The 142,954-nt window shown below is 36.2% G+C and overlaps 16 protein-coding genes across 19 annotated transcripts in view; 6 read left to right on the top strand and 10 right to left on the bottom strand.

The window, feature by feature from the left end:
• Positions 1-3,616, top strand: part of LOC112049013 (glutamyl-tRNA(Gln) amidotransferase subunit B, mitochondrial) — an 8,478-nt gene extending 4,862 nt beyond the window's left edge. Inside the window, exon 5 of the mRNA XM_024086739.2 lies at positions 2,945-3,616. Within this exon, the coding sequence (XP_023942507.1) occupies positions 2,945-3,599 (655 nt within the window). The 3' untranslated portion in view covers positions 3,600-3,616. The remainder of the gene's footprint in view (positions 1-2,944) is intronic.
• Positions 3,617-6,078: 2,462 nt separating this feature from the next.
• On the top strand, positions 6,079-8,172 carry LOC112049007 (uncharacterized). Of its 2 annotated transcripts, none has more exons than XM_024086725.2 (3): positions 6,079-6,579; positions 7,343-7,469; positions 7,698-8,172. In XM_024086725.2, the coding sequence occupies exons 1-3, from the start codon at positions 6,162-6,164 to the stop codon at positions 7,858-7,860; spliced, it is 708 nt and encodes a 235-aa protein (XP_023942493.1). In that variant the 5' UTR covers positions 6,079-6,161; the 3' UTR covers positions 7,861-8,172. The 2 variants fall into 2 exon arrangements, with proteins under 2 accessions (XP_023942493.1, XP_023942494.1); XM_024086726.2 differs by having other exon boundaries at positions 6,145-6,579; positions 7,343-7,517; positions 7,698-7,839.
• Positions 8,173-9,997: 1,825 nt separating this feature from the next.
• LOC112049008 (ejaculatory bulb-specific protein 3) lies at positions 9,998-14,483 on the bottom strand. The gene is made up of 4 exons (XM_024086728.2): positions 14,377-14,483; positions 13,675-13,869; positions 12,459-12,585; positions 9,998-11,721 (listed from the first exon to the last, which is right to left on the bottom strand). The coding sequence occupies exons 2-4, from the start codon at positions 13,862-13,864 to the stop codon at positions 11,553-11,555; spliced, it is 486 nt and encodes a 161-aa protein (XP_023942496.1). The 5' UTR covers positions 13,865-13,869; positions 14,377-14,483; the 3' UTR covers positions 9,998-11,552.
• Positions 14,484-25,344: 10,861 nt separating this feature from the next.
• LOC112049010 (uncharacterized) lies at positions 25,345-36,173 on the top strand. Its single transcript, XM_024086733.2, has 5 exons — positions 25,345-25,487; positions 27,195-27,382; positions 28,227-28,414; positions 34,047-34,242; positions 35,937-36,173. The coding sequence occupies exons 2-5, from the start codon at positions 27,196-27,198 to the stop codon at positions 36,125-36,127; spliced, it is 762 nt and encodes a 253-aa protein (XP_023942501.2). The 5' UTR covers positions 25,345-25,487; position 27,195; the 3' UTR covers positions 36,128-36,173.
• Positions 36,174-38,442: 2,269 nt separating this feature from the next.
• Positions 38,443-40,899, top strand: LOC112049009 (allergen Tha p 1). Of its 3 annotated transcripts, none has more exons than XM_024086730.2 (3): positions 38,443-38,596; positions 39,542-39,732; positions 40,666-40,899. In XM_024086730.2, the coding sequence occupies exons 2-3, from the start codon at positions 39,543-39,545 to the stop codon at positions 40,854-40,856; spliced, it is 381 nt and encodes a 126-aa protein (XP_023942498.1). In that variant the 5' UTR covers positions 38,443-38,596; position 39,542; the 3' UTR covers positions 40,857-40,899. The 3 variants fall into 3 exon arrangements, with proteins under 3 accessions (XP_023942498.1, XP_023942500.1, XP_023942499.1); XM_024086732.2 differs by having other exon boundaries at positions 38,528-38,689; XM_024086731.2 differs by having other exon boundaries at positions 38,528-38,706.
• Positions 40,900-42,208: 1,309 nt separating this feature from the next.
• LOC112049035 (uncharacterized) lies at positions 42,209-51,694 on the bottom strand. The gene is made up of 4 exons (XM_052887942.1): positions 51,224-51,694; positions 49,167-49,353; positions 44,790-44,995; positions 42,209-43,202 (listed from the first exon to the last, which is right to left on the bottom strand). The coding sequence occupies exons 1-4, from the start codon at positions 51,405-51,407 to the stop codon at positions 42,997-42,999; spliced, it is 783 nt and encodes a 260-aa protein (XP_052743902.1). The 5' UTR covers positions 51,408-51,694; the 3' UTR covers positions 42,209-42,996.
• Positions 51,695-53,223: 1,529 nt separating this feature from the next.
• Positions 53,224-58,778, bottom strand: LOC112049027 (ejaculatory bulb-specific protein 3). Its single transcript, XM_024086760.2, has 3 exons — positions 58,627-58,778; positions 56,492-56,678; positions 53,224-53,512 (listed from the first exon to the last, which is right to left on the bottom strand). Exons 2-3 carry the CDS (start codon positions 56,676-56,678, stop codon positions 53,307-53,309), a joined length of 393 nt encoding a protein of 130 aa, XP_023942528.1. The 5' UTR covers positions 58,627-58,778; the 3' UTR covers positions 53,224-53,306.
• Positions 58,779-73,747: 14,969 nt separating this feature from the next.
• Positions 73,748-78,168, top strand: LOC112049015 (allergen Tha p 1). Its single transcript, XM_024086742.2, has 2 exons — positions 73,748-73,880; positions 77,644-78,168. The coding sequence occupies exon 2, from the start codon at positions 77,651-77,653 to the stop codon at positions 78,035-78,037; it is 387 nt and encodes a 128-aa protein (XP_023942510.1). The 5' UTR covers positions 73,748-73,880; positions 77,644-77,650; the 3' UTR covers positions 78,038-78,168.
• A 776-nt stretch (positions 78,169-78,944) lies between these two features.
• LOC112049036 (ejaculatory bulb-specific protein 3) lies at positions 78,945-81,359 on the bottom strand. The gene is made up of 3 exons (XM_052887771.1): positions 81,051-81,359; positions 79,665-79,855; positions 78,945-79,144 (listed from the first exon to the last, which is right to left on the bottom strand). The coding sequence occupies exons 2-3, from the start codon at positions 79,843-79,845 to the stop codon at positions 78,957-78,959; spliced, it is 369 nt and encodes a 122-aa protein (XP_052743731.1). The 5' UTR covers positions 79,846-79,855; positions 81,051-81,359; the 3' UTR covers positions 78,945-78,956.
• An 848-nt stretch (positions 81,360-82,207) lies between these two features.
• On the top strand, positions 82,208-83,798 carry LOC112049023 (uncharacterized). Its single transcript, XM_024086754.2, has one exon. The coding sequence runs from the start codon at positions 82,220-82,222 to the stop codon at positions 83,795-83,797; it is 1,578 nt and encodes a 525-aa protein (XP_023942522.1). The 5' UTR covers positions 82,208-82,219; the 3' UTR covers position 83,798.
• Positions 83,799-83,808: 10 nt separating this feature from the next.
• On the bottom strand, positions 83,809-91,593 carry LOC112049024 (uncharacterized). The gene is made up of 5 exons (XM_024086755.2): positions 91,436-91,593; positions 88,650-88,851; positions 87,801-87,983; positions 86,326-86,547; positions 83,809-84,084 (listed from the first exon to the last, which is right to left on the bottom strand). Exons 2-5 carry the CDS (start codon positions 88,843-88,845, stop codon positions 83,903-83,905), a joined length of 783 nt encoding a protein of 260 aa, XP_023942523.2. The 5' UTR covers positions 88,846-88,851; positions 91,436-91,593; the 3' UTR covers positions 83,809-83,902.
• A 10,946-nt stretch (positions 91,594-102,539) lies between these two features.
• Positions 102,540-106,972, bottom strand: LOC112049016 (ejaculatory bulb-specific protein 3). The gene is made up of 3 exons (XM_024086743.2): positions 106,838-106,972; positions 105,936-106,126; positions 102,540-103,245 (listed from the first exon to the last, which is right to left on the bottom strand). Exons 1-3 carry the CDS (start codon positions 106,906-106,908, stop codon positions 103,061-103,063), a joined length of 447 nt encoding a protein of 148 aa, XP_023942511.1. The 5' UTR covers positions 106,909-106,972; the 3' UTR covers positions 102,540-103,060.
• Positions 106,973-112,826: 5,854 nt separating this feature from the next.
• Positions 112,827-118,787, bottom strand: LOC128199245 (allergen Tha p 1-like). The gene is made up of 3 exons (XM_052887941.1): positions 118,129-118,787; positions 116,789-116,920; positions 112,827-113,011 (listed from the first exon to the last, which is right to left on the bottom strand). The coding sequence occupies exons 1-3, from the start codon at positions 118,301-118,303 to the stop codon at positions 112,827-112,829; spliced, it is 492 nt and encodes a 163-aa protein (XP_052743901.1). The 5' UTR covers positions 118,304-118,787.
• A 3,676-nt stretch (positions 118,788-122,463) lies between these two features.
• LOC112049018 (ejaculatory bulb-specific protein 3-like) lies at positions 122,464-128,985 on the bottom strand. The gene is made up of 3 exons (XM_024086745.2): positions 128,830-128,985; positions 126,210-126,393; positions 122,464-122,724 (listed from the first exon to the last, which is right to left on the bottom strand). Exons 2-3 carry the CDS (start codon positions 126,382-126,384, stop codon positions 122,540-122,542), a joined length of 360 nt encoding a protein of 119 aa, XP_023942513.1. The 5' UTR covers positions 126,385-126,393; positions 128,830-128,985; the 3' UTR covers positions 122,464-122,539.
• A 2,592-nt stretch (positions 128,986-131,577) lies between these two features.
• LOC112049017 (ejaculatory bulb-specific protein 3) lies at positions 131,578-133,188 on the bottom strand. Its single transcript, XM_024086744.2, has 2 exons — positions 132,998-133,188; positions 131,578-131,900 (listed from the first exon to the last, which is right to left on the bottom strand). The coding sequence occupies exons 1-2, from the start codon at positions 133,176-133,178 to the stop codon at positions 131,716-131,718; spliced, it is 366 nt and encodes a 121-aa protein (XP_023942512.2). The 5' UTR covers positions 133,179-133,188; the 3' UTR covers positions 131,578-131,715.
• Positions 133,189-139,800: 6,612 nt separating this feature from the next.
• Positions 139,801-142,421, bottom strand: LOC112049019 (ejaculatory bulb-specific protein 3-like). The gene is made up of 3 exons (XM_024086746.2): positions 142,268-142,421; positions 140,786-140,976; positions 139,801-140,161 (listed from the first exon to the last, which is right to left on the bottom strand). The coding sequence occupies exons 2-3, from the start codon at positions 140,961-140,963 to the stop codon at positions 139,977-139,979; spliced, it is 363 nt and encodes a 120-aa protein (XP_023942514.1). The 5' UTR covers positions 140,964-140,976; positions 142,268-142,421; the 3' UTR covers positions 139,801-139,976.
• Between the last annotated feature and the right edge of the window lie 533 nt (positions 142,422-142,954).

Raw genomic sequence — 142,954 nt, 5'->3', positions numbered from 1 at the left:
GCACCATATTTAATTTGTAGAACATAAAATATTGGCTGGTGGAAAGCTTCAGCCGTGGCTAGTTACCACCCTACCGACAAAGACGTACCGCCAAGCGATTTAGCGTTCCGGTGCGATGTGTAGAAACCGAAAGGGGTGTGTGTGGATTTTCCTCCTCCTCCTAACAAGTTAGCCCGCTTTCATCTTACGTTGTATCATCACATACCAGGTGAGATTGTACTCAATGGCTAACTTGTAAAGAATAAAAAATGTTTTCATATCAATCTGTATACACTTCTAAGTGGCTGGACACATTGTCCACGATCATTGTGAGCTGTAGGTGTATCAAATAAAATAAAAAATAGAATAGAAGCGGCATTTTGTAATGTGTGGCACTGGCCGGGTCCATATGTATAAAAACTTAAAATTTGACCTCAGACCAATTACCCTTGGACTTGAATGCACTCAAATTCGCTAACAAAATTGTCTGTCGTTTTTTTGTGGGGGACGAGGTAAACTAGAAATCGAAAATATTTAACACCAATACAACCAACACAACTATAAATTTAAATCGTAATACACACAAGTGGAATTTTAACACAATGAAACATTGATTCGGTTCCTATAGTCGGATGATTAATTCCAGTCAATAAAATGAAAAGTGCAACTGTCACTTAAATGTCATTTTATAGTTAAATGACATTTCAGTGACAAGTGCAACTGTCATTATACTGACTGGAATTAATAATCGTACTTTATATACGCAATTTGTATAATCATGTGCAGGATTCCTACAAAAAAATTAATTAATAAGCACACGCGAGCGAAGCCGCGGTCAAGGATGTATTAAGACAACACGCGTCGTATAACTTGGTTTGTTTATGTCGTCTGTCTTAGAGTTTATCAGTTTTGTAACCGTTCATCGCTTAAGTTAATTAAGTGTAACTAAAGTCGTACATGTGCATTATTGCGTGAACGAATTGCGTAGGTTGACTTCGACGTAAGAAGTTGTTATCGTAATATGCTTATCAGTTGAAACCGTTTTCAATTTCAATATAAGATACAGATAAAATGATTTTCTGGTGTAAAAAAATCTTGATTGTGTGAAATTGAATCGAATTGAGAACCTTCTCCTTTTTTGAAGTCGGTTAAAACAATACTTTTAGAGACAATATTCACCAATATTGTCTTTTTTAATTTGACAGAAAATCGATTTTCTGGTGTAAAAAAATCTTGATTGTGTGAAATTGAATCGAATTGGGAACCTTCTCCTTTTTTTGAAGTCGGTTAAAACAATAATTTTAGAGACAATTATTCACCAATATTGTCTTTTTTAATTTGACAGAAAATCGATTTTCTGGTGTAAAAAAATCTTGATTGTGTGAAATTGAATCGAATTGGGAACCTTCTCCTTTTTTTGAAGTCGGTTAAAACAATAATTTTATAGACAATTATTCACCAATATTGTCTTTTTTAATTTGACAGAAAATCGATTTTCTGGTGTAAAAAAATCTTGATTGTGTGAAATTGAATCGAATTGAGAACCTTCTCCTTTTTTTGAAGTCGGTTAAAACAATACTTTTAGAGACAATTATTCACCAATATTGTCTTTTTTAATTTGATAGAAAATCGATTTTCTGGTGTAAAAAAAATCTTAATTGTGTGAAATTGAATCGAATTGAGAACCTTCTCCTTTTTTTGAAGTCGGTCAAAACAATACTTTTAGAGACAATTATTCACCAATATTGTCTTTTTTAATTAAACAGAATAAGAAAGTGACAAAACTTTAAATTTATCCGAAATACTCGTATTAGTAGCTAGTGGAACAGAAAACAAAAAAACTGCTTACAATAGTTTTTCCCGGTTTGATATTAATAGAAAAATGTTTAATTTCCAATTGGAAGGACACAGGAGGAATAAAAAAGAGATGGTTGGAGTGTATGAAAGAGGATGTGTGTGATGGACTGGAGTTGACAAGAGTTGACAAGACTGGATGGTAAAAAGTTCTGTTTTTGTTTATTTTTGTTTTTTTAGTTATGGTCCTAATATGGTAAACTTAGTGTTTTTATGTTTATGTGTATTTTTATAAGTAATAGTTTTTTTCATTATTGTTTATGTAATTAGTAGATTTAATACAGCATTGTCAAGGGCGCAGGGTGCGCAGAAATACTTTAATAAGTTTATGTATGCACCTTTTACTGTAATATTGTAATTTATTGTTTAATTAAATAAAATAAATAAGAAAAAGTAAAAGATATGGCAAATATTCTTTTTTTTTAAAGAAAAGAAAAAGTAATAGAGAAAAAAGAAAAGATTGGCATATTTTGCCGACCCCTGTCGGGGTAATGGAAAAGATATGATGGTTTTTACGGTTTGATCTTTAAATGCAGCCCATTTCAGGATAATTGACAAAAATTTACAGATTGAAAATAAAAATATTAAAAAGAGAGAAAATAAAGTTAAGATGTGTGAATGTGAGAAAGTAGGTAAATATTAGACATATCTAGCATATTATATTAGGGCCATTAAAAGGAGGCAGTTTGCTTTGGGATTTATCAGTGAGGTGTAAACGCATTTGTGTGTGACATTTAAACACATTTACTAAAAAAAACCGTTGCTTAACAACCACTAACGCATATAGATTCAGTGTCACACACAAAAACGCCTGTCCAATTATGATCGGTCCTTAACGGATTATGATGCTGTTTGTACAAAGGTAGTTGCTTTCTTTGTAGGTACTACAAAGAAAGCAAAACGCTCAGCATAGAACAGATTTATACCTAAATGAAATTCTGTATAAAACTAGCGGCCCGGTCGAGCTTCGCTTTGAATTATGTATGCTTCTTCCCTACCCTTCCCTACTCCCACTCTACCCCTGCCCTACCTCTTCTCTCGGGTCATAGAGATTTGCGCCCCATTTCATACAATTCATTTTCATATTATAGATATCTTATTATTGTTCCAGATATATGCCCGAGCCGAATCTCCCGCCATTACGTGTTAATCTCAAAACAAAAGAAGACACGCAAGACGTTATAAGCGTACCACTTATAAAAGACAAAATACCAGAACTGCCCGAAGAATCCAGAACGAAGTTAACTAAACAGTTTCAACTAAAACCAGAAGCAGCGATACAACTTGTAAACGAGCCAGTTTTACTTGAATTTTTCCAAACCATCACAGCAAATAGAACTAGAAATCCCACTAAAGTCGCTAATTTGTTACTCAACGACCTTTTGACGATACTACATAAGAGGAAAATAAATATCGACAATTGTCCCGTTAACGATAAACACTTAGCCGACTTGATAGATTTCTTATCACAAAATAAAATTAATTTAGATGTCTGTAAGTTAGTTATCGATGAAGTCATTGAGGACTCTACCTTATCGGTTAAAGATCTTATCAACAGTAAAGGTTGGTTTTTGATAACCGATGAAGTGGTTATAATAAATAAATGCAAAGAAATTATAGACAGCAATCCAAAAATTGTGAAACAGTACAAAGACGGAAAACTTAAAGTATTTAACGCTTTGTTGGGTTTGGTAGCTAAAAGCACTGATAATAAATTCGATATGACACTTGCCTCTAAAAAAATGGAAGAATTGTTAAAAAAATAAAAAAAATGTAAATATTATACTGCGTTTTTTTGTTCTCTTTCATCTAATAATAGGCAAATAAGTATCAGAAAGTCATGTTTTAGATAAAAAATAATAGTTATTCTGTTTTAACTTGATTTTCTTTTACGACGAACGACATTATATTGTACCTACACTAGTTGACACTTTTTTAAAAGGGTCTTTAATTTTTCATTAGCGTTCTACTAAATAGAAATAAATATATATTTTTTTAAGACATGAATAAATAATTTTAATTTTTAAATATTATTTTTTTGACAATACGAACGAAAACGCTGAATACTGACTGACTGAAAACTGAATTCGAACCAAAATACATGGGTATAGTTGGATGCAATTTTTTTAAAGTTTCCGCACATTATGCGTTAGGCTGCGCAATACTAGATTTCGGGTATCACCGGTTACAAGGCGACGCGCGCGCCTTCCGATGTACATTTTAGCGTACTTTGTATGACCTGCGTCACAGAAAACATGTGCCTGCGTTTAAAAATACCCGTAGGTACCTTATTTTGAAGACGTCATAAATATCGCATCCGACGTATAGTGTAGTGTATATGTACAGTTATTACTTACTACACGTTATAGTTTTGTAGAAATTAAAAAAAATATATATATCTTCTATTGTATAGTCCGACTGTCTCGTTGGTCCAGTGGTTAGCCCATGTGGTTTCGGATCACGAGGTTCTGTGTTCGAATCCCTGGTCGGGCTATGAATATGAGATACTTTTTTTTTTGCTGGGAAATGCTTTGACGCATCCCTCCCGATGGTGTCGGGGAAGAGATTCCGCGGTATCCTCGGGAGAGTAGGTATGTGGGACTAGCCGGCCAGAACCAGAACACCCACTAAAACCATTGGCGTGTCTAGGATTATTTCCTCGGGTGGGTCTGGCTCCCGACTTCAGTCTATTCATCATCATCATTATCAACCCATATTCAGCTCACTGCAGAGCTCGAGTCTCCTCTCAGAATGAGAGGGGTTAGGCCAATAGTCCACCACGCTGGCCCAATGCGGATTGGCAGACTTCACACACGCAGAGAATTATGAAATTTCTCTGGTATGCAGGTTTCCTCACGATGTTTTTCCTTCACCGTTTGAGACACGTGATTTTAATTTCTTAAAATGCACACAACTGAAAAGTTGGAGGTGCATGCCCAGGACCGGATTCGAACCCACACCCTCCGGAATCGGAGGCAGAGGTCATATCCACTGGGCTATCACAGTTCTTTGAGAGAGAGAGCAGAGCCTGGCCCCCGACTTCAGTCTATTATTAGTATCATAATATAATTCCATATCGGTATCCCAGAATCCTACGGTGGGCACAGGTCCATTCTAGGGTGGGTACGGCCCACCCGGCCCACCCGCTGTATACGTCAATGACTAAAACCCAGCGCAACCCTCCGCGTCTTAAATGAAGCAGCAACGGATCGATTGGGACATTCTACAATGTCTATGAGATACTGAGTTTTCTAAGAAATTTTCAGTTAAAATTCTCTGCTCGGACTTGGTAAGTTGGTGGTGTTACATTGCCATGCGTCGTAAAGCATGTTAAACCCGCCAAAAACTGGAGCAGTCTGGTGGATTTAAGCTCCATAATCAGTGGCGTAGTGTACCTCGGAGGGACCCTGTATCTGTTATGGGGCCCCCCAAACGAAAGGTAAAGATTTTAACCTATGAAAGATGTTTCCATTATTCCAACTTTTGGGCACACGCTTAACTTAATCAGGGACAAAAAGAGATTGTGGATTACCTATATTTTACAAATTTTTGCTTTCACACGTAAGGGGCCGCTTTAATCAGGGGCCCCGTATCATTAATACGGTTGATACAGCGGTAGCTATGCCCCTGTCCATAATAATTATCCCCAAATATAAGGAGGCCTGACCTTGTAGTGCCGTTTAAATAGGCTGATAAGGATGATTGTAGATTCTTGTTTAAATTAAACAACATTAACTGTTTTATAACAATAGTCAATAGCAATGCGTTTGGTATGCGTAATGCGCGAAGGTTGTTTGTTGACGGCGTGGTACGCGCCCCGAATATTGTAAGCAACCAGGGAAGCTCAACCATTTTCAATCATCAATTATTACTTTTAGCTACAATAAAATTATAAGCAAAGACGAAAATGTTTAATGTTTTTCTATCTTTGTTTAGTTGTTTGGGTATTTATTTAGCAATTAGAGTTTTTTCTTAGGTATAAAAAGTATTTGAAATCTCTTTCGCACCCAAAACTAATTTCAATATAGATTCTGAAGCATTGCCAATTGCCATTTTGTATATAGTTAGGCTCATAAAACTTTGATTGATGGATGAATTGCCAACATTATTGATTGTGTTTTCGAATTTTAACTTTAACTACCTACTGAAAATTACCTAAGTAAGTAGGTACATGTATTAAGTTAAAGTAGATTTAAAGTAGATATTTCAGATATCTACTACTAGTTACGCCCTAAAATAAACTTTACAGTACCATCGTCATTTCGGGATAGGTACAACATTTTAAATTAATTAAAAAGGTTGACAACACCCTCCAACCATATCATCTTATGTGTACGCTAAACACCGTTCCAATTAATCTTATATTCGGATCACGTATAATTACATCAAAACACTGTCTCATTTCTTTGCAATCAATCTATCACCACTTAACATTTGTACCTCAATCTGGCACAATGTGGCTTACGCTGTTAATTGTTTTTTTCGTTACTTCAGCTCTATCTGATATAACCGCTCCAGGAATAGAGAGATCACTGCCAGATGGGGTAACAAGTTTGGGGTATAATGTTGTGTATGGGGATGAGGATTTGACGGTTATCAATCAAGTAGTGGGGGAGGAAGAAAAATGGAATTCTGTGAGGAAAGATTCTGATTTGTTACGTGAGCTGCCACCGCTGCCTGCCCAGGATGTTAAGTGTTTGATGTCAGTTGATAGATATTGTTCTAAAGATATGGGTAAAATGAAAAGTGAGTGGTTCAATATTTGGTTTTATCAGTTTTATAATCTTCTTATCTGCAAAGCTAATTAAGGTATTTTCCATAATGTCTTACCTACTTGGTTTGTCGAAAAATTTGGTACTTGCAAAAGCTTAATCTTATCGAAATAAAAAGTAGAAGTAGGTTAGATTATTTTAGTTTAGCAGTCCAAGGATTTTTGTTTTTACTGATTGCTGTTTCTACCTATGTACTGTTGCTATTTAAAATTTTAGGATGTTGTCCTTTCCACCTTAAGTTTGCCAAATCGCATTCACGTACAAGCAGAATAATAATGTATATAAGTATTTAAAAATTTATTGCTGTTCGTTAGTCTCGAACTCGAGAACAGCTGAACGGATTTATTTTATCTTGGTCTTGAAATGTTCTTGGAGGTATAGGGTAGGGGCAGGGTAGGGCTAGAGCAGTGTAGATTAGGGATAGGGAAGAATTAGTGCACGTAAGCACAGACAACATACGCATAGTTGCTAGTAGGTAATAAAAACATAACCCTTCTTGCAGTCGGGTAAAAAATAGACTTAGGGTGGCCGCTCACTGACAACTTTTAGTTGGCCGACTTTTTAATTGTGCGTGATTTAGTTGGACAGATGTGTGGGCTGTCATACTTCACTGTGACTGTTCTATAATCGGCCGACTAAGTCGGCCAACTAAAAGTTGTAAGTGAGCGGGGGTTCTTAAAGTTTGTTAAATATTTAGAACTTATGTTTAATGAAAAAGGATTTTTTTTCATCTCCAGGTATATTGATTCAGGCTTTAAAGGACGATTGCGCCAAATGTAATGCAATAGAGAAACAGAAGGCGGGGAAGATTGTAGCATCAATGCTAGCACACGACCCAACCGCCTGGAAGCTCTTCCTCACCAGGTACGACAGCATCCACAAGGTTCAGCGGATCCTCGGATAATGCTCCATGTAAGAGAATTTAGAATTAACAATTTTTCTTCTCAATAGCTCGGAAAAATTCAAACGTCTATTTTATCCGCTAGGGTTGAAAAATATGTATAGTGTATAGTGTCAGCTTTTTCTGCTGCAGCTCCATGTATTGATTCTGTCAATTTCGCTTGTAATTTTTATGATACCTGCTTATTTCAGGTCAGCATTGCAAATTCTACCCAAAAAGAAACTGCCGAAAAGAACCAAACCTAGATATAGATCTATTGGGGACCCAGAATATATTCTACAAACTAAACACCGATACACGATGCCTGGATTTAATGTGAGAGTCAAAAGATTTGTAGCGGAGAAAATTCGTTAATGGTTGTGTGTCGATTTTGTCAAGTTTTAGCAGTGCAGTGTGTTCTATACTAATATTGTAAAGCTGCAGAGTTTGTTTGTTTGTTTGATTGAACGCGCTAATCTCAGGAACTACTGGTCCGATTTGAAACATTTCTTTTAGTGTTAGATAGCCCATATATCGAGGAAGGCTATAGGCTATATATTATCCCTATATACCTACGGGAACGGGAACCACGCGGGTGAAAACGCGCGGCGTCAGCTAGTGTAGTTATAACTCTTAAAATTGTAACTAAGTAGCTAGGTAGGTGAAATAAATAATTTTACGGAGTTCTATGTGAGTTTTATTTCAATACTAGTCTGCGCCTGATTTCGTTCGCAGAAAATCGGTTTAAGCATTCATTTTACGTGACGATTGTTTTCAAAAGAATTGGCTATTGTAAGTAATTGTCTATAAAACAAAGTTCTACGACGACTATATTATATTAATCTATCTTTTAACGTGAACGTACATCGGCTGATAATGATGATGATTATGATGAGACGAAACATGCCAAATCACTCTGTCATTTGGTGAAAATCGCGTGAAAATCCGTTTAGTATTTATTGAGTTTATCGCGAACAGACAGACAGAGAGAATTATTATTTGTGTTTTGTTGAGAGAACTATTGCCAATTTAATTAAAAAAATACATTTTTTAACTTACTAAAAGACAGAGGATTGTAGCAGCAAATAATACAAATTAAAGACAATGAAATAGGCCAACAAAAGATGCGCCAAAATGCAGCAATCATTCTACGTGGGCATAATCCATACTAATATTATAAAGCTGAATAGTTTGTTTGTTTGATTGAACGCGCTAATCTCAGGAACTACTGGTCCGATTTGAAAAATTTTCTTAGTGTTAGATAGCCCATATATCGAGGAAGGCTATAGGTTATTTATATAGGCACGTGGAGCATCAGCAGTATTATCATAACCCAGCTTTATTTTGCTCTTTATTAGCCTACCTGCATTATGTTGTGCCTGTTCGAAAGCTACGACAATATTTACGACGGGGCACTTTTAAGATGCCAATTGCTACTTTTGTTTGGCAGGGGCTCAAGTCACTTTAATATAGTTATAGCGATTTTTATGACGTCTCCGAATTAAGGTGTGGGTATAGCAGGCCTTACAATCGTGCGGGGTGATGCTGCTGCGCCCCTGCGTTACCGGGGATACCTACAATCGTGAAACGAACGAAAGATGAGAGTGAATAGACATCTTTGGAAGCGCGTTCCGCCTTAGGCCATTAGGCCACATCTACACTTACCATCAGGTGAGATCGTCGCCAAGCGCGAGCTTATTCCGTAAAAAAGAAACGTCGTAAAGATTGCACCCGATTCTAGGTATTTATATTATTGTACTTACTAACTCGCTAACTATGGGCCTCATAAGAAGGCTCAAAGTCACACAGCGAGCGATGGAACGAGTTATGTTAGGATTATCTCTGCGTGATCGAATCAGAAATGAGGAGATTCGCAGAAGAACCAAAGTCACCGACGAGTTAACCAAACGAGTTGCGAAGCTGAAGTGGCAATGGGCAGGGCACATAGTTCGAAGAGCCGATGGACGTTGGGGTCCCAAAGTGCTGGAATGGCGACCCCGCACAGGTAAGCGCTGTGTTGGCCGACCCCCCACCAGGTGGACTGACGACATCAAGCGAGTCGCAGGGATTCGCTGGATGCAGGTGGCTCAGTATCGTGATGTCTGGAAGTCCCTACAAAAGGCATATGTCCTGCAGTGGACGTCCATCGGCTATTATGTTGATGATGATGATTACTAACTTCCTTGCTAATTACAAGCTTTTTGCATCACTTGTAATTTAAAAATCATACTAAAATGATTTCAAGGTAGGAATGATTTTAATTAAATAATCAGTCCAGGGTCGGACTATGAACTTTAGTTCCGGTCCTCGTAAATAACATTTGACATTTATCGAAAATAAATCCCTACATTCGACAACCCGCATTGGAACAGCGTAGTGGGTTTAAGTTTTATATCCTTACATGAAGAAAAGCCTCGCCAAGTGGCACGTCGATTCTCTTTCTACGATCGCTAACGCTTCTAAAACTAGAAAGATGTATGGGAATGACATTTGCTATAGATAGATCAAGTGATCAAGATCTGTCATTCCCATACATTTTCCTAGTTTTCGAAGCGTTAGCGATCGTAGAAAGAGAATCGACTTGCCACTTGGCCAGGGGGGCTGACCTCATAGTGCCTGATAAAATAGGTTAATTATTATTAATACCAGTAAAAAAGCAATCTAAACTGCTTTTGGAGTGAAAAAAAAAATGAAATTGATTAATGCTTCCCCCAATATTTATTAGCGACTTTCGTATATCTAACAGAATGTACATATTCGGAGTCAAGGTAAACGGTTATTAATGGCGTAACTGTAGGGCATGTCTGCAGTGGCGTAAATCAATTAAGGTATGTGAATATGCCATGGGTCTACGATACGAAGGCCCCCAGTCCAAGGGGCTGTGAGGTCAGATATAATATAACATTTATAAAAATATAAAATATACATAATACTCAGTGGCGTAGTGTGGCTTATCACCGCTTGATGGTGTGAATTTAGATAAATATAGATTATTTTTCAACACGGGTTGTCTGCGAAAAAACAGTCTAAACTTAAACTTTTTAATAAGTTTCTAGTTTGTATCTTTAAACAATTACTTAACTAATCATCATCATACAATAAATCATTATCACCAACAGTATTTTTAACTCATTTTTGTCATCATCATCTCACTAGACTAGTTGACGTAATGAGTCTTTTGTTGATACAGGTACAGAGGCCCCGTGTAATAGATACGAGAATCATTTCTTCCAGACCAGGGGGGTTCACTGGATTACGTGTTCAGTGTCTCCACATACAAAATGTATTATTACTGATAATTAGAATAGTAAAAGAAGATTAAAAGAAGAAAGAGGAGTTATAACGAATGTAATAGTTGCGCAAATCTAAATTGAAATCGAGCTAACTTAGTTTAAGATCTACCATCTGTAGTCGTTACTGAAAAACTAATCTATCTCTTTCTGCGGGGAAAATTAGTCTTAAAAAAAGTCAATTGTTAATCAACCATACTCTGTAGTGAATTATTTAGTCAACCTATGTGCAATACATTGATTGATTTTATCGCATAACTAGGTGCTAAAGGACGCTTTACACTAACAGAAACAGTAAAGACCGTTTCTTCGGAAAGTCCACACATAATACATCTATTAAAAAAATACCTTAGCGAGCCAAACATTACTTCAGGCTTTCAAGAGGCATATTTTTGTGCTAGATTTTGTCTAATGAGTTTTATGAGGCGCGCACATTTTTGGATTTTCCAATTTTTTATTTAACTTCAATTACAAAATCGTGGCGCTTGTCTGCCTTCTTTCTTATGCCGCCCAAGACATTTCCCCCCGTCCCCCCACATAGCTACGCCACTGCTCAGCTGCCCCGTAGCCTGTAGCTTTAGTGGCACGTCGATTCTCTGTATATACATAATGTATGGGATAACAGATCTTGATCACGTAACCTGTCGATAGCAAATGTCATTCCCATACATTTTTCTAGTTATCGAAGCTTTAGCGATCGTAGACAGAGAATCGACGTCCCACTTGGCTACAGGGTTGTATAGTTACGCCACTGACGGTATTAAAGCTAAAGTCACATTAGTTCGTTGTATCCTTTTTCGTATAATGATCCTTATTGTTCTCATCGTCTTCATCATCAGCATCATCCTCGTATCCGTTTTCATAAGTATCCTCTTTGGAGGCAGACTTGTTACTTGGTTCTTTGGTGTTTAAGTACTTCAGTTTGTAAGTCCCGTCGGAATTGTATCTGGAATTATATCAGTCATATTATATCTTAGTTTTGTATATAATAAATACAGGGTTGCAGATAGCAGACACTCGCGAGTTTGTCTGTGTTGACCCTTTTATAAAAGCGGAATATAATGGTATCTCTATTAACCGCGAAATACCGACGGATCTAAGCGAAAAAATCACCCAGATCCGACAGGAATTCCTGGCAAGTTTCACTCTGAAAGTTAGTTAGTAGAGAATTTTCTATCGAATCTAGGTGACTCTGTCGTCTGATTCGTCTATTTTATGCGGATAATTGAAAATAAATAAATAATTTACTAATTTTCATTTCACCGTCATAATCATATCAGCAGACGGGCGTCCACTGCAGGACATTGGCCTCTTGTAGGGACTTCCAAACATCACGATCGAGTCGCTGGAGCATTAGTTAGCCCTAAAGCAGTTCTTTTAAAGTGGAATGTACCGCGATTTGGAACAAAAAAAGAAGTTTTATTACGATCTTCATCGGCAATTGGTATTGGCCAAAACGCTTTCGACAAATCTATAGTTAATAAGTAACGTGCATCTCTGAGATTACGTGAACCGCCGAATTTTCATTTATCAATTATTAACCATTTACTATTAAAAATGTTTACATCTACATGTAGATTGTAGGCTTTCTTGACTGTTAGTTAGATATTTCTAATTTAATTTAATAATTTCCTCTAATTGCCTAGATTTTTCTTGTTTACTAAAACTATTTACGTTACATACTTTTCTTCAAGCCTTTTCCAGTCTTCAGGTCGGTGGTCGATGATGTAATGCATGACTTTGTCAGCACCCTCGCGTTGTTTGTCGGTACATTTGCTGCATTCATCTTGGATTGCATCCGGAAGATTTTCTACAACATAAGTCAAGTATCAATATGACGCAAGTACTTGGAAATAGGTATCATTATAAATAATCACCGTCATTATGTTATTCAGTTAGAAATAACAAGTTCAAAATCAACAAGACACTTGCAAGGTACTTATTTAATTTACATTGAGTAAACTACAGTTTCCACACTTGAGTGGGTATTTGCGAGCATCTTTTTGTTGACTATTTGCTTGTTACTGTTAGGTGGATAATGCAGTTCTAGATTTTACATGGGTCCAAACAAATTAGTAGTTCAAGATAGAATAGGACTTTTATTAATAATTGTTACTGAGGTAGCAGCATAGACTTTAAGTAGGTCCTGTTCATCATCATCATTAATAGCCGATGAACATCCACTACTGGACATAGGCCTCTTGCATGGACTTCCAATCAAAATGGTGTCAAGCCGGAAGCATCCAGCGGCTCTCTGAGACCCGACTGATTTCCTCGGTTTACCTAGTGAAGGGTCGACCAACATTGCGACCAGAACCTCCGTCTTGTAACTCTACCGCGTATACCACTATGCCACGGAGGCCGTCAAAAAGGTCCTCCTTCTTCTTTCTACTACAGAACAGCAAGACGATGCGAACGGTGGTATCCTTACATTGTGAATATCTGTAACTCGTACGAAACGATTTGCATCCATATTTCTAATTCGCACAGCAATTTGGAATACCCTTCCTTTCTGTATTCTGAGGCCCTTCCGGCGTTTGTGTTTTATATACACATATTATTTAAACACCTTCTTAGTAATAGCGAATAGGCATTTTCTAGGTAAGCACGCTCAAACGAAGACTGCATTAATGCTTTCCATCAAGCGCGAGCCTATCTATACTAATAATAATATTATAAAGAGGAAAGATTTGATTGTTTGCTTGTTTGCATTGAATAAGCTCTGAAACTACTGAACCGATTTCAAAAATTCTTTCACTGTCGTTAAGCTACACTATCCCCGAGTGCTATGTGCCATATTTAATTCCCGTATCCCTACGGAAATGGGTTCCACGAGGGTGAAATCGGGCGGTCTCTGCTGCCTTTAATAGTAAAAAATATAGCAAAATATCTCACATACGTTTTAGTTCTTTGCCATCAGGAGTGCACGGTCCCTTGTCCAGTAGACAACTCACATAGCCGTTGAGCAGTCGGTCACTGGACAGAATCTGGTCGAGGTCGACTCCATCGTACTTGGCCGTGTAGGTGGTGTTCTCGCAATAGCATAGATATATGCAGAGCAGCAGAAGGCAGGATTGTAAGATGTTCATATTTTCTGTAATTACAAAAATAAGTTCGGAACGAAGAAATTGCTATCCTAATATTATTTTGTTTTCTCTACGTCATATCTGACGATAAAGTCGAACATGATAACATGAAAACTTCAAAAGAGGTACAACATTAGGTATACCTGTGACTTCCTGGTGGTTTCCTGGTCTAGGACACTTATTCTATTGGAAGTCGCTAGATTGTACGTCTTTGTCGGTAAAGTAATGTAAGGCATAGTGGTAGTAATGTCTTACTAGCGAACCCGGTCAAGCTTCGCTTTGACTTATGTGCACTTGTTCCCAATCCCTACCCTACCCTACTCCTACCCTACCCCTATCCTACCCCCACCCCTACCCTACCTCTTGGGTCTAGGGGTTTAAGAAATAGATGTTGCCCGATTCTCAGACCTACTGCATATAAAATTTCATAAGAAACGGTCAAGCCGTTTCGGGGGAGTATGGGAACAAGCATAGTGTCACGAAAATTTTGTTTATAAGATTTTTTATTTCCTTACCTATAGATTCAGTTATGTGGCTTAGATTGTTTTCCTTACCAGTCTGTAAACCAGAATCGACCACAACTATTTACTGCTATAACATCACTTTGACATATCACACAGCTGATTTATACGCTTATATAGATTGACCATAAATAGATAATGCCAGGACATATTTTAGAAAATTGCTTGAATAATGGATTCCGATTTGATGAAAATTGCAATGTACATGCAATAAACATTCAAGGTTTAAAGAATATTCTGTTTAACACGTTCATAGCGGTGCTGATTTCATGTCTTGCCGTTCATGTGGTACGGGGCGTTTTTGACCTCGTAAATTTCATTACATTTCATTGTAGCCCTCTAATATTTTAACTTAAATTTAAACTTTATTCTTTCATTGCGGTAGTACGTCAAAGTAACTTCGTATTAAGGTAGATGTACCACCAGCATCACAATTAGAATATAATAATGTACATAAGTATTTTGATTAGTTGTTTAGTTTGTAATTATAACTGACTGTGACGACACCCGGGTCTCAGCTGAAAATCAGCGCTGTGCATTGCTTTCCAGTGATGAACGGCTAATGCTGAGCTGTAAACCCTTTCTGTTTGGTGTCACAGATAGTCATGTAATATCTTAAATAGGATGTACTGTTTGTGACTAAAAAGTGAATAAACTTATGTTCTTTCTTTCTTTCTTACATTCATCTCCTGTAAAAATTAAACCACCTCGATGTTATTCTCTTCGATCTTCAATATCAAGAGTCGTACGGGGCACTTAAGCCTCGTATGGCCTCATACGTGTTAAACCTTGCCTTGTTCTACTACTGGTCATGATGTCAAAACCAATTTTCTTTGTTTTCTCATACCAGGGTCCAGTAACTAGTAATTTTTCATATTTCAAATTAAGTTTAGTAGTATAGACCAGGTGCTGTGAGGTATTCAGGATGCATAATTCGAGGAAAGCATTTTACAGTTTTGAACTCAGAAAAGCTTCATAGTTCATACTACGAAGAAGGTTGAACCACAAGTCCTTAACTGATACATTTTTAAAAATGCTCCTGTTTAATTTTCTCGTTTTTTTAACAGTTTAGCTATTAATGTGATGATAACTCAAAAAATTAGACACTTAAAAAATAAGCAATAAAACTGATACAAAGCATTTGTCCAGTCCATACCCTCGATGCCAAAGGGGGTAGGGTATAACAAAATAATAGACCAATGGACCTCGTGGCAACATGAGAAACAGAATCGTAATCTGCATGCTTTACTGAGATCAAAACTGTAAACAGAACGCGGTCATAGTATATTCTGTGACGCGGTCCTCAAATTATGCACACTCAATACCTCACAGCGTCTGGTCTAGTAGTAGCTTCTAGACTCTAGATACTACTACTAGCTAGAACTTTTTGTGAAAGAGCTCATCTGACAAAGTACAAGTACAATTCTTATTTTTGCCGCCTGCCGTTTTTTTTTTGTTTTATCTATGACGTAAATCTGCAAGGACCGGTTCACTCGTAGTGTACTAACCTATGTAAATTTCCATTGATTGTTAACACAAGGTTACATATTAAAAATATCCCACGGTCGAAAGACTTTCGTAAATTCCAATATCGACGTAGTTTTCCTCCTAATTATCTACTTATTAATTAAATCACAGTCTAATGATCTTTTAATTTTTATTATGTTCATTAATGAGTCATGAAAACTCGTAAGAGGTTTTTTGATGATTCATTTTTTTTACCCGACTACAAGAAGGTTTTTGTTTTTCGCGCGTATCTTGTATGTATGTATGTATGTATGTATGTATGTATGTATGCATGTATGTATGTATGTATGTATGTATGTATGTATGTATGTATGTATGTATGTATGTATGTATGTATGTATGTATGTAATATTCTTTATTGCCTCATATCTTCCAAACCACTGAACGGATTTACGTAATTAGGATATTGTTAGATTTGTCTCAATAACCCAAGTGTTCTCAGATAGGTGAAACTAAAAATAAGACGACTGTGAGACGCTATAGACTCGAGGTGATTTTTTTTTTAATATTACAATATGGGTATCAAATTCAAGAGCTTTCTAGTGAGGATTCTAAAATATATACGACTGTTTTCTAATTGCTTTCTACACTTCTGGACTTAGTTTGTTTTTTTCTTTTCAGTTTTTTTATACTTTATGCAGTCGGGTTTTATTATTTGTTTAATTAATTATATTTTATTTAATAACGAGTTAGTCCTTGACTGCCATTTCACCTTATGTTAAGTGACAATGTGATGAAATTGGGCTTACGTACTTGAGGTACCTACTTATAAGTTCATTATACCCATATCTCTGAGGTACGAACCGCTAAGCGCTTAAAAAAACACATGACGGAACGCCGTCATCTGTGGCGTCGTAGATATACCTAACTATACTCAGAGGCACAATTATCCGCCCACTTTATTTTTAAGACGCGAGTATTTTTAAGTCGGCGGATAATTGTGCCTCTGAGTTATGCTTCTCATCAGAACTTTACTGTAAATGTGTCAAAAATCGCCACACCTTATGGAAAATCACATCAAGCGATTTCTGTAGTAGCTAGGTAATTTGTTATCCGACTTCAAAAAAAAGAGGAGGTTCTCAATTCGCAGCGTATGTTTTTATTTTTTTTATGTTTGTTACCTCATAACTTCGTCATTTATTAACCAATTTTGAAAATTCTTTTACTGATTGAAAGAGTATACTTTCAGATTTGTTCCCTTTAATTTTCATGAAAATCGGTTTAGCAATTTTGGGTTAAAATCAAAATTACTGAATTACGTCTTTAAAGTCGTTTCCATTTTTATGTTAAAAATATTACTCGTATTTTCTGAAAGCGATGCAGCTATAGCGCTTTTTTCACAAAAATTATTCGTGCTACAATAGTCCTCATTACATGACAGTGGCATAAATAACTATTTTATAACCCAACAGTGTATTTCGAACTCTTTCTCATACTGTGACGATCGCGTAAACGTAAACGCGAATTTTTATGTTATTGAAACAGCGCCATCTAGTGGCACTACTGCACATCTGTTTCAATTCCTTGGAAATTTTCGTTTACGTTTGCGCGATCGTCACAGTATGAAAACTTTAAAAACTCCCACTAGGCACTCTGTATAGTTTTGTGTTAGACAAAGAAGGATAGAGACAAATTCTTATTGACTACGGAACCCTCAAAAGCACCGGAAAAATTAATAATTATATAAAGCTGAGTGTAAATTAATAGAATAAATTACCATAATGTAGCTATGTGTAGGTACTAAGAATTCGTAATGTTAATTGGTACATAAGTTAAAAAAAGTATGACGTAAGCACAGAAAACATATGTACAATACGTAAGTACAAGTTAAGCATAGGTACCTCTTTTTTATTTATTCTTTACAAGTTAGCCCTTGACTACAATCTCACCTGATGGTAAGTGATGATGCAGTCTAAAATGGAAGCAGGCTAACTTGTTAGGAGGTGGATGAAAATCCACACCCCTTTCGGTTTCTACACGGTATCGTACCGGAACGCTAAATCGCTTGGCGGTACGTCTTTGCCGGTAGGGTGGTAACTATCCACGGCCGAAGCCTCCCACCAGCCAGACCTGGACAAATTAAGAAAATCTCAATCTGCCCAGCCGGGGATCGAACCCAGGACCTCCGTTTTGTAAATCCACCGCGCAAACCACTGCGCCACGGAGGCCGTCAAAGGGGAATGCCCATCCCCGGCCCAGGCCTACACTAAACACCCGGCAATTTACTTATATACAAAAAATGCTTGATAATTCTCCTTTAAAAATGAAAAAAAAATTTGCTACAACGTTTTATGACATTTTTAATTCATCTTTAATTTGTCCACAACTGGGACAAGCTAAGAGTTAAACATACAGCCTGAGTTTTACAATATTTTTTGAAGACTTATGATTGGTTTGCTTGTTTGTTTTCTTGTTTGGTAAGCTAGTTGGTAACAAAAAAAATAATTCAGCTTCAAATACTACTTCGCCGCTTTGGTACACCGGCGAGCATTTTGCTCTAGAAGAGTGATAAAAAATATTTTTTTTCTTCAAGAAACATACCTTTACTTAACAACATCCTTATTCATACATTATATTAACATCTCCGTATTATAGCCGTGATATCCCAGTGGATATGACCTCTGCCTCCGATTCCGGAGGGTGTGGGTTCGAATCCGGTCTGGGGCATGCACCTCCAACTCGAGTTCAGCAGTGAGCCGAATATTGGTTGATGACGATGCGATTAACATCTCCTAATATTTATATACGGGGTTCCCTGGCCGTCGTTGTATGGGCCAGTGGGCATTCTCCTTTAATTTTGCTGCAGCTGACTGGTAAGTAGGTACCTATGTAAATTACTTTATTGTACTTACCTATTGTCCTTGCATAATGACCTGACCGATTAAGGTCATATCCTTAACTATTACTAACCATACTAGGTATGTACTTACTGACAATAATAACTTAATAGGTAGGTATTTTGTTAATTAAAAGTGTTATATAAATTACTAATAGGTATCTATCATCCTCATTTTTTTTCTAGACGGAGTTTCATAATATTTTAGAATCACTTTCACTCTCCATATACATTGTAAACAGCTGAATCGATTTAAAAGAGACTTATTATCTGAAACTAATTAGGTATTGAAAAACCAGAATTCAAATAAGAAAACAGCATCCCAATCGGTGCTACCGTTTATGTTTTAGGATAGGCGTCAGGGGCGTAGCCTGCTGCCGCCGTGTCAGCCGTATCAATGATACGGGGCCTCCAGACTACAGGGGCCCGTAACTTACATCCAGGTATAATATCACAACATCTAGGTATAATAATATTATAAAGAAGTAACTTACGTGTGAAAATAAAAATTAGTAAAATTTAATCCACAATCTCACTTAAACATGGTGCTTCCTGAAAAAGTAAACATAAAATACTGCGTATAGAGTTTCAATTCAGAAATTACAAAAGTCAAAAGAGCAATGTTTTTTCACGGGTTAAGCCTAAAAATTCATTTTATTATTTTCTTTGTTTATTTCAATGTTTCTCCACTCGATCAAATAAAAGTAGTCCGACACAACAAACATTTTGGCACCAATTTTAATTTGTGGTGATAGAGGTAGGGGTAAATCTAAAACTAAAGAGATTTTTCGGCATTTGCAGCTCGTTTATTAGGGCCCCCCCAACTAATTTTGATACAGGGCCCCTTCAAGGCAAGCTACGCCAATGATAGGCGTCCACATTTTTTTTTATTTTTTACAAGTTAACCCTTGACTACAATCTCACTTGGTAAGTGATGATGCAATCTGAGATAGAAGTGGGCTAACTTAATAGGAGGAAGGTGAAAATCCACACGGCATCGTAGCGGAACGTTAAATCGATTGGGTACGTCTTTGTCGGTAGGGTGGTAACTAGCCACGGCCAAAGCCTCCCACCAGCATGACCTGGACCAATTAAGAAAACCTCAATCAGTCTAGCCGGGGATCGAATCCAGAACCTCCGTCTTGTAAGTCCACTGCGCCACGGAGGCCGGCATTACGAAGAACAAAATAATTAGGAAATATTCGAGTAGATTTTAACGATTTGCATATTCTATATTTTGTCAATGATACTAGAATCTTAATTTTTAGGTCATTGATATTGTTCATGGTCAAGATTTTGATAAAATAATGTACAAAATGTGAATGAATGCTGAAGAGTTTGTTTGTTTGCTTGAACGCGCTAATCTCAGGAACTACTGGTCCAATTTGAGTTGAATTTTAGCCAAATCGGTTCAGTACTTGCGGCGTTAAACTGTAACAAACATCCAAACATACATACATCGCGTTTATAATATTAGTAGAATTAGTATAGATAAGTATAGTATATGTAAGGATACCCTAAACGGTGAAGGAAAAACATCGTGAAAAACCAGAGAATTTTCTTAACGTGTGTAAAGTCTGTCAATCCGCATTTAGCCAGCGTGGTGGACTAAGGAGAGACTCGTATTCAACAGTGAGCCGAATATGGATTGCTATATATAATAATAAAAAAAATCATGCCAGTAAAACCGTGGACAAAAGCTAGTCAGAATGTGAACGTTACAATAACAAATTATTGATTAATTCATACTTAGCTGTAATTTCTTGGAAACGCCTTAAGTTGTCAAACAACATAAAATCAATGCGCGAACAAGGTTTGACGTCATATCCATTGTCGTTTGCTTGGAAAATTTGAGCTTCCGAGCCATTTAATGGATTAATTCGAAAACGTTGACGTATTTATGCAATACCTGTTAAAAAAGAACCTGCCATAGCCAGACATATCTCATTTTTTTTCGTTTTTATTAACAATATTTTTTTCTTCGTGAGGGGGGATCCTCATGGACACCCGTTTAGGGTGCCCCGGGTGCACCCGGGTGCAGGACTCCTACCGGCTAAAAACCCCTCCTATCCCCAAAAAACATGGTGTGCCATTTAGCCTGCCACCAGCGTCACAGCCTCTTTTAGTTTTTGAGTTCCTCTTCATCCTTCTCCTTTGTTTTCATTACATTTTCTAAAAAAATCTAGATTACGTACCATTTGTTACTCGCTTCTAACATTATATTTATTACAGACACACCACGTGTGTACAGCGATGCGGCAAAATGTCTCACCCAAAGGTGTTTTCACCCCTTTTTTAAGAGGCGGCCGGGGTATAAGGGTGGAAACCCAACAAACCTGAGGTTAAGCTTCTTTTCATCTCCCAAAAATAAAATCGCGTCCTCTAAAAACTGCAATGTATGGTCCTTGAATAGGGACGATGACAGTTTTTTATATTGTATATAAATTAAGAGTACGCTAATGGTAAAGCAATTTTGTAAAAGTAACTGGGTATCTGCGATCATTACTTTCGGAGCTATAGGGATTTAAAGGGTCAGATTTGTGGCGCTGCCGCGGATCCCTGAAAAACGCCCCATACAAAATGGTACGAACTTATGACGTCGAGGCAATTAATGATCGTTAGATTTGTATGGGCGTTTAAACAAAATTACTAATATCTTTGTTACTTCTGCGTTTATGTTTATAGTTCAATTATTAAAAAATGTCACATTTAATGTAAGAAAGTTTTAGCTTTCTTACATTAAATGTGACATTTTTGTATGAATTTTCATCTAATTACGATAAAATATTTTTAGTAGATTTTGAAATTTTATAATCTTATTTTTTTTGCAAATATCCAGCCAATCTTTGCTTTTTATGTATAAATTAGTTAACATTGACCCTATTTACACGAATGTATCATAAAAATCAATATATTCAAACCTAGTCATCATCCCCATTGTAACATTTCAATGGCAGAAAGAGTGCCTGCGGCGCAGCGCCGCAGTTCGCACGTTGTGGCATGTCATAGATATTTGTAAGCATGCCGCCGCAGCGGAACCGCTCCGGTGCCGAGCTGCTACCGCACCGCACTGTGTCCCTCACTCTTATGGCATCAAGTTACTTTAATCCGGCACTGCTTTCAACCTAAGTAAAATAAGGTATATCTGGCCATTACAGGTTTTCGGTCCATTATTACACAGAATGTTCATAATAACTGATGTATATATGGATTATTTATCAGTAATTCGCGTTAGCATTGATTTATGTGTCATTTTAATTTTATTGCATCACATCAACAGTCGCTGGTTTCACGAGTCTCTTAGACTAAAAAATATTACTATTTTATTGTTTGTTTTAGCCCTCATTTGCACGAGAGTTTTAAATGACGTTAAAAAAGCGTTCAAATATAGTATGAAGTTAAATGAAGATCTATTTTCAACGCCCAAAATTGAAATCGCAACACTGCTAGAAAAAAAACGTCGCGTTTTAAAAACGCTGTCGTGTTGAACATAATACTTGGGAATGTATTTATTGTATTTGAACGCTTTTTTAAGGTTCGTAAAAAAACTCTCGTGCGAATGAGGGCTTTTAAGAATTTTATGGGTTCTGTACGTTAAAAGAAAAAAAACCGGTTCCCTAATAGGATCCTGTAAAGTTGTCTGTCTATCTGTCTGTCAAGATCAAGACCCTAAAGCCACTTGCCTTACCGATGCAACCACGGATTTATGGACAGTTAGCTTTAGCGTATTTTTTATTCTTTACTTAGCCCTTGACTGCAATCTCACGCGATGGTAAGTGGTGATGAAATCTAAGATGGAAGCGGGCTAACTTGTTAGGCGTAGGATGAAAATCCACCTTGGTTCCACATCCATTTCGGTTTCTATTCGACATCGTATCAGAACGCTAAATCGCTTGACGGTACGTCTTTGCCGGTAGGGTGGTAATTAGCCACGGCCGAAGCCACCAGCCAGACCTGGACTAATTAAGAAAACCTCAATTGGCCTAGCCGGGGATCGAACCCAGGACCTCCGTCTTTCACCGCGTAGTCCGTCGTTTTCTGTTCTGTGGCTGCAACTTTAGCGTCAACCGTTATTGCTTGTCACGTTAAATAAACAAAAAATATAATTAAATGCGTACTAAAACAGGTTTAAAGTTGACTTATTGTTGTTCCCAGTTAATGAACTAGGTAGGTATACATTAAGTTGTTTGACTAGTTATAAAAATTGCTAGCCGTTGGTACAAAAACTTAATTGAAAACTTCCATACTGTAATTATTGGTCTTGTAAAAAAAACTTAGATGGTGTGGAATAATTTGAATTCGATTTGTAATAAATTAGGAGATAATACTAGATATAGTTTTTTTTTCAAGGAATACAATCAGAAACTCATATTAAACATATCATACGAGTAGTATACGAATAGGTACATAATGTTACCAGGTGTCCGGATAATTCTATTATATTCAAGTAATTAGGCTTTTTTAAGGCTTTATATTTAGCAAATGAGCAAACTAGTGTGTTCACAAAAAGAAACAAAAGAAACAAAAGAGAAAAATCTATTTCCATTCCAAATTTCAGCCAAATCGCTTTAGTAGCCGCAGCGTAAAGGAGGAACAAACATACTAACTAACACACACAGAAACTTTCGCCTTTATAATATTATTGTGATTATGATAGTGTAACCCCGCGACATTGCCTGCTTTGTTTTAGAGTCCTAATAGTAGGTACAGTGTCTAGTCAAGTAGTACCGTGTAGAAACCGGTCAAAAGAAGAGTTGAATAAACCACACGATTTCAAGGTTAGTACGCTTCCATCTAAGACTGCAATATCACTTAGCATCTGGTGAGCTAACAGTGAAACGCTAATTTGTTAATATATAAAAGATATCCTACCACAAGAGTCAGCTAAAGTCTCAATACTACGGCAAAGGGACCGGATTCATCACCGAGAGGTCGTGATTCGAACCAGGCAATTATTGTATCCCCTCCTAATACAATTTTTTCTGACTAGTTGGAAATACATGGGAAAATTTATCATATTAGAAAGATAAATGGAAAATGTTCGTTTAAAAATACAATTTAGGTTCACCGGCACTGCGTTTAAAAAGAGTGCAAAAGAGCCTTTACTGAAATTAAAAAAATATTAGGTAATAGCGGACTTCGTCCATTGAAAATTAAGTTTTTCACAAATCCCGTGGGAACCATGAATTTTTCCGGGATGAAAAGTAGCCTATGTGTTAATCCAATCCCAATCCTAATTGGTTTAGTAGTTGAGGCGTTAAAGAGTAACAAACACCCAAACAAACATACATCCATACAAACTTTCGTGTTAATAATAATTATTAGACTTTCTCTTTGACAAAGATCTATGGAATATATCGGCTGCGCCTTATTTTTCAGAAAAGACTTATTATTTCAAAAGGGCAGCCTTTGCGGCTACCTACCACAAAATTTCAGAAATCAGATAATTTTAGTCCCGAAATTACATGAAGGGGAATTGAATTCACGGCATCTGGGTTTCCTAAAGCAAAGTATATTCAACTGTAGCAACCGTATATGTAGATACGTGCATTATTTTATAATTTATTAGAGACCTAAGGGTAAGGTTATTATTGTCTTGTAGTGACAAAAAATAACCTTACCTTAGGTACGATCTTTGTAATCATTACAGCAATAAACTTTATCTTAAACCTTAAAATAAACTTAATTTAATCAATTTAATCAGTAGGTATATAACTACATAATATATTTATATAAATAAAATAGTCTCTATGCACGTTTTATACAATAACCGTGTTTTTTAAGTTTTGTTTTCGCATACACAAGGGGAAATCCTTATGGACACATAGCTGAGTTAGGTACTGCCGGACTTTTACCGACTAAAACTGTCACTCCGTTTTCCGTGTATCCCATCCACACTTTCAGCCTAACACGGGAAACATTGTTGTCTATTACTTGTCTGTCTTTCTCCTTTTCTCTTCTCTTTCCTTTCCTATCATGACTCTATCCAAGAAGTCAGAGATACTCTTTCAATTTCAATTCAATTCGCCGTTTCCACATTTTTAATACGAAGCTTCCTTTCGAAATATTTTATTTCCGTACAAAGTTCTTCGCGTTTTTCACAAGTGTTTATCCTTTAGTTAATTACACGATACCAAAAACAGAAACAAGTTTTTTTTAAATCTTCGTCTATCTGGCCGTCTGTTTGTCTGGGCAAATTTATGGCATGGCAGGATGGGACTTTGAGTGAAAGATAGAGGAGGTTATTGAGCATACAGGCTACTTTTTATCCCAGAAAAGTCCATGTTTCCCATGGGATTTGTAAAAAACTGACGCGCAGACGAAATCGCCGGCGTCCGATGGTTTTCTTAATTTTGAGAAAATTTTCCTTTACTCATCAGTTCAGATATTTCGAGAATGAAAGTTCATTTGTCGTAATCAACTAATTGAATTGTAATTAAGATACTCGGAATCGTACAGTTAGAACATTATGCATTTACGGATATACTTATCACCTGTGCCGGAATTAGAAAAAATATATTAAGACGGCAATTTTGTGTTCGTCCATCAAAACAATTAACGACATCACTGACGAAACACCGCTCCGTGAATAGGTAAGCATTTTGGTAATGACCAAAACTCGTTTTGTCGCGTCCAAAATATCTTGTTTCGTATTAGTATATAAAAAGTAACCTAATCAAGTTGAACTCTCGACTTCGTGGACAACAGTGAACGAATACACTAGTGATTTAAAAAAAATAAGGTTAGTAATTTTCTCAATTCATCTTCTTCAGAAATTCTGCAGTCCTGGTATAATATAATTCTTATAAGTATTACCTCCGATGTACTTTTTCAAAAAACCAACTGTGGTTTGTGTTGCATCATTATTAGGGTTAATTTTAATATGTATTTTGTAGAAGAATAAATAAATAAAATAAAATAATTTAGCTATACACTAATTTTGAAATTTGTGTGAAAAACTCCATTTTTCCAAAAAAAAAAAAAACTACTCGTGTATGCTACACGTGTAGTTTTTTAGTTCAGTTTGTATAGTCATGTAACTTGTTATTTTAATTTGCGAATTATCAGTGGGAATTATATTTTTTTGATTTAAAGTAAAAACTATTTGATGCATAGATTAGTGATAATTTCATGTGCATTAAAAATAAGACGCATAGCAATGATATTGCAAGGCAATCTAATTATGACTATCTGAAATTACTTACTACCCTAAATTCCCATAGAAAATGTTTTCTTTAGTCTGCTTTTTTAAAATGTTTATTTATTAATAATATTTTTACGTTTTCTTATATATTAAGCTAATAAGTTAAAGTAAAAAAAACAAGCTTTTATAGCAAATCGAACTAAAAAAACAAAACACATTTTAAATTCACCTTTTTAACTACAAATATTGTGAAAGTTAGGATAAAAAGTAAATAAAGTGCTAAAAATAAAATTAATTTCATTGTAACATACGTGGGGGCTCCTTCTTCTTCTTTCTTCTGGGCCGTTTCCGCACTTGGCCATGTGATTTGCCGTTGTACGTGAAGGCTCCTATTCCCGCCTATAAATAACAGCTTATGTTCTTCTGTTAATTTCTGATAATGTAGCTTCCTGTTGGTGAAAAAATTTTACAAATCCTACTTATTTATACTCATAGTAGCTTTGAGTTTATGCCTTACATACTAACCTAACTACCATAATACTAACCTTTCCTCTTTAGTCTTTAGACAACTGATCTAGTTTATATATATTATATTATTATAGAAATTTGATATAAAGCACCTCACTTTTTGGGTATTGTTATCGATTTTTTGTGCATTACATTGCGCGTGGCCCGACATGCACTTGGCTGGTTTTTTATTTAATTTCATTTTATGACTGTATTTTTTAACGAATTTTTGAAAATTTTTGAAACAGTTTCCTATAAAGAGGAGGAGCATTTCTTGTTTACTATACGTCTTGTTGCCAGCTCCCTAAATTGTGTATCTTTCTATGGAAACTTAAATGTGTAAATTATTGTTTTTAAGTTAATGCTTTTTGTTTCCTAAATAAATGAAAAAAAAAATACTCGCACTGTAAGAGAATATTGATGATCGAGAGTATTGATTCTTAGCTTCGTTTGATGAGAAAATTGGGATATGGAAATTTGATTGTCAAGTGAGAGTATCGATTACTTACTACAGCTCAGAGCGCTTGCAGACTTCCGTTTTTCTCACACCGGATTCGCGGTGATGTATGGTTATACCATACCACCGTGAACACGCTAAAAAACACGGTCAGATATCAGGTGAAAAAAACGGAAGTCTAGAAGCGTTCAATCTATTCAATATTTATCTTCGATCCAGCTCACATATTGCAACACCATAAAAAAATCTGTTATGATGGAAAGAGTTTCTGGTGTAGAAGTTATTCTAGTTAATTTTATAGTGGATTTTGCAAAATTTTCAATTTTATTTTTGTTTTTCAGTATGAAGGGCGCATTAGTTTGCTTTTTGGCCGTCGTGGCGCTGGCCGCGGCTTCGAAAGACCAATACCCCGACCGGTACGACAACATCGACGTGGACGAAATCATCAACAACGACAGGCTGTTCATAGCATACATCAAGTGCTGTCTTGAGACAGGCAAATGTACGCCGGAAGGCCGCGAATTGAGATGTAAGTCAAAAAATCATTATCAGTTTTTTAATTCACTAAAGCTACTGTTACACATGCTCATTCCAAGCACGAAAGCATGCTACTATTGAGCAGTTGCTACTTATTAGCATGTGTATCGCAACATTGCTAATAATGAGCATGCATACTTCGAGCTTGCTCAAGAATCAACAGTCGTGCGATTTATGAGCATGCTACTTGCTGCGCGAGTGGAAGGGGGCGTACTTTTAGCGCGTCTGAACAGGTTTGCTTATTGGGTATGCTACTCGATCAGCATTGCTATTCTGTATTCTGTTCACCTTCATCTCTCTCTGTGTAACACGATACTATAGAGACAGAGAGCGATAGATTTATTACCGACTTTCAAAAAGGAGGAGGTACTCGTAGACGACATTTCTCAGTTTATTTGATGTTTATTTTACTTAGTTGTTATTAAAGACCAAATTAGTGAATAGGCCAGCAGGCCTCTATTTTATAGGTGAGACAAACCACGCTACTCCATTAAGGATAACAATTATTATACAGGGATGTTCCGTAAATATTACGACATACTATACAGGGTGATAGCTGACATCAAGGCCTATTAAAATAACGAAATATATGCTAGCCTATATTATATTATTATATGTAACTTCATATGATGGTAAGCGTAGTAGGTCGACTCCCCCCCCCACCACCAGGTGGCCTGACAAGCCAAGCGAGTCGCAGAGATTCGCTGGATGCAGGCGGCTGAAGATCGTGATGTTTGGAAGTCCCTACAAAAGGCCTATGTCCATCGGCTGATGATGATGATGATGTACCTAAGAAAGAATGTTTAGAAGTATTTTAAAACTTCTTTTCGTTTCAGCTCACATTAAGGATGCTCTGGAAAACCAATGCAAAAAATGCACAGAAATCCAACGCGGCTGGACGAGGAAGGTGATGAGCCATCTCATCAACAATAAGCCTGAATACTGGAAACAGCTGGTCGACAAATACGATGCACAGCGCAAATTCACGGTCAAATATGAGAAAGAACTAAGAGCTATCAAGGGATAGACATTTAAAACTACACTGTCCTCATTCGCATGAGAGAAAAAGCGATAAAACCCAGCGTTGGCGGGGGTAGTGTATAGTATGAAGATGAATGAGCCTTCATTCGCACAAGCCCTTTTTTGACGGACGTTTAGAATAAATGCATTCCCAAGAATATGTTCAAACGTTATCGTGTGAACATAAACTTGGGAATGCATTTGTTGTATTTGAACGCTTTTTAACTTCGTTAAAAAACTCTCGTGTGACTGAGGGCTAAGATATTCTATTTTTGGAATACGATTTGCTTAAAAAAAACGTGTGCGTCTCTTGTGCGTTAAAAGTGATAACTTAAACTAATCGCTTCAATTTATTGAATCTAATTTATTATATACTATTGGATTTAATTAAGAATTCTCTATTGTCGGAGAGGTGTGAAGAACATTTTGACAGCAGCAACATAGAAACTTTTAAAATAGTCGTAAAATCATCCCGAAGTTGGTTCTATCAAGTGCGAACGTCAGCTGTAATGCTAGCCACTCACCGTTCAATAAGTCATGCAGATCGCGACCGACAAACGATCAGTTTTATCAGATGTCCTGTCGTTAGCACTGCAGGCACATGGACTTATTGGTAGTGGCTAGCATAACACGATAAGTTAGCAAGTTTACCCTCCCATAATGAAGTTATCACTTCAAAAATTGACATTATTATTATATTTTTTTTTTAAATATTCCCGACCCTATCCAATCATTCGGAAAAGAATGGGTTAGGAGTGGGTACGACAATAGTTTGTATGTAAAATAATGGAGGGACAACAAAACAATAATTTTATTATCCTACAGTGGTGCGTAAAAAAAGTTTCCTAGCAACCGCTGTTGATTTTATAATCACACTACAACCAAATCCATATCGTCTTCGAAAAATAGAATATCATCTAGGTACAATATAATATCGTTGAGATCATCATAAAATAGAATTCCTTCATTTTTATGTATAGATTCAATTCCGGTCTTTTTCAAATTACAACAGAACTTTAAATTGTAGAACAATTTAAAATTAACTAATGATATCAATAGGTACTGATTTTCAAAAAATAAATATAATAACCAAGTATTGTATCTATTTATAAAATTAAGTTTTGTATTTCTGAGATTGGTAGTAAATATAAGTTTATAACTTAAACGTAAGGTTAGGTAAATTATATTGAAAAATAAATTATTATTTTCAAATTGTTTTTTTATTTCATAAATCAAGTTTTGAAGATTATGAAGATTGAAAGATTATGAAAAAATAAAATAAAAAAGCATGATTACGTATAATTAAGTATTATTGAGATAAAGCAAAAAAAGATAAGGATGAAATAAGATGGATATACATTATACAGGGTCACTGGACACGTATAGCGACCCCTTACGAACGGAAGCGGTACTTAACGCTAGAACAGATTATATTTTTAACCGACTTCAAAAAGGAGGAGGTTCTCAATTCAGTCGGTATTTTTTTTTTTTTTTTTTTATGTATGTACACCGATTACTCAAAGACGCCTGGACTGATTTCAAAAATTCTTTTTTTGTTTGAAACGGTATAGTCCCCATTTTTATATCGCAAGCTCAGGCTCGATCGTGTATGGAGTACTACTCCCATTTGTGGGATGATTCTGCCAAATACCAGCTGGGTGCTTTGGATTCAGTGGATAAAGGTGAGGCAAAAGAGGCAATATCAAACTCTAAACTCAGCTAAGCGCTTGCTTATACAAAATAAAAATATGAGAACATTTTGTATTGTAGGTATATATTTTCCTTTAAGTTATTATATTACTACTTTAACCGACCTCTATTATCAATTGACATACACTTTAATAGTTCGTAGCATACGCTTCATGCTTGTATGGTTGATTAAACTCACGTAGGTAGACATACTTGTTTAGTAGATTCTAATTTTTTTTTAATTTTTAAATATATATATCGTACATAATCTATATATATGTATAAGTCAATGCCACCTTTGTTGTAACTTTATAACTCAAGAACGCGCTCACCTATCCAAACCAAATGTTTTTAGGCTTTGTTCGGACTATTTAATAGATGATTTGTGCGAAGTTTGCACAAAATCGGTCGAGCGGTTCTTTACACATTTTTTGTAACAAATGAATTCAGGGGTAGGGTAGAGTAGTGGTAGAGTAGGGGTACATTTGAGTGTCCAAGCAACCGGCGGTCACGACTTCAGAGTAAGAACCTCCTCACAATACGCGCCGTCTCAAGAATCACTGCCTTCTGTATCCAACCCTTGATCCAGCAGTTAGAAAGAAAGAAAAATGCGTTTATTTCGAAATTATGCCACAAATCACAATATCTTCAGTACATCAGACCATCACAGACAATACCCAGAGATGTGTGGCATACCCCAGAAAATAGCCCCAACTCAGCATAATGATACGTGACCATTAAAATTAGCACATGTAGCGCTGATTTTAAGCTGGAACCATAGATCGGGTAACGCCAAGCCAAGTTAAGCGAAAGCTTCTTAAGGTGTCGGCCGAAGCTTTTCGCTATAAGACAATTGACTGAAACATCTATCGGAACCTATATATATATATCTAATAGTTGACTCAACATTTCACATGGCGGTAATCTCGTGAGGAAGGTCAAGTATTTAGATACTTTTTCCTTTTCGGCTTTAGTCAGATTATCGTCATGTGGAACAGTAACCAATAATTATTTTACGCCGCGCTGACGGATAGACCAGCACTATATCAGGTTTATTGGCAACATAGATATACCTGTCAGTGACAATCGTTCCCCAAAGAGGTCACCGAATTGCAACCGAGATACAGATGTTATTTGACCTACATCCGACCCAGTAAGGGCTTTGTGAAATCGTCCATGCAACTCCTTACTCCTCCATATTTTTTTTGATTACTATCTCACATGATGGTAAGCGATGATGTTTGCGTGTGTGATGAAAATCCACACCCCTTTCAGTTTCTACACGGCCTAGTACCGGAACGCTAAATCTCTTGGCGGTACGTCTTTGCCGGTAGGGTGGTGGGTCCAGCTGTGAAATATTGAGCTTTTCGTTTGGAGGAGAATTATTTTTAGTTCGCGAAATTTCATATTTAGCGATATTTTAATGTAGGCTTAGCTTGCAAGCACTTGCAAATTTGACGTTTTACTATTTGATACCAGCCTACTACCGGTTCGGGAGGCACGTTTTGCGGATTTTGGAAATCATTACACGAGTAACAAGTTATAATATAAAGGAACCCAATACGAGAAAAAGCTTCATTTTGAAATATTAAGACTCTCTGCTTTTGTTCTTAGTCTCTGTATTTAGTAAACATTTTAATCATATTTTTTCGTTATTTTATAATATAAAAAAATAATGCAACAAGCATCAGGACAACGATAAAAGGTCAGAACCTTGGAACTTGCTGCCTTTATGTAGGCGATTAAGAGAGATAGACCAAGAGCCTGCGATAGTCACACCTCTTTTAATGACTGTTAAAAAAGTAACGGTGTTTTTCAAAGCGTTGCCGTGAAGCTAAATGACTGGTGACTTTTTTTATTCTTTACAAGCCCTTGATTACCATCTCACCTAGGCCTGTGGTACGATTCTCTTCCTACAAACGCTAAAGGATATAATATACCTAAATCATTAAAATAATGATCAATTTAATGATGTCAGCTTATTTTCCCTGTTGACGAAAATTATTTCGGCTAAGATTCTAATGGATTAATCTAGCAGAATAATACATGATTTTAAGCTGGTGTGTAGCTACTGCCGTATCAGCCGTATCCAATGTATTATATTATTTAAGATAATTCATACACCAGTTATGGTAAAATGTATAAAGGCTCAATTCTATAAATGTACCATCACGTTAAACCTATATTTTCATGAACAAAATATCATTCAAACATCATTCATTCATTCAATGATACGGGGCTGCCAGACTACAAGGGTCCCTTACGTGTGAAAGATAAACTAAGTAAAATGTAAATCACAATCTCCTTCGGCTTGAAGAACTTATGAATTCCCGTATATTCATAGATTCTTCAAACAACTTTCTTTTTAAGAAATCTTTACCCTTCATATTGGGCGCCTCCAAGGCATGCTACTCCACTGTTTTTTAGTATATTTTTCATTTCTGTATCGTTCTAAAAGGTGGGCCTAATTTCGGACATCTCCTTTCAGCCTTCATATGATGAGTGAAGTCTGATCATCGCATGTTCTCGGTCCAAGATGTTAGTGTCAACGTCACGGAAAACATTAGGTAAATAAGTACATGTACTTAGTTTTCATATTGTCCTCAATGGATATAACTCATAAGTATAAAAGACTGATGGGTTATGAGAGGTAAGCAGTGATTAAGTACAACTCAGTGGTAGAAGATCTAATAACAGGTACGAAATTACTTAAAAATAAATTTTTCATTTTAATTAAATCCATGCTAATATTAGCCTAATATCAGCCCAGTGGATGTGACCTCTGCCTTCGATTCGAAGGGCGTAGGTTCGAATCCGGCCCAGGGCATACACCTCCAACTTTACAGTTATGTGCATTTTAAGAAATTAAATATCACGGTGTAGGAAAAACATCATGAGGAAATCTGCATACCTGAGATATTTTTTTTAATTCTCTACGTGAACTCTGGCAATCTGCATTTGGCCAGCGTGGTTGACTAAGGTCTAACCCCTCTCATTCTGAGAGGAGATTCGTACTCAACAATGAGCCTATGGGGCTATGAGTTACTGAGATTTTCTTTCATTTAAAAAAAAAACAGTTATTCTCAGCACTTACACATGCAGGGCAATTCCCTAACTTTGTCGCATCTTAGTTGAATATACAAAAATTACCAACTAGATTATTGTTTGTAATTCATAAGTCACGTCACAGGTGATTTCGTATTCACTTTTTATTTATGTTAAACTGGTCAAAATTTAAATTCTATGTTCATGTCACCCGGTGTCTACTGACAACCCTTCGTGGATATCATAGAGTAGGTAGATGGTATTTTCATTTTATTAACGGTTTTACGGAATACGAAAAACGCGGTTGTGATTGATTTGATGTTAATGTTAGGTAGCTAACATACGTCAAACTTTGTGGATTGGCCTACTGGCATCTAATAGTAATCCTACTTCCTACTAATATTATAAACGTGAAAGTTTGTATGGATGTTTGATGTATGTTTGGATGTTTGTTACTTTTTAACGCCGCTACTACTGAAGCGATTTGGCTGAAATTTGGAATGGAAATAGATTTTACTCTGGATTGACACATAGGCTACTTTTTATCCCGAAAAAATCAATGGTTTCCCGAGATTTGCGAAAACTGATGATTTTGATGATATGAATGTTTGTTACTCTTTCGCGCCTCGACTACTGAACCGAACTAGCTGAAATTTGGTATTAAGATATATTATAGCCTGGATTAACACATAGGCTGCTTTTTATCGCGGAAAATCCATGGTTCCCGAGGGATCTGTGAAAAAGTAAATTCCACGCGGACGGTCCGCTAGTGGTTAAATAAACAAACGTTATCTCCCTCAGCCCGCATTGAAGTATTGTGGGTCAAAGATCCATATCCCCTCTCTTCTAAGGAGGGAGGCCTGGCAACAGCCCCATAGTGATGAATTCAATAATATTTTCAGGAAGCTTCCAATATGAAGACCATCGTGTGTTTGTTTGCCTTAGTGGCCGTGTGTCTGGCCAAGCCCGAGCTGTACACCGACCGGTATGATAATATCGATCTGGACGAGATCCTGAGCAACCGTCGTCTACTTGTGCCGTACATCAAATGTATACTGGACCAGGGGAAATGTTCTCCGGAAGGCAAGGAACTGAAACGTAAGTATAAATAATGCATGTATCTGCAAAATAAAATGGTTTTTTTTTTTTTATTCTTTACAAGTTAGCCCTTGACTACAATCTCACCTGATGGTAAGTAATGATGCAGTCTAAGATGGAAGCGGGCTAACTTGTTAGGAGGAGGATGAAAATCCACACCCCTTTCGGCTTCTACACGGCATCGTACCGGAACGCTAAATCGCTTGGCGGTACGTCTTTGCCGGTAGGGTGGTAACTAGCCACGGCCGAAGCCTCCTACCAGCCAGACCTGGACAAATTAAGAAAATCTTAATCTGCCCAGCCGGGGATCGAACCCAGGACCTCCGTCTTGTAAATCCACCGCGCATACCACTGCGCCACGGAGGCCGTCATATCAATTGATTGATTGATTGATTGAAGTATGTTTACAAGTAGGTGAAGACTAAAGTAAAGACTTCAAGTTGTGTAACTGTTGTATAAACGTAGGCTTTTGACGGCCTCCGTGGCGCAGTGCTGGTTTTTGCAACGCGGCACGATCCAAACTGCACCGCTTCGCAGTTTGGATCGTGCGCGTATTGGTTCGAAACTAGTCGGGCATACTCCGTGTTTCATAATGAATGAAGCGTGAAATAGGGGTTGAAAGCCTGCATTCATTTCCAAGCGGGCAAAGTCGCGGACGTCCACTAGTAATACTATATGTATCTTTTTGCACTAGTAGGCGCCAGCAACTGCGTCTGCTAAAAAGTTAGAGTCCAGAGAATCGTACTGTTTTTCGGGATAAAAAGTATCCTAATTCCACCTGAAGTCGTGCCAAATATTATTCGAAATTATTCAGTACTTTTAGCGTTATACAACAAAAAAAATAATTATGGCTTCACTATCGATTAATCAATATTTTTCAAAATAACTTCAATAAACTGAATTGGACCTCTAAAGATTTAGTAAGAGAACAATTTTTTCTGACCGAGAGGTCAAGGAATTCGATCCTGTAGTCTTCAAAATTTACAATCTTCTGTAATGGTCACACATGAGTCAAATTACATAAATTATAGAGTAGATACCTAGTTACGGCTAAGTAGTTATTATAAAGATTTAATAGTTAGTTACAAGAATAACAACACCTTTCTGAATGTTACTTGGAAATATGTAATTTACTATACAATACCTAGTACATATTTATCTAGATGTATACTCCATGTATACCATTGCCTCATTGGGCTAGTGGTTAGTTTATATGGTAATTTCGTGATCAAAAGCCTAATTTCTCATATTATGACGAGTAAAATATAAATAAAAAACTAAAAAACACTTAGCAAACCCTTTCATTTAATCAAGACACAATTCAAGACACAAGACAGGGGATACGGAGCTTATGGGATTATATTATCCTACTGAGAAATCGGTGATCATTTAAATAAATATTTAAATAAAAAAAATATTTGTTATATTGGAAAGTCCATTAAAACTAAAGGTAGGTAGGAAGGTACTCGCATATTATATCATCACGCTACGGCTAATATAAGCGGAACACCAACGAAAAATGGAACAAAAACAGGAAAAAATACTTTTTGAGAGCTTCCGTTGCGTTAAAATTACACAAAATCAGGTATTTCGATATTCATGTTCACTTTTGTCGATATATTCCACGGACAAGGTCGCAGGGATCGTATAGTAAGTAAGTATACATTACAATAACACACATGTTTTAATTTCAGTGCACATAGTAGATGCTCTCGAGAACAACTGCGATAATTGCACGGAAGCGCAGAAGAAAGGCACCAAAAAAGTGATCGGACATCTCATCAACAAGGAGAAGGACTTCTGGGCACAGCTATGCGCCAAGTACGATCCGGAAAACAAATATGCTGCGAAATACGAGAAGGAACTTAAAGAAGTAGCTGCTTAGAACATTGTCACTTCTACTCCGAGATCACGACTTTACATCAATTCGCCTAATCGATTGTAGTCAAATAAAAAAAAAAACTAGGATAACCATAAAGAAACATTAAAAAAATGTTAATTTGATTAAAAATATTCGATATTAGGAAGATAATAAGTTCGGGTCCCTCGATAATTTCAGACAATAAAAGGTTTCTATTCCGGTATTTCGCCAACCTTGTTTTTGTTATAATAATTTATAAATTAATGAACGTACCTATCTTATTTTAAACTCGTATCATTGTTAAATTTTTAAACAATTATTATGTATTTTATAATTAATCAAAGTTAAATTATTATTATGAAAATATCATACTAATCCAAATAAAGACATTTTGTTACTTTTATTTGTTTGTTTTAAACACTATTGAATAATGATGGAATTTTACAAATATTGCAACAACTAGGTAATTTCAATATAAAACCTAAATAAGCCAAAGGCTCCTTTAAACAGTAACTTTTTAGATGAATCTCACAGTTTTCAAAATTCCCAGAAAACCACGTTTTTTATTACAAAAATTAAATTAAATTAAAGGAAGTAAGTTTATAATTACTATTTAATACAAACTTACTTCAACAAAAAAAAATAGTAAGAAGGTATATGTATGTACCTACCCTTAACAGAGCAGAGTGCCTTGAACTAGAGTTTAAGTTTATAATATACAAGTTCATAACGACTAATGAGTTTTAAAGGTAGGAATTGCATTTTTGCAATTATACATTGCATGTCCAACGTATGTCACTTAAGAGTTTTGACCGCTCTTCAACCATCAAAGGTTATTTCAGAGCAAGCGTTGTACGAGAAACCTTTCATAGTCAAGTCTCAGCAAAGTTTAATAAAATAAAAAAAAATACCGGTCTAGTAATGCATCAAGTTTGCATTTTCGTGACATTAATAGGCTACTCGCCTGCTGTGCAAAATTAAGAAGATTTTTTGCATATAGGCATCGGCATATATCGGCAGTTTAGATGCCTAGAAACTCTAATCAAATTTTTATTTGTGAAAATAATCTCGTAATTTTAATATTTTTATAAAACAAAATTGTATTTTTATCACGTCACCGCAAACGCCAATTATAAACTGTGACGTCATTCGCTACAAGGCAAGGCAAGGCAGGTTTGTGATTGGCGCTTGCGGTGACGTGATATATCACATCACTGCAAACGCCAATCACGCTGTTATCTCTATGAATGACGTCACTTGCTAATGTATTGTGTTTCGGCGGTAAAAATTTTACGTAGATATTTTTTCATTTATATTAAATTTTTTACTGGTTATTATTGACGGGACTAAATAAAATATAGCTTATTATATTTCCATAATTCAGTTTAAACACTGTTTACAAAAGAGGCAAGTAGCCTTGTTCGCTTATAGGTATTTGTCTCCCTCTTGATAAGAGGACGATATATATATATATAGCTTAGACCCCATATTTTACTAACGGTCACTTTGTGACAGCATAACGTGGTTATTAACCACTTAATTATACATAGTAGGTAATTACAGGTTGAGATTTTACTGAAAATTTCTTAGAAGAAAGAAAAGCTTAGACCCGGTTCCAACTTCAGAAAAGTGTCTGGTAGCTTATATATAGATCTTTTGTCTGTCATTTATATATTTATAATAAATCTGTGGAGAGGTCTGTACATGAAATATATTTCCAAAATAACTATCAGGGGGTGATTAGTGATATCAATAGGAGCAGAGAAGTGAAGGGAAATGTTGGGAAAACGGGAAAAGCTACTCCATTTTTACAGCGATACTTCTGTAAGGGCTGGATTAAAGAGGTCTAAGGGCGGACGAAGTCGCTGGCGTCCGCTAGTTATATAGTAAGAAAGTGATAACGGGTTGTGTACCCGACAGAAGGTGGTAAAATAAGCCCTTATCAGAAGATGGTAAATAATCCCTCAGTATTTCAAAGCTCTCTACCCAGGAACTCGTGATCCGAAATCACATAGGCTAACGACAGGACCAAACAGGCAACTAATTCAATGGTAGGTAACTACTATATCCCATTGTTATAGACGACTAGCAGGCGCCCCCGGTTTTACCCGCATAGTTCGCATTCCCGTGAGAATACGGGGAGAAAATCTAGCCTATGACACTCACAAATAACGTGGCTCTCTAATGGTAAAAGAATTTTCAAATTCGGTTCAGTAAATCCAGAGATTACCCCCTGCAATACCACAAACTTTACCTCTTTATAACATATCTCCTCTGTTTTTAAGTCTTTTGCCAATCTTTTGCTTTCTTGTAAGGATACAGATTCTCAGAAATGATAAACATGTTTCAATACGAGTCATGGAAACCAGGAACAGAAGTTGCCGAAGCTATATATAAATGCAACAGCCCTTCGTCGTTTGACATTCAAAGTTAGTGCGTGAAAGTACGTAAACACTGGACAAATATAAAAAAATTTTAGTGCAATATTGTAAAGTGAGTAATAAACATTACTAGCTAATTTTCAGAATAGTGTTAACACATATTTAAATCTAAAAGTGATTCTAAATTAGGACTTCAAGAACCAGGGTATAGGACTACTTTATGTTCAGTAACTTACTGTATTTTCTTATTGACTGCATGTTTGCGCTCATAAGATAAATTAGCTAACGCCGCGCGGTTTCACCCGCGTGATTCCCATTCCCGTAGGAGTACGGGGATAATATATAGCTTATAGCCTTCCTCGATAAATGGGCTATCTAACACTGAAAGAATTTTTCAAATCGGACCAGTAATCCCTGAGATTAGCGCGTTCAATCAAACAAACAAACAAATTCTTCAGCTTTATAATAATACTAGCTGACGCCGCGTGGTTTCACCCGCGTGATTCCCATTCCCGTAAGAGTACGGGGATAATATATAGCATATAGCCTTCCTCGATAAATGGGCTATCTAACACTGAAAGAATTTTTCAAATCGGACCAGTAATTCCTGAGATTAGCGCGTTCAATCAAACAAACAAACAAATTCTTCAGCTTTATAATATTAGTATAGATGATAATGCAGGTTAAGATGGTATTACTCTTATCCCACTTATCTAAGATTGCAGTTCATCTTCGAAAGGGAAGGCTCTTTTAGTTGAAAGCAAGAACTATTTTGTGGCCCAAAGCAAAGATCATGAAAGGGGTAAAATATTGCGATAATTTATTCGGTATGATTGCGACAAATTCAGTTTATCACAAATTCCGCGGGAACCATGGATTTTTCGGGACGAAAAGTAGCCTATGTGTTAATCTAGAGTAAAATCTATTTCCATTCCAAATTTCAGCCAAATCTCTTAAGTAGTAGCGGCGTTAAAGAGTAACGAACATCCATACAAACTTTCGCGTTTACAATAGTAGGATGGATTCTGAAGTATGTTTATAATGTTCTCTGTTTCAGAATGAGGCGTATAATATTCGCAAGTCTATGCCTAATCGTGGCTGTGGTTGGCAAGCCTGCAGAGCACTATACCGACAAGTTTGACGGAGTTGATGTGTCAAGCATTGTTACGAACCGGAGGTTATTGGTGCCTTATGTCAAATGTGTTCTTGAGCAGGGAAAATGCTCACCTGAGGGAAAAGAATTAAAGTGTAAATACTCATTTTATTTAACTATCATCATCATCATTATCAACCCATATTCGGCTCACTGCTGAGCTCGAGTCTCCTCTCAGAATGAGAGGGGTTAGGCCAATAGTCCACCACGCTGGCCCAATGCGGATTGGCACACTTCACACACGCAGAGAATTGTTTGACTAATTAACTTTACGCCAAGTATATCAAATGGCAAAAACGGAACCCTTATAGATTCATTATGTCTGTCTGTCTGTACGTCCGTATGTCACAGCCACTTTTTTCCGAAACTATAAGAGCTATACTGTTGAAACTTGGTGAATAGATGTATTCCGTGAACCGCTTTAAGATATTCATACAAAAATAGAAAAAAATATGGGATCACCCCATACTTAAAACTGAAACTACTTAAAATTAAAACTCGAAATCCAATTTTTTTTTCATCAAACCCATACGTGTGAGGTATCTATGGATCTATCCCCGGCTGGGCCGATTGAGGTTTTCTTAATTGGTCCAGGTCTGGCTGGTGGAAGGCTTCGGCCGTGGCTAGTTACTACCCTACTGACAAAGACGTACCGCCAAGCGATTTAGCGTTCCGGTACGATGTCGTGTAGAAAGCGAAAGGAGTGTGGATTTTCATCCTCCTCCTAAAAAGTTAGCCCGCTTTCATCTCAGATTAGATCATCACTTACCATCAGATGAGATTGTAGTCAAGGGCTAACTTGTAAAGAATAAAAAAATATACTTAATAATTGTTTGCTGATAACTCAAAGTGTTTTTGGCCGATATAAAATGTTACTTTCGAGTGTGGGTTGGGGTTTTAAAATTACGGTTTAGAGTTTTGACTGCAAAAGATGTATTAAAATAAGCACGTTTTTATTAAGTATTATTTAACACTTAATTAAAAAAAATTAAGTGTTAAATAACTAAAACAAATGATTTCTTTCACAGCTCACATCAAAGAGGCGATAGAGAACTACTGTGCAAAATGCACCGACGCCCAGCGCCATGGTACTAGGACGGTGATCGCTCATCTCATCAACAAAGAGAAGGACTACTGGAACCAACTCACCGTCAAATACGATCCCGACAGAAAGTACACCAAGAAGTACGAGGCTGAACTGAAATCTGTCAAGCAATAGCAAAGCCTGATATAAATTAAATAAATTATTATTAAAAAAAGAATTTTTTCATTTTCTAATTTGAAAATCAAAAATCAAAAATCAAAAATTCATTTAATTCAAGTAGGCTCAGTATACAAGCACTTTTGATACGTCAGTTAACTATTTGTAAAGATTCTACCACCGGTTCGGAAGGCAGATTCTGCTGAGAAGAAACCGGCAAGAAACTCAAAAGTTGCTCTTTTTTTAAAAAAATCATACAATAATATTATAATTACAATTTATGACAACATTACAATTTCTTATAGTTTTACTTCCTGTGTGAAGGTGGAAGCTGATCCAATGGCCTCCAAGCAACTTTGTCATTAAGGAACTCATCGATGGTGTAGTAACCTCGACTAAGCAAATGTTTTTTAACACATTGCTTAAAGTTATGCATTGGCAGGTCCATCACAGTCTTGGGGATCTTGTAATAGAAGAGTACACCCAAACCTACAAAAGATTTTTTTACTCTTTGGAGACGATATGCAGAAATAACTAACTTATGCGCGTGTCTAATTTGAATTTCACAACCTCCATGACGCAGTGGTGTACGCGGTGGATTTACAAAACGGAGGTCCTGGGTTCGATTCCGAGCCGATTAAGGTTTTCTTAATAGTTCCAAGTTTGGCTGGTGGGAGGCTTCGGCCGTGGTAAGATGGTACCGTCAAGCGATTGAGCGTTCCAGTAAGATGTCGTGTAGAAACCGAAAGGAGTGTGGATTTTCATCCTACTCCTAACAAGTTAGCTTCCATCCTAGATTGCATCATCACTTACTAGTTGAGATTGTAGTCAAAGGCTAAGTTGTAGAAAAAAAAAATTGCACCAGATTGTTTTCTAAGACAATTAATGGGGTCATTTGTCTTCAGCGATAAATTAATCTTGTCTGTCATTAGACGATGTAATTGACAGACAGCAGGGTAATTAAGTATCTTGGCCATTGATCTATCATAATAAAAGGACGCACAATCATGTTGAAAATTTCACTTAAAAACTGACTAATCTTGCTTTGACAGTTTTTGAGTTATTGGTAAGATATAGGTACATTAATATTATAAAGCTGAAAAGTTTGTTTGTTTGTTTGCTTGCTTGCTTGAACGCGCTAATCTCAGGAAATACTGGTCCGATTTGAAAAATTCTTTTAGTGTTAGATAGCCCATTTATCGAGGAAGGCTATAGGCTATATATTATGCCGTTTTCCTACGGGAACAGGAACTATGCGAGTGAAACCGCGCGGCGTCAGCTAATAGCAAAATAAAGCATATGCTGTCAAGGGCATAAAATAAAATAAAATGGGTAAAACCAAATTAAAACGCTTAATAAATCAAAACATGCACAATTTAACAATAATTTATCGGATTATTATACGAATAAATGTATTTCTGTAAAAATTCTACAATACATTAAATATTTCAACGACCTTTTTGTGGAAACGATGTAATTATGGTGCCTAAATAACAATGAACAGAATTGTAATTTGTAACTAAACATTTAATTGCTTTAAATTTTTCCAAATCATATTTATTAACATTCAGTTGAACATTGAGTTTTTTACAGAGGCATTTACCTCTGTAAAAAACTCAAAAGACTGAGTCTCGAGCTCGATGCATACTGGCGGACGCTAGAAGAGATACTATGAGCATCCGTTAGTCTATCGAAGCATTCGTCATGATAATTCCACTATATAGTAATGGTACGCGTCCACATCTGCATCGTAAGTAAGTATCGGACGCATCGCATCAAACGGTTCGTAGTATTCTTTGTATAGAATGTCGTACAAGTGCGTCCACTAATTCCCATCGTACGAATCTACCGTAAAATGATTAATCCGTTTAATGGTAAGCGTCCACGTATACGCATTGTACGTATCGGACGCATCGTATCAAACGGATTTCGTTGTTTTTAGTAGTATGTATACGGCCGGTTTTTATTTTAAGTAGCAGACTTGAAGTTCACACCGGCATCTGTCATTGCGTTATCCAAAGATACACCCGAGAAAACCACCTACTTTGCAATTATTCAGTATATATCACATTGAAATATATACCTTATTTCGGATACATAAGAATAAAATTAAATTGATAATTTTTAAATCCTCTACTACCCCAGTTTGCTCAGGCAATTAGTCTGTAGGTAAGTTGATACCCATTTGCTTAATGCGTTCCACATACTTTTTCCGCCATATCCCTTCAGGGTCGTATTTGGTCATCAATTCGTTCCATATATCCCGTTCAAATTCAATCAAATGGTTTGAAACTTCAGTAGATATTCGTTTCTGTGCGTCAGTGCATTTCTCGCAGCCAGTTTCGAACATTTCTTCCAAGTTATCTGTAAATGAGAGTTTTTTTCAATAAAGCTACAAAAAATATAAACATGGATAAAATTTAAAAATGTATAAAATTTAAGCAAACTCAAGGGAGTTGATAGTCCAGTAGATATAACCTCTTCCTTCGACTCGGCGTGCGTAGATTCGAATCCGGTTTGGGGCATGCACCTTCAACTTCAGTTATGTGCATTTTCATCACGTGTCTCAAACGGAGAAGGAAAAAATCGCGAGGAAACTTGCATACCTGAGAATTTCCTTAATTCTCTACGTGTGTGAAGTATGCCAATCCGCATTTGGCCAGCGTGATATACATATAATATAAATATAATTTGCTTTTCATTAACAACCCGTTAATGAAAAGCAAATTCTAGAACAACATATTATTACTGAGACGGGCAGCGTGAAGTCAGGAATGTGTATTCAGCAATGAAAATCTTCGTATAGTTCCAACAAAGTGTATTATCACCAACAAAGATCGCGCTCAACTGACTACCAGACGACAAAATAATTACCGACTATGACTCAAACAGTTTTACAATTCAAAATGGTTTCTGTATCTTACAACTACTTTTTAATTATACAGTTTTACGGCTTAGTCTAACATTATGAAATTAATATCATTATAATATTTAAATTAATTATAAAATGTAAATAGTTTACTTTAATCTGAGTTTTTAAATAATAAAGCTAAAGATATAATCTTTAGGTTTAGTCAAATCAGTATCTTATAAACGAAAAACTGTAATCATGACATTGAAGAATTATTATCAGCAAATAACAGACAATGTTTATAATAACATATAGATAGTTTAGTATATTTATAGTTTGTTAGAGGGAACTCGTAGGCCCTCGTAACAATATACCGTCTAGACTTTGTGTGGTAAAAACTCTGATGCGAGGGAAGAGTTTCAATTGCAGTTGAGCTGACATTGATAATATAGTTGATCATATAATGTAGGGATTTGTTTTATTACTTCGCGCGTTGGTCGATCGTATTGCTGGCCTATATAAAGCAAAGATAATCTTTTTTACATAAAAATGGAAACGACTCCAAAGACGTGTTAAAGTTATTTGGATTTTAACACAAAATTACTAAACCGATTTTCATTCAAATGTAATGAGACTAATATAAACGTATACTCTTTAAAACAATAAAAGAATTTTTTTGGTCAATAAACGACGAAGATATGAGGTAAACATTAAAAAAACATACGCGTCAAATTATTATTGTGAACCTTCTCTTTTCTTCAATTCGGTTGAAAATGGTATAAAAACCGCATGCCATTACAAAATAGCAGGCGGTCGCAAGAATAAAACAATTAAATAACTAATTTCATCATTCATCATCATCATTTCAAGTTTTTTTTTTATTATTGTTTACAAGTTAACCCTTGCAAAGTAGGTAAGTGATGATGTAGTCTTAGATAGAAGCGGGCTAACTTGTAAGGAGGAGGATGAAAATCCACACCCCTTTCGGTTTCTACAGGGCATCGTACTGGAACGCTAAATCGCTTGGCGGTACTTCCCTGCCGCTAGGGTGGTAACTAGCCACGGCCAAAGCCTCCCACCAGCCAAAAAAGTATACTTGCCTTTTAAAAACTTCATATCGGGGTTGCATTTACCCCTTTCAAAAATACAGTTGGCGTATCCAAGAAGCAACCGTCTGTTATGTAGAACCTCTGTTACGTTGAGTTTGTCATATTTGTCAGAATACTTCTCACTGGATACGACTGCCCCAAGAAGGCACAGTGCTAACGTTTGCCAAATCATCAGAACTCTGTTAGGAGAAAATTTGCTATTAATTGACAATGATGTTATCTAGAAAAAAATCTTTTTAACAATAAAATTTAACCGACTTCAAAATCACAAAAATAAACCAAAAAGCGATAAATAACATCGCGTGTGCTACCTTCTGATCACTCTAAAGACGGTGCCACGCCAGTGACGAATTAATTAAAGCCGTTTCTGAAAGAAGTACGGAAAAGAACAGCCTTTAAATCCTACAACTTTTTGATTTAAACGGCTTGAGTTAATCCATAGTGATGCATTAACTCAAAATGCATTAAAAAGTATGCATAAGATGCATTTTAGTTTTTTTTTGTGATTTTGTAGTCGGTTAAATATTTTTGTTAAAAAGATTTTATTTCTCTGTTTTTAGTTTGCCCTAGAGTAGTGAACGAAATCGCTTACAGTACGGGCAATTTAGTTATTTTCATTTTAGCCCAAAATTACTAAACTATTATATTCATGAAAATAAAATGGAACCAATCTGGGAACCAACAAAAAAAGAATTTTCAAAATTGGTTAAGAAATGACGAAGTTATGAGGTAACAAATATTTAAAAAACATGCGGGTCGAATTGAGAACCTCCCCTTGAAGTCGGTTAATAAATGTTTCCATGTACTTAAGATTAATATAAAATATAGTTGATGTTTAAGTCTATCTCCAGTTTTGGAGATAGACTATATTTTATATAAGTATATTTCGATTTATATTTCGATGAAATATATATTCTATATATTTCATCGAAAGGTTATAGGGGTCTATAGCCTTTCGATGTACCTACGATCATCTCCTGACCGTAACAATGGTGATATTGTGGCTTCACGGTTAAAAATTCGGTTTTAATTAAGGTTTTAAGAGGCGACTAAAATATTGTCCCATAAGAAAATATTCTGTAACACCCAAAATTGTTTAAATATAAAAATGTAGAACGTACCGTCTCAAACAGTTGTTGGCGCACAATTAGGTGCTATTCAATGTGATTTATTGCTTAACATGTTGTGTGTATTAAATTTATAGATGTCTGAGTAGGTAAGTGGTGTCTGATTTTATAAAATGTATAAAAACTTATATAAAATAAATAGGGGGGTTAGTTTAGATTTTAAATGTACTGTAAGTTATAGTAAAGTTAAACGAGTAAATTATTTCTTTTTAGCTAATTTGCCCTGTAACAATCAGGGCAAATCTGTTTCGTTTGGGTCAAGAAATTCTAACTTTACCCCCTTACTGTTGACATATTGATCTAATATTTGATAAAAACCTTTAGTTTTAATGACAAAAAATTTTATTATATATCAAAGATGGCCGTTGCTACTATTATTCATTCTCTCAATATGGACATCAAATAAATGAGATTTACTAGTGGTGTGAAAACATAAAAAAAAATCTAAAAAACTATTTAACTTAAAACTATATTTTTTAATTTCATTTTGTATTATTTGTTAAAGGCGCAATTAGCATTATTCTAACGTCATCTGTGATGACTATTGAATAAACGATAAAGTCGTGGAGGCACGGCGCGAGGCGGGGGGCGCGGGGGGACAGGACCTTACCGCCAAGCCGAGCGGACGTGCACACACGAGGTTGTCAAATAAATCATTTTGTGTTTCTTTATAAGCCTTACCTTGGTGACAAGCAGGACGTCACATCATCCATAGAAACATCCACAATGCTTGAAGAGGTTAAAATGGTCTGTTACCTATCAGGTATCTTGAGCACCATTTTTGATCGAAATACTTATTCTAATAATAATATATTTTATAAGAAAAAAGCGGTCCATAAGAAACCGAAACACTTTTTACCTTTATTTACACTGCTAAAACCTTTGAGCCTGTTGAGCAAAAAAAAAAATTAAAATAAAAGAAAGTGTTTCTGAGACACACACTAAAATGGAAAATTAATGACGATCGCTCCTAGGGCTTAGTGTAGCATTTTTGTTTATGTAAAACACTTAAATTTAAAACAAACCCCCAAAATAAAAGTGACAGAAAAGCTTCAGCCTGTATCTTTTAGATAACATGAGTGTATAAGAAGTTTACATAATCAAGAAAAACAAGTAGATACCTATCATTTGTATTTAAATATATTATGGTAATTCTTTTATATAAAAAATAATATGCAATGAAATTCTGATTTTATGATTTTAACTACATCTAAAATATTATAGGTATATAATATCTATTCGTACAATTTAAATATGTGCGGATTGTAGTAACGAACCATGGCAAAAAATAGCACGAGTATTTGGACTTCATGAAGTAAGTATTCCATAGTAGGTAGGTAGGTAGGTAGGTTAGTAATATGGATTAATAACTTTAGAAAAAATACAATAAGGAACTTAAGAGTGTGCAATATGTAATTTGGTGGTTACAAATGGTTCTGGATCTCAGATTCTGGTAAAGTTAGGAGCCTGATATTTGGGTAAATGATATTTCAAAGTGTTAGCTTCGTTATGACTATACAAAATACACAATTTGTATAACTTTTCTCGATAGTTTATTTTTTTGAAAAATACATGTTTTGCTCACATTTTGCTTTCAATCTCAGGAAAAGTAAACTTATTTTCTTAAATTTTTGTTTTGTATAGAAAATTAGGTATATATCTTGAACATGGCCATTTTGTTTTTCGTTATGTTGTTTAATTTACTTGCAATTAGGTAAAAATGGTTATGGCGCTCATGTCATAAAATTTGCGTCACGCGTCAATCGCTCCGTGCTTTTCACTCACATGAAAGTTATAATTCGGCGTCTCGTTTGCGCTTCGAATTTTATCCATATCGTAACGACGCGCTGCGCGGTTTAAGCTAACGCTAATAACTATACAAATCATGGCCACGTGCAATGGTGGCAAGAATACTAACTGCATTTCCGCGCTGGACAGCCAGGCTGATCCTTTGCGCAAAAATTGAGCCAGCCCTTCTGTCACCAGTCGAGGCAACTAGCTTACATGAAATGATTCGGAGAAATTTTTTTGGCACTGCGACTTCATGTTCCAAGGGTCTCCACGGCAAAAAGAACAAATTATGTAACTCTCAGTCAAAGAGGCATACTTATGCCACTTACCGGTTTTAGCTTTTTTGCTACGGCTCCCGGTCTTGATTCTGTATTGTATGTACAGTTTCTAGAAATAACAAACTTACTAAAACACTTATTTTACAGTAACCTGATCTTCTAAGCCAACTATTGGTCCAAACTACATAAATTACCGCGAACAAGATAACCCGAGGCATGTACTGGTAGAATGCCACAGATCTGAGAGCAGCTGCTGAAGAAACTAGCGAGAGGGTAAACGCGAGAAACCTCATCTCACGAATGCCGTCTAGCATGGAGCTTTGGCAGAACTATGCCCACACTAAATATGAAATAGAGATATGAAATATGAAAATGTGGTCGAATGAAAGAGTTCGCCACACCAAAAATGTCGCCGCTGTAGTTTGTATGTTGATATAGGATTAAACATGATGTACCTAATATATTATTTATTGCACTGATCAAATTATAAAATAAAGACTAAAACAGTCGGGACTGTAGTAGATTCAGTACTTCATTTCTTCTATCCAGTATTAGTCCCGACTGTTAAATTGCTGTCTACACCTCTGGTTACAACGTGTTTTTTTTCTTTTCAGTTTTTATACTCGTATTTTATGCAGTCGGGTTTCCGATCCGAGCCGATTCATATAGATAGGTAATAAATACTTACTTCAGTACCTTGCGATATACTTGTAGTTAGGTTAGGAACATAAAATTTGAAAGACAAATAATAAGTATGCTAAATTTTATTCAATGTCTTGAAGAAGATAAAATATTAGCTAAATCCATGTTTTTGAAATTTGCTTTTTAATATTGTAAGGTATACCTACATCAAGCGACAAACGGTCAATTCTTGTACTTACATAACATATGTTTCATGATCTCGAAAAAATGTTACTTTTTTTCAATGACGATGAATTTTGTGTTACTTAGTTCTATAGATGATTGTAAAGCTAATAATGCCTATGCCTTTAAGACATTCTTAATTTGCAAAATAGCAAAAGCGCAAACTGTTAAAATTATGCGATGATTAAAATGTTTATTTTACTAAAATCTTTAAAAAACATTGTTAGACGATAATGCTACTTTATTAGATAGAGATTTATTTAGACTTTTACTGTTAAATAAAAGAATAAGCACAATGTTATGTTGCTTATTCCTTAGATGCCAGAAAAGCTTCATAAGTTGCCTTGTTACTGTTTTCGGGATCAAATTTATGTTTTAAATCTTCCCAGAATTTTGGTTCGTGATTTTTGAGATGGTTCGCCACTTTTCGTGCCTTTTCCTTTTGAGCTTGAGTACATTTTTTGCATCCTGTTTGCATGCCGTCTTTAAGGTGCACTGAAAAAGTAAAAATATTGAGTAGGTAATTAAATATTTAATTGAGCAATTAAATCTTGATACCCTAATATTATTATTCCGCGTAATTACTGCAATTATGTAATTTTCAGTACTTTATCACACTAATATTATAAAGGCGAAAGTTTGTGTGTAAGTGTGTAAGTATGTTTGTTCCTCTTTTACGCTGCGGCTACTCAAATTTAGAATGGAAACAGAATTTACTCTGGATTAACACATATTTTTCATCCCGGAAAAATCCATGGTTCCCGCGGGATTAGTGAAAACTGAATACCACGCGGACGAAGTCACGGGCGTCCGCTAGTAATATATATTTTTTGCAGACTCAGAAGTCGATTACAAAAATTAGAAAGCCATTGTCGAACAAAGGCTATGATTCACAACATTTGTCAGGACAACTTAATTAACAACAACAACAAATTGTAACCAAAATAAAACCCTAGAATGGAAGAGCATGACCTTGAGTGGAGTCACGAACTTGTGATCGTTGTATGTAGGGTTAAGGGATCCCTTGATAGTTAACTAACACTCCCCTTTTCGAGCCGAGTCACTCTCCTTGCCTATCCCAAGTAGTCCATAAAGAATTACACAACAAGAAATGTGAAACGCCACGAGCATACTGAAGCCCACCACCAACCGATCGCTACCCCTCTCTAACTCCCTACTATTTACGGAAACAAGTCCTAGCGTGGCACGAGCCAACACGAGATCGAGCGACGTCACATCCATCTTAGACTACTATTTCCTACACGGCCTCTCCAGACAGGAAGACGTCCTTATCTACCATTTAACTGGTCATCTTTAATTGTGTTGTCACATAGATTGTAGTCTATTTCCAACGCCCAAAATTGAAAATGCAATACTGCTCGAAAAAATGCGACGTATTTAAAAAACGCTATCGCTGTTGTATTTGAACGTTATTTTAAAGTACATTAAAAAAGCTCTCGTGCGAATGAGGGCTACTTGTGAAGAATAAAAATAACATATCATGGGGGTGCATTTCAAATAGGCTGTCCGCCATCTTGGACGTCAGCCATATTGGATTTAAGTCATGTGACTATTTTTTTCGTATTCCAGACAGCAAACCCTTTCATTTGATATCCATATCAGGTGTATTTCAAACAGTCAGTCATCTTGGGGAGGCCGCCATATTGGATTTGTAATGACGTTTCTTAGCTGGTCATGTATTGACATAAGAACTCAGAGCGTGTGCAAAATTTCATTCTAACCGAAGACCGGGAAGTAGGTCAAATTAAGATTCCAAGATTTTCTTACATACATAGTTACAAGTGAAGCTAATATAAGCATGTTAAAAAAAAGAACAGAACCTTCGATTTGCGAGTCCTTCTCGTTTTTCCCCCATTTTTACGATAATATAAATATTTACATCCATTACCTACTGTGAAACAACAAAAAATAAGTTACGAGTTACAGAACTTTTTATTTGCAAATGAATAATGTATCTACCTGTAATTAAATGTGTTAGACCTGTAATTAACTTTAATTTGTGGTTATTACGTTCTTCTTCCTCAAAATTAGTTAGGAGAAACCTTAACCTAAATTAAATCCTAAATTTGAAATCTGATTTTTTTTGCCACCTATCTTCAAGTTTGACTTGTAGAGTTTCTCATGATTATCATTAAGAACCCACATTCGGCTCACTGCTGAGCTCGGATCTCCTCTTAGAATGAGAGGAGTTAGACCAATAGTCCACCACGCTAGCCCAATGTGGATTGGTAGACTTCACACACGCAGAGAATTAGGAAAATTCTCTGGTATGCAGGTTTCTTCACGATGTTTTTTCTTCACCGTAGAGGTTCTACTGTATAATAATATTATGATTATTTGTTACCTGTAATTTCTTTCCCCTCGGGCGTACAACGCCCTTGTCCAAGAACGCACTTCATATACGATGCCAACAACCTCTTGTTATGTAATATCTCATCGATGTTAATATTGTCATATCTGTCTGTATATTCTTCTGCTACCGCAAAACTTATTAGAACAAAACCAACAAGTAGAATTAAATTCTTCATTGTTGCAGTTGCTTTTCTTAACTTCGTCTTACAATGTTAGCGGTTATCATGAGTTACTAAGACTAACGCGGTTTTTATCTGATCTGATTTTTTATAGACTGCATCAATTGCATCCTTTGCGTAATTTGTTGTAGACACGTTTTCCATTGTTATGCGTATTAATTAATTCTGCTTCTGGTTTTTCTCGTATATCAAAAATGACTTCCGTAAAGTGAACAAACCCATCGTCGCCTTTAGAATGACACTGTCTTATACTTTTAGTGACTTGCCCAAGGTTTTAATTAAGGCATTACGTGTACAAATATGCATTGTACAATTTCTTCTCTAAATATAAGTTCTTAATCCGTTCTAAGGATAGGCAGGGTGTTTTTGTATTTACAAAGTGCCCATGCTCTTACATTGGCATTGGAAGGTAGCAATTTTCAATGGGCCGGACCCTTAAAAGTCCAAATTATGAAGGTTATTTGGCAAATTACTTCGACATTTGTAGTAAAGATACATTGGATCGGAAATAACATATTTCCTGAAGTTAACACAGATTTTATGTGTGTAATTACAACTTCATAATTTTTTGCAACGGTACAGTCATAAACATAAACAAAGAAGCCAGTTTTTATGTAAAAAATTTACCTACACGTATTAAAACTAAAAGTGTAACTGTAATTCCTTTAACATAGGTAATATGTTGATGTAATAAAATTGATAGATTGATTTGTTGGTGACATACCAACGTGCCTCGGAGAGCATTGTTTAACCTGGTCGTCGGCTTCGGCTGCTATCAACATAAGCCCGCAGAAGAAACAGTCACCGACATAGCTCAACGTGTCGCGAATCTAAAGTGGCAATGGGCGGGGCATATAGTTCGAAGAGCCGATGGACATCCCAAGCTACTGGAATGGCGACCCCGCACTAGAAAGCGCAGTGTTGGTCGACCCCCTACCAGGTGGACTGAGGACATCGAGCGAGTCGCAGGGATTCGCTGGATGCAAGCGTCTTAGGAAAGGCCTGAACGTTCATCGGCTGATATGATGATGATGATGAATAAGCCCACCAACTTGATTTGGAGTAGCGTGATGGAAGCTTCATATCCCATTTCCTATCAGGATGGAGGTCTAACCCATCAGGAGTTTAAAAGAGCTGCTAACTCAGAGCAATTACTATAGGACCTGCCTCGCTAGACGTTACCTCTCTGTCAAAAGTATATGATCATGATCTACCGTGTTTATACCTACTGCGTCTATAGAATCGATGTTTCATTGTGTTAAAATTACACGTGTGTATATTTTTTCGCTAACCATGGGCCTTATTAGAAGGCTCAAAGTTAATCAGCGGACGATGGAGCGAGCTATGCTTGGGGTTTCTCTGCGTGATCGAATCAGAAATGAGGAGATCCGCAGACGAACCAAAGTCACCGACATAGCTCAGAGTCGCAAAACTGAAGTGGCAATGGGCAGGCAACATAGTTCGAAGAGCCGATGGACGTTGGGGTCCCAAGGTGCTGGAATGGCGACCCCGCACCGGAAAGCGCAGTTTTGGTCTACCCCCAACTAGGTGAACTGAAGACATCAAGCGGGTTGCAGGGAGCTGCTGGATGCTAGCGGCTCGAGACTGTTTTGTTTGGAAGTTCAAGCAAAAGACCTATGTCTAGCAGTGGATGTCCATCGGCTGATAATGATGATGATGATGATATACGGTGTATGAGTTTACCTCGTCACCCTCAAAAAACTACAGACAATTTTGTTGGTGAATTTTTGTGCTATGCAAGTTCAAAGGTAATTGATCTGAGGCTGCTAATGATGATGAATAAAATTATCAATTAATTCATAAATATATTTATTAAGAAATCAATTGGTAACCAAAATATAAAAAAAGTAATTTGTAGTTTCCGTGAACATAGAATTAGTCTTGAGGGATGACAATACCCTTTTCTCTAGCACGGTCTTCGTACTGCTTCCTGTAGGTTCCCGTGGGGTCAAACTTTGCAGTCAATTCCTTCCACAGAGCAGGGTCGTGTTTAATGAGGTAATCGGTCACGGTAGCTGTTCCGTCTATTTGGGCATCGGTACATTTTTTGCATCCAGTCTCAAGGGCTTCCTGCATATGTTCTGTTAAAAAAACAAATACATTATTAATGTATACTCTTACGTTTTTAAGGTTCCGCAGTCAACAAGAAACCTTAATGGTTAAAGTCCTGCTGCTCAGAGACTGCGTTTCTGACACCTGTCAATGTCAATGAGATATTTAAATACATTTTATTAACCTTACTAACGACTACCAAATAAATAATTATGCCAACTTAAAATAAACGTATAGCCCAGTGGATACGGCCTCTGCCTCCGATTCCGGAGGGTGTGGGTTCGAATCTGGTCCGGGGCATGCACCTCCAACTTTTCAGTTGTGTGCATTTTGAGAAATTAAATATCACACTTAACTCAAACGGTGAAGGAAAAACATCGTGAGGAAACCTGCATATCAAAGAATTTTAGTAATTCTCTGCGTATGTGAAGTCTGCCAATCCGCATTGGGTTAGCGTAGTAGACTATTGGCCTAACCCCTTGGTCTTATTCTGAGAGGAGACTCGAGCTCAGCAGTGAGCCGATTATGGGTTGATCAAATCAAAATAAACGAGCGCGCACTCTAGCAGAAGCATCAAACCGGCACTGTCATGATATAGACAGTGCTAATTTAATTTCTTCGGTTTTTTCTATTTTACAATGATGACGTATTGTTGCAATAATTATAGCTTTTGATAATCTGCACGATTGTAAAAAATATCTACCTACTTATATGTATAAATAATGTATTAAGTAGAAGTAGAATAAATTTAAATTAATTTTTATTTAAATACGATTTTACTTTTAAGTATAATTAAATATAATTAATAAATTACGGTTGGAATTATATGATATTTTTGTAAACGTTTATATTATTTAAAATAATAATTTGAAACATTTTAGTAGTATTGTAAACTTTGCCAAAATATCCTATACAAGTTATAATTAAATAAAAATTATCTTATTTTGATTAAGATAATAATAACGTAAATTGGTTGAAAAATTACGATAATCATTGAAAGTGGCGGAAAATAATAATTGTTGAAAAAGTCAAGCCAAACAAACCAAGTATGGGAGATTTTATCGAAAACGCTGCATAGCCCCTCTGATAATAAACGTACGAGTATACATTCGAAAAGTCCTACGGAAGAGGAACAAAGTTCATTCAGTTCATACGGATATAAAATCTAGCCTATAGCACACGGGGATAGTGTAGGTTTAGAGTAGTTGCAATTAAACAGAGTTATTTTTAAATAACATACAGACACTTCAATTTTATTTATATAGTACTAGCTGAGGGCGCGTGGTTTCATCCGCGTGGTTCCCGTTCCCGTAGGAGTACGGGGATAATACATAGCCTATAGCATTCCTCAATAAATGGGCTATCTAACACTGACAGAATTTTCAAATCGGACCAGTAGTTCCTGAGATTAGCGCGTTCAATCAAACAAACAAACTTTTCAGCTTTATATATTAGTATAGATTTCACTCGCGTATAGTTTCCGTTTCCGTAGGAATACGCAGATAAAATATAGCCTATTGCACTCGGGGATAGTGTAGCTTCCCAACAATGAAAGAATTATTAAATCGGTTCTGTAGTTTCGGAACCTATTCAATGCAAACAATCAAATCTTTCCTCTATATAATATTAGTATAGATAATTGTACAGGTACGTATTGTTGTATTGATACTAGGAAGCAGGCACCATTTATACAGGTAGGAAATAATAAATGTAATGATCAATTGTCTTCATTGATTTAATAGTATCGATGATTGTCCTACGAACATCGATGTATAGATCGTCAATGCATACAAACAAGCACTGCAATACTCGTAGAATGAATATTGTCTTATATAAATAAATAAATAAAATAGTGAAGTGTTTGTCTGTAATAAATGCATAAATGTACTTAATGATTTTGACGGCCTCCGTGGCGCCGTGGTATGCGCGGTGGATTTACAAGACGGAGGTCCTGGGTTCGATCCCCAGCTGGGCAGATTGAGATTTTCTTAATTTGTCCAGGTCTGGCTGGTGGGGGGCTTCGGCCGTGGCTAGTTACCACCCTACCGGCAAAGACGTACCGCCAAGCGATTTAGCGTTCCGGTACGATGAAGTGTAGAAACAGGGGTATGGATTTTCATCCTCCTCCTAATAAGTTAGCCCGCTTCCATCTTAGACTGCATCATCACTTACCATCAGGTGAGATTGTAGTCAAGGGCTAACTTGTAAAGAATAAAAAAAAAAGATTGCTTAGAATAAAATCATTGTATGTACTCGTAGTACCATTATACTATCCAAAATTTAAGAAACTTATTAAAAAAATCTGTCTCACTCCCACAAACAAGACGATTTTAATGATCTCGTTGCCTCGTTGGACCAATGGTTAGCTTATGATAAAGGGGTCCTGGATCGAGTTCTGGGTCGAGCTAAGAGATAGAGCTTTCTTTCTTCTAAGAAATTTTGGGAAATTGGTCGCTTTACACCAACGTGCCTCGGAGAGCACGTTAATCGTCGTTACCAGTCATTATTATTGACAGCTGATAGCAGATCTTAAAATGCACACAACTGCAAAGTTGGAAGTGCATGCCCCGGACCGGATTCGAACCCACACCCTCCGGAATCGGAGGCAGAGGTCATATCCACTGGGCTACCACGGCTCTGCATTTTAAGAAATTAAATATAAAGAGTCTCAAACGGTGAAGGAAAACATCGTGAGGAAACCTGCGTGCCAGAACATTTTCTGAATTTAATGTTACTTACTTTATTTAATGTACTTATGGATTTTTTTGAAAATTAAGAAAATTCTCAAAATAAACCCATATATCAACCCATATTCGGCTCACTGCTGAGCTCGAGTTATTCCACCACGCTGGCCCAATGCGGATTAACGGACTTCACACACGCGGAGAATTAAGAAAATTCTCTGGTACGCAGGTTTCTCACTATGTTTTCCTTCACCGTTTGAGACACTTAATATTTAATTTCTTAAAATGCACACAACTGTTATTATATACTTTTTATTAATTTACCTGTGAGTTCCTTTCCTTCAGGGGTGCATTTCCCCTTACCAAGCATACAGTTGCCATAGGCTTGCCTTAGCCTTGGGTTCTCCAGCACCTCCGTTATGTTGAAGTTGTCATATTTGGATGTATATTTGTCCTCAGCGAGTGCCAGCGCAAGCACGACGCACAATAGTCCAATTACTTTCGCAATCATCTGTGAATTCAAAAGGTAAGAAAATTAAAAGCAAGAAAAAAAAATTTTTGGACACAAACACAAACGAAATTGAAGAAACCGGGTACAACTTTCAAAAGGCTCAAGAGACGAGCCCAGTGGATATGACCTCTGCCTCCGATTCCGGAGGGTGTGGCTTCGAATCCGGTCCGGGGCATGCACCTCCAACTTTTCAGTTGTGTGCATTTTAAGAAATTATATATCACGTGTCTCAAACGGTGAAGGAAAACATCGTGAGGAAACCTGCACAACAGAGAATTTTCTTAATTCTTTGCGTGTGTGAAGTCTGCCAATCCGCATTGGGCCAGCGTGGTGGACTATTGGCCTAACCCCTTTCATTCTGAGAGGAGACTCGAGCTCAGCAGTGGAAGAATATGGATTGATAACGATGAGACACTACATTGTTATATTTGGGCAAATCACTGGATTTTGCACCTAACACGCCTAATTACAAATACTTAAAATCCCGCTGAATATCTCAAGACAGATCGCAGGAATAATGAAAGACTAAAAAAAAACAAAAAAAAAATTGGATACAAACACAGACAATACACAGAAGATAAAAAAAATATTTGTTATATTTTTAATATAAAAATGGAATCGACTTCAAAGACGTATTTCAGTTATTTTGATTTTAAGACAAAATTACTAAATCGATTTTCATGAAAATGAAATGAGACCAATTTGGAAGAGGTTCTCAATTCAACGCGTAATTATGTTTTTTTTAATGTTTGTTACCGCATAACTTCGTCATTTATTAACCAATTTTGTTTTTTTTTCGTTTGAAAGAGTATACTTTCCGGTTAGTCACATTTTATTTTTATAAAAGTTTAGTAATTTTGTAGTGAAATACGTCTTTGAAGTCGGTTCCATTTTTATCTTAAAAAGAAGAAAAGTATTTTTTAAAAGAATCATAGAAAATATTATTTAGTAGGTAGGAGTAAGTAGATCAAACGCTTCTACTGTGCTCAAACTTTTATTTAAAAATACATAATTGCCAATTGAGACTACTTTACAATTCTTATTTTAAGTTTTTTGGAGTTATTAAAGTTATACTTTGATTTATAATAAGGCTATAATTAATAAACAAAAGTAATAACTATTATTGACGACCTATTGGTGCGCTAGATGGTTTTCAATATCTGAGTATTTGACTTTCTAAGTCTAAGGTACTAATTATAAGGTTTACTTATAGTCCAGGATCCGTGGAGCATTTTTACAATTGATTACTGTCAAGTTAATTTGTTGATGAGACGATGGATTTGATTTGAGAGACCAGGATTAATCATTTTCGTAGTTAAAACTTTTTTAACTACGAAAATGATTAGTCCTGGTAACTAACAGGGTTAAATTACATAGTAACCCTGTTACCCTTATCTAAAGTACCCATAATAAACAAACCAAATAATCTTTCCTCTTTATAATATTAGTATAGAAATATTTTATGTATAAATACGAAATTCTAGAAGTCAATCTAATTTAACTATCAAGTTTTGATCCACACATACTCGTATTATTATAGGAGTATCTCTGCGTGATCGAATCAAAAATGAGGAGATCCGCAGAAGAACCAAAGTCACCGACTTAGCTCAACGGGTTGCGAAGCTGAAGTGGCAATGGGCGGGGCACATAGTACGAAGAGCCGATGGACGTTGGGGTCCCAAAGTGCTGGAATGGCGACCCCGCACTACTAAGCGCAGTGTTGGCCGACCCCCCACCAGATGGACTGACGACATCAAGCGAGTCGCAGGGATTCGCTGGATGCAGGCGGCTCAGTATCGTGATGTTTGGAAGTCCCTACAAAAGGCCTATGTCCTGCAGTGGACGTCCATCGGCTGATATGATGATTATGATGATACTCTATGATGACTATGATATATTAGCAGAGGACATAATAATATTATTAAAGCGTGTAAAACAAAAGACCTACCGTATCACAATAAGTTAGGTTGCACAATCACCGGTGATTTATGAGTGCCGAGTTGTAGCGGGCTGTATTTATAATGGTCGGAGTGTTGTGAAGCATCTAATTTGCCCTCCTCCCGCACTGACGTAGGATTAATCCGGTGGTGCTTGATGAGTAAGAAGTTACACATATAGGTGGCTTAATTTTCGGCACATACATATCATTACGCCTTACATATATACTAATATTATAAAGCTGTAGAGTTTGTTTGTTTGAAAGAAAGAAAGAAAAATGCGTTAATTTCGAAATTATGTCACACATCACAATATCTCCAGTACACCAGGACATCCAGGACAATACCCTGCGATGTGTGGCATAACCCAAAAAATGGTCCCAGCTCAGCACAAGTTTGTTTGATTGAGAGCGCTAATCTCAGGAACTACTGGACCAATTTGAAAAATTCTTTCAGTGTTAGATAGCCCATTTACCGATGTATTATCCCAGTATTCTTACGGGAACGAGAACCACGTGGGTAAAACCGCGCGGCGTCAGCTACTTAGGACTCGATAGTTTTACTGTTACATCTATAAGGTACTAGCTAAACTATCGGCTTAAACTAGCTAAGAGCTTAAAGTACCTTCTCTGATTAACACAATTTTTCAAAAAAACACATGCTTATAATGAAAGTTTTTACTTTACAATTTAATATTTAGAAAGGCTATTGTAGAGGTTATGTGTAAAATTTTACAAAAAAAAAAATGTCAAATTTCAATGCATTCGAATACGAGCTCGAATAAAAAACAGCCTGTATGATTACTTGAGATATGAGAATTTCCGTTTGCTTCTATGAACATTCAAGGTAACAAAATATTTTTTTGTGATTGTATAAAAATAAAAATACTTGGATAACCTAGGTATTGTTATATGTGGTTTCTTTGGAAAATTACTGTACGACATATTGGAAAATTACTTGCCAGTAACAATATAATATCCATGCGTGATCTGTTCTATTGATTGCTAACCTATTATTATGGATCGAGAGCCTGCGATAGCTAGACCTTTATTTTTTTTTCATTTTCCACAAATTACCCATTGATTACAATCTCACCTGATTAAGAACCTGAGATACAGGTTTATCATACTTAAATCCTGAGGACCCCTCAGCACCATTGTAAAAGGACTTATTTTAACAATAAATTTCATTTCATTTCAAATTTCAATTTCAAATTTAAAATTTCAAGCCCCGGGTATGAAAAAAACATGGGCAGTATAATTCGATAAACGAATGACAGCATTACGTTTTTGTGCGTAACCTATTCTGCGCACCTTTCACTTTCCAGCAGATACACATACACTTACAGCCAGTTAGTGTAAACAATAAGTCTTCATGTAAAGCTAAAGTAACAGTAAACGTAGTAAGTAGTAAAGAAAACTTTATTTTTCAGTGAATAAGACCGTCACTTTTGATTTATGACGTTACTTTGACTGTTACTTGCGATGAAGAAACTGGCCGTTAGACAGTCGATCTGAAAGAGTAAACTCTTTCAATAATGGAAAGCTAAAATTATTATCAGCAAGTAGCTTAAGCTGCTTTTTATCTCAGTATTCCTACAAGAACCACAACTGCACGGGACTTTGCGATATGACCGTTTATAAATGAGAAGCGGTTAAGGTAATCAGAAAATAATAATAATTTATTTAAAAAAAGCAGACAAAGGCAAGAATAGACGCGTTCGAGATGTGGTGCTGGAGGCGCATGTTTAGAATATCTTGGACAGCCAAGCGCACAAACGTGTCTATTCTATCGCAGCTCGGAGTCAAGGTTAGGTTTTCCTCCTTATGTTACTAACCCATACTGGGATCTTTCGGACACATTATACGGCGTGGTGACTGTAGCTTAGAGAAATTTATAATAACAGGCATCATCATCATTATCAGCCGATGGACGTCCACAGCTGGACATAGGCCTCTTGCATGGACTTCCAAACAAAACGGTCTCGAGCCGCCATCATCCAACGGCTCCCTGCAATCCGGTTGATGTCGTCAGTCCACCTGGTGGGGGGTCGACCAACACTGCGCCCATTAGTGCGGGGTCGCTATTCCAGCACTCGATCACGCAGAGATATTCCTAACATAGCTCGTTCCATCGCCCGCTGTGTGACTCTGATCTTATGAGGCCCATAGTTAGCGACCAAGTCTCGGAACCATAGGTCATCACTGGCAACACGCACTGTTCGAAGACTTTCGTCTTCAGCCACTAAGGAATTTCGGACGAAAAGGTGTCGCGGACTTTCCCAAACACTGCCCAGCCAAGCTGGATTCGGCGATTCACCTCTTTCTCGAAATTGGACCTACCTAACTGGACTGTGTGTCCTAGGTATATATGTTCGTCTACGATTTCGAGCGCTCAACAATAACTGGGTGAAGCGGTACATGAGCATTAGATATGATCTTCGTCTTACTCATGTTCATTTTAAGGCCCACACGTTGAGAAACCCTGCTGAGGTCGTTGAGCATGGTACTAACAGGCATCACTGAAGGGAAAAGACCGAAGGGCCAACACGATGGGCTGACCAGCTAAAGGAGGATAATGGGACGAAGTTCTATACGATAGCAGCGATGGCCACCAACAGAAGCCGATGGAAGGCGTGGACCCGCAGGCTGGGATCTTACCAGGACCACGATCTTCAGTAATGAAGGAACGACTGTAAAGAGAGAAATAATGTATTTATACATACATAATAAATGTAAATGTATTCTGTGCTAATGTCTAAAAGCGCCAAACATTTTGTATTTTTATGCAACTGCTATGAAGCTATTTGTTGTTTTTATTCATCACAATAAATCTAAATGAACAAAGCTTTTTATAGTTTGCGGTGGAGGTAGCTCGTAAAACATGCTTTGGTGAAGGTTTTTTACTATGTTTAATGTGTAATTCTGTGTATTTTTAATTCAATGAAATCGTTATCTCTTCTCGACGATTTTTGTTATCTTATTTGTAATACGGATGTAATAGCAAGGGCTATTAATGGGAATGTTTGTTACATGAAATATCTATTAGGACCGGACCGGAAATTTTCCGTTTACGGGAAAATTAATAAAAAATCCGAAATTTGGATCTGTTCACATTAAATTAATTACATTTAGCATTTACTAAATCGATCGACTTTCGGTATTTTATTTGTAACTAGCGGGCACCCGCGACTTCGTCCGCGTGGCATAGAGGTAGATGTTACGACGTAAGCATCCGCTAAGAAAGGATTATGATTAATTCTACCCCTAAGGGGATAAAATAGGGGATGAAAGATTGTATGAAACTTTGTCAACTTTGCGGCGATTTGGCTGAAATTTGGATTTACTCAGGATTAACACATAGACTACTTTTCGTCCCGGAAAAATCCATGGTTCCCAAGGGATTTGTGAAAAACTAAATTTCACGCTGACGAAGTCATTTATAAGTTATGTCACTGTTTTATATTTATTTTAAGCAAGCATTTTTGTCTTTTGTGAGAAATCTTTACCATTCATTAGCGACTTTGTTTTGTACTATGTGGTGATAATATTTCATTCGTTTTTAAGATTGTTAGAACATTACCTTCTGACGCAGTCGGATAATAAGTAGGTACATAGTAGCATATTCCTTTTGAGGAAAACTGTTAATTAAGTTAATTTAAATTTGATTCTAGAAAAGCTTCCTGGCAACTGATATACGAGTAATTATAGGTTGGTTTAATTTATTAAAATTTATTAGTTGCACGTAAGTAAACAACATTCAATCATTGTTCTTAGAAGGTATAATTAATGAAAGATTGAAATCTCGTTCTGAGTAAGTACTGTGAATTGTGATATATAATATGTAGAGTAAGTAGCTCATATAATATACGTATATTATGTGAGTTACTTGACTGAATATAATATGTATCCAAGGTACATGGAATTAATTTGTTATGCTTATTTGTTTGTTCGAGATGTGGTGTTGGAGGCGATTGTTACTTATACCGCGGACTGCCAAACGTACAAATGTATCATAATCAGGTCAATTTAAACATTCGAAGTTACATAAATTCCCACCAAGCTGAATATCGGTAAGATTGTTTAAAATATCATTAAACATAAAATCTGAAAGTTCCCCATCTTTCCCCTGTAAGGAAAAAAAAATATTCTTGATCAAAGGTCAAAAAAATGAGTTTTTGCGATTTTCAGCAAAACTGTAAGTTTTATCATAAAAATACCTCAGACAAAAATTGTGGATCATAAAATTTCACAATATTAATTCTTTCACAGATTCAAATTAAAACACGCCTCCCAACCGTCTGTCTGCAGCGTATTCTGTTTTTATTATTATTTTTTTATCTTTATTTAAAAGGACTTTTATACAAGGTACATGTCAGTCCTAATATTACAAATCTAATAATTTCACAAAAAATCTTATAATAATCTATTTTTAATACAACTTATGTATAACTTAAATAGTTAGTTAGGTAGTAAAATCCTCTTTGAGTAGTCATCATCATCAGCCGATGGACGTCCACGTCGTAGGCCTTTTGTAGGGCTTTCAAACATCACGATCCTGGAGTCGCTTGCATCTAGCGAATCCCTGTGACTCTCTTGATGTCGTCAGCCCACCAGTAAGGGGTCGACCAACACTGCGCTTTCAGAGGTCAGAGAACAGGGTCGCCATTCCAGCTCCTTGGGACCCCAACGTCTATCGGATCTTCGAAATATGTCCCGCCCATTACTGCTCCAGTTCGGTTTTTTGAGTTATGTCGGTGACTTTTGTGTTTCTTCATATTTCTGATTCGTTCGCGTAGAGAAACTCCAAGCATAGCTTGTACCATCGCCCGCTATGTGACTCTCAGCCGTCTTATGAGGCCCATAGTTAGCAATCAAGTCTCGAATAGGGCAACACGCACTGTTCGAAGATTTTTGTCTTCAGGCGCTGAATTTTGTTTGGGTAGAGCGTAATCATATATTTTCTAAATTGGCTTAGGTCTGGTTTTACGGTAGACTTCAGCCGTGGTTACTTACGGCCTCACGCCTTAAGGCTGTAGCCCCGGAAGGGGTTGGAAGAACATGACCAGGGGTCAAGATCGTCCGCGCATTATTCAGGCAAGGAGGGTTAAGCCTAGAGGTTATTTTCTTCTATTTTTATCTGAGAGGAGATGACCTGCGACAACGATTTCAATCATGATGTGAATTTCACTGATGTTTAAATTATATTTAACCAACGGACGCCTCTGACTTCGACCGCGTAGAATTCAGTTTTTCACAAATCCCGCGGGAATCATGGTAATTTCCGGGATAAAAAGCTTATGTGTTAATGCAGAAAAAAACTATTTCCATCCCAAATTTCAGCCAAATCGCTTCAGTAGCCGCAGCGCAAAAGAGGGAAAAAACATATACACAAACTTTCGCCTTTATAATATAAGTGTGATTTGTATTTCCAAGATATTGTAGAATAAAACCTGTGTTGTAGGTACCCAATTCATAAATTAATAACTAAAGCGAAAAAGAAACCGATTCTTTATCAGATATAATTATTAATTTTTTTCTATTTTTAGAGAACCAAAAACCAAGAAACGTTGTTTTTACACTCCATATAATTATTAAATTATAATGAAATAAGCAGTTCAGATGTTGTGTATGAAATATAGTGGCTTTTCATTGCTATAATAATATATATGGTGATACCAACTGTTATTTAATATAATTAAACACATTATGTACAAGTATATAGGTATGAACGACAGTGATAGCCCAGTGAATATGACCTCTGCCTCAGATTCCGGAGGGTGTGGGTTCGAACCCGATCCGGGGCATGCACCTCCAACTTTTCAGTTGTGTGCATCGAAATTAAATATCACGTGTCTCAAACGGTGAAGGAAACCATCGTGAGGAAACCTGCACACCAGAGAATTTTCTTAATTTTCTGCGTGTGTGTAGTCTGCCAATCCGCATTGGGCCATCGTGGTGGACTATTGGCCTAACCACTCCCATTCCGAGAGGAGACTCGAGCTCAGCAGTAAGTTGAGTATGGCTTGATAATAATGATAATAATGAGGTATGAATTAAAAAGTATCAATAAGTAATTATACTAATATTATAAATATGAAAGCAAGTCTGTATGTCTGTCTGTCTGTTACCTCCACGACTAAACGGCTGAACCGATCAAGATAAATAATAAATAAATATACTTCAAAACAAATAAATAAATATACTTCAACACTTTAGCGGTTGAATTTTAAAAATTCAACCCCTAAAGTGTTGAATTAGGGGTTAAAAGTTTTACATTGATTTTTATGGACGAAGTCGCGGGCGTCTGCTAGTAAGTACATATAAACACATTTTAAGTGACTGTGTTTTCTGAAGTGCTTATTATTATTATTTACAAGATACACAGTGAGACGAATATCTTACGCCCGAAATTAATAATGTATCTCCAATCTAAGATTCAAATAAATCTTAGATTGTTGCCAATCGCCCGATTGATCTCTAATCTTCGTGCCAATATTAAAACTCTGCAATCTAAATATGTTTTTCTGACGGATCGCAAGCGATCTTTTCCCTCCTTGTCGTTCCGTTCTTAGCACAGTGCTTAATTGAATAATACTTTTTATTCAACGTTTTATAAATCTTTAAATTAAAAACGGAATACCTACTTGAAATATGTTTTAAGCTAAATATGACTTTACATTTCAAAACACGTAAAAAAATCATTTTATTATCAAATACACACTACACGAAGAACGCACTACCGAAAATGGAACGGAAAATTTTTGACAACTTGAACTGACGTTTTTGTAGTTTGAATACAGAAGTTCGTTTTGTTTACACCGATCTATGGATATGTCAAAATGGTCGGATAGGTTATTGACACGCAAAAATTTACATTTTCATACAGAGGCCATCTCTAATCTGTGATCCGTCCTCCCAATGATAGATTGATTTTTATGATTGCAAACTAGATTCGAGGATCGCTTATTGGCATGCTTTATATAAGAAATGGATTGAAATATCGATCTTAGACGGGAAAAAACGGATTAGGATTGATTATTAATTTCGGGCGTTAGCATTCCATGGATTCACCGTGCGGGTGCCGGGTCCATCGCGTGGTAGAGAGAAAAACTCCGAGCAGAGTCCTGAACTTGTGACTACAAGATGTAGGGTTAAGGAAGTCCTTGACAATCGATCAACACTCCCCGTTATCTGCTCGTGTTGTTCTCCCTGCCTAAACTTTAAAAATTCAATAAATTAAATAAATAGACCTTAAAAATTCCGTAAAAATCCATGGTTCCGCAGGATTTGGAATAACCTGAATTTAGCGCGGACGGAGTCACGGTCGTCTGTTGGTATCATCATCATTAACAACCCATATTCGGCTCACTGTTGAGCACGAGTATCCTCTCAGAATGAGAGAGGTTAGGCTAATAGTTCATCACGCTGGCGCAATGCTGATTGGCAGATAAGTACGCTGAGAATTGAGAAAATTCTCAGGTATGTGATGTTTTTCTTTCACCATTTGAGACAGGTGATATTCAATTAGAGGTGCATTCCCGGACCGGATTCGAACCTACGACTTCCGGATCTAAGGCAGTGGTCCATATCCACTGGGCTATCACGGCTCGGATAGTGTGTAATAAATTAATTACCATTAAAGGTCTGCATCACAACAATGTCTTACAGACGAATGGAAATGAAGGTAACAATAATTAATTGACATGCAGGCCTGGCTTCAGTGCATTTAAATTACGTTATGTCAACCACAGACGATCAAGTAAGCTCACATGCCCGCAGCGCTAACGGCTTGACATAAAACTGATGGTGTGTTGGTCGCGATGTGCATGACATCATACCGATCGCGACCAACATACGATCAGTTTTATCGGACGTCAAGCCGTTAGCGCTGCAGGCATGTGGGCTAAACGGATGGTGTGTGGTTAGCATTAGGTTTTTAGGAGTTTTGATAGTTACCTATTTTTTGCAAGCTCTACATTGTTTGTGGTACCAACGTTCAACGTCATCGTCAATGATTGGTCATGACCTTCAGACTTGCGTCTACTTCTAGCGGGAGAGCTAGTGGACACTCTAGGTAGGTATTTGAGACAGACTGACAAGGTGTCCTGTACCACTTCTGTATAATATTTTGGCTGGTGGGAGGCTTCGGCCCTGGCTAGTTACCACTTCACCGACAAAGACGTACCGCCAAGCGATTTAGCGTTCCGGTATGATATCGTGTAGTAACCGAAAGGGGTGTGGATTTTCATCCTCCTCCTAACAAGTTAGCCCGCTTCCTTTTAGCAGTTCTGTGTTGGGGTTATTATTTTATTTTTTATTCTTTACAAGTTAGCCCTTGATTATAATCTCTCCTGATGGTAAGTGATGATGCAATCTAAGATGGAAGCGGGTATAGGGTAGGTACTGGACATTCCCTGTACCTCTTTTCAGGTTGTCTCAACTAACTACCTACATCAAAAATATCGACCAGTTCTCGGACTATTCAGAAAAACTAGGAATTACCTACGAGTTAACTCCTCAGTAATGTACATCGTGAAACATAATTATAATTATTTGATTTGGTTATTTCAGTTGTACCTACGCATACTGAGAAATAGGTGTTTTTAACGAATTATGATTTGTTATTTACTTGCTAAAAGCTACCTAGGTATTTCCTAGAAGTTTTTCATCTGTTAGCAATATAAAATACTGATTCGGTAGGTTATGTTAAAATAATTGGGTACGTGAGATTTTTCTGGAAGTTTAACGGATTTCCAGTGGCGGATTTACAAATTTGCTGCCAGTAGGTTATTTATTTTCGCAGCCCCTACTAAACTCTGAAATTCGATAGGTATCGAATCAATACAATTACCTTAAATTGTTTCAATAAAATTGCAAGTTTTAATATTTTAGTAGGACTATACAGGGCGTACAGGACTAAAATATTAAAATTATAGTTACATTTTGTTCATTGCTGTATGTTCTTCTGTGTTTTTTGGGCCAAATTTTCCGCCATCTAAGAACTGCCGCCCTAGGCTCCAGCCTACTTAGCCTACTGGTAAATCCACTAACGCGGATTTCCAAAAGGCTTTTCCATGTACTGTTTACTTCAATAAATCTCTCCGGAATCGAAGACAGAGAGACAGAAATATATAATACACCCATATTAAGTGGGCTATCACGGCTCACAGGTAAGGTGATTAAACCTGAGGAAATATTGTATTTCCTGAAGTTACATGGCTGCTACACCTACAAATAAATTATGAGCTTTGTGGAGTAATGTGTAATTGCTATCTATTTTTAACAGAAGATAATATTATTTCGTTTGTTAGTGTTAATATTACAATTTATACGATAATTTAGATAAAAAATTGTGGTGGAAAATGTAGCAGGTCATGGGGTAGATCTTCAACCCGATGGTCGGATCTACTGAAAGAAACAGGAGCCCGCACCTTTTACAGTGCCGTCCAAATGGCCAGCGATCGTACTCGATGGAGAAGCATTGTTTATAGAAAGACTAGCTGACGCCCGCGACTTCCTCCGTGTGAAATTTAGTTTTTCACAAATCCCTCGGGATCCATGGATTTTTCCGGGATGAAAAGTCCAATGTGTACATATGTATGTATGTAATGCAGAGTAAAATCTCAGCGGCGAAAGACGGCCTCCGTGGCGTAGTGGTATGCGCGGGGGATTTACATGACGGAGGTCCTGGGTTCCCCCGGCTGGGCAGATTGAGATTTTCTTAATTTGTCCAGGTCTGGCTGGTTGGAGGCTTCGGCCGTGGCTAGTTACCACCCTACCGGCAAAGACGTACCGCCAAGCGATTTAGCGTTCCGGTACGATGCCGTGTAGAAACTGAAAGGGGTGTGAATTTCATCCTCCTCCTAACAAGTTAGCCCGCTTCCAACTTAGACTGCATCATCACTTACCATCAGGGGAGATTGTAGTCAAGGGCTAACTTGTAACGAATAAAAAAAAAGAGTAACACACATACAAACATACATCCAAAAAATCCATACAAACTTTTATAATAGTTGCAGAATTCCTAGGTCCAAGTTGCCTGACAAATTTAGTTATATTACCAGCCTAGTAGTATAGTAAGATCTTGTAATCCGACTGTATAGAAGTGACAAATAGCCCTGTAAGATCGATAGAAGTATAATGTAGTTAGCTAGAGTAGAAGACTGCTATAAGATGATTACATTACATAAATATAATGGGAAACATAATAAAATAATTACAGTCATAATTTTCATCGTCACGCGATGTCTCATGAATAAATCTACTACCAACTGTTATTATTAATATTTGCATCTATAGTTTTGTTAGTGCTATAATCTGCGACGATAATGGAGATACCAAGTTAAATAAAAGTCAAATTGGTTCTGGGTTAAGTTTATCACTACCCTGTGAAAATAGATTTATCTGTAAAAGAAATATTAATTAAGTACGAATTTATAATAATTTTCATATAACATGCAATTGCACGTTGTAGAGTCAACATCTCCTGAGGATGCTCCGGTTTCGGGGTGAAACGTACGTAGAGAGTATTTTGTCGGACCTGGGTATATATAGGTATTCATGATGAACTTCCGCAAAGTAACGCCTGCTTCTGTCCAATATCTAAGAATTAATAGTTAATTTTACATCAACTAAGTTACCTGCTTTCTAATTGAACTATTAAATAGTATAGAAATATCACATTGTTCAGATATTTTCAGGTTTATAAAAACTGAGCGAGAACCAGTTGTTCAGACTTTTGTAGTTTTACAAGCAACTAGCCGACGCCCCGCGGTTTCATCCGCGTTGTTCCTGTTCCCGTGAGAATACAATATTGGCTCTCACAAATAACAAGGGTTTTTAGTGGTAAATGAATTTCCAAAATCAGATCAGTAGATCCAGAGATTACCCTAACACCACAAAACCTCTTTATAATATTAGTATAGACAACTGATAGCGGTCGTTTATCAATTCAACATCATATCCCTAAGCCAGCCAACTCGCTTCCCGCATTTTAACAGCGTGGTGGGTCTAAGCTCTGTATCCCCTCTCCCTCATCGACGTGCACACCATAGATGCAAAAATGCCCTGCCTATCCTGAGAACTCTTTACGAACCTGTATTGAGTTCATTTTGTACATATAGTGCATACCTTAGTTAAAAACCCTGTGCACGCGACTGTGAGTCTCCCACCAGGAAGGAGGCCTGGTGGTGGTGGTCGGTTAGTACCTAATACTTTACGGCTAACGCCGAGTGGCAGTGGTATTTTTTTTATTAAAATTTTATTATTTTTCCATTTTTAGTGTAAAATATGAACAACCTACCATTCCCTCCATCCTCCTCATCTAGGTGGAAAGTTCTCATCAATACAAATTAATCAAGCCCGAAACACTATAGTGAGCCGCTTAAATAGGTTAATAATGATTACACTCAAAAAAACATTGTGAAGAAACCTGCATACCCTCCTGAGAATTTTCTTGATACTTTACAATCTACATGTGCGAAGTCTTCCAATCCGCATTGGGCCAACGTGGTGGACTATTAGCCTATCCCTTCTCATTCTGAGATGAGACTCGAGCTTAACAGTGGATTGCATGGGTTGTGAATGATGATGATGATGATGATGATGATGAAACTCTTAAACTAAATCTGTATAGTTTCCCAATCATTATCAACCCATTTTCGGCTCACTGCTGAGCTTGAGTCTCCTCTCAGAATGAGAGAGGTTAGGCCAATAGCCCACCACGCTGGCCCAATGCGGATTGGCAGACTTCACATACACAGAGAATTATGAAAATTCTCTAGTATGCAGGTTTCCTCACGATGTTTTTCCTTCACCGTTTGAAACATGTGATATTTAATTTCTTAAAATGCACACAACTGAAAAGTTGGAGGGGCATGTCCCGGACCGGATTCGAACGTATACCCTCCGGAATCGAAAGCAGAGGCTTATATCCACTGGGCTATCATGGCTCAGTTTTCCAATATAAGCAATAAAGTTTTTATTTACAGTTAACAAAACCAGAAACCAAAGAATGATGCAAATTGTAAGCAAAGTTTTGCAATCATCCTTTACATTAGCGCAATTTTAATGGCAGGGCGGCACGGTCGCCGCCAAGGAAACATGAAGCGGTACTTAATTACGTACTTTTCCTTATTGTGTTTGGCGGAACAATGTAACTGCAAGGAAATACAAGCACAATGTAATCCCGAAAATTGGTAAGATACGTGTGCGGCTCGAATACAGAAATTCTAATACTTATATTTATGGAATACTAGCTAACGCCGCGCGGTTCTACCTGTTTCGTTCCCGTTCCTGTATGGATACAGGGATAATATATAGCCTATAGTCTTCCGCGATAAATGGGCTATCTAACATTGAAATAATTTTTCAAATCGGACCTGAGATTAGCGCGTTCAAGCAAACAAACAAACAAATTCTTCAGCTTTATAAAATTACAATATAATCTTATACTAAATATTATATACAGATAAAGTAGGTATGTAGGGGGTATTTTGTGAATCTACTGAACTGACTTTGAAGTTTCTTTTACCGATAAATACGTTTTTTGTGAGTGTTTTAAACAATATTTTATGCCTGTATTTTTTACTTTTACGACTATAAAGCCACGTTATTTCTGAATGCAATAAGCTATATATTATCCCCGTATTCTCATGGGAACGAGAACTAGGCAGGTAAAACAGCGGGGCGTCGGCTAATATAATATAATATTAGATACCTATGAGCGATGTATGATGAGTGCTGAACCGAGAATATTTTAAAACGTGTTGCAAATAGGAAAAAAATCCCCACTTCAAGGTTTCATCTTTCTGCACTTTGATCTAGCAACAACTATTTTGCAGTGCTTTATAAAAAAACCTGGCAAGTGCGAGTTGGATTCACCTATCGAAGGCTCCGTAGTTACTTTGTAAGTTGTTTGTAGGTACTAGTACATTTTTGCTTTATCTCGATAATCACACATCACACGATGCGAAAGTTTGTGTGTAAATGTGTATGTTTGTTCCTCCTTTACGCTGCGGCTACTGAAGTGAATAGGTTTTACTCAAGCTACATAGGCTACTTTTCATCCCGAAAAATCCATGGTTCCCGCAGGATTTGGGAAAAAGTGAATTCCTTGCGGACGAAGTCGCGGGCGTCCGCAAGATTATATTTATGACCTACGTAGGTACTTACTTTAAGTAAATATTTTTATGATTTTACAAATATTTTACTGTAAAACGCTATTACTGGTCAAATTACACTTAGTTCTAACGTACCCTATAAATTTGGTAGCGGCACGGCTATTCTCTAAATATGTTTTGTATAACTCGCAAGTGCGAGTTTCGTATTCACCGCTATCTTTCTCATTCTAAAGTATCGTGTTAAACAGAGAGAGATATACTTGAATTCGAAACTCGCACTTGCGAGTTATAAAAATATCGTTACAGAATAGCCTAGCAAGTAAGTTTCAAAAAATCATATTCTGCGGCATAAACGACCGTATTTTATTTACGTTAACATACTAGTTTTACAGCTTTAAGGGGTTGTAGACCCTCGAGCTTTCGGGATAACGGGTCCTCACAATAACACACAGACAGACAGACGGACAATGAAGTGATCCTTTAAGGGTTCCAGCTTCTTTCCTTTTGAAATACGGAACCATAAAAATGAATTACTACTGACAGTTATTGATGAACCGTGCACTAAAGTAAAAAAATAAAAGAGTAGGTATGTCAGTAATTAAAAAAAAATATATTTCTGAAGCGTGTTAGTTTGTTGTTCGAGTTTGGTTAATGAAAGTAGAGATTAAAATCACCCGCCAAAGAAAAAAAAAGTAAATTCTATTCAATAGGTAGTAATGTATTCACAAACAAAAAAAAATATTTAAAAAAAATTATGAAAAAAGTAGGTAGCCTATTTCGGCTTACGAGGTCCTAGGTTCGAGCTATGAAATAAGTATGAAATACTTCCTTTAGTCTAAGATTTTTTTAATAAAAATTTTTTAGCCGTGCCACGGCACTGAATGCGCAGTGGATTTACTTGACCGAGGTTCGTTCACCGGCTGGGTCGATTGAGGTTTTCTTAATTGGTCCAGGTCTGGCTGGTGGTGGCTTCGCCCGTGGCTCGTTATCACCCTACCGTCAAAGACGTACCGCCAAGCGATTTAGCGTTACGGTACAATGACGTGTAGAATCAAAATGGGGCGTGGATTTTCATCCTCTTTGATTAAAGTCGAAGACTTAAAATTAAGATTACGAGGGTTCCAAATGCGCTTCGGTTTGAGAAGAACCTAGAAACTCTTTTATTATAGACGGAGACCCAGCAACAGCCAGACCTTCTTTATTCTATAAAAGCTGATAGTTTGTCAGCTTATGCTACTACTATAGATAAGTACCGCGACCAACTATGGAGTTTGGATCGTGGTGGCTTTTGGAGACAGGTTCAAGGATCCAGACCCTTAACCACCTAAGTATTTATCAGCATAATATGAGAAATAATATTGCATTCGGCAGACACTTGGCTTCATGGCAATCCTTCGCTAGAGTTGAATTTTAAATAGTGTTTTCTAATGGTTGCCGCAAAGCTAAGTGACTGGCGACTGGGAAAATCATTTCTCATATTATGCCGAGGAAAACAAAAAAACACTTTATACTTAGATGGTTGAGGGTCTGGATCCTTAAAACGTCACCATGATCCAAACTCCATAATTTGCTACCATACTTACTTATGCCAAACTTACAGCTTTTATAAAATGACGAAGGTCTGGGGTTACGGGCTCTTAGTCTATTAAATTATATTGATAATGAGAATGATACTCATTATCATACCGATAGAAGAAAAATCATCCAGAGGAAACTTGCATACCAAAGAATTTTCTTAATTTTCTGCGTGTATGAAGTCTGCCAATCTGCATTGGGCCAGCGTGGTGGACTATTGGCCTAGCCCCTCTCATTCTGAGAGGAGACTTGAGCTCAGCAGTGAGACGAATATGGGTTGAAGTGATGATGTCCTGGCCCTTAAAATAATAACAATGAATGGTGACGTGAAAGAAGTCGCATGCAACCGCTAGTGTTTAAAAGAATAGCATTATCTTCCGCGGGAAGTTATTGTCTAATCGGTGATTATTTTATGATTTATTCTTAATCAATGAATCATAGAGCCCTTCGATTGTTGCAACGTCAACAGCGCAGCGCCATTCTCACTATAAATATACTTACCTAGCCGTCAGCTCCTCAGACAGGTTACATTCGATCAGTGTTTACTACTAAACAGGATCTAATAAGGTAAGGATCAATATTTTTTTTTAAATAATTATTATTTGGCGAACTTTGAACCTTCTAACTACAGAATTTAGTCGTACATTGAAAGTTATCCATACTTATCTAGATAGTACTAGCAGAACCTCGCGGTTTCAGTCGTGTAGTACCAATTACCGTAGAAATACGTAGATAAAATATAGCCCATTTTACTCACTGATAGTGTAGTTTTCTATTAAAGGAAGAATTTTTCAAATCGGTCAAGTAGTTTTTGAGTTTATTCGTTACATACAAAAATACAAATTAGTGTACTTGTAAAAAAAACAAAGTCACTTCTAGTGTTTGTACCCTTAGATCTTTTAAACTACGCAACGGATTTTAATTCAGTTTTCAACATTAAATAGGTACCTAACGATGAAGGTTTGTACTTAGTACCTATTATAAAAAAATACATGGTTCAGGGTTTCCATGCGAACGAAGTCACGTTGTCCATCAGTAAATTATAATTGAAAAAGTGAGTGAGTTTGTTTTTAGATGTTTACGCTTTCACAACTAAATATATTCTAAAAATGCCATCACCAATGAAAAGCTTCATTAATTATATCAAAAAGTAACACAGGATCAGTCGTCGTCGTCGTCATCAATCCATATTCGGCTCACTGCTGAGCTCGAGTCTCCTCTCAGAATGAGAGGGGTTAGGCCAATAGTCCACCACGCTGGCCCAATGCGGATTGGCAGACTTCACACACGCAGAGAATTATGAAAATTCTCTGGTATGCAGGTTTCCTCACGATGTTTTTCCTTCACCGTTTGAGACACGTGATATTTAATTTCTTAAAATGCACACAACTGAAAAGTTGGCGGTGCATGCCCCGGACCGGATTCGAACCCACACCCTCCGGAATCAGAGGCAGAGGTCATATCCACTGGGCTATCACTGCTCTCCACTGGGCTATCACTGCTCTATCTCACAGGATCAGTAGTAAAAGTAATACAGGTCCGATAGTATATTTAATAACTTTTTGTATTTAAAAACTACGACTCAGTGAAATTTGAATCATGTTTTAAACGCCATCTGTTTAGTGGCTTAGTAGCAAGTATTTTATCAATTTTTCTCTCGTCAAACCACTGTCGTCCATTTTGTGACGTCACAGTGTTACTTGATGTCCTAAAGGAATAAACGTCAAAGTAATTAATAACTAATAATTTTAACAAGCACTAAACCTTTGGTTATGGTTTAGTGTTTAGTAAACCGTTTGGTTATGGTTTAGTGTTTACGTGACGTCACGAAACATCAAAATTTAGACCAACACAGCCGCAATTACGTTATTACACCCATTAAAATTTTTAATGGGTGTAATAACGTAAAAAAAAATATAATATTTTTTTTTCAAACAAATCAATTTAATTCAGTCTATGTAGAACGATAATGAACAATTTAAAAATTTTTGAATTTGAATTTAAAGACCATTTAAAAAAAGTTTAAATTATCTTATTGGCTGGCGAATAAAATGATGTATGCAAGCTTTCATAAAATGATGTAAGTATGTCTGGCTAGCACAGATTCAGAGTCCAGTGCTATCCGAATTTTAGACAAAATGCAGCAGCTATAAATAATTACCGAACGTTTTTATTGAATGTTTTGTGTCAAATTGAACATTGTATACCTACAGATACATAGTGGTTCAATGATTGTTTTCAAGAAAGTAGTGATACGTCCAGTTGTACATACGTACGTACACGTTGATTAATCTGCGTGAGAATGGTGTGCGTCCAACGTTTAGCTATTCAAATGAAAATAACACCATTATTTGTATAAGAAACAATAAGACAATAGACAATCAAAGCAATTAAAAAACGAACACTTGCAAGCTTCTGTTAATGTCTGTGTTATAGACGTAGACACTCAGCTACGTAGACAGAAAACTCTGTTACTAAACAAACTAATACTTTTATTGCAGGAAGTTATGCTTTGACTGTGTATAGTACTTATACTTCGGATCGAGATTTAACTCGATTTTAGAACATAATATCTGACTACGTTATGCCCTCTGCATGACCTACAATTTAATTTTTATCTATAACGAAGAGTTAGGGGGTGGAAAATATCCCTAATAGCTCCGAGACAAAGATGGCACGGCTGCCTGACTTGGAGAGCGCACTGCCAGCATGCACTGCCCAAAACACACAAATAAGTCAGTGTTTAATACTAGCATGGAAATTCACTAACTTTGACGTTTGTTAGTTAGTCATATTATTCGAAATTTACCAACTGGCAGCTATTGTTAGTAATTCTTAAGTCACGTGATTCACTATTTATTTAAAGCTAATTGATCAAAATTGAGATTATATGTAAAAAATGTCATCCGGTATTTACTGACAACCCATCGTGATTATCATAGAGTAGGCAGATGACATTTCCCAGTTGAAATTCTGGTTTTTGTTAACAACGGGCTTTATGGAATACGAAAATGAGGTACTTATTGATTTCACGTTAATTTTAATACGTAGCTAACTTACGGTAATGTTAGTGAATTGACTGACAGATGTAATAAGTAGAAACGCTATGTGGAAAATAACAGGTTTTCTATGTTTTTCCAATGCAGTTAACAATAGGTACAGTGATGGAAAAATAGAGAATTATCGAATCGAATCGTAATATATATATAGATGATCAACATGTATATTTTACAGTTATTTGCAATTCTATTAGAAATCCTATTAGATATCTACCATTTTTGTACTAGCAACAATTAAATTGATCGTCGTCGTTTGTTATCAACCCTTATTCGGCTCACTGCTGAGCTCGAGTCTCCTCTAAGAATGATAGGGGTTAGGCCAATAGTAAACCACGCTGGCCCAATGCGGATTGGCAGACTTTACACTCGCAGAGCATTAAGAAAATTCTCTGGTACGCAGGTTTCCTCACGATATTTTCCTTCACCGTTAAATACACATGATATTTAATTTCTTAAATGCACACAACTGAAAAGTAGGGAGATACATGCCCTAGACCGGATTCGAACCCATACCCTCCGGAATCGGAAGCAGAGGTCATACCCACTGGGCTATCACGGCTCATTAAATTGCATTAGTATAAATTGTTTTTAATAAATAATAAAGGCTTGTATAAGGTCAGTGTTTCAAGCCAATCCTTTAGATAGCTGTAAACCTCTGTTCAAAAACAATAAAATCTAACCGCTGCCATGCCTTTATATATTTGAAACGTTGCTGTTCGTAAAAAAGAATCCAACTCTGTTCCCTACCAAAAAACTAATGTGCCCAAACTGGCGGGGCAGGCAACCAAATAAAATCTGTGTGCCACCGAGACGGCTGGTTCTTCTCTCAAATAATTGCTTCTGTATGGCTGTTTCTTTGTACAATAAGCTTCCAGAATCATATAAAACTATGCCCCTAATAAAGTTTAAGCGAATAATCTTCTCCATTTTAAATAATAAGAATTATTATAGTGTTGACGAGTACATGAATGACATGAAATTTTGTAATGTATAAATATTGACGTTTTATAATTGTAGGTATAATAAATTATTGTAAAATTCTGTAAATATTTGCACGCTGATATATCAGTAAATTGTGATGGAATTTTTATCTATAGTGTAAGAACTATTGTAACCCACAGTTTCAGCAAATAAATTATTATTATTATTATTATTATTAAAGATCGTTTTAAAATTGCAATCTTCATGCAAACACTACTAACTGATACTTCTTGCGTTTGGTGTACTTTGTTATTTAAAGATCTATTAAGTTCTATATTTGTCTGTTTCAGGTTAAATATGAAGAGCTTAATCGTATTGACACTATTCAGTATTGTGGCGATAGCGTGGACGAAGCCAGCCACCTACACCGATAAATGGGATCATATCAACGTTGAGGAGATTCTGGAATCGGATCGTCTTTTAAGAGGTTATGCTGATTGTCTCATGGATAAAGGCCGCTGCACATCTGATGCCAAAGCCCTTAAGGAGACACTACCTGATGCATTAGAACACGATTGCTCAAAATGTACCGCAAAGCAAAAGACATCTGCTGACAAAGTTCTCAAACATATGATCAACAAACGACCCAAAATATGGGACGAACTCGCAACCAAGTACGACCCTAAGCACATTTACCAAGTCAAATACAAGGACAGGATCGATGCTGCTAAAGGGAAGGCTTAATTCTTTTTCTGAAGAGTCAGTCGGATGATCGGGAGAGTTGAGTGAATCTGTTCGTAATATCACCTTTTGCTATCAAAGCAGTTTTTAATTTTGTCAATGTTTTAACGATTAATAAATTGGTCATGTTTAAATGTTAATTTTATTTAAATATCTTCTGTATCATTTGAAACAAAGTTCAATGTATTCTGACTCGTATGTCTATCAGTCTGATCGCAAAAATCTTGAAACTACTGAATGGATTTTCATAAATTATATTAGAAGAAAAAAGAGGTAGATAAATATTATTATCTATACTAATACTATAAATTCTTTGTTTGTTTGATTGAACGCGCTAATCTCAGGAACTACTGGTCCGATTTGAAAAATTCTTTCAGTGTTAGATAGCCCATTTATCGAGGAAGGCTATAGGCTATATATTATCCTCGTTTTCCTACGGGAACGGGAACCACGCGGGTAAAACCGCGCGGCGTCGGCTAGTTATGTTATACGCGGACCGCAAGAGGCTCGTTAAAATTATGCTAATTAGCAAACCTGAGCTTAGTCGCTCCACTGTCATCGATCCGTTGACAATGCCGCTGAAATCATTTTTGTGTGCCAGTTGTAAACATCGAATGAGGTTTATGTAACTTATCTACCCCTTTTTTCTTCTAACATCGTTGATTTTCATGCAACTTACCTTAATATATGAAGCAATTCATGAGAAAGGTATTGGTGTACAATTTTAACTAAAACGTGAATTGCTGGGGGCGTCGGAAAAAGATAAGCTGCCTGGAATTTTCATCGAGAACCTTTGAAATATAACAAAACAATGCATGGCTGGCTATTTAGAAGCTTTTATCGAAGGATTCTTCGTGGACGAAGTTACCGGCGTCTGCTAGCTTGGAATAAATTAAACCAAATGGTTATATGCGATCGTTTTTTAATCGTTTGATTGTATGAATTCGTTGAATGACCCTCTATATTGGTAATCCTTGTCATATTTGTCAACAAGTTGCTTCCACGCCTCTGGGTGGTTCGTCATCACAGCTCTGATCACCTCACGGATCAGTTGTTTCTGTTTTGGTGTGCATTTGCCACATGTAGTTTCGACTGATTCTGGAATGGCTTCTGAAAATAATTGATTAGGTTATATAATTTGATGAACAATGATCCATCTATTTGGCATAGACCTTTTCTTCGTATTATACAAAAAGGAGGCTTATTTTAATTTCTAGCTTATAATACAATACAAATAACTTCTTATTATTTATTCTGTAGCAATAAAACTTTGTGGATGCGTTTGACTCAAAGAACATAAAACGCATAAGCTGCGCTTCATCTAAGTCAGACTTCTAGTTAAAGGCGTAATTATATTTGTCTGACGTGCGGGTTGCGTAACAACATGTCAGGTATCCTCCATTAAGATTGTCTGGTGCGCTTGACCAAAATCCCAAAGTTCCCTCTTCAGCTTCCTCATTACAAGCCATAATTATGGAAAACGTAAGAAATTTTCACATGGAAAATTCCTATCAAAAGAATCTTGACTTGAAAAATCGGAAAAACCTGACCTTGAATTATTGTATAATATATATTTTTGTTTAAATTATTTGTTTACTGTAAAGGTTACTTTATTTATGTGAGTACTCACTTTTGAAATCCTTAGCTTCTGCTGTGCAAGGTCCTTGATCAAGGAAACACTTGGTATATCCCAGAAGAATCCTATCATTTTCAAGGAGTGGTTGAATGTCAAAATCATCATAACGGGAGCTGTAGAACTCCGCCATCACTAGTGATGTCACCAACACCAAGATGAAAACGTATGAAAGCATTTTAGCTTAGCTAAAACAATCAAATTATTCACCATTATCAACCCATATTCGGGTCATTCCAGAGCTCGAGTCTCTGGCCAGAATGAGGGGTTAGGCCAATAGTCCACTACGCAGGCCCAATGCAGATTTGCAGACTTTACACATGCAGAGAATTAAGAAAATTCTTGGGCATGCATGTTTACTCACCATGTTTTTCCTTCACAATGAGTAACGACACGAGCCACGTGATATTTTATTTCTTGAAATGCACACAATTTTCGAATCCTCACCCTCCGGAATCGGATGGGCTATCACGGCTCTTAAACTATTGGTTAATATGAATTAATATTGATGGATTAGAAATTGCATAAAATTGTGTATTCGCGCACAAAATATCCATCCATAAAAAAATCTACGTCTCTTTGCCTTAATTTCGGTTTGGAGGACATAAAATAATGTGAGTATGTGATATTCATGGCGTGCCGGACAAAATTAAGGACCAAATTGAAAATTTCTGTATTACCTATATTTTATGCAAAAATTAGCTTTTAGGCTAAGTTTTTTTTTAATATAAAATATCCAACCTCATAGAATGGAAAGCATAAAATCAGAGCCAATTTTGGAGAATAGATAAAGAAACATATTTAAAATAATGTAACAGAGCATATTTTGTTAACGGAAGCACCAAAGATTGGAGGATGGCTTGGAAGGAAAACACCTCACTACCATGGTTTGTCTCGTTCATATTTTTGTCTGACTTGCCATAAATATCACATCATCATCATCATCATCATAACAAATGTGGCGTGTATATGTGGCATCATCATCATCATCATATGTCGGTGGACGTCCACTGTTGGACATAGGCCTCTTTCATGGACTTCCATGCACATCGGTCTTGAGCCGCCAGCATCCAGCGCCTCCTGGCAACCCGCTTGATGTCTTCGATCCACCTAATGGGGGGGTCGACCAACACTGCACTTTCCGGTGCTGGGTCGCCATTCCAACACCTTGGAACCCCTATGTCCGTGACTTTGGTTCGTCTGCGAATCTCCTCATTCCTGATTCGATCACGCAGAGAAACTCCAAGCATAGCTCGCTCCATCGCCCGCTGAGTGACTTTGAGCCTTCTAATAAGGCCCATAGTTAGCGTCTAAGTCTAATAAAGAATAAAGGACTATAATTTAGTCTCTAAGATACATACAATATTACAAAGCAATATTTACCTGCCTAAACAATGTTGACTTATGGTAGAGAGACAGTAACTAAACCATTCATTAGAATCCCTCAGGTATTTATAAAGTACTCGGAGTCTGCTATTACATGGGTACTTAGACAACTATGTAAACATAGTAAACATGGCAGGAAATTATAATGTTTGGAATTATCCCTTGTAGCTGTGCTTATTGTACAGTAAAATACTAAACGCATAATATTTAGAGCCTCAACAGCTCAACGATAAAGGCAGTCAGACTCATTACCTACATTACATTAGGTGGGGGTTCGATCCCCGCTCCGTTGGACTATAATTGTTGTACCCACTCCTGATACAGTCTTTTCAGACTAGTTGGAGGGAAATAGGAATATTGGTCATATTAAAAAAAAATGGCAAATATTTATTTAAAAAAATCTTATTCTATCTATCCATCCTACTAATATTATAAACTTGAAAGTTTGTATGTTGTTCTTCTTTCTTGTAGGTAAACATTGGATCTTCTGAACCTATTTTAAAAAGTATGTTGCTAATAGAAAACCACGTTAGTTGTGAGTGTATTCGCATACGTATGGGCACTACGCGAATAGAACTACGGGACCTCTGCTAGTGTTATAGTAAACTAGCGGACGCCCGCGACTTCGTCCGCGTGGATTTTAGTTTTTCACAAATCCCTCGGCAACCATACCTTATGATGTTTTTCCTTCACCATTTGAGACATGTGATATTTCATTTCTTTTAATGCACATAACTGAAAAGTTGGAGGTACATGCTTGGATCGGATTTGAACCTACGCCCTCTGAATTTAAGGTAAAATGTATGGTTCTCCCTGAATAGTCATCATCATGGTGGGCAAATGGTGGGTCACATTTAGAGTGACTTTATTAATAGGCGGATTCGATTTTACTGTAAACCTCAATTTTTAACAAATGGGGTTTTCATTAGCTGGGTGACTTTTTAAATTTTTTTAATCGTTGTGTGTATTTTTAAAATACACCTATTAATAATTACCTATTTACTCAAAAACGTAGACAGAGAAACGCTAAAAAAGGTATATCATTAGCAAACTGACAGCATGTCAAAATTTAACGAAATTAAATATATATTGTTACTTTATATAAAGTTCTTACAGAGTTTTAGAAATAATTCTATTTTAAAGCATACGTGAACTACACTTTCATTATGCCAGTAGACTGTGCAAGGTCTACTTCAGGCGGTAAAGGAAATCGTGGTATGTTTATTGAGAGAGATACCAAAATATGTGCAGCTGGATTGCCTTCTGCGCAACCAGACGATCGTGTCTCTGATTCACTACAACACTATTTGTTAAAAGACGAAGTGGATGCCCTAATAAGTGACGCGATATTACCACCTAAGAAACAAAAACCTTTACCACCACTACGTTATCCAATACCCCTTGATAAGCGTAACGCAGGACCATTCGGACAAGTACAAGAACTTTTAAATCCACCAGTGAAAACTAAATTTCAAACACTTGTTGAAGATTTTAAAGAAACATCATATGCTTCTTACTGGAAAAAGCCCCTTGGCAGTGTCGCTGACATTGCACCAATGTTACCAGACGGTTTCGATGTAAAAGGAACAACATTCGGAAAGAAAACCGAATTTCATGGCCGTCTGTACGATATAGTGATGCCTAAGGTACCTTTAGTTGATAAAACTCCTCCAAGTATGAAATCTGGTGTCCAGATATCGCGTAGGTATTGTGCACCTCCATTTAACCCTGAATTGACCTTTGGCCATAGAACTTTCGTAGACAAACGTGGTATTTACGGTAAATGTTGCATTACTGATGATAGAACTTTACTGGGGACTAGTAATAGAACAATATTAAATACAATTCAATCTCAACATGAAAAGATTAATCAAGGTAGGATTGGTACCATCTTAGCACCAAATGACAATATCAGTAGAGTACCTGAAGGGCATAGTTTCGGAAAACTAAAAGGCCCTGACAATTTGCCCGAATGTCTGACGTATTGTGATATTAATCCAGAGCGAGATTTCATCAAAAAATGTCTATCTCATCTTAACAGCTTGCGGAAAAATCTATCGAAACGCTTTTTACATACGTTTTTTCGAGGATTTTATTTAAATCTTAAGTATTATGACACTGAAAAATCTGGTTGTCTTCCAAAAGATGTTGTGTATAAAATGTGTGCGTCTAGATTGATTCGGTTTGATCCATCTTTAATCGAGCCGTTGCTATCTATATGGCAAGCTTTTGATGGATCAAGAATAAACTATAAAACATTTGTTCATGTGATTAACTACAGGGAACCTTCTCCAGAAATTCCCAAAATACACGATTTACCATTAAAATGTCTTGATTTTAACACGACATATACAGATATGGTAAATCCTTCTCAAGAAGTTGATAACAGAAGAATGGCAGGCTTACCATCAGGTCGATATTTGGATTTAGATTACCCAATAACACCAGAAATGTGTTGCAAGGCTGATAGAGCGTACTTTTCTCACGAGTCTGATATGAAAGCTTGTTTGTCTCCGAGTGTATTAACGTTACTTCACGTAAACCACAGAGATATGTACGCTAAGCGTGAGCCACATGTGGTTAAAAGAGTTTTTGAAGCCACCGGAGAATCATTCAGTGATGAAAAGTTTAATGCTGTATGGGAAGAAGCTAAAAAATACCATTCACAAGGATGGGTCTGTTTCGAAACATTCAAGCGTGCGTTAGAAAACTATGCACAGAATAGTAAGGAAAAGGAAAAATAAAACTTATGTAATTTATATAAATGTAATAAATCATCTTTATTTGCACCTCAAACCTATTGGATTATTTTTTGTTCCTGTAATATTTATAGTGATAATTAATTAAAATTAAGATTTAAGAAATTCTTCCAACGATTGCTTGTATTTTCCTTGTGGATCGTAGAAAGCAGCTAGCTGTGACCAAGTTTCAGGATGTTTGGTTTTGATTTCACTAATCAATTGTTTTCCTATCTGCTTTTGCTTATTCGTGCACTTTCCACATCGTGTTTCTAAAACTTCCGGCAATTTTTCTGAAAAACACAGTTATGAATTATAATTTGTATGAGATCCCATCACTGAAATAATTTATGATGAAGAAATGTTTAACTCAATATTTTATCATTTACTAGCTGATTTTGAATTGTCATTTTATTTAAAAGGGTATATTCATAAAGGCTATTGATAAAACGTAGTGTTCAAAGACGTTCGTTTTTATGCACTGTATTTTAGATAAATAGATAAACATATGTTTGTCTAATTCTGCTCAACCGAATTGAATTTTACAATGTTTGTATGTTGGTTTTAAATTTTTAGATTTATTTAATAGCCATTACATAAAGTATATTTAATACAAAGTGTTTATAATCGATGTATCATGTTACCTATTTAGATTTAACAATATACTTTTCACTACTCTTGGTCAAAAACACTGTCATACTACCACTCCACAGCGGGGCTAAACAAGCATTTCAGCTTCTAGGGACTAAAGTAATTTCGTTTTTTTTAATTCTTGTCTGTTATGAGTTCTAGCCAAGTACTAGCCTACTATAAAATGGAGGAGGTTTTATTCGAAAATAGAATCATTATAGGTAAGGCCCTGATTGTTTTGAAAAATAAATAAAGAAAACTTTAAATTGGAATGAAATGCAGCGTTATTGTCTGTGGTGTGTGTGTGTGTGTGTGAATGTGTTAATTTTTTTATTTAATTTTTATTGAGTTTTCAATTTCAAAACAGCGAGATTTGAACACATGGGACATCTTTTACGTTGCCTATAATACCTTTGCCTTTTTCTCATGTGAAAGAAAAATAAAATTAAAAAGCGAGAATTTAATAAACAATTGGCGTGAATAATTTTAAGAAATTCATTGTAAATTTGTGACCGTAACTTACAAATTTTTCAACATTAATTGTTATTGTTATCTTTATCTAGTGAGAATGGTGATCCTAATTTGGAGATGGATGAAATTTTCAATCTGTTACCAAATTAAAAATTTGTTTGTGTGTTGTAATCAAAGTCGAGACGCATTTACTTAAATACCTACCTAGGTAAAGTGGAGAAAACAACAACGAATGGATTCACTTACGAAAGGAGTTTTTTAAACTATTATCTCCCACGTTTACCTCACATACTCATTATTCATCTTTACAATAGTCTGAAATTATGTTACCGGGTAAATCCCTCCCTCTCTCCCTCCCTTAATATCCAAGATTGTAGACTTTGTACATTTAATTTTCAAATAAAATAAATCATTGAATATTGTACTAAACTATTTTATTTTCTCGCAATCGTAGTGAAAAGCAGAGTGTAACACGTGGGGCTAAACCCATTATAAACTCGGTTTCTATTTAGGCCTAAAAATACCTCGTTTATAATGGGTCTTTTTAGCCCCTTGTATAACAATCTACTATTTTGAGCCTCTCTCGATCTCGTTATAGGGATTCAAATATTTTTTTATATATTCAGTTTCCTGGACACTCGAGAAAAGAGGCCTGGGTCCTTCAGTGTGCAATAAAAAAATGATGATAATGAGCAATGATCCAGCAGGAAAATTTTTGACATAAGCTAGTTGACATATACGAAAATGAAATTCTATGTAACAAATGTTATCCGGTGCTTGTTGATGTTGGTGGATATCAAACAGTATGTAGGACATTTTGTCAATTGATTTGATGTTTATTTTAATAGTTTGTTAACAAAGACCAAAATAGTGAATAGGCCAGCTTATTAATCAAAACAATCTGCTATAATTCTTTTAAATATAGTTCAGGTTTTGATAGTGCTTAAACTGAATTAGCACCAGAAATATACTTTGTTAAAGAATATCATATATGCAGCAAGTAAATGTAATTTACATTTCTGGGAAGGTCGATATAAGAGCGTATAATCACATAAAGACTTATGACTCTGAAAGACTCTGGACGAGTAATATTGATTAATTCTAAATAATGCTTGCAAAACAGTTTCTAAAATATTTCTAATAATGGGTTTATTCTGATATTTTTGGATAATAAACGGTTAAATACAAACTATAACCACATGAAGGAAGAAAATAGCAAAATTATACTAGATAAAGTTTACTTAGTGAGTTATTTGTATCCTTAATTATATTTAGAGACTTTGTAAATGATAAACTTTTGAAAAATAAATTAAAAAAATATTACTAAAATAAAAAAATCTTATTGCAAATTGGAATATTGTTATAAAATTTTATTAAGATCTAGTTATCGCTTTTTATTTATGTTAGCGTAAATAATGGTAACTGTTTCTTACCTTTGAGTTTCTTGACTTCTGGAGTGCAAGCTCCTTTATCTAGCAAACATTTTGAATATGCAGCAATGAGCCGATCATTGCCTAACACTTCGCTGAGATCTATATCATCGCTAGAAGAATCGTATTTGTCTTCAGCGAAAGCTAACGCTATAATGCACAACGCAAGTATTATCACCTTCATTTTAAGTTTTAAATCACACGAATAAAATAATAAATGTGCTGCTTAGGTCTGGCTGACGTACAATGTTGTTAGAACAAGTACTGTTCCGGCATTTATATATATATGATGTGTTTGAAATTCATGTTGTTTCTTAGAAGGGTAAGCAGAATGCAAACATGCAGTAATTATAGGATCAACTGATCTGACCTTGTTAATGCTAATATATTACGTTTATGGTATGGTCTGATGCTTGCTTATTGATCGTTTTTACAAAGACATTTATTACATTTGTGTTCAAGCGAGGTACATTGTCAATCGATACACAAGAGGAAAGAAGCAAAACTTCAAATTTTAATTCTGAATAACTATAATCTTTTATTTCATTCATACTCTTTTAAAATTTCATCCATTTGTCTTATAATATAACTTTAACCATAAATTATGTTTAGAGTGAAGGCATAGTTCTCCAAACTTGAAAAGTTGATGATTCTTGCAGTTATTGAGATATAATAATTATTTCTTTGTTTTTCTTGGAATTTTACTAATATTCTATGATAATAAATCAACAGGTATAATATTGTTGCAACATTGCTGCAGCACATTGGAATTTTAAATAAGTATAACAATATTTATATTATTTTAATACATGTGGAAAACTAATCACATATGTATAAATTTGTTTTGTAAATTCATTCATATAATATAGTCCAACTATGAGTTACTAGTACCCAAATATTGTATTTATATACAGTGGTGTAAAATGCAATAGGCCCATGATTCGAAGAGGGTCTACACGCTCAGAAATAATTACATCATGATCATCATATCAGCCGATGGATGTCCACTGCAGAACATAGGCCTTTTGTAGGGACTTCCAAACATCCTGAGCCGCATGCATCCAGCGAATCCCTGCGACTCGCTTGACGTCGTCAGTCCACTTGGTGGGGGGTCCACCAGCACCTTGGGACCCCAACGTCCATCGGCTCTTCGAACTATGTGCCCCGCCCATTGCCACTGCGACACGTTGAGCTATGTCGGTGACTTTGTTTCTTCTGTAGATCTCCTCATTTCTGAATCGCTCACGCAAAAACAGCATAGCTCGTTCCATCGCCCGCTGTGTGACTTTCAGTCCTCACTGGCAACACTGGAGTCTATAGTTCTATACGCGCAGGACTAATTTCATCCAATAAATTCGCCACTGTTTCTGTACTTTATTTTATTTAAATCGAAATATCGTAGACAAGATTTTGGGCGGAATCTACTTATTTTAAGTAACTATCTAACTAAATATAAATACTATTCTATCTAATCTAATTTCCCGTAACTAAAAAGTTGTAGAGGGCCTCTCTATTGGCTTGTGTCGGGTCGTACTTTTCCAGTAGTTCAAGGAAACGCGGTTCACTCTTCGCCTTGATGCCGAGGAGCATTTTCCGCACGACTACCTTCTGTTTAGATGAGCACCGACCGCACGCGGTTTGCAATGTTTCCGGCAAGACTCCTGAAAAATTATAATTCTAAATTGAATAAATTGTTAAAATATCTAAAACGACTTCTCATAATTATCAGGCAAGAGTGAAAATGCATCTTCTAGACAAGCGCGCTTCATCTTAGAGCTCATCATTGGACACATCAGGCTTGATTGTGGTCAAGCGTTAGCCTTATAATACACGAAAAAAAACAGCATATTTTTAATGTTGTTATTTAAACTGATCGGTGAAAAATCCTTATTAGAAATGACCTTCACCCATATGTTTCACGGATGAAAGTTTTTTATTAAATTAAATTTAGTAGGTATAAGTTAAAAAAATATTGCGAGTAAGTTGCCTCAAAAACTCCTGGCCAAACTTATTATTGGTAGTTAATAATGGTTAATTAGGGCCAGGAAATTTTTAGCCAACCTACTCGAAATATATACTACGTTTTAAAGTATTAAAGATATAAAACACTTGTCACCCAAGGGTGAAGTTGGTTTCTAATACGGATCTTCTACTATTATAGGGTGGCAGGGTTTGTAAAATGCCACAGACGCACGGCGCTAAGGACTATATAAAATTACGTGAGATTTTATTGAGGCCTTAGATGACAAAGTTACGCCACTAGTGTCTGGTGCTTACCCTAGTTAAAACCCCTGTGCACGCCACTGGCTAATGATAACGCAACTTACGCTTAAAGTTCTTGCCGTCCTTAGTGCAAGGGCCCTTCTCCATAACGCATTTGTAGTAGGCGAGTAGGATCCTATCGTTCTGTATGATAGAATCAGCGTTGAAGTTGTCGTATCTGTTCACGAACTGCTGGTATTGCTGGGCTATGGAGGAGGCCACCACCGTCAGCGCACACAAACTGAACACCCATTGCTTCATCGTGACCTGCGATGAAAGATTGTTATATTAGTCGTTCATTATTCCTGGACCTATGGGGTCATTATTGTATAACCTAAGCACAAAAGCGGGACCTTCCTCTTCCTCCTTAACAGCCGATAGACGTCCACTTTTTTCTTGCTTATTTAGATGACATGGAGACGGGGGCCTAGATGGTGATTATGATTAAAAACGAAACGTAATTTCGGAGATACCTACAAATGAAAAAATGCACGAGCTTAGCTTATTTTTTAGCCAAGTAAACTAACTAACTAACGTACGGGGATGTTTGGCAGTCTGGAGGCCTATGTCCAAAAGTGGATATTCATCGGCTGCTAAAGATGATAATGATTAGTAGATCAAAATTTTGTAGAAGTAACAGTGTATCTGCGATTACAGGGACGTTTTTGCGGCGCGGCGGTCATAAACGACCCAAACACGCCCCATGTCGCCATTTGGCGTACAAATAAAATTACATAGGTATGTATATATTTGTTATTTGTGTGTTTATGGTTACCTGTAGGAATTTAATAAAAATGTCACATTGAATGTAAGCAATTTAAGTTTATAGGATTTTCATTTAATATTTTGATAAATCTTTTAGGAATTTTTAAACCTTATTTATTTTACAAATATGCTTCATTTTTGTTTTTTATGTAGGTATTAATTAGTTAATTAGTTAATATTGACATAATTTTCCCGAATGACTCATAAAAATCAATATCTTCAAAGGTAGTCAAATACCCAATTCGATACCTTACGATTGGTATTCAAACAAAGGTATTACAAGACACGTAGGTAAATAGGTAGTAGGTATGTTACTTGTACCTATCTAGAACACACCGCTCCATTAAACGTTAACAACGCAACGATTAACCTTAGGAAAATCTCCTTAATAGCATAAAATGCTGTAACTTGACACAAACTATGGTACTTGTAAATAATACTATTAATTATAATAGTTTTATTTATAGTTTCTGGTATATCTGCGACACGATGTGAAGGCCATTTTGATGTTTATAAAGATCATAAAGTTCGCAATTGTTGTCAAATATAAAAACAAAGATAATCTACTCGTAAATCGTAAAACTGTAATTTATTGAATCATATCAATGGTAATGTGTTGGCATTGGTTTGTGTTATGTTAATAGTGATCACCTAACTTATGGTGATCAGTATGATTCCTTGCCTGGTATTAAAGCATGGACTAGGTACTAAAGTAAACGGTTTACTAAAGTAAGAGAACGTACTTCTAAGAGATGTAAAATTTGTTATGAATCTTTTCAAACCGGTGAAAATGTTTGAAGTTAAGTTACTCGTATGTAAGTTACAAGTTACTATATCTGCGTTTAACTTACTTCTTTATTCTATGTTTGGCTGTATGTATGTTTGTATTAAGAAATGTTATTGCCATAGATAATAATAATAGCATCAATATGTCATTTTAAAGTATTTTTACTTGTGCTTGCAGAAAGAATACAACACTCGGCTTCGAGGTTAGTTTACGTTTTAACCAATAGTAGTTGATAGAACAAAAGTAAAATAAAAGTATTTCTTTTATTAGAAAAAGATATTTTATTTCTTTTAAGCTGTTTATAATTGACAAAAAATAAACTTAACAGCTCTTAAGTTTATTTTTAGTCAATGATATTTTTTCATCACTATTGTAAAGGGCAAAGGCCTTTTTATCGTGTTGCCGATATAATAGAAGCCTGCGGTTTTATTCCCATTTATTCCGCTTACGAATAAATAATTCATGTCAAGTAAATAGAAATAAAAGACGTCAGTGTAGATGTAAACATACGTTTTGTTTAGACGTACTTAAAAAAGACATTAGTTTTATTAAATGTTATAAATATTTTTCGATTCTTTTTTATATAAATTGCCGTCGTTTGCTTTAAAATGTCTAATATTGGATGATGTCATTGGATCGGATGGAAGCTATTGGATCGATTTGAAAAATTCTTTCACTAGAGAAAAGCTACATTATCAGAGAGTAAAATATTATTTATTCTATCCTTCTACATCCACAAAAACGGGAACTACACGGGTGAATATGTGGGGTGTAGTTATTACAATGATATTTTATACTAGAGATAGGGCACCAGCGCATTAAAATGGAGACGGACAATGTGCATAATTGTCTTAATTTCATTTTAGTCGCTCATTCAACAACTAAAGTTTAATAAATACATGATACCTAAATATTGTCTACAAAGTCGAGTTTTGTATTCAGGAAGTGTAAAAACTATATATCTAATGTAAGTAAACACAAAATTGTACATGTGTGCGCTCAGTGGAGTCGTTAAATTCGGATAATTTATTGCAGTGATTTTGTATGCACGTAACATATCTACATTATAAAACATTCATTGAGTCTATACTAATATTATAAAGCTGAAGAGTTTGTTTGATTGAACGCGCTAATCTTAGGAACTACTGGTCCGATTTGAAAAATTCTTTCGGTGTTAGATAGCCCATTTATCGAGGAAGGTTATAAGCTATATATTATCCCTGTATTCCTACAGGAACGGGAACCACGCGGATAAAACCGCGCGGCGTCAGCTAGTTATTATACAAAATTGTTACTCACTGTTTGAAGAAAGCGAGAAAGTGTAAACGGGTCCTTCGGTTGCCACGGCCAGTGTCGTTGTGGTCAGAGAGAGGCAGAGCATTTCTCCAAACCAGTCCCAGGTCGATGTAACGGGCCGCATACAAAACAGACACGGTGTCCGGAACAGAAGAAAGTAGTTTACTGAAGGCCGCATCATCTTTTTATTTGGTGTATTATTATTTACCTACTTAGAACCAGTGGCGTGCATCTTTAACTAGGGTAGGCACTGTACGTACATAATCTTTTGATGTGACAATGTCTTATAATTCGATAGAGCCGGCTGCACACTCGAAAAAAGATGACGTCATGCGTCGTTCCCTTGCTCTAGGGTTGCTAACTTTTTTTACTAGTAATAAAGTATATTCTGGTATATGAAGATTATTAAACAGTATTTTTGAAAAACGAACATTTTCTTTTGAAAAATGCAACCATTCCATCAGTATTTTCTTATGACGTTGTCACGTTCCACTATCGATTTTTTTTTAACATAAAAATGGAACCGCCTTCAAAAACGTATTTCAGTTATTTACGTACCTTAAACTTACCCCTAATAGTACCTCTGGAAGTATACGCTTTCAAACAAAAAAAGTATTTTTCGAAATTGATTAATAAATTACGAAGTTATAAGGTAACAAACATTAAAAAAAACATGCGCGTTGAATTGAGAACCTCCTCCTTTTTTTAAAAAAAAATTAAACATACACGTACAAAACGGTAAATTTCTTTACCAATACAGTTTCGAGATACAGTTCTCAGGGTAGGCAGTGAATTTTTGCATATATGAAGAGCACGCCATTACTTAGAACTTACTCTACTCTTTGCTTAGAACTATACTTTGTCCTGAATTTTACTGCTTGCGTTTACTTTTTACCCGATATCCAAAGTAGGTTTGTGTACCAGAGATTTAAGAAAAATCTCTGGTATGCAGGTTTCCTCATTATGTTTTTCGATCACCGTTTGAGACACGTGATATTTATTTTTTTAAAAAAACTGCACATAGTCCTGGTTTTATTAATTACACTTTGTAGGCCAAAAAGGATATTCAAGAAAATGTAAACAAGCTTACATACAGCCTTTGACTCACCCGTACAAAATATTACGTTTGAATCGACTTGTGGTTATTTTTTTTATTAAGGATTCCAAATGCGCTCGGATATAATTTAATATCCATAAAATGTTTGGAATCCAATATTTTTTATTTACTTTTTAAAAGGCTTTCGGTTCGACGACCCTCTTCCTAATAAAAAATGAACGGGTTTTTTTGGGTCATGGCAACTGGTAGGCGATGTTTTTTTTTTAAAGAATCATGACTGTTTAGTTTTGAATCAAGGTCTGTTTATGTCTACAGATACAGTGCGTCACAGACAAGTAGCGTGGCAGACACCCACAGACACCGTCTTTTCACATTGCCCAGCAGGTAGCTAGAGATACTTAAAGTCTTTTTCATGAAAGAAGTCCCTCAGACGCAGCGCTATGTCCTAATGGCGATCATTATCATTTGGTAATGGCGGTCATACTGACTTTTGTGTAAGGACTCTACAGACATTAACGGCACAGACAAAATATTCTTTTCGTGAATACTAGTCGGTCGCGGCCCGTGTCAACATCATCAACATCACGTATAAAAACATTTTATAGAAGACTATTATTTTGTCTGCCACGGCTCGTGTCTGACACGCTAAATGTCTGTAGATATAAACGGACCTTTATTCGTCCTTTTAAACCCTTGTATTACTTAGGTAGCTTATTGTTTCAATTTCGCGACAGATTTGAGAGGCATGACTGGGGTGTATTTTCTTAAAAAATATGATGAGCTTAGTTGGTTACCAGCAATTTCTGGCGACCCCGCACTAGAAAGAGCAGTGTTGATCGACCCCCCATCTGGTGGACTGACGACATCAAGCGACTCGCAGGTATTCGCTGGATGCAGGCGGCTCAGGATCGTGATGATTGGATGTCCCTATAAAAGTCCTGCAGTGGACGTCTATCGGCTGATATGATGATGATGATGATGATGATGATGATGATAATTATTGAGAAGTGTACAATATAACGTTGTTTTGTAGTTGTAAAACGTTTTTACTCTGGTTTACATACATACTTCCTTGATTCTACGCGTATAATTTCTTCTAAACAAGTTATCTCGATGTAAACCGGTAAAATGTAGTCAGTCGAGTTGCTGCTTTATGTTGATATACCAATAGGTAGAAAAATATACCTATGTGGTTTATTATTATTAATCAACTAGCGGACACAACTTCGTTTTGTGGGCTGTCGCGGACTTTTTTTAGAACTTTTTAATTTTTACGATAAATAATACGAATTTAACCGAATAATTGGAAAGTGTATAACGAATTTTAAATTTTAAACTAGGAACTATTGCTACAAATATTATTCAGGCGTAATCTCGGACATTGTTTCTAGAAGTATGTATAGGTTTCTACCCGTAATCTAATATCTATTTGTTCATGGTAATTGTGGTTTTGCGTTTTTGTCCTTTAGTTACTAATTTTCCTTATATCTGAATCACAAACGAGATCAACGTGGTAGGTTTTTCTTGGAAGCAATGCTTATTGCTACATTCCAATAATATTGCTATGATCAAGTTGTTTTTACTATGTAAATATATAAAGGAATAGTGTGATTTGTGGAAAATTACTTATATCATATCAGATTACATAAAGATACTGACAATTTTTCAGACATTCTGTCTGTCTGTCAGCGATAAACTCAAAAAAGCCGAATGGATTTTCATGCAGTTCTTGCCTACTAATAAGTAAATTTATGACAAAGCTTTAGGTTTGTCATGTGTGATGAATGTCAAAAGTTTCAGAAAGTCAAGCTCCTCGGGAGCTTTCATCGAAAATACTTCAAATCGGATATTCCTATTCTATAGATTTACAAATAAGTGATAGCATTTGTATACCAATCTATCTTTTAAGAAAAGCTTATATCAGGAGCGTACACAAAGTTTATAACTAGGGGAGGCATTTGTGGCGTAACTATTATCTCAGGGTCGTGCTGTTAGGGCCTCAAAATAATCGTCACGTAATTTTATTTAATGACTACGGTTTATTTAATGAATATGGTACACGCCGCGCGGTTTCATCCGCGTGGTTCCGGTTTCCGTAAGAATACGGGAATAAAATATAGCCTATAACAATTAGGGATAATGTAGCTTTGCAACAGTGAAAGAATTTTTCGGTTTAGTAGTCTCAGAGCATATGACAGTGACTTAAACCAATTTTTTCCTCGGGTTTTAAGCTTGCGTCCAAAAGTTGGAAACATACCAACGTCGTCTCCAACTTTTGGGCTCAAGCCCGGGAAAGAAAATAATTGCTTTCTTTGGCTTTGTCATTTCTCAAGAGAAACTATTGGCAGTTTTTTTGGGAAGCACCAGATTCAGTGAAATTGTGGATTACCTACACTTTACTAAATAATACTTATTTTGCTTTCACACGTAAGGGGCTCCCGTGGTCCGGGGGCCCCGTATCATTGTCACGGCTGAAACGGCGGTAGCTACGCCCCTGCTTACTGCACACACTTAGCTCCAAGGAGTTATGTACCTACGTGTCAATATGATACAAAACAAGGTCCAAGGAAGCCAAAGACAGAATACGAACTTACCCGTTGACTCAAAAACTTCCGCAAGTTGTACCGCATGAGCAATATTCGTTGATCGTTGTTCCGAGCTGCCGCGTGCTGCCACCTATAAAGTAACAATAGCCATAATGGTCAAAGACCATCGTAGGATATGTCAATTAAAGGCAGGTCCTGTTAATAACCTAAATTAAACATCTTTCTTGTTCCTAAATTTTTTTCGAAATAATATTCAGTTTCTCCCAAGAAAAGCAACACTATTGTGGGTAATATTGGCGGATTGATGACGATTTCAATGCAATAGTCGATTTGACGTTTGCTGTCAATTGTTATGTCATATATGTTTTATGGGCGCCATCTTGACAACTCAAAAACTTGGGTTTTAATTTTATTTATTTCTTTTTATTTAGTTGGATTTATTCACTTTAATAAATTTTATTAAAATTCTTTTATTTTTAAAATTTTAATGATACGGGGCACAAGAGTGGACCTCCTTTTACGATAGTTTCGCGCGAATCGTAGGATGCGGATTTGTGGACGCCTTCCATTAATAACAAGAAGGAAGTTTAGTTTAGATATTATTGTTAACAGGGTAGGTAAATTGAATAAAAGCTTTTATTCTTAATACAATATATAATAACAGACAAACATTTCTTAAGACTTAGTATTCCGTTTTTTTGTCAGAATACTTTAATAATAAGGCATTAAAAATGCCAGGCCGTTTCTCTGATAGGACTTTGGCCATATGGTCGTACTTCTTCTTCTTAGTTGGACTGCATTGTCTGCAATTGGTTTTAATCAATGGAGCAATTGAATCTGAAATCAAAAGATATTTATTAAAATCAAATGCTTCATTAAATAGCCGATGGCCTTTTATAGGGACTTCCAAACATCACGATACTGAGCCACCTGCATCCAGCGAATTCCTGCGACTCGCTTGATGTCGTCAGTCCACCTGGTGGGGGTCGACCAACTGCGCTTTCTGGTGCGGGGTTCGCCATTCCAGCACTTTGGGACCCCAACGTCCATCGGCTCTTCGAAATATGTGCCCCGTCCATTGCCACTTCAGCTTCGCGACTCGTCGAGCTATGTCGGTCGGTGACTTTGGTTCTTCTGCGGATCTCCTTATTTTTGATTCGATCACGCAGAGATACTCCTAGCATAGCTCGTTCCATCGCCCGCTATGTGCGCTCTGAGCCTTCTTATGAGGCCCATAGTTAGCAACCAAGTTTGTAAACTTAAGTATGTTTATTATAATCATTAAAGCTAAATAAATAGTTATTAATAATGAATGCTTGCCCTGCTACATTTACAAGAGCAATTTGTTCTTACAACACCATTGCGATTAAGTATTTACTCGTAAGGAGCTTAAGACGTTTCAAATTGAGATTATTATTAAAAGCGACAATTTTATCCAAACATTAGTTTGGATTAAATTTATGTCGCTTTTATATTTTATGAAACTAACATAATAAGAGGTAATGTGTTTATTTGTTACGATTTAACTCAAAAACTTTTCAACCTATTAAGTTATAAGTTAAATATTCACCTAGTAACATAGGCTATATTTGTGCCCGTATTTCTAACAGGAACTATGAGGGTAAAATCACTAGTTAGTTAAGGGTCCACTAGTTCATATAACTAACTGACTAACTGTACTAATGTTTTAAAGTGGTAAAATTTATGGTGTAGGGGTAATCTCTGTATCTACTGAACCGATTTTTATTTTCCAATAGAAACCCACGTTATTTGTGAGTGCCACAAGGCTTTATTTTTAGGCTTCATATTTATATTATTTATTCAAGTGATATTTCTCACGGGAACGGGAACTACGCGGGTGAAACCGCCAGTCTTTACCAATGTTATAAAAAGGAAATATTTGATTGTATGTTTGTTTGCATTCAACAGGCTCTGAAACTACTGAACCGATTTGATAATTTTTTTCACTGTTGGGAAGCTAAATTATCCCCGAGTGCTATAAGCTATATTTTAACCCCCGTATTCTCACGGGAACGGTTAACACGCGGGTTTAACCACGCGGCGTTCGCTAGTCTATATCTATCTATCTAACTATATCTTATATCTTACTTATAATAAAACTGGTCGAATTCTATACATTAATTCGCAATTTGAGATTCTACTTATACCATTTGTAACATCAAACGTTAGCGTGGTATAACGGACAACAGCGCCATCTAGAATCTACACTTATAATACGAACTCTGTACATTATGTACATTCTATACATTAAAGATATTTTGAAAATTTTTGGGGCCATATAATCGATACTGAAGCTAAAAATATTTTTTTTCGATTTATTGTCCGTCTGTCTGTCTGTTTTTTTGTTATTCGGGCATCACGCTGAAACTATTGAATGAATTAAAAATTTGTTCATAAATCATTAAAAATAAAGTGATGAAACCTATTTCACCACTTTATTTTTAATGATTTATGAACAAATTTTTAATTCATTCAATGTAAACTTTCAAGCCCTAGCTTGAAAGTTTACATTGATTACCACGCGGGCGTCCGCTAGTCTTAAATAAACATACCTCTTAAGCCTTGAAAGTATCCACACGGTTTTTGGTCTAACAGACAGGCAGACATAAATTTTGCCAGCTCGTCATTTCTTAGGATTTTCTCTATTTCCAGGGTGTCAAAGGTAACTTCCGTACTGACTGCTGCGACTAAAGTGATGACAAATAAAACTATTATCTGCTTTGAATCCATCTGTAAAAGATATAGCAAATACTTATACTACCTCGTTTGCGTTTGCGTAAAAAGAGACTTTCTGCTTTAGTTAAAGAAATGGCAAATTTCATCTCCAACACCAAGTTCTAGGCTAAGATCCGTAGAACATTTTGTATTTGTACAACTAATTGTTATCAGGTTATTTTTTTGTGAGTAGCTTCATCTCGATGATCAACGTTTTTATTTACGAAAATTTTTGATTATGGTAGCTAACTGAGTTACCAGGAAATAACCTATTTATGATATTAGTACAGATAAGATCATCACAATATTATAATTTATTTACAATCTTTGAAAACAACTCACCGTCAACCAATTCTGTTCTTTACAAACAGGAACTATGTATAATAATGCTTTTATATATCTGGTAGCAATCTGTTAGGATAATTGGTGATTAGGTCCACTGCGTGACACTAGTAATGCAATCTATATTTTAATTGCCCAAGTTTAATTTTCCTGCCTATTGTTTCTGAGACATTCTTTTACGGATATATTGATTATTGAGACATTAGGAAGAAGAAATAGGATGTAGTTATGTCATCATGGTTAGCTATGATCGGTATTAACCCTCTGGATTACAAGGCTTTGGGTTAAATAAGCGCCAGCTCTTGGGTCACCTGACGCATGAATCAATTTGTCATACATAGAATAGAATTTTTTTTTGGCATCAAAAGACTATAGGCCTAAAGTCACAATGGCAAGTGCCGCAAATGCATAGTCATTATATTTATTTATTAAGAAAGGAAAACTTACGGCTAAATACAAAAATAATAAAATACATAGATATGACTGAGTATTTTACGGCGCTTACAAAATTAAGCATACTCATATTGAGCAGAGCTTCGCCAGGCGAAGTGCGCGAGAGATGAAACGAGAGACACGGCATATAGTCTGGCAAGTTCGTTGATGACTCTCCTATGATATGGGGCGACGGGGGGAAAGACTGCGCGGGTGTGAAATCGTGCGTGCGGGGAAGTGAGGTGCATCAACCGTGGGCTTTTCATTCATCGCTACACGCCCCCCGGCCAGCGCGGACCATCGGGAGTGTTACGAACGAAGTTGTCAAGTTATAACATCGTCAACTTCTTAACTCCGTGGTTAAATTTTTTACCCAGAATTTCTTCGATCAAAGGTATTGTTACACTGACTTTTTCGAAAGTGCTTGTAAACTAAGCCAACTTGAAATAATTGAATTTTAGTTTTGATATATTTTAACCCTACTACAGTGATCCACTAGCTTTAGAGTTTTCGATTTGGCGCTTCTGTTTTATGATTCTTCCCATATTTATATGTATAAGCTACTGCGACCTGGGCGATCAAATCAGCTGATCAGCCTCGCATAGACGCTTTCGACATGTGGTGCCGGAGAAGAATGCTCCGTATTCCGTAGAATACATACAGCACATAGAACCAAAGTGTCGGTGTCAAAACAATTTAACATCTCGAAGAGACTGTCCACCACCTGTCTTCAGAGGATCCTCGATCACTTCGGCCACATTGCCAGGAGAGAAGAAGATAACATAGAGAAACTAGTGATACCTGGCGAAGTGGAGAAGAGACCTCGAGTAGCCCGATGCGTTGGTCAGACCAAATCCGCGCCACTCTCGACACCAAGGTATACGAGGCTCTGCAAGTCGAGAAAAGCCAAGCCACATAGCGCGATGTCACTTTTTTTTTGATTGTGTAAGTGCCGTAGGCTCCTTATGGGATCTCAGCAGCGTCACCGGGGGGTTTGGGCTGGCGCAAAAGCATCGCCTGATGGGGCCCGAAGGCAGAAGCAGAGTAGATGGGCGGAACGACTCTCTTAGGGCGTCTCCTCTGAGACTGGGACCTTGGCTCAGAGGGACGTTTGGGAAGTGTGTTTTAACCTGAGTGTATCAGTCCGGGCACACCCGAGATCGTGAGTTAAAAAGCTCACGTCTGGGTGACGTCAGATATCGGGAACCTCGTCTACACAGCTGTAGCTTGTGTTTGTGTTGCCTGGGAAGCGTTGTCGTTCGTTATGTTATCGTCAGGATCGTAAAAGACGTTTTTTGGCGATCTACAATCAGCGTTGGTATCGGGGATGTAGCTGCAAGCCTCAAACACTAGGATATCGTCACGACGCAAGCTTGTGTTAGGGGTCATGACTACCAATAATATGGAATACGACGCAAAGAGGAGTTTTATGTTTCAAGATGTTAAAGATTTTTAAGCCAACCATTATCAGTGTTTACCATAATATCACGATGTCTTCTAATACTAGTATTTAAGTAGATTAAACTCCAAACCCACTGAGATACGAGATGGTTATACAAGCGACAGTTACGTCACATTGCAACAGCGCAGCTGACCCGGCGGCACACAACACGCATGCAATCAGCTGCTGCCTGCTCGCCTCGACTTGCCCAACCTTTCCGATTTTGGCCGACTAATGGATCTAGCCTGCAGTAGCCACACTTACCTTTACTTTAATCATAATTTTCTTGTTAGGTTAGAGATGGTCACAATTCCCACTGTCAATACTACGTAAATTTGGATGTAGATAAACTAGTTAAACTATTATCTTTAAATTATTTAAATGATGTTAGATTATTATTAGATGTAATATTGACAGTTTACTGTAATCAACCAATCACGTCGACGTAGATTAGTGTAAGGAAAAAGTCATTATTGGATGTAAAAGTGCAAAACTACCTATATATTATCACAGATTTTACTATTTATTATAAATACAATGGATTATATTGTATATTTCTGGTGAAAAAGGCAGTTGCGTTTTTGTTCCCGCTGACCTGGCATTTATTCTTTTTTCAGCCTTTTTACGCCCACTACATGGCCAGGCCTCCCTCCTTGAAGTAAGGGAATATGGAGCTTAAACCCACTAATAATTATTTTCATCATTTACAACCCATGTTCAATTCACTGTTAAGCACGAATCTCTAAAAATCTCTCAATTATTATCAGAATCAGTTCTGAGACTACTTATCACTATTATCTTATAACATTACCTGAAGTTAACTGTACCTACCTAATTGAAATACCTGAATTTTGACTTTGACATGCATTTCTAATGTGAGGACGGGTTTAGGGTGATAAATATTCATTCATTCATAAATTCATTAACGACTGTTATCGGATGTTAATGATAGCGATCGGAACGTACTTATCGAGCTTTCCGAGGCAAAAGTAACACCACCATCTTTCCAACTCCGGATTGAAAATATTATGTGAATTGTTTGAGAAGATAGAAAAACTCAGTTGTATTTTCCATCACTCAAGTCTGAATGTTCGTCGTATGGTCGCACCATAAGTACTCGTAAATACGGTAGCCAATTATGTAGTTTGGACTGTGGTGGCTTTGGAAGATAGCAGGGTCAGCATTCAAGGGTTCAGACCCTCAATCCTTTAGGTATAAAAATCATTTTTTTTTTATATTTTTTAATGCCATATTATGTCCAGTCACTGAGCTTAACCGTACAAAAAACGCCCTAAAAGATTTTTTATAGAAGACTCAAAATTTCTCTAACTAAGGGTTGTCATGAAGCTAACGGTCTGGTGACTGGGCACATGATTCCTGATGATAGTGTCTTTCATAAAAACATCAAAAGTTAAAAGTACGTAAAACTATCAGCCTTCCTAAGATGAGGAAAGTCTGGCCATCGCAGGTCTATAAAGGTGAACTCAGACGATATAGAATCGCGTGTTGTAATGTAAAAATTATATGCATCAGTGACTCTTACGATATTGGCTGCAATAAGCATTGAATACAATGCGATAACAATCAGTTCTATAACAGCAATGATGAGGATCTTGAAAACGTTTTTAAAATTCAAGTAGTTTTTCCCTCAATTTCATTCATGGATTTTTTTGACATTGCCATGTAGATACAGCTATTATTTTAATAATATTATTGCGATTTTAAAATTTCATATTATCCTACTGAATTTGAGATTCTACTGAAAAACCGGATAAGAAAAGCAGCAAAATTCTTTAAAAAAAGTCAAATTACCACTTAAATATATATTTTTTTATTCTTTACAAATTAGCCCTTGAATGCAATCTCACCTGATGGTAAGTGATGATGCAAATTAAGATGGAAACGGGCTACTTTTTAGGGGGAGGATGACAATCAATACTCCTTTCGGTTTCTAACACAACATCGTACCGGAACGCTAAATAGCTTGACGGTTTGTCTTTGCCGGTAGGGTGGTAAGCCACGGCCGAAGCCTTCCACCAGCCATACCTGGACCAATTAAGAAAACCTCCAAGTTTTTGTTGATCAATTGTTGTCTGCTAGTTTCTGCACTGGTAACGACGATGGCGATGACTAACTACTGACAAACTTGGATTTTCAAAAATTCTTGATTGAAAATAAACTCCAAAATCAACGACGGCCTCCGTGGTGCAATGGTATGCGCGGTGGATATACAAGACGGAGGTCCTGGGTTCGATCCCCGGCTGGGCCGATTAAGATTTTCTTAATTTGTCCAGGTCTGGCTGGTGGGAGGCTTCGGCCGTGGCTAGTTACCACCCTACCGGCAAAGACGTACCGCCAAGTGATTTAGCGTTCCGGTACGATGTCGTGTAGAAACCGAAAGGAGTGTGGATTTTCATCCTCCTCCTAACAAGTTAGCCCGCTTCCATCTTAGACTGCATCAGGTGAGATTGTAGTCAAGGGCTAACTTGTAAAAGAATAAAAAAAAAAAAAAAGACGGCTAGAGTAGGGTAAAAAAGTAAGAAAAAGTACTCGTTATTTATTTGTTTTCTATGTTTATTAAACTCAGTCAACACCAATTAATAAAATAAATAACAGTTTTTCATAATTCCTTATAAAAACTTACAAATGCATCTTATATTACCATCAGCAAGTGATTTTCCTAATGCCTATCAAAACGATAATTTAGTCAAGCTACTTTTATCACATTGACATAAATTAACAACAACATTTTTTTTTTAATTTTAGTTGGCAACGAATTTATAATTCTTAAGTAGAAATTATAGGTACTTATTGTACATTGGCCATTGAATCTTCTTTGAACATAAAATCCTTCGTGCTTCATAAATAGTACACTAGTACTTGATTAAAAAATAAGTAGATAAACCACTTACAAACTTGGTTCTTGTTGCTGAATTTGAACCATTCAATTGAATTGCGTTTTTGTATCACACTATTTCTATAATACTCGATCACTTGAAGAAAATCAACGTCTTAGAAGTAAAATTAGAATGTAGTTCTACGCCTAATTGTAATAAAGTTAACAGGGTATTGATTTAGCTTCCCTGGATAAACTTCTCGAAGTCCGCGCGATGTTTGCCGCTGGGATCATTCTTCTTTACAAGCTCTTCCCATTGCTTGGGGTGCTTTTGCTGGATAGCCTTGATCACCTTCTTGATGTTCACCTTCTGTTTCTCAGTGCATTTGCCACAGATCGTCTCCACAGCTTCTGGGAGGGCTTCTAAAAAGTAAAAATAACATGAGTCAGTAATGAAAGAAATCATGATGCCACAAACTTTTCTGACCCGAAAACTGTAACTAACGTCGCGACAGTCGCCATATTGAAAAACATTATAACAAATGCACGGCAACAGCGATCTCAATTGATTTGATGTTTATTTTAATAGGTTGTTAATAAATACCAAATTAGTGAATAGACCAGCGGATAAGTTTGTGGCACTATAAGCAAATGTTTTGCCACTTTTCTTGTTATACGTATTTTTTTTTTTATAACTTTTTTATAACTTTTTTACAACTTAACTCTCCCATTGCCAAGTTTAGCAGAAACTTTTTATAGAGATAAGTGTTTCTTTGTCCACTCATTTTCTTTCCGCTAATGTTGGTACTAAATAAATAATAACAAAAAATAGTAAGGTCATTGGGGTGATAGTAATAATCATCTATTATGACCGCGCGTATTGTAGGGAGATTCCTCAATCTGGAGCTCTGACCACCGGTTGCTTGGGCACTCAAATGTCTCGCAGTGGGTTGGGAGGGTTGATTTTTTTTATAAATTTTTTATTGTGTTTCTTAATATATTTTATTAACAGTGTTAAAAATTAAAAAGAAAAAGGATAAATAAATAAATAAGAGATCTGAAAAATCATCTAAACACTTTGTTGAAGTTAACAGTCAACTTGGCAATACGTTTGGACAAATTAACTGCCTCGTTTGTCTAGTGGTTAGACTATTTTTTAATTTCGGATCAAATTCGAATCGTGGGTTCGAATCCTGAATTGTTCTCGGACCAAGGCGCATTTGAAACCCTCTTAACTTTAATTTTAAGTTTTCGGCTATAATTACCAACATTAATTTAAATTAAATTATGACATAACCTTTCAAAAGTGCTTGTAAACTAAAGCCTGATTGAAATAAATGAATTTTGATTTTTGGGTCGAGATACTGAGTATTTGTCTCGGAGAGTATGTTAAGCCGTCCGTTCCGGTCATTATCATTATCATCTGATAGTGGTCGTTAATGAATTTAACACTATCACGCAATGGAGCAGCGTGGTGGGCCTAAGCTCCATATCTCCTCTTCTGTATGGAGACAGGCCAGCCCCTGTAGCCAAGAGGCACGTCGATTCTCTTTCTACGATCGCTAACGCTTCGAAAACTAGAAAAATGTATGGGAATGACAGCTCTTGATCACGTGACCTGTCGATAGCCAATGTCATTCCCAAACATTTTTCTAGTTTTCGAAGCATTTGCGATCGTACTTAGAAAGACAATCGACATGTCACTGGGCTTCAGGGGCTGGTCCTGTAGACGACCAGTAAAATGAAAATGTTGCTGATATAGGTAATATACATAAATGCAGGTCTAATATAAAGAAGTTACAACAAGTACGTACAATTAAATAAAGCATTGCTGTTTATTGGAAATCAGATGGCCACCACAAAGCAACCATTATTTCGTTTAACGGCAAATATGAACAATATCAGCAAGAGTACTATGATTTTTTTTAATACTCTTTATTTGTACACCACAAAAAATAAAAGAAAACAAGCAAAACAGAAACATAAGAAAAAGTAGAATACAAAAGGCGTAAGTAGCGATCTCTTCCAGGCAACCTTAGACTTAGGAACTTATTAGGACAACTGTAGGTGGTGTGTACGTAATAATAATGTACATTATACATACATACAAAAAACTACACACTAATACATAAACCATAATACACAAATTATATAATTTGAATATTAACAACATAGCAAATTCATATATGCTAAGAATTTTAGCCATAAACAGACTTATTTTAATGTTTTATAAAGTTGTAATTAGCGTAACATATCCCAAAGTCACAGTATCCTACGTTGATCATAATTGCCCTTTCAACGCGACACTGACACACCTATGTATGACAAGGTGCTTCTACAATATTTAAAGGTATTAAAACGCACCATAACCATTTTCGTAACTTAATACCAAGGTACAATAGCCTTGACCCCGACCTTTTTATATAAGTAACCATTTGTACATTGCTCATGCAGAATAAATATGTGGCACTTTGTAAACATAACACATGATGGTACGTAATCTGTATTCGTTAGCATTACAAACGGATGTGTTGAAAGGATAATGTTGGAAGTAGATGTTTTGCTTTACCAATAGCACGTTATATTTTGCACTTATATCCTTTTGACTACTACTACAATTAACTATAAGTTACTGACGCCGCGCAGTTTCACCCCCATAGTTCCTGTTCCCGTAAGAATACGGGCATATTGTATATGCCCGTATTCCTATAGCCTTTCTCGATGAATGGGCTATCTAACATTGAAAGAATTGTTCAAATCGGACCAGTAGTTTCTGATATTAGCGCGTTCAAGCAATCAAACAAACTCTTCAGCTTTATAATATTAGTAAAGATAAGTAATATTAGTTTCACCTGTTTCTATTTCTCTAGTATGTTATAATTTTATATTGCCTCAAAAGTTGTTTGTATAAACTTTGGTTCTGATTCTAGGTCATGCAAAAGCAATGAAAGGTAATCTCTGGATCTACTGAACCGATTTGAAAATTTCTTTTACCAACAGATAACCACGTTATTTGTGTGTGTCATATGCTTTATCCCCGTATTCTACGGGAACGAGAACTACGCGGGCAAAACTGCAGAGCGTCGGCTAGTATCTTATATAATATAACTTACTTTTGAAATCTGTTCCTTCAGCGGTACATCTCCCCTTATCCAAGAAACAATTGACGTATGATTTCAGTAATCTGTCGTTGTTAATCAATGTCTCTACATCAAAGTTATCATATTTTGAATTATATTTATCCGCAGCGTACACAGACAAGACCAGGCAAGCCAAAACAATAAAAGTCTTCATAGTGATTATTCTGTAAAAAGATACACTTAAATTAGAACTAAATTTTAGAGAAAAATATTTAAATAGATAACGAAATTAATTTCAATGATATGATGGCCGAAGTAACCAATGAGTTTATGGATTCAGATAATGGATTTGAACACAATGAAGCAAAGGAACAGTATAGGTACGATGCAAATAGTTTTCATAAGCATCGGTACGCGATTTGAATATTAATGCACTTAATGGAGTCTTAGCACAACATTAACAAAGGTTCAACAAATTATACAGTAATAATTTAACAAATTGATTAGATTATATAAGTAAAAATAGTAAGTCAAGGAAATATAGCAGAAAAACAAATTATAATTATAATTTAAGAAGTTTGTCAAGCAAAATATAGAAGTTTCTATCCAAAAACCGTTTATGCTAATTGAACATTTTAATTCAAGAAATCTGTAAATGATGCCAGGTTATAATGAATTGTTAAATAATCAAGACAATTTTTAGAAGAAGATATGAGTATATCATCTACAATCTGAGACACTAAAGCATTACGGGTAAAAAAATGTTTTAGTTTTTATCATAATTAATATAGCACATGATGCACTGAGAAAATGTGATCTAGATTATCCGCAAGTATCACACAGGGTTACGAGAGCATTGAGCCGATTGTTACGTAACACAATCACAAATCGGTTGCCGTTGACACTGATTGCAATAATGCAGTTCGTTCACCCACCTTTTACTCTCTATAGGACCCAAAGAACTAGCGGCCGCAGAAAGCGACAGTGCTTTTATATTGACGACCATCAAACCACCACCTTGGCCACCTCACAGACCAAATACAGGGACGTCGACGTATTGAATTCTAAGCCTTTTGTTGATGTAGATAAGACCCTTTATTTGGCAAACATTGGCATAAGTTGAGGCCCGTCTTTGTTGTCGAAACATATCATATACGATTCATTGCTGAACATTACCAGGAAACTAAATTGAGCAATTCAAAATCCCCTGGCGTTGGTTAATGAGGAAGATTGTGTTACAACCAGATTTAGGCTGTACTGTACATGGTGAGATCATAACTAATATAAATATTAAAAATTAAATAGTCTAAGAATTCAAATTAAGTATAAGTATTTTAGCAGAGAAATAATAATTGCTACAAAAACAAAAAAAAAATTGTTGGCATTATTAAAAAATTCAAGTTACAATTTGCAAATAAGATACTTTTAAATATTGGTAGATTGATAAAACAGAAAACATACCAGAATCTAAATAAAAATAACAAAAATTTATGAAATCGTACAGGCATGTAACATTGATCATGAAATTGCTACATATAACACGTTCTTAATAAGTTATATTGTAACATGTCTAATTTGTTACTTGATCTAGTTATGAAATACTTGTTAGTTTAGGATTAATAAGATAAATTTATTTTTCGGATGATATTTTGATCAGATTTGTTCGTGTAGTTATTTTAGATTTTAGAGGAAAATGGTAAATAGCATTTCTATAATAGACCTTCTTAGGACATAGGTTGATGTAATGAAGTAACTATAATATAGTCTGTATGACTTCTGTTCTTTATCTCTTTTCTGTCTACAGCGTGAAAGTTTGCCACAAAATGGCATCCCTAAAAGCCTATCTTAATTCTATACAATGATTTTTAAGAGTTATAAAACTCTTTGTGATATTAATTGCCGGTAAAGTATTACTAAGTGTGTTTAGTTCGGTTTGGATGTTGGCAAAATAGGACACATAGAAGAGTAACCCTCCATTTGTTCCATTTGCATAGTTTTAAATGAACTAAAAATTTACTTTTTCCAATTGACATCAAAGCAGATGTCCCAAAAATGCCCCAGGTGAATACAATATCTATATTGAAAGATATCAACAGAAATATCGGAAATAGCGGGGTTTTAAAATAATTTTAATTCTTACAGAAGATAAAAATTAAAAAAAGATTATAATAGATAAAGATAATACCTATTATGTGAGATGTTATGATACTCAATACGCAATAACCCCGCTATCTATGACTAAAAATGAAATTTGTAAATAATCAAGACAAGACATAACAATCAACCCAGAAGTAAGAGTTTCATTGTGATGCATTAACTTTTTTTGTTTAAGGCAAACAATGTACGGGGAGTGGGACATCTCATAAGTTTCTTTTTTATTTAAAATATTTAAGAATATTTGCCATATCCTTTAAATATAACCAATATTCCCTTTCCCCTCTAACTTGTTGGGAAAGACTGTATTATGAGTGGGTACGACAATAGACCAACGGGGCGGGGATATAACCACTACCCCTCGGTGATGAGTCCGACAGCTCTTACCGTTGAGCTATTGAGGCTCTATCTATAAAGGTATGTGCTAAGCCATAAGAAATTCAACGAATAGGCATTTATAACAAATAGGCGGAAAATTAACCCGGAAAATATCGTGTCGCACTGTTGTTGAATGCTAATTGAGTTGTTTTTGAGATCATGATAAAAACTTTGCACCATAAAGGCTTATGGTTCTTGTCTAGCCATTCCTCAATTATAAATTTGGCAATTATGTTTTTATTTGCGGTTAACTAGAGTTCTAATGACGCACTACTCTGTAGCGTTGACGTGGTTATTTGATCTTTAGTGTTCATAGAGGATTGTATATTGTAATCATCGAACATAGAAGACGCTAAATCTAACGATATGATAATTTCATGATTGTAATTGACGAATTAGATGATGGTGTGTATTTGGTATAATTATTTTATTTATTTAAAATTTAGATTTTATTATTCTTTTAATTCTTAGTCGTAATTTATTTTAAATATAGACGAAAAAATAGTAGTTTTGCAATACACATTTTTTTCTACTTTAAGGGCCACCCTTTGGGGGGGATAGGGGGAATACGAGATTTATTCTAATTTTTGACAGTACAAGTCAGCTTAAGTTAAAGATTCGTCTTAAGAGCGCGCAGCGCGTCGGTACGATATGGATAAAATTCGAAGCGCAAGCGAGACGCCGAATTATGACTTTCACGTGAGTGAAAAGCACGGAGCGATTGACGCGCGACGCAAATTTTATGACGTGAGCGCCAAAACCATTTTCACCTAATTGCAAGTAAATTAAACAACATAACGAAAAACAAAATAGCCATGTTCAAGATATATACTACTACTGTTAAAATGCCTATTTCTTTAAACTTTTGACGAAGGGACTCGCGTGATTTTAGTTGATATATAGCAATTCGAGCAATATATCAACTAAAATCACGCGAGTCCCTTCGTCAAAAGTTTAAAGAAATAGGCATTTTAACAGTAGCCTGTCAGTATATATATAACAGTATAGTTTATGTGAGACAAAATATTAATTTGTACAAACGAAAAGGAGATCTAAACCCACGTCTTACTAGACACGGGCATAAGTTAGTTATTTCTGCATATCGTCTCCAAAGAGTTAAAAAATCTTTTGTGGGTTTGGGTGTACTCTTCTATAACAAGATCCCCAAGACTGTGATGGACTTGCCAATGCACAACTTTAAGCAATGTGTTAAAAAACATTTACTTAGTCAAGGTTACTACACTATTGATGAGTTCCTTAACGACAAAGGTGCTTGGAGGCCATTGGATCAGCTTCCACCTTCACACAGGAAATAAAACTATAAGAAATTGTAATTTAATTGTTATCAAATGTAAATTGTAATACTGTATGACTTTTTCAAAAGAGCAACTGTTGAGTTTCTTGCCGGTATCTTCTCAGCAGAACCTGCCTTCCGAACCGGTGGTAGAATCTTTACAAATAGTCATCTGACGTGTCAAAAGTGCTTGTAAACTGAGCCTACTTGAAATAAATGAATTTTGAATTTTGAATTTTTTTGAATTTTGAATACCTAATTTTCTCTACAAAACAAAAATTTAAGAAAATAAGTTTGCTTTTCCTGAGATTGAAAGCAAAATGTGAGCAAAACATGTATTTTTCAAAAAAATAAACTATCGAGAAAAGTTTTACAAATTGTGTATTTTGTATAGTCATAACAAAGCTAACACTTTGAAATATCATTTACCCAAATATCAGGCTCCTAACTTTTCCAGAATCTGAGAGACATTTGTAACCATCAAATTACATATTGCACACTCTTAACTAGAGCCTTTTCAGTCAGTCGGCATCTGCACCACGAGCAGGTGAGATTGACAGTTGTGGAGGTTGACTGGTACTAGTCTCATCTTTAACAGCCGATGGACGTCCACTGGTACGTGATCTCCACTCCAGAACACGTCTGCCAAAGCGGTCATCTGTTCTACGACAGATATGGCCCGCCCACTGCCACTTCAGTTTACTAATCCTTTGGTCTACATCGATTATTTTTAGTTCACCTACGGATTTCTTCGTTCCGGATTTTGTCCTCCTGAGAGACTCCTGGCATAGCCCTCTCCATAGCTCACTGAGCGACTTTAAATATGTGGATAAGATAAATCGTCAATGACCTCGTTTCCGCTCCATACGTCATCACAGGCAAGAAAGAAAGAAAGAAAGAAACTCATTAAAGACTTTTTTTTCAGGCTTTGGGGTATTGATTATTTGAAGACCAGTTACCAGACAGCTAGATGGTCCGACGATATCAAGAAGGTAGTGGGAAGTGGCTGTCATCCAGCCACCTCTCACTACGGAGGATCGTGTATGGTGGCGCGCTCTCAGAAAGATTTATGACCAGCAGTGGACGAATACAGGCTGTTGATGATGATGGACATCCACTGCTGGATATAGGCTTCTTGCACAGACAAACACAACGGTCTAGAGCCGCCAGCATCGCCTAAAAAGTATGGTGCACATACAAAGTATGAATTTACTGAGTATATTTTACTATTCCAATAATAGCATTTTATTAACATGTCGTCGTCATCAACCCATATTCGGCTCACTGCTGAGCTCGAGTCTCCTCTCAGAATGAGAGGGGTTAGGCCAATAGTCCACCACGCTGGCCCAATGCGGATTGGTAGACTTCACACACGCAGAGAATTAAGATAATTCTCTGGTGTGCAGGTTTCCTCACGATGTTTTCCTTCACCGATTGAGACACGTGATATTTAATTTCTTAAAATGCACACAACTGAAAAGTTGGAGGTGCATGCCCCGGACCGAAATCGAACCCACACCCTCCGGAATCGGAGGCAGAGGTCATATCCACTGGGCTATCACGGCTCTTTAACATTAACATGTACTCGTAGGTATATTACAATAACATAAATAACTTAACGTTAATCTTAATTTAACTCACGTTGCTGTTATTTAAATAACGCACTACAGATCCCATCAAATAAACTTATGACTTGATTAGAAATATGGTAAGGTCTTTTACCTATAGGTTACCTAGTTTCTATATTTACCTACATAAAGGTTTTCCGTTTTCCTTATTAAAGTATCAAGGAACATGCAAGTAAGTGCGGTTAATCCTATTAGCTCCGTGATATTATTTGAGTACTTGCAGTTAGTTATAGTGACTTTAATATGAATTTGAATTCTTAGTATTTGGATTTTGTGACATATTTTCATATTTTTCTCATATTTGTCTTTATTATCAACCTATTAAAATGTCATCTATCTACTGTATGATATCCATGATTATCAGTATCCATGATTGTCAGTAGGCACTGGAAGACATTTGTTAAATAGAAACTCAGCAGTGCAGGGGTTGGACAAGATACTTATTGGGAACTCCAAATATTTTGACACCAGATATACACCACGTTGTTCTGATGCGTACCAGTGACGCGCTTAACAATCAGAATACAGAAAACACCAGAAACTACGTTCAGCCGTCATTATAAAGCACGCCAAACGCAGTGTCCAAAAATTGCATGTCACACAACACGACATACAGAGTGACTAATCACTTGTTCGTGAAATGACACCAGAAAAGAGTAATTTCAATAGTTTCATTCCTATGCCTGATATACCTCTTGAAGTTTCCTATATTCTGAGGCTTAACCTTAAGATTAGGGTGACTCTATAACGATCACAACCAGAAGTTAAAGATAATGAAATAAATCCCTAATCACTACATAAAATAAAACAAAGTCGCTTTCTCTATCCCCATGTATACTTAAATCTTTAAAACTACTGAACGGATTTTGATGCGGCTTTTTTAAAGATGTAGTGATTAAAGGGGAAGGTTTATATGTATAACTAGTGGACGCCCGCGACTTCGTCCGCCCGTAAACCTCTTTAATCCAGCCCTTACAGTAGTATCGCTGTAAAAATGGAGTAACTTCTCCCGTTTTCCCAACAATTCCCTTCACTGCTCTGCTCCTATTGATCGTAGCGTGATGAAAAGTGTTTTATAACCTGCTCAGGAGTACGAAGAATAATTTTACCAAGTTCCGTCGAGTAGTTTTTGTTTCTATAACGAACATACAGACAGACAGACAGACAGACAAAAATTTTACTGATTGCATTTTTGGCATCAATATCGACCACTAATCACCCTCTGATAGTTATTATGGAAATATATTTCATGCACAGAATTGACCTCTCTACAGATTTATTATAAGTAGGTAGGAATTCATCACATCCTTGGTTTCCGCGGGAATTGTGAAAAGCTGAAATCCACGCGAACGAAGTCGCGGGCGTCTGCTAGTACGGGATATATATCCTTGCGTAAACAACATAATTTATAAGATCAATAAAATTAAAACTGTATTCAGCCTACTTACCTAAGCCCCAATGAAATGCATATCAAGCTCTTGACACAGCAAGTTCAAATCTTGCATAATACTTATTTTGTGGGTCCAATCTCTGTCGGAGTTCAGCGTAGCCATCTGGTACGTGTTTTCTAAAAGCCTCGAACGTTCTGCGCGCCAAACGTTTTTGTGAAGGAGAGCATTTGACGCACGCCGTCCGGATTACTTCAGGTATTATTACTGAAAAAAATAACAGTATCTTAAGCTATGCATAGGTTTTACCGCGAGATTTCAGCGCGGCGACCGAATGAAGAAATTCCGTAACGAAAATAAACCTAACACCCAAGCCGTGTATTAAGTTAACGCATTTCAATTTGTCATATCGACTCAACTGGACAAGTGGTGTGAAACTAAGGAATATGCTTATTAAACCGGAGTACAATTGCAGCTCAACGTAGAGACATCTTTTATTTTTTATTATTTTCTAAATAAAAAATAAAATATTGCGTAAAACGAAATATGGATGATGACAGTTTTTTAAATTGTACATAAATTAAGAGTATACTAATAGCAAAGCAATTTTGTAAAAGTAACAGGGTATCTGCGATCATTACTTTCGGAGCTACAGGGATTTAAAAGGTCAGATTTGCGGCGCTGCCGCGGATCCCTGAAAAACGCTCCATACAAAATAGCATGATTTAGTGACGTCGTTGGCTCGCTGATCGTTAGGTTTGTATGGGCGTTCAAACAAAATTACTAATATCTTTGTTATTTGTGCGTTTATGTTTATAGTTCATTTATTGAAAAATGTCAAGCTAAAACTGAATGAATTTTCACCTAATTACAATAAAAAAAATTCAATAGATTTTGAAATTTTATAATCTTATTTATTTTGCAAATATACAGACAATCTTTGCTTTTTATGTATAAATTAGTTAACATTGACCTTATTTACCCGAATGTATCATAAAAATCCTAGTCATCATCCCCATTACGTTAACTTCAGTGTGAATTGGCGGGCTTAAGGTTATTATATTTGATTCTGTAATGATCACTCATCATCATCATCATCATCATCATCATCATCATCATCATCATCATCAACAACAGCCGATGGATGGACGGCCACTACCATAGCTGGACATAGGCATCTGGCACAGACTTCCTAATACCACAGTCTCGATGATGCAGCTAGTGGGGGATCGACCAATATTGCGGTGCGGACTGCAGGGTCACCATTCCAGCTCCTTGGGACCCCAACGTCCATCGGCTCTTCGACGTATGTAGCCTGCCCATAGCCACTTCAGCTTCCTGACTAACTGCTTTATGTAAGTGATTTTGTTTATTCTTTTATGATTCGATCTCGCAGAGAAATTCTAGAATAGACACCAAATTGCCAACTCAGAATTAATTATCAATTAAGCAACTGCCTTAAATGAGTAAGTACATGTAGGTACTTTTGTTCTACATTATTTTGTCAATAGATTCAATATTATGTTAATATAATTTATTGATACTTATTCAGAAAGCCGTACGGCCTTCAATAACTCTATACATTTTACAATCACGATCAAAGTTTAAAATCCATTCATAGGTCAAGAATAACAAGCATAAAACATAAACAATATTATAATTTATTACGTCAATGTACCTATTATTCAAATGTGAGAAACCGAAGAGTGTAATTATGATTTAAGTCTCACAAAATACAACGAAACCTAACGCTACAATGATTTTGCAAAGATTCATAATCCGAGATAAAAGATAATTATCAATTAAATACCTAATATCTATGACATTTTATAATAATAAAGACGTGTTACGTGCCATAAAAAATCATCGCAAAAACTGAACGCTGCTACTGGGCACTGGGCGCACACATGCACAATTTCGTGTTTACTTACATTTCACCCACTCATAGGACTTGGCCGTCTTGGCAAAGATAAGTAATATAATATAATAGAAGGTACCATTCTTTCAAAGTAGTAGTTTCTTCTTACGAGTATTAATTAAAAAAAAATATATATGCTCAAATTGTATGGATCTTAATTGATATTTTTTTAATTTAATAAAGATAATTGATAAAAACAGTACTAACATCATTGCCTAATATTATGTCAACTGCCACGTTGGCTTAGTGCCTATGTGGTATCGGATCACGAGTTCTGAGTTCTGGGTTCGAATCCTGGGTCGGGGCTACATGAGATAGGTACTGAGTTTTCTTTTCTCCCAGCCCTGTGTCTCGGAGAGCACGTTAAGCCGTCTATCCTGGTCATCATCGTTAACATCTGGTAGTGATCGTTAATAAACTTACCATTAACACTTTAAGCTCGCCATCTCCCTTTAGAATAGCGTGTTGGGTCTAAGATCCATATTCTTTCTTCTATAAGGAGCGTAACCTGACCCTATAGTGGTGGCGGACCGTTTAAATAGGATGATAATGATGATTATGTCAGATGAATAGGAATTATTTATTTAAAAAATAGTTTTTATTATTTCGAGATATATCATCATCGTCATTTTGACGGATCAGTACAGACCACAGACCTGGTATCTAACTGTGGATAATCCTCACCTCATAAAAAGGCTCATAGTCACTCAGCGGGCGATGGAGCGAGCTATGCTTGGAGTTTCTCTGCGTGATCGAATCAGAAATGAGGAGATCCGCAGACGAACCAAAGTTACTGACATAGCACAGCGAGTCGTGCTGCAGGTCATCATCACTATCAACCCATATTAGGCTCACTGCTGAGCTCGAATCTCCTCTCAGAATCAGAGGGGTTAGGCCAATAGCCCACCACGCGGGCCCAATGCGGATTGACAGACTTCACGCACGCAGAGAATTAAGAAAATTCTTTGATATGCAGGTTTCCTCGCGAAGTTTTCCTTCACCGTTTGAGACACGTGATATTTAATTTCTTTAAATGCACACAACTGAAAAGTTGGAGGTAGGTACTGAAAAGTACGTGGACTTATTGGATGCTGTGGCTAGCGTAAGATATAACCCGAATAGTACTCGGATCGTAATCATAAATAGCTGAACAACTAATAGCTAATAGACTAAAATATAACTAAGGTTTCGAAAAAAATGTTTATTCGAACACATCATAAAGTAAACCGTAAAATTACAACAGGACCGCATTTGCGTGTCTATGTGACACAATATTTGTCCTTGCCATTAACATAAAGACGTTTACAATTTACATTAAACGCTAATGAAATTTCAAAATGGTGGTTCATAAAATCTTAACTGGAATCCGAACGAATTTAAATAAAAAAATCTGTTTCTTTACAAATATATTTATTAATCTGTGCACTATAATCCATAATAATAAATTAAAGTCCTCAGTTTTATTAAGACAGTTGCTGAGTAATTTTTGAGCTAATTAGTATTATTATTAGAAACTACTGTATGTAATTTATTACATCGCATTTTTTATATATGTAATATATTACTTACAGTGATTTAAATTTTATATTTATGAACACTTTGCGAATATAAACTACCTAGATAGTGACATGATAATAATATATCATGAGAAATAATTGAAATATTGTTATATAATAATTGTTTCTATATTTTTTAACTACTCAACATCCCTGACGTTTGTTTCCAATTACCTATCTATAGACAGTCGTGCCTACTAGTCATTGAAATGTCTAATTTCTACGTCCCAATCCGAACAGTAGAAAATCTTACTGCCCGTCTTAAAGGCCCTACTCACACATCTGCCGCATGGGCAATCTAGGGTGTAGGAGTGGGGATGACCCTTAATTGCATCCTTAATTGTGATGTGTGTAGGCATGCCGGCGCAATTTGGGAGGATGGCCCTGCGGCAGGGCGGCAGGGGCGCGAGACTATCCTTGATCCCTAAGTCGTCCCTGCCGTCGGTGCGTGTGTAGCGCGATTGGGGCAATTTCTCAGTCAGTTTGTCAGCAGCTGTCACACGGAGTGCACGTACAAACAGCGTAGAATCAAAATGTGTACTTTTATAATATTCATGTGGCATAACTCACTTCTTTTCTGTAGCCATTTCTTCACCCAGTATCTCCTTTTCCTTTTTTTTGGAGGTAGCACCACAAAAAGCGCCAAGGCTACTCCAATCTTTTGAGTGGTCGATAATGTGGGTGCCATTCTCAATACGTGTGCTCAGCTCGGCTTATTCTGGAACACTGCACGGCAGGCAAGTGTGTAGAGATACTCCCGATATCGCCACAACCGCCGTGCACCCTAGATTGCCCCTGCGGCAGATGTGTGAGTAGGGCCCTTTATCCAATACGCACGTACTAATCTCCGTGCGTATTATCGTGCGCATTACCGCGCGTATTACCGTGCGTATTTGCATCACTTGGTCTTGAGAGTGAATTCCTCGATTACACTATTAATTATTATATTACATTTTCAGTGCACTTCTTTTATTAGTGAAAAATTTAAAATAATACCTTACAGCTTTATGATTATTATCACACTTCACACTAATATTATAAAGGCGAAAGTTTGTGTGTGTGTTTATTTGTTTCTCCTTCACGCTGCGGCGATTTCAAGATTTTACTCTGGATATCTTGGGATCCGTGGGATTTGTGAAAAACTGAACTCCACGCGGACGAAGTCGCGAGCGTCCGCTAGTATTACATAATTTCGAGTTTTCGTGTTATGATGACCAAGTGGGTAGCACAAACTGTCTTAAATGCAACATTTTTACAATTGCATGTTTTGCACAAAATGAGATTAACTGGCACACATTATAAAAATGCTTTTCACGTAACATCTGTTCCGCTAAGGTCTAGATGGGTGCTTTTCACGTAACATCTGTTCCGCTAAGGTCTAGATACGCTAAGGTCTAGATACGTATGTAGATACGTGTTATATAATTGTCTTATTATATACTCCCTAGCATGTGCTACATTACTTACAGAGGTAGTCTAATGAGTTATCTATCGAAATATATTTGTATTAAAATGAAATGGAAATATTTTTTTATTGTAGCTTTTCATGAAAGAAAATAGGTCAGAGTATTAAAATAAATTAATTTCTTACAATAACGCAATAACTTTTATTTTTTTTTTATTTTTGAGTCAGTCGATTATGTTTTAACATTGACTGGACAAAAATAGCTATCCTTGCCTTAAATCCTTAGTAAGATATAATTTTCCACAAAATACTGATATAGGTATGTATATATTGTATGTCATAAAAACAAAACTTGTAAAAATATATCAATTTTCTTCTACCGTAAAAGGTTGAGAAAAGTATGGTACTAGTAAGTTTTTTGTTAGACTTGGCGGGGCACTGCCGTGCCTCCGGATATATCTACTGGTATATGTATCTGCTAATTTATTATTAGTTTTTAACTCACCCTTAAATGCTTTTCCAATAGGAGTACAAGGTCCCTTGCTCAAAAAACAATCTATATATTTTCTCAAAAGACGCGTATTGTGCACAAAATGATCAATATCGAAATAATTATACCGGTTATCATAATAAACTTCGTCGGCAATTACGAAAACTATAAACAATAATAAAAATCTCATTTCAATTTAATTTGAATGCCGCTTTTAAAATTTTAAAAAATTAAAAAGATTCGCGAATTTTATGTGTGCTTTGATCTATTATTTGTGATAGACTGAAATAAATTAAATGAGTCCATCATAAAACATCCAATTTAAACATTAAGCTGATTCTCTTAACCTTCAAACAAAAAAGTTTCATTAGAGACGTTACCAAACAAAAAGGTGTGGAGAATTTTTGCGCTCATATTGTTTATTTATTGGATATAAAACCTTATCGATATTTTTCCAACACTAGTCTGCAGTTCAGTTGCATTCGGGAAACTGTATGAAGATGACACAGTTAGCACGATATCGATATCCTTAATATGCCTTTAAAATAATATCAATTATGCCGTTCTGACATTATTTACTAACAAACGTCTAGATCTGTAGCTGCTCCATCGCGAAAATTAGTATAGAACAAATAAGTAAAAAAAACACTCTTCCGCTTATGGGGTTTTAGTGTCTAAACAACCGGAGGTCAAATCTCCAGAGAAAAGAAGGAACCTTCTCAGAATAATAAGTATATGTCGTTTCAAAGACCACTGACTTCTATGTCCGATCCAAAAATCAAACGAAAGCTTCTTAAGATTTTGGTCGAAGCTTTTCTCTTAAGCGTCTTAGCCTTCTTAAGATTTTGGTAGAAGATTTTCTCTAAAGCGTCTTAGCCTTCTTAAGATTTTGGTCGAAGCTTTTCTCTAAAGCTTCTTAGCCTTCTTGAACTTTTGCTCGGAACTTTTCTCTAAAGCTTCTAAGTCTTCTTAAGTTTTTGGTCGAAGTTTTATCTTTAAAACCATTGTCTAAAACGACAGTTGACCAATGATTCCACATGGCATTTAAGTACTTATTAAGAATTTGCATTTAGAACTGCAAACTTTGTTCATTCAATATTAATATTACGAGTATTGTAGTTTCCAGGTAGGCGTCGTGTTTTGGCACCTAAGCAACTAAATGCTTAAATAAACTTGTACAATCAATAACAACTCTATTTTGGCATTTTCTGCGAATCGTGACATAGTTTATGGCCAATAGCTCCGCGGTTAATGGATCAGACCCTAATAATTTAATTTCTGTTCGTTAGAGGTGGCATGCACAGATGCAAAAATGCACTGATTATCCTGAGGACTTATTGCGAACCTGTATTGGACAATAAAATGTACTGATATTTTTTTAGTAAACCCTATAATGACATACTTATTTAATCTGCTATACTAATGTTATAAAAAGGAAAGATTTGATTGTTTGTGTGTTTGTTTGTATGTAATGAATAGGTTCCGAAACTACTTCTTTCACTGTAAGGAAGCTACACTATCCTTTGGTGCTATGGGCAATATTTTCAAAAAATTTTGGTAAGGTTAACAATAATGTAACCCAAGGTGTAAGAAAATACCAAAAACATTGTTAACATCGCGTGCGCTGCAAAAACCATTGATGTTAAATTAAAATAATGTACTACAACTTTGCAGAACACATCACTTTTTACAATAAGTGTCGTGATAGGATACTCCTAACATTTATTGTGCCATGACTATAGTCATGACATGGCACAATAAATATTCTTTTATTAAAAAAAAAAAATAGAAATACTGTCGTTAGAAAAGGTTCTTTATTTGTATCTTGGTATTATTTCTTATCAAAATAAATTACATTCTTTAAATTCAAGACTGCATCAATTCGGACATTCCATTTAAAAGATACCAAAAATTTTGCGTAAAAAATTGCGTAATCGCCGCTCAACTCAAGAACGGCTGGACCTGGCTGGATTTGGCTGAAAATAGTTGGGTGGTAGCTCAAAACCAGGAGACGGACATAGGATACTTAGGGTAGGGGTAGGGTAAGGGTACGTTAGGGGTAGGGTAAGGGTAAGTTAAAGGTTGAATAGGGGTAGGGTAGAGGTACAGTAGGTGAAGGGTGGGAGTAGGTTAGGGTAGGGGAAGGAAAGAAGTGCACATTAGTAAAAGCAATTAGCTTCACCGGGTTATTGGAGGGGGCATGGTAATAATTACGAGTATTATGATCGATACTGAAGCCTAAAATACTTTTTAGTTATTTTTGTCTGTCTGTCCGTCTTTTGTTGTCCGGGCATCACGCTGAAACTACTGAATGAATTCAAATGAAACTTAGCACGAATTGAGACCATAATACGAAGAAGGATAATAGGACATTTTTTGTCGCGAAAGTAAAACCAGAAAGGGGTGAAGAGAGGGTAGAAAATTTGTAAATGTAAAATGATTACAAAATTATAAAGGGTGTGAAATAGGGGTTGAAAGTTTACATCGATTTTTATGCGGACGAATTCGCGGGCGTCCGCTTGTGGAAGTATATAATAAGTAGTAAGTAATAAATAGTAAGTATAAGTGTAAGTAATAATAATATTAAGTAGTAAGTATAAGTTAAAAGTACTAATAGCTTATACTTCTAGCCAGGGCCGACCCGTCCATACGGCGAACGGAGCAGTCGATCCAGGCGCCAAATCCTAGAGAGCGCCTAAATGATAATCCTAGTTCCCAGTCAACCGTAAACGGTACTGCGCCTGATTTTCAATTGGCCACCCCAGAGTATGGTCAAGATGATCAAGATTTTCGCGTTCCATTCTTACATTACACTCATAATTTGATATAGGTATCCATTAGGTATCTACATATTATTAGAAACAAACAGGAGAGGCGCCAAAATTGGATCTCGCTCCATTTTAAAACTTATTTACTTACTAATTATACTAGCGGACGCCCGCGACTTCGTCCGCGTAAAAATTGATGTAAACTTCTCTACCTCTACCTTACCCTGCTCGTAAACCTACCCAACCCTACCCTACCCTACCCTACCCTACCCCTACCTTACTCCTACCCTACCGCTAACGCTAACCCTTCCCTCCCCCCACCTTACCCTACCCTAACCCTACCCGTAACCTATCCATATCCTATCCTACCCTACTCCTAATCTACCCCTACCCTACCCCTACCTTACTCCTACCCTACCGCTAACCCTAACCCTTCCCTACACCTACCTTATCCCTACCCTAACCCTACCCTACCCGAACCCTACCCCTACCCTACCCTACCCCTATCCTACTCCTCCCCTACCCTATACGTTCCTAGCCTTCCCCTACCTCTACCTTGCCCCTACCCTACACTACTCCTACCTTATCCGTACCCTACCCTACCCTACCCTACACTTTCCCTAAATTACCCCTAACCTACCTCTATCCTACCCCTTCCCTACCTCTATCCTATCCCTACCCTCAGCAAAATTGGTCCAGCCTTTTGTGCGTGGTGCAATGACCAAAAGACTATAATTTCCCAAGCGACTTCTATGCTAATAATATAAAGAGGTATAGTTTGTGTGGTTTTCGGGGGTAATCTCTGGATCTACTGGACCGATTTAGAAAATTCTTTTACCAATAGAAAGCTACATTATTTGCGAGTGTCATAGGCTATGTTTGGTCGTCATAATTATACGGGAACGGGAACCACGTAATTGAAACCGCGGGGCGTCATATAGCGGCATTTCTGCGACTTTCAGAAATTTTGTATTATCTCCGAAACTTACTGTAAATTAACATACTGTAAAGGGCAAATCTTATCTCTATAATATATTTGTGATTATTAAATAATTTATTTTGATAAGGATTTAAGTTTAGTTGTGTAAATAATGACGTAAACCTTAATTTAAAATTTAAATAATTTATTAAAGTACTAAAGGTACTATATCTGCTAAAATATAAAAGATAGATATATGGTGTCGCGGACTTTTTTGTAGAACTTTTAAAGGTTCAAAAAGCCTCCATACATTTATTTCAGTTATACGCAATGGTTGAGGCAGCGCATGCGAATAAGTAAGTTTTTCGGTCTGACCTGTAAGAGAAAACCCGCGATATCTCAGTAGTTATATATGATAGAAATATAAAATATAGCCTATAGCACTCCCCGATAACGTAGCATTCTACTGGTGAAAGAATTTTTAAAATCGGTCCAGTAGTTCCGAAGATTACCCAATTTCAAAAAATTGTTACAAACTTACAAACTTACAAACTTTACCTCTTTATAATATTAGTATAGATAACTTGGTACAAGTTGCCTTTCCTAGGTTCGCACGCAGTTATGACATTAGGGTAAATTGCTATTATAATAAAATCATAGTCGAATGCGTTAAACTTTTATTCTATTGATTTGACAATGACTTAATTATTGTATCGAGATTTCTTTCTTCAGTACAGGCTTATGCATTCGCGATGGCTGCCTGCAAAGCGGCAATATATTTGTTCTGTGGATCGTACTTTTGTTGGAAAACTTTGTAGCCCTCAGGGTCCTGCACCTTGATTGATTCCAAAAATACTTTGAAAATGTGTTTCTGTTCTGGCGTGCATTTCGCACACGCTTGTACGACTGCCTCCGGAATGTCATCTGAAACAAGTTCAATTCAAAATGAAATTAAAAAAAAACTAGACATTGAGTTGTTTGACTAGATTCCCAAAGTAGTCTAATCCATTTAGCCAAGTGGCACGTTAATTTTCTTTCTACGATCGCTAACGCTTCGAAAACTAGAAAAATGTATGTCAATGACAGATCACGTGACCTGCAAATGTCAATCCCATACATCTTTCTAGTTTTCGAAGCGTTAGCGATTGTAGAAGGAGAATCGACGTGCCACTTAGCTAGGGGGGCAGGAGTCCGAATACTCGCAGGAGGTTCACAGTTCTTAAGAATCCACCTGACTCCTAAATGGACGACCGGTCGCCCATCGAATCCGTTACGTGACATGTAAAAAAATATAAAGTAAACTAAGGGCAATAGGCGAGCACAGTATCATGCTCCGCGCGATAGAGGAATATAAAGATTTTTTAAATGGCTCACAACGGTAAATTAAAACCGCATTCCCTGACTGTCGGCTTCTTCAACGCAGACGGGCTTTTCGATAAAATACTCGCGGGCAGCGAATGGTTAAGAGAATGAGAAGTTTTCTATGTAAAATGAGATTTTTATACGAATAAAATATACATATGTGCCACATATGTATATTTTTTTCGTATAAAAATCTATCGGCGGAACAGCGAATCAAGAGCAGCGAGCTGGACGGTGATACCCTTTTCCAAGTAAAACCCACTTCTACTGAATAAAAAAAAAAAATGTAGTGCTGCAAATATCCAAGTTTGACGTTTTGGTGTAGTAATAATTGAATGCATCACTGATAGTCGTAATAAAATGTAACGACAGCTATTATTAAAGAATGGAAAAAAACTGTTATAAAACAAACCAGTTTTGTAAGTGTACGGATATTGCAGTTTCAGAGGTCACGGCGATAGGTTGTTATGAAATGTCTACCAGTTAAACCATATGAGTACTTACTCTGTTAAAACTACGCAAATTAACTTTACATTGTCACATTTTTAAAAATGCCGTAAAGACTCACTATCTGGTGCAGTAAAGACGATCTGTATCTATTATTTCTCTTCAATATAATGTATTTATTAGTATATTTTGATATGTATTGTATTCATTATTGTAGGTATTTGTGTAATATTGTTTATGTATTAGGGTGTAAATTATTTGTATGTATGTGTATTACTAATACTATGGTTATTTTTGTTTTACGCCACCTGCTGATGTTTTTAAGTTTTCCTAAAACGAAGGTTGCCTGGAAGAAATCGCTACTTAGAGATAAGGCCGCCTTTTGTATGCTAATCCTTTCCTAATTTGTTTTTATTTCACTTGTCCACAGTAGATATATTACAAGCAGTAGTTGGACTTCATACTAAAGGTCGAAACGCGAGCTATACCTACGCAGCTCGTACGTGGGGTGATCGTGGGGTGAAGACCGTTGCGACTGTGCCGCGGTGACGAACGCAGTGTATTGGATTTTTTAATTATGACGACTAGGAAAAAGTTATTATTTTTATAAAGTTTGATTAATATTTTGTATTCTAAAGGCATAATTTAATAAATATATAGATAAATAAATGCTTAAATGATAAAATTGTGTAAATAGGTAAATGACGTAAACGTTAATATAATATTATTAAATAATTATTTATTAACTTCTTCATTTAGGTTGTTTTCTTTGATTATTATGTAATACATAGATTTAAATCTTATGACATGTATGTTTTGTATTCCTGTATTTTAAGGTAATAAAGAAGTTACGTAAAGAAGTTGTTTGAATTTAACAACATTATTGTGTTGCTCATACTTTAATGTATTTGAATAAAAAAAGTAAAGAGCCAGCTGATATCAATATACCTATCCAGATTTTTTTATTAAACTACTAGCGAACCCGGTCAATCTCAATTTGTTTTTTGTAGTTCCTTCCCTACATGCCAAGTCAGGGTCAATTTTTTATCGTCTATTCTATAGTGTGGGGGTATCGTTATCGGTATTTTTGTACATTACATAAGGGGTTAAAGTGCTAACATAATCTACGGAACCCTACACTGCGCGTGGCCCGACACGCACTTGACCGATTTTTTATTATTTGGTCACCTAGTGTGGTGGTAATAGATAGATGGCATCACCAAAATAAATATATGAAGGTCCTTCAAGATCATTGATTAGTATCAGCCTTATTTAAATCTACCAATCAAAAAACAACACGCATTTTATTGATCACTTCCTATTTTACTACAATTTACAAAGTATTTTATTTGTTTATTTAAAAAAAAGTATATTTAGAATCACATAACTAAATGGAAACACAAAGTTGGCAAATGTAATTAAAATGCTGGAGGCAGGCAGCCCTATCACATGTTTACGGAGCGCGCGGCTGTAGGTATTTATTTCAAAAATATGGCCGAGTTATTATACTGCTTGTAATATATCTACTGTGACTTGTCTTTGTGGTGTGCAACTAAAATATATCTATCTATCTATCTATTGTCAAGCTACGAGTATGTTACTATACACCTACTTTTTTTAATTCCTACAAGTTAGCCCATGACTGTCTCACTCGATGGTAACACCTGATGGTAAATGATGATGCAATCTAAGGATGGAAGCGGGCTAACTTATTGGGAGTAGAATGAAATCCTAAAATCATTAGTGTGGGTACTACGAAAGTACGAAGTCGAAACTCTAAGGGTCATCGCGAATTTATTGACTCTGACTACGATCAGTGGCAGCAATTTTTTTTTATTGTTTACCTGTTAGCCCTTGACTAGGTACAATCTCACCGGATGGTAAGTGATGATGTAATCTAAGATTGAAGCGGGTTAAATTGGTAGGAGGAGGATGAAAATCCACACCCCTTACGGTTTCTACACGACATCATACGCTAAATCGTTTGGCGGTACGTCTTTATCGGTAGGGTGGTAACTAACCACGGCCGAAGCCTCCCACGAGCTAGACCTGGTCCAATAAAGAAAACCTCAATCGGTCCAGCCGGGGTTGAACCCAGGACCTCCGTCGTGTAAATCAACCGCGTACACCACTGCGCCACGGAGGCCGTCAAAACTGAACTAAGGTTAACTGAAGAAACCATATGAATTCGCGCATTAACTTATCCCCGAATCAACAAGGTGGAATGTTGATATATTCTATATTTGGGTGTAGTTAAGTATGTAAAGAGAGCCGTGATAGCCCAGTGGATATGACCTCTGCCTCCGATTCCGGAGGGCGTGGGTTCGAATCCGGTCCGGGGCATGCACCTCCAACTTTTCAGTTGTGTGCATTTTAAGAAATTAAATATCACGTGTCTCAATCGGTGAAGGAAAACATCGTGAGGAAACCTGCATACCAGAGAATTTCTTAATTCTCTGCGTGTGTGAAGTCTGCCAATCCGCACTGGGCCAGCGTGGTGGACTATTGGCCTAACCCCTCTGATTCTGAGAGGAGACTCGAGCTCAACAGTGAGCCGTATATGGGTTGATAACGACGAAGTATGTAAAACGTTTACTTACTCTTAAAGTCAGTAGACCTCTCATCACAGGCACCTTTGTCGTTGAAGCAGTTCAGGAATGCCTTTAGCGTTTCAGAATCAGCGCTGTCGATGTCGAAATCATCATTTTCTGTCGAGTACAGTTCTTTCGCCGCAGCCAAGACCATCAAAGCCGAAAGGACAATTACCCACTTCATTTTTAGATTCTGCAACGAATGAATAAATTTTATCTGCTTTATTACTTTAGTATTGAAATTTTACTTTTACTCAAATCATAGATACATTCTCTGGGAGTGCTTCCGCCAAGTCGAAGATTATATTACAGTATTTAATAGTTCTGTACGTAAAGAGCGTCTCGACGAATTATTTCTTAATAGTACATTATGATATAAGTGCGGAAAATTACAGTCGAGGCGATATTGCAAGCTCGAGCCGTAGGCGAGAAAGCGCACTTATGTCATACGGCATTTTATAACACATTTGCGAGGAAAAACACTTTAAACACACATTCTGAAAATGAATTTGCATCTTTGCCTGTATTCCACATAATGACATTTTGGTACGCTTAAATGTATCTTTTAAATGTGACAATATTCCCATTCCCCTCCAACTAGTCGGGAAAGACTGTATTAGGAGCGGGTACGACAATAGACCAACGGGGCGGGGATGGAACCACCACCTCTCGGTGATGAGTCCGACAGCTCTTACCGTTGAGCTATAAATATTATTTGAATTATCCGTACAAAGTAAATAACAGAGCAATATCTATTTACAGAGGTTATCTATACTGACCCTTTAGTTTATTTACCTTTGTAATTCAATAACATTCAACATTCATTTAACAAAACGTTTGCCCAGTTCATATTTAACAATTATATCTAAATATAATTTAGGTAATAGCTTACGATCACATAACATATTTAAATTATTAATAATCTATGTCATTATTGTGTAATAATAAATAATAATAATAAAAACAATAATAATAAAAACAAAATTGATTTATTTCAATTAGGCTCAGTTTACAAGCACTTTTGAAAGGTCAGGATCATGTCATAATTTAATTTATTTTAATGGTGGTAATAATAGTCGAAAACTTACAATTAAAGTTACGAGGGTTCCAAATGCGCCTTGGTAAGAGAAGAGCCCACAACAAACTTAGCCAAGGTTTTCAGCCAATAAATTATATTATTAATAGATTTTAATTAACTCCCGCAAGTAGGCATAACCTTGGGAATACATTATTCTGTATTCTATAAAAGTTGTCTATTATAATATTTTATTTAAATACTTTCACATTAAAATAAATATATATCTAAATATAGATACAATAATTTAAAAAAGAATTGCTCTTAGAATTGTCTTCGTAAAAATTTAAAAACATTTTGACTTATCTTACTAATTACTTAACTTTTACCAAAATTAATTAGATCATCGAGTAAATTGCAATGACTTAATTTTACTTAATATTATTAACATGGAAGACAATTTCTTATTTTGTTCCTAAGGTGAGCAATATACTTTTACTGCACTAGTTACAAAAGCTATGTTTTTTTAGATCTTCTTACTACATCGGTAATGTGAAGGAGATGCATTGTTTTGATGTTTACTTGGTTGTAAAACCTATTGTAAGCTTCAGTGTATTTCTAATCAAAATTCAATAAAAGTAGATTATCAATTAGCTAGAGTGGCAATGGGCGGGGCACATAGTTCGAAGAGCCGATGGACGTTGGGGTCCCAAAGTGCTGGAATGGCGACCTCGCACTACAAAGCGCAGTGTTGGTCGAGCCTCCATAGGTGAACTGGTGACATCAAGCGAGTCGCAGGGATTCGCTGGATGCAGGCGACTCAGGATCGTGATGTTTGGAAGTACTACAAAAGGCCTATGTCCTGCAGTGGACGTTCATCGGATGGTATGATGATGATGAGATTTACTCAACCGTAAATTATTACACAGATTATATCAAAATGTTTATAAAACTTCGGCGGCTTTTATAGTAGGAATAAACATTATAATTATAATATTATAGTCGTTCGCCTTTGCCAAAAATCGTTAAAAATACCTATAATTTAACTAATTTTAATAAAAATTGTCCGAGTCCGTATGATTAAGGGACTTTTTTTTTTTTTTTTTTTATTCTTTACAAGTTAGCCCTTGACTACAATCTCACCTGATGGTAAGTGATGATACAGTCTAAGATGGAAGCGGGCTAACTTGTTAGGAGGAGGATGAAAATCCACACCCCTTTCGGTTTCTACACGGCATCGTACCGGAACGCTAAACCGCTTGGCGGTACGTCTTTGCCGGTAGGGTGGTAACTAGCCACGGCCGAAGCCTCCCACCAGCCAGACCTGGACAAATTAAGAAAATCTCAATCTGCCCAGCCGGGGATTGAACCCAGGACCTCCGTCTTGTACATCCACCGCGCATACCACTGCGCCACGGAGGCCGTCACACTATTCCTAATTGTAGTAACTACTTTAAAGTACTAGTACTAAACTTAAAAATACTAGTACATTATTAAATATATTAAAGAATTACCCACGCCGCCAAGGCTGAGAGATCATTTATAAAACCTAACAATAACCTTTGAGGTCATAATGGTATTAATTAAAAAATTATAATAATACTTGTTACTTACCTAAAATACCAGCGAAGCACCAAGTGACCGAGACGAATTAAAAAAGGCAAATGTTTATTTCTCATTAAGAGCACTCCTTATATAGGTACACAATATTCCAGAGGTCTGGCGATATGGTAATGTGCATACATTGATAATGTTGTATGTGTTTTATTAATCGTTACTTTAACAATGGCGTGCCTAGAGTACTTAATATATCTAGAAAAGCACCGTGAATCCAAGGATTTTTTCCGGATTAAAAAGCCTATGTGTTAATCCAGAGTAAAATCTATTTACATTCCAAATTTCAGCCAAGTCAAACATCCATACAAACTTTTGCGTTTATATTATTAGTAGGATACCTAAAATTGAGACGAGCCAAAAAGTCCATATTATGTGGTTTCAGACCATCAATGCAGACAAACAAACACCTAATCATTAGTATAGGTACCTATATTGCAATTTACCTATTTATATGTTCTTGATTTTTATTTGTCAAGCATATAATAAGTTTTATGGCATTCCTAGTCCTAGCTTTGGATCAATCTAGAACATTATTATGTCTATAAACATTATCACAAAGTAACAAAAGAATGATGCACGACTAAATTAGGGATTACATCATTACAAGACTTGATCACCGCATTTAGATTTGTTGTTGCCTACTTTGTTTTTGTTTGCGTTCGTTTTGCTATTAGATATACCTACACCTCAGACTAAATGCCTGTGGACCAAATATCTGTCGACGCACCCAAATCCACCAAAAAATTGTCTGTCGTTTTTTGAGGATGGTAAAGTCCCTGAAGTTCACACATCGAAAATGTTTAAACCAATTATCCCCCGGCCACAGAGTAAGCCGGTGAAACCCATAAAACAACACAAGTCACGCGTCTACTTGAAATCCGCTTAAACAATTTTTTTTCAAAATTTAACACTAACAACAATTACGTTAATGGAAATAATAATCAATAATAACCAATAAAAAAAAACTCCATCTTATTTATTTTGTTTATGATGGCATTTTTCTTGAATAATATTAAAAATTATTGATCCGACGCTTCGTGTCGTACTGACTGTCGAGAATGTATTAGTTTTTGAATTTTATATTTGTGACGTGTACGACACCGTTGTGTTCCGTGCCCTCCTGACTATTATTAATTAATCTGTGCCCCCGGTCTAATAAACGTTATATCCATAAACGATATAACTACAAATTATATTCGCAATACACACTTGTAATTTTTACACAGGTATCAAACACATTGCTTACACTCGTTACACAGAGTATTCGATTACTTGATCGATGTTTTGCTATTCCAGCTGAAGAATCGATTCTTATTAAATATTGTGTAAATTTCAATAAAATTAAGTTAGAAATACTTACAGACGAAACGTAACTTTATGTTTCAGTAGGCTGAAACTTGATGACCGTTTTTTAGGGAGCTCTTTACACTCTTTTTTAGTAGTAGTAGTACAGTACAGTTTCAGTACATAGAAGGTAATTTTTTGTTCGTATTACGATCTCCATTGGTAGGTAACTATTTAATTTATTTTTAGAAGTTCAAACCGGCTCTGATAATAATTAAATATTATATTGACACTTATTATCTTGTTGTTGGTATTTGCAGTCGTGATTTGATATATAAAGACTATAGTAGGGGAGCCGAAGAGGGGATTTTTGCAGTTACTCGAGCACGGCAGATGAACATAAGGGAGTACACCTTGCACGTTGTTCAGGACCTCCACCAAGTATGAGCCCTAAATATTGGTATTTTAAGGTTTAGGGCAACCTAAAAAAAACTAACTTTAGAAATACTCAACCAGCACGCCAGATTAAGGTATGGGTGGTTAGTTAATAGCTAAACAGTGTGCATTTCGAAAATCTGACGATTTGAGCGTAACGTAATGGAGTAGGAGGGTTCCAAAATGACAAAATAAAACCCTTATATTTCTGTAATAATCGCTCATATTTTCTGATGATTTCAGTAAGCCGAAGTAATAAAAATTGTCTTTAAAATCTGTAGTTTTTTTCCCCATCGCTGAAAGCGAAAAAGTAAATAACCATTTATTCTTTGTATCATCTAATTTACAAAATCTAATCAATGACGCTTTAGTAACTGCAAATTTAGCATCCCGGGCTCCCCTAGTATTAGGTATCTCTACAACTAAATGTCTCGTTTTTGCAGTGGTTACTCTATATGGTTTCGGAGGTAATCTTGAGTTCAGGTCCTGGGTCGGGTTATTTAGTAGGTGCCTACTGATCTTTTTCTTCTAAGATATTTTTAGGAAACATTCTCAGCCTAGGTTTGAGAGGTTGGTCGTGTTACACCTAATGTATCTACGTTGTTCCTGCGTATCGGAAAGCCAAATCGTTAAAAAGCCAAATATACTCAGAGGCACAATTATCCGCCCACTTTATTATACTCGCGTCATATTAAAGAGGGCGGTTAATTGTGCCTCTGAGTATATTATCGTCCTAAGCCCGCCAACCTGCATTGGAACAGCGTTGTGGGTCTGAGCTCTTCCTATGGAGGGAGGCGTCCAGTTTTATTGAAGCGTTAGCCCACATTCGCACGAGATGTTTTTAACGGACATTAAAAAAAGCGTTTAAATACGACAAATGTATATGTTCACACGACAACGTTTTTAAAACACAATGGCATTTTCAATTTTAGGCGTTAGAAATAGATCTTCATTTAACTTCGAACTATATATAAACGCTCTTTTAACGTCCGTTAAAAAAACTCTCGTGCGAATGAGGGCTTAAAGTATTTAAGATATTTTTATTGCACATTTCATCACGATATTAAAAAATCTTATTTTAAGACATTTGACACAAAAAAAAAACGATTTTGTCAAAATTCGAATTTGTGTAGTATAAATTGCTTGTGTCTTTTGTTTGTGGATCTAATAACCGTGAACGATCTTCTCGAAATCATCGAAGTGTTTTCCTTCTGGATCGTACTTTAGTCTGAAGTTGAAGTACTCTAAGGGTAAGATTGCTTTGATTCCCGAAATGAAGTCATTCGCCAAACGCTTTTGTGCATTGTTGCACTTCGCGCAACCGGTTGCAATGGAGTCAGCAATTATTTCTGCAATTAAAATTACATTAAATTAATTGATATTAGATTTCTTTGTTTATATGTACTACTTATGTATTATTCCTTTTAATCAAATCAGCCATTTTAACAGCCCATTACAAGGCATCCCATTTTAGATTGAGGGGATATAGAGATTAGACGCACCACGCTGTTCCAATGGGTTGGCAGGTTTAAGCCCACATTTGCACGAGAGTTTTTTTAACGGAGTTAAAAAAGCGCTCAAATATTGTATGATTTTATATTAAGGTTTGTGACATTCTAACTTTTTAAAAAATTTAAAATGCAATACTGCTCGAAAAATAGCGTCGTGTTTTAAAAACGCAAAACGTTGTATTTGAACGCTTTTTTAAGGTCCGTTAAAACCTCTCGTGCGAATGGGGGCTAAGATGATAATGTCTTATAATAATTATTTAACGACCGTTATTAGTTAATGATAATGTAGCGTCGACTTAAAGTGCTTTCCGAGGCACGGTATTGTAAAACCTCTGGTAAAACCATCAACTACTCTGTGATAACAATAATTTGTATTGACAATTTCCTGGGAAAATAGAAACACTCAGCATTTCATAGCCCGAATCAGGACTTTGTTCAAATCTGTACCCTTGAACCTGCTACATTTCATACCGTAAATGTTATCCCTTCATTTCATTTCAACAGCCTGTATTCGTCCACTGCTGGACATAGACCTTTCCGAGAGCGCGCCACCACACACGATCCTCCGCCTTCCTCATCCAACCACTTCTCACTACCTTCTTGATGTCGTCGGACCATCTAGCTGGAGGGCGTCCTACACTGCGTTTGATAGTACGCGGTCTCCACTCCTGAACACGTCTGCCCCAGCGGCCATCTGTTCTACGACAGATATGGCCCGCTCACTGCCACTTCAAAATAAAGACAAACTCATTAAAGACTTTTGTCTTCAGGCTTTGGGTTTGGGGTTATCCCTTGACCCTTGTTAATGTAGCTTTCCATTGGTGAAAGAATTTTTCAAATCAATTCAGTACTTTTTGAGTTTGTTCGGTACATATAAAAATACAAATGTTTACTCTTCATAGTACTAAAAAATAAATGATGAAGCAAAGACGTACTTTTGTAACTTGCGGTCCGTACTGAACAAGGCGCTCTGTCCATAAAGCAATCCAGATAACGGACTAATCTGTCTAAGTCAGCAACCACAGCTTTCATATCCAGGTCATCATCAGCTGTGACATAGGTCTCAGCCTTCACAGCCGCAACTGCTACCAGAGCGAATAGAACAATTGTCTTCATTTTGAGAATCCTAGAACAAATTACGAATATTTGTATGAATCGTGACATTTTATCCGGCATTAGAAATATATAAAACCCATCTGTTATTTATTAGTGACCAGCTGACGGTGCCCGTTTTGCCCCGCTCGGTTCCCGTTCCCATATGAGTACCGGGATAAATAGCCTATAGCCTTCCTCGATAAATGGGCTATCTAACACTGAAAGAATTTTTAAAACCCGATCAGCAGTTTCTGAGCTTAGCGCGTTCAATCAACCAAACAAACAAACAAACAAACAAACAAACAAACTCTTCAGCTTTATAATATTAGTATAGACTAGCGGACGCCCGCGACTTCGTCCGCGTGAAAGTCGTTGTAAACTTTCAACTACCCCTATCCTACCCTACCCTAACCTACCTATACCCTACCCCTACCCTACCCCTGCCCTACTCCTACCCTACACTACCCCTACCCTACCCTACCCTACCCCTACCCTACTCATTAAGGCTGCACTTCTTTATTTATTCCTCCCACCGCGAGTCGCATCGAGCGCGGCAACCGTTAACAAAAATAATCTATATAGCATGAATTAGTATTTACGCGCGATGGCTTAGCGTATTTCTTGTATAACTTTGGTGTTTCTTTACCGATTTTTATGATTCTTTTTTTATTGAATAGGTAATAATATTAACTTTCTTATAAGGGATGTGTGATGAGTGTTATAAACATAAGAGTACACAAATATAATTAGAAAGCTCCGAACTGCTAAGCTATCGGGAGTTACACGTGTTATTGTGAGTCAACCATAAAAGATAGACATATATATGCTGTTGTGTTTTTATAGATAATCTTAAGGAAAACATTTTCGTGATACATGATTTCTATGTAGCTTTAACCATTAAGGCTGTACACGCGAAGGAAGCTTAAAAAATTGAGTAACTTCTCCCGTTTTCTCAACATTTCTCTTCACTGCTCTGCTCCTATTGATCGTAGCGTAATGAAAAGTATACTATAACCTGCCCAGGAGTATGTAGAATAATTGTACCAAGTTTCGTTAAAATCCGTCCAGTAGTTTTTGTTTCTATAAAGAACATACAGACAGACAGACAGACAGACAGACAGACAGACAGACAGACAAAAATTTTACTGATTGCATTTTTGGCATCAGTATCGATCACTAATCACCCCCTGATAGTTATTTTGGAAATATATTTCATGTACAGAATTGACCTCTCTACAGATTTATTATAAGTATAGATTTAAAAAACTGACATCATCCATATTGGCTTCCATACTTCCCTGTATGTAGTACGAGAATGAGCTCACTACTGACAAGCTTTTTTTCGTCATAGAATGTGGTTAGCTTATTATTATCAACCCATATTCAGCTCATTGCTGAGCTCGAGTCTCCTCTCAGAATGATAAAAGTTAAGCCAAATAGTCCATTACGTTAGCCTAATGCGTATTGGCAGACTTAACACACGCAGAGAATTGAGAAAATTCTCAGTTATGCAGGTTTCCTCACGATGTTTATCCTTAACCGTTTGAGACACATGATATTTATTAACCGACTTCCAAAAAGGAGGAGGTTCTACGTTCGGCTGTATGTATGTTTTTTTTTTTTTTTTTTTTTTTTTTTCTTAAAATGCACATAACTGAAAAGTTGGAAGTGCATATTGTCCCGGACCGGATTCCAAACTACACCCTACGGAATTGGAGGTAGAGGTTATATTCACTGGCCTCTCACGGCTCTTAAAACAAATTTAACATACCTGGTAATAATGGTTTAATCACTCGAAAAATAATCTTTGCTAAGTAAAATTATCTTTTGAGGCATGTGCCAGCTTTAATAAAACGTTGCCCGTTGGCTGTATTTATATAATGAACAAATTCCTCAATAAAATTGTTGGTATCTTTACTTTCGATTTTTTTAATATAAAAACTTTTATTGCTGGCTTATCTCTAAATCTAGACATATATCTTTAATAAAATCTTTTAATTTTTATTTTCCTGTATAAAAAAAAGCTCATAACTTGAAATGATGTTTTATCCCAGAAAACAATACAGTTCCTAATAGTAAAAAAAACATACGGACGAATTGAGAACCTCCTCCTTTTGAAGTCGGTTAAAAAAGTAAATATAAGACAATGTGTATTGTCTTATATTTACTTTATTATTTGAACGCTATCCAGCTTCCAATAAATAAGTGAATCTAAGTACCTAAGTAAAATCTCATCGTCTATTTAAGTACTTACTTAATTTGAATAAAAGATGAATAATTGGATCTATGTTACATTTACGTAACAAATAAATATAAATACATGGTGCCATAAAACTGAAAATTTTGAAGGTCATTAAATTATTAATTACACTCTCGATTAAGTCATCAATATTCTCTTTCAGTGTGCCTAGTGCAAGTTTGATACTGTGACTATCGTGTAAACGTAAACGTGAATCTCTAAGGAATTGAAACAGCGCCATCTAGTGGCACTACTGCACAACTGTTTAAATTTCATATAAATTCGCGTTTACGTTTACGTGATAGTCACAGTATGAAAACATTGAAAACTCCCATTAAGCACTCAGTGCGCTTTCATTTGAGACTCGAGTATATTTGCAGACATTCGGTTATTCTTCCCCACTTTCACCCCCCAACAACTTTTAAGTCAAGTCCAATACAAAAAAAAACTTATTTGTAATCGCTTTATCCTATGCGTACCTATACGTACGTTCGGGAGATATGGTGCCACAGACAGACTGACAGACAGACACGTAAAACTTCTTCTTGCGTCAGGGATTAAAAATCAAAATGAAGTGATTATATAGGCGAACCAATGTCTATTCATTAGTCTTAAAATATATGATACAACTCGAGTTAGAGCTTAAATTCGATTTACCGATCTAAATATTTGTTTTTCATTAACATTCGGACGTCAGAACGAAAAAAATGTCAGTAAAAAATATTTAAATAATAAAATATTTAAATAATATTTTATGTTTGGTTTAAAAATAAATATGAAGGGTTTAAGAAAAGTTTATAAGTAGGTACTGTGTTTTTTCAAGTGCATAAAGCTAATTTACACGGCGCTTAAACATACCAAGCTTTTTTAAAAATTTTGTCTGTCTTTCTGTTTGTCCCGGCTAATCGCTAAAACGGCTGTACCGATTTTAATGTAACTTTCACTCGAAGATAAAGGAGGTTATGGAGCAACATATATGTTACCTTTTATCCCAAAAAAAAAACACATGGCTCCAGCAGGATTTGTGAAAAACAGAATTTCAAGCGTATTTGCAGGCATCCGTTGGTTTCATATAATTTTATGGCTTATAAATAAAGTGGAAAATCTCACAAAGAAACTTAGCAATTTTACTGGTAAATGGTAGGGGGGCGGGGGGCTTGTTTTAACAGAGGTAAGTATTAACAAGCTTCTAGCTATTATACGATACACAACAAAATGCCAACTTCAATGTTTTTAACTCCGGTGTGCCTAGTGGGAGTTTTCAATATTTTCATACTGTTACTATCGCGTCGACGTAAACGCGAATTTATATGGAATTGAAACAGTTTTGCAATAGTGCCACTAGACGGCGCTGTTTCAATTCCTTAGAAATTCGCGTTTACTTTAACGCGATAGTACCAGTATAAAACTGGCACTAGGCTCTCGGGTGATGCTAACGTCCAATTCACTGTACATCAATTGCCTGTGTGCCTAGTGGGAGTTTTCAATATTTTCATACTGTTACTATCACGTTGACGTTTACGCAAAATTTGAAATTGAAACAGTTGTGCAGTAGTGGGACTAGACGGCGCTGTTTCAATTCCTTAGAAATTCGCGTTTACGTTACGTGACGGTAACGGTATCAAACTGCCAACTGATAGATATCGCAAATGCGTGTAAAAATGCAGGTAAGCAAACATTTTTGCGTAATGTTTTTTTTTTATTTGAACTTTAATTAATTACTTTCATGATTGAGGATTCATGTATGTATAAGTAATGGTTATCAAGTGGAGCATTATCTCTGTATGCTGTTTTGTTAAATAAATGGGAAGTTATTTTTTAATATTTTTTATGTTTGAATGGTACCTCTGGGGCTAGTAATAAAGATTAAAGATGATGAAAAATTACTTACGCAAATGGAGCAGCTTTACAAGCTTTACACTATGTAATATCAATAATTTGAAAATGACCGATCATTATATACCTACTCCCTATTCATTTGTTAATTATTATAACATCATTTATTAATTACCAAAACTATTGAAATTTCATCATCTACAATTTACGACTTTTGTTATCTATTTTATTAAAGTTTAAACTGCGTAGGTTGGCGTTATATTTTGAATTTGGAGTCACAGGATTTTCGTTAAATAAAGATACTTAAATCTATATTAATATTATAAAGCTGAAGAGTTTGTTTGTTTGTTTGAACGCGCTAATGTCAGGAACTACGGGTCTGATTTGAAAAACTATTTCACTGTTAGATAGCCATTTATCGAGGAAGGCTATAGGCTATAATATATTATCCCCGTATTCCAATGGAAACGGAAACCACGCTAGTAAAACCGCGTGACGTCAGCTAGTAAATAAATACTTAAGCATTACATACATTACTTAGTCTCAAAGTAAGAATATAAATAGCCTATGTTGGGTACTTAGATAGCTATAGATTTTATGATATATATTTATGAACTACAAATAAATACTTATATACTGCATAAATACACCCTTGCACTGGAAAATACCCATGTTCGTCAGAGAAATATTTTCTATTTTGTGGGAACCGAACCTACGATCGTGAATGCAGAAAACCATTGCTATGTACTATAAATAACACATACAATATCATTTTGTAAGGCAAGGCATACCTTATACAATATCTTATATATACAGGGTGCTCAGGAGTATTTCCCATAACTTCAAGGTATTGACTAGTCAGTGGACTTGTCAATTGGCAAGGAGCCGCTGCATAACGATTTTTTTATATAAACAAAAAAAACTTTTTTTGTTTTCATACAAAGTAATTCAAATAATTCCGACGTTCCATGTAACACACGTCTTTGTCTTATATTACCTTGCATTTTAATCATAGTGGTAAGGACTCTCGATATCGACAAGATATTGCAACTGCAACTCCGCACTTCACTAGCAAGCTACTACATGATATTTATCAATGAATAAGTTTGGCTAGGTCAGAATATAGGGACGCGATTTATGGGACACAATTTAAGATCTATTTACAAAAGAAATATTTTTTACTCCGAAAATATTCATTTTAGAACACTTGTTCCTTAGATATTTTTAATTAATTTTCCTTAAAGAATATAATCCTAGAGTTATGGGATATACTCCCGAGCAACCTGTATAATACTTCTCACCGTTTTTCGCCGGTTTACAATAATCAACCGACGAAAGCCTGAGAGAATGTACTTGACGTGACGTGCATATTTTTTTTATGTATGAACAGGCTTAACTTTTTTGTTCCGATTTTGATCTCTTTTTTTCATGGAAATGGAATATTTTTTTATGTAATGAATTTGGAAGCACATAAATTAGTTTGCCCCATAATAATAGAAGTTTTTAAAGTTAATTGATAAAAAACCTAAGGGTAGGAAAATAGGGGCGATATATTTATCACTAGCTGACGCCTCGCAGTTTCACCCGCGTAGTTGCCGTTCCCGTGAGATAAAGTATATCCGTGAGATAAGTATATATATATAGTGAGATACCTATGATACTAAAAAATTTTTTAGTAGGGTCTTTGTATAGGTAAAAGCATTTTCAAAATTGGTTTAGTAGGTCCAGAGATTACCCCTACAATACCACAAAACTTTACCTCTATAATATTATATTAGTATATACAGAAGTATAGATTTACCCAGCTGATTGATGAGTATTGTATAATTACCAACAAGAAAGAAAGCACTAACAAAAATTTCGACTTTTGGATATTAGGGCAAATTTCATATGAATATATATCATTTTATTTAGATATGGGACTAGTGCGTCGTTACTGAGGCAAACAAAGGCACCTAATGGATTTAAAATTTCATTTAGTCGCATGTAAACCACAATTTTTTTTTCTTTGGGGTGGCTTACCATCCTTCGCCACTGATACATAAATATGTAATGTAAGTATCTAAACACAGAATTGTGCTTGCGCTCAGAGGAGTAAGTAGCTGAGTTCTGGATTACTTTTTGTAGGCACTTAACTTATCTAACTTTTTGTTTTGTAAGGTATATTTGTCGAAAAAACTGCAATCCCGATAATATTACTCTACAAATTACTCCACAAAAGTTACAAAAATGAGTCAAATGGGTCATCATTTCTACGTCCTATTAATAACAGTCGTATGTATATTTTAGGTCATCATTCTAAAATAAACATTTCTACATCCTAATAACAGACGTATGTATATTTATCAACCGATTTTAAAAAGGTTGTACTAATAAAACGAAAAAAAAGAAAATAAACTTTATTTGGCTTTGCATCGCCTTTAAACCGATCAGTAAATAGGACATGGCTATGATGTTTATTTTTTGCTTTAATAGTATCGTCCAAGTCGAAGAAGTATTTTTATTAAAATTATTGGTGAAACACGAAATAAAATTAAATGTATGGATGTTCAAATGAAAATAAAAACAGACAAGAAAAACATTTTTAATTTGCAAAGTAAACTCGAAAAGTAAAGTGAACGGAAAAGGGAGTATGAACATGGGAAGTAGGAAAAAAAGAAAACACGTTTCGATGAAATTTCTTGAAATTCGTATAAAACTTGTTCGTCCCGTTGTTCGAAGCTGTATTCGTCGCGATTGGAAAATTAATAATTGGATAATACTTTTTCCAAAGCATCGAAGTATTTGTTGTCAGGGTCATATTTCTTTTTGAAGTTTTGGTAATCTTCAGGGTACAGTGTTTTTAAGCCTTGGAGGTACTTCCCGAATATATGCCTCTGAGGTGAGCTACATTTCTTGCATGCCTGTTCAACTGCCTCGGGGATTATTTCTGCAAAAAAAAATATATTTAAGAAAGTTAGCGTTTCATAGGTATTAATTAACTAGCGGACGTCCGCGACTTCGTTCGCCCTTGGACATTTTTAATCCAGCCGTATTGCAAAATTCGTTTTTAGGATACCTACTAACTATAAACTACCTCCCTGCCAAATTTCAGCTTTGTACATCAAACGGTTTTCGAGATTTCAAACCTTTCAAATAGATGGCCAAATTAAAAAACAGGGAAAAGATATTAAAATTAATATTGAAACAGTTCCCGTGGAATAGGGATGATGACAGTTTTTTAAATGGTATATAAATTAGAAGTATGCTAATGGTAAAGCAATTCTGTAAAAGTAACAGGGTATCTGAGATCATTACTTTCGGAGCTACATGGATTTAAAGGGTCAGATTTGCGGCGCTGCCGCGGATCCCTGAAAAAACGCCCCATACAAAATGGTACGAATTAATGATGTCGTAGATACATAATGATCGTTAGATTTGTATGGGCGTTCAAACAAAATTACTAATATCTTTGTTATTTGTGCGTCTTCTTCTTGTCTTAGAGCTACGAGTACTGATGCTTTAAGTTTTTGTGTACTTTCAGAGATCATAAACAATTTACAAAAATACGTACTTTTGTAACTGGCAGCCAGTTCTGGACATGGTCCTCTGTCCATATAGCACTCCATATACTCTTTTGGTAATTTATTGTCGGCAAAGAATGCGTCTACATCCAGGTAATCGTTCCCTGTGGTATAGTAATCCTCTGCCGCTGCTAAGGCGCATAACGCAAACAGTATAAGGACTTTCATCCTTGGATTTATTCTGAAAATAGCCATTGTTATCATTTGAAGTGTCTTTACCCAACTTCGAGTACGTGGCAGTGGCATGCACTTCATACATGCATTAAAGTACTGCGTACCCTAATAAATGTTTTGTTAATGCTTATCCAAACACCCTTATGCACGCCACTGGTGTATGTGTTGTGTGTATAGGTACGAGATCTGACATAGAAATATAAACCCTCGTCGGTTATTTAATTGGGAATAGAAATAAATGATAGAAAATATTTCACCATGTGCAATATGCATATAGTTCAATTGTGGCTATTGTAGATCGTATTAAATGAATATTGTTTTTTTAATTTATTTAATATCCTTCCGTAACTGGTTATTTATATACCCTCATTAGTTATTTAGTCGTATAATATGTCAAATGAAAGCTTATTTTATGCTTAATTGTTGTGTTGCCTTTGATCTAGTTAATGGTTTCCAAGATTTTGTATGAAAAATGTGTTTGTCCGCAATTTAACTAGGCAACCTTTTTGCAATGTCCGCGACTTCGTCTGCGTGGAATTTAGTTTTTGGCAAATCCCTTGGGAACCATGGAATTTTCCGGGATAAAAAGTAAGTAGCCTATGTGTTAATACAGACTATAATCTATGTCTGCTTAAAATTTCAGGTGATTCGATTCAGTAACCGAGGCGTAAAAGACAAACATTCATACCATCAAAATCATCAGGTGTTCGCTAATCTTGGGAATCCATGGATTTTTGCGGAAAAAAAGTAGTCTAGTGTTAATCCAGATTAAAATCTATTTCCAGTCCGAATTTCAGCCAAATCGGTTCAGTAGTTGCTGCGTTGAAGAGTAACAAACATCCACACAAACATCCATGCAAACTTTCGCGTTTATATAATTTTAGTACAATTTTTTTTACCACTAGTAAATAATAGATGAGGAAATATATTCTAGTGCTGGATATTAGACCATATTATTATGCTCGTCTAATTATTCGCAACACTCAACAGGTTCGACCGTTTGATGGATTTCAACTTAATAATGAGGTTAAATTTGTCACCGTTTTGGGGTCTTAATTATGTTGATTGTAGATAAATATTTCCCGGATTTCCTAAGCCCCTTACGCTGTCGGGTTTTGAATTTTTAATTATTTTTTGTCGTTTTAGGCTTTAGAGCTAAATAAGAAAGTAGTTTACAAATTCGTTACAAATTTTCGAGTGGAATGATAAAAAAAAATAGGCTGAGGTAGATTTTTTTGAGGTAGATATTTTCTACAAATATTTGAAGAAAAAAAGCAAAATATTATCAATTCACACACCTGAGACCGTTGCTACCAGGAAACTACTTCAGAAATAGAGACAATTTAAAATGTTCATTTATTTATAGGAATGTGTCGATCTGTGTAGGTGTGCGACTAATTGCTTCTAAATTACGTTTATTGTAGAATACCTATTTTCGATGTCATCAATAGTTCTACTTAGCATCTATGAATTAACAACCTAGTGTTTTTCCGTATTAGATAAAGGAACTCTTTATTAGGTACTACTTTTTAGCATTCCGTACTAGGAACGGCAATAGGTAACACTCATAGTATGGTCACTATTTATTGCTAAGTAGAACTATTGATGTCTAATCAACCAACTTTTTAGGGTTCCGTATTCCACAAGGAACCCTAAGCCCCCAATCGCTCGAGCGTTTTATTAACGGGCGTTAGAAAAGCGTCGAAATATAGTATGAAGTTAATACGTTCGCTGCAGTACGAGGTCAATTGACCTCGTAAGTCTAGCGTTTTCAAGAGTTACGAGGTCGAATGACCTCGTATCACACATAACGTTTTATATGAGGTCAAAAAACCTCGTAACGCACAAGAGGAAAGTACAGAAAAATCAGTGCCGCGGAGAACGTGAATGAAGGTCTATTTTCAACGCCTAAAATTAATAATCCATACAACTCGAAAAAAAGCGTCGCGGTTTTAAAACGCTGGAGTGTGAACATATACATTTGT

This window comes from Bicyclus anynana, chromosome 20 (genome assembly GCF_947172395.1).
Source record: "Bicyclus anynana chromosome 20, ilBicAnyn1.1, whole genome shotgun sequence".
Taxonomy (NCBI): domain Eukaryota; kingdom Metazoa; phylum Arthropoda; class Insecta; order Lepidoptera; family Nymphalidae; genus Bicyclus; species Bicyclus anynana.
The sequence above is the reverse complement of the archived record's forward strand: the minus strand, read 5'-3'. Positions and strand labels throughout refer to the sequence as shown.

Coding starts and splice junctions, on each gene's coding strand:
- LOC112049007 (XM_024086725.2), top strand. CDS start 6,162: ATGTGTACGCTAAACACCGTTCCAATTAATCTTATATTCGGATCACGT. Junction 6,580..7,342: donor AGATATGGGTAAAATGAAAA/GTGAGTGGTTCA, acceptor TTTCATCTCCAG/GTATATTGATTCAGGCTTTA. Junction 7,470..7,697: donor TGGAAGCTCTTCCTCACCAG/GTACGACAGCAT, acceptor TGCTTATTTCAG/GTCAGCATTGCAAATTCTAC.
- LOC112049008 (XM_024086728.2), bottom strand. CDS start 13,864: ATGAACATCTTACAATCCTGCCTTCTGCTGCTCTGCATATATCTATGC. Junction 12,586..13,674: donor TGATGGCAAAGAACTAAAAC/GTATGTGAGATA, acceptor CTTATGTTGTAG/AAAATCTTCCGGATGCAATC. Junction 11,722..12,458: donor TGGAAAAGGCTTGAAGAAAA/GTATGTAACGTA, acceptor ATATAATTCCAG/ATACAATTCCGACGGGACTT.
- LOC112049010 (XM_024086733.2), top strand. CDS start 27,196: ATGAAGGGCGCATTAGTTTGCTTTTTGGCCGTCGTGGCGCTGGCCGCG. Junction 28,415..34,046: donor AACTAAGAGCTATCAAGGGA/TAGACATTTAAA, acceptor TAATATTTTCAG/GAAGCTTCCAATATGAAGAC. Junction 34,243..35,936: donor GGAAGGCAAGGAACTGAAAC/GTAAGTATAAAT, acceptor TTTTAATTTCAG/TGCACATAGTAGATGCTCTC.
- LOC112049009 (XM_024086730.2), top strand. CDS start 39,543: ATGAGGCGTATAATATTCGCAAGTCTATGCCTAATCGTGGCTGTGGTT. Junction 39,733..40,665: donor TGAGGGAAAAGAATTAAAGT/GTAAATACTCAT, acceptor TTTCTTTCACAG/CTCACATCAAAGAGGCGATA.
- LOC112049035 (XM_052887942.1), bottom strand. CDS start 51,407: ATGAAGAATTTAATTCTACTTGTTGGTTTTGTTCTAATAAGTTTTGCG. Junction 49,354..51,223: donor CGAGGGGAAAGAAATTACAG/GTAACAAATAAT, acceptor TTACTTTTTCAG/TGCACCTTAAAGACGGCATG. Junction 43,203..44,789: donor CGATATGAAGTTTTTAAAAG/GCAAGTATACTT, acceptor TCTCATTTACAG/ATAACTTGGAAGAAATGTTC.
- LOC112049027 (XM_024086760.2), bottom strand. CDS start 56,678: ATGATTGCGAAAGTAATTGGACTATTGTGCGTCGTGCTTGCGCTGGCA. Junction 53,513..56,491: donor TGAAGGAAAGGAACTCACAG/GTAAATTAATAA, acceptor TTTTTTTAACAG/AACATATGCAGGAAGCCCTT.
- LOC112049015 (XM_024086742.2), top strand. CDS start 77,651: ATGAAGAGCTTAATCGTATTGACACTATTCAGTATTGTGGCGATAGCG.
- LOC112049036 (XM_052887771.1), bottom strand. CDS start 79,845: ATGCTTTCATACGTTTTCATCTTGGTGTTGGTGACATCACTAGTGATG. Junction 79,145..79,664: donor AGAAGCTAAGGATTTCAAAA/GTGAGTACTCAC, acceptor AATTATTTTCAG/AAGCCATTCCAGAATCAGTC.
- LOC112049023 (XM_024086754.2), top strand. CDS start 82,220: ATGCCAGTAGACTGTGCAAGGTCTACTTCAGGCGGTAAAGGAAATCGT.
- LOC112049024 (XM_024086755.2), bottom strand. CDS start 88,845: ATGAAGCAATGGGTGTTCAGTTTGTGTGCGCTGACGGTGGTGGCCTCC. Junction 87,984..88,649: donor GGACGGCAAGAACTTTAAGC/GTAAGTTGCGTT, acceptor ATAATTTTTCAG/GAGTCTTGCCGGAAACATTG. Junction 84,085..86,325: donor AGAAGTCAAGAAACTCAAAG/GTAAGAAACAGT, acceptor TGTGTTTTTCAG/AAAAATTGCCGGAAGTTTTA.
- LOC112049016 (XM_024086743.2), bottom strand. CDS start 106,908: ATGGTCGTCAATATAAAAGCACTGTCGCTTTCTGCGGCCGCTAGTTCT. Junction 106,127..106,837: donor GGTCCTATAGAGAGTAAAAG/GTGGGTGAACGA, acceptor ATCTTTTTACAG/AATAATCACTATGAAGACTT. Junction 103,246..105,935: donor TGAAGGAACAGATTTCAAAA/GTAAGTTATATT, acceptor TTTACTTTTTAG/AAGCCCTCCCAGAAGCTGTG.
- LOC128199245 (XM_052887941.1), bottom strand. CDS start 118,303: ATGAGATTTTTATTATTGTTTATAGTTTTCGTAATTGCCGACGAAGTT. Junction 116,921..118,128: donor TATTGGAAAAGCATTTAAGG/GTGAGTTAAAAA, acceptor AGCCGAGCTGAG/CACACGTATTGAGAATGGCA. Junction 113,012..116,788: donor GAAATGGCTACAGAAAAGAA/GTGAGTTATGCC, acceptor TATTTTTTTCAG/TAATAATACCTGAAGTAATC.
- LOC112049018 (XM_024086745.2), bottom strand. CDS start 126,384: ATGAAGTGGGTAATTGTCCTTTCGGCTTTGATGGTCTTGGCTGCGGCG. Junction 122,725..126,209: donor GAGGTCTACTGACTTTAAGA/GTAAGTAAACGT, acceptor AACTTGTTTCAG/ATGACATTCCGGAGGCAGTC.
- LOC112049017 (XM_024086744.2), bottom strand. CDS start 133,178: ATGAAGACAATTGTTCTATTCGCTCTGGTAGCAGTTGCGGCTGTGAAG. Junction 131,901..132,997: donor ACGGACCGCAAGTTACAAAA/GTACGTCTTTGC, acceptor TTTTAATTGCAG/AAATAATTGCTGACTCCATT.
- LOC112049019 (XM_024086746.2), bottom strand. CDS start 140,963: ATGAAAGTCCTTATACTGTTTGCGTTATGCGCCTTAGCAGCGGCAGAG. Junction 140,162..140,785: donor ACTGGCTGCCAGTTACAAAA/GTACGTATTTTT, acceptor TTTTTTTTGCAG/AAATAATCCCCGAGGCAGTT.